Raw genomic sequence first — 144,179 nt, 5'->3', positions numbered from 1 at the left:
CCCTTTCCACTCCCACCCCAGCAAGCCTTGGAATAAGTTGGGTTGGCACACAGTGTGAAGAGGAGATGGAGCAGTCAGGAACAGATAATGGGGAAATGATCAAAAAACTTCTCCTTTGAGCTCAACTGAGTGCAACCAAAATGGTCATCTCACTTATTCCCCATCAAGTAGGCCTGATCCAAACTACTGATCAGGATTATGCTGCTATCGCCTGCGTAAAGAACATAGCTCCAGGGCTGTGTTAACTCCTCATTAGTAACAGGACTGGAAAGTTTGCTATGTACTGCAGAAGATGCGTGGGAAACTGATACACATAAGAGCAAGAAGCAAATTTTACCTTTATTTTGCTTCCTCTAATTCACATTCTAGATGCCTAATATTAAGGGGTAAGGGAATTAGTTAAAAGTTAGTTAAATAAGGAAAGTCTTAGTAGTAGTCTCTCAAATAGAAATGGCACCTCACAGGTGAAACTGTGGTGCCATATGCCTCCTGTTGATTTTTGAGCTATAGTCACCACTCTAGAGTGCTGGTGCCTGCATTTTCCAGGTCTCTGCAGGTAATGTCTGTGATGTACCCTGTACATTGCTGCCAGCTTCATGTGTTCCCAGAAGACAGACATGTTATCTAGTACTTGTAGTAAAAGAGTCCTGACTTCCTGGCTCGTTGTCAGATTTCAAACTAATCACTTGTTTTGTGCAGTTTATTTTCCCTACTAGAGAAGCAGGGTCAAAGTTATTGTTATTCTCTTTGCAAAGCTTTTTTTTTGTCCTGTGGTGGAAGTAGCCTTCCAAGAACCTCAGGGAGAGACAGGCATTGGATGCAGGAAAAGGTATTACAGGGTCACCAACAGCCCAGGTGACATTGGCAGTGTCCAGGAGACTTCCCTGGCTCATTCCAGTAGGAGACACAGGTGGCACCTCAGTACATATTTCACAGCAGCTTGGCATGGAGCAATACAGGACAGCGGTTGACTTGGGTGCTCTCCCTGCTGTGTGTGTCTGAGACCCCTGTGCAGCATCTTTGGCTGTTAAAAAACAAGTCTGGGCAGCATCAAGCAACCAGGCAGGAGGTGGTGAGGGCACAAGTAGATGGGCGCATGTGGAGTGCCCGTGGGGCTGCCAGGCACCTCTCATTAGAATGCATTTGTTCCACAATATTACAGCCGGCTGGTTCATCTCTGTCTCTTTCTTTGCAAGGCTGTTGCTTACAGAAGGTAGAGGCAGGGACTTGGGCTGGGTCCAAACTGTGGTGCAGCTCTGCCTCTCCTCTCCGTGATCTCTCGCTGTGCACAGAGCCGGGCTCCCTGCTGTGCCCTCGCCAGCTTTTACAGCCGCCCTGCCTGTCAGAACAAATGGTATGGCTCAGAAAATAAACTCATCTCATTTGTATGACAACATGGCCCCTCCGGTTAGAATGCTGCACCATTGCTTTTAACAAGGCTTTAAGCTGCTCAGTTCAGAGTGTGTTACAGCTCTGGTTTATTGAAATACAAACCTTCTCCTGCTCAGTCATCCCAGGCCCATTCCCTAATGCCTAACCTAGACTATGATGCCCCCAGTGCCCCATGCCCTGATTAAGGCTGCCCAAGCTGAGTATGTCACTCTTCTTTATCATAGTCCTGGGTCATGCATCCCATGTACTGCTCCCTACAGTGGTGTAAGGAAGGATGGAAAAGGCCTTCATTGCTAGATGGGGGAAGTGGCTGTTAATGTCTTTCTGTGTTATGTTGTGAATTGGTCAGGCTGTGTGCAGGGCGGTATCTCGATACAGCTCTGGATATGTATGTGTGTGTGAATGCAGATACCTTTGCTTCTGTGTCTCTCCCATTCCATGAGAGTCTGTATGTGTGCATGAGGGTCAAGTTTGTGTTCCTGTTTGTGTGTGTATCCATCTGTCATCAACTTCATGAGTTCATGTCTTGTTTCTGTGTGTTTGATGGGTTGGATTTTATGTGTGCTTCTGTCTGTGCCCATCTTTATGCAGTCAGAGACTGTGTGCGTTTATGCCACTCAGTCACGTCTGTGCATTCCAGTAAGCATTCTTTCATATCTCTGCTTACCAGCATTCATGGGGGTGCAAAGGTCTTCTTATGTTGTGTGTTTCCCCTTGGTAGGACACACTCCTGCAGTTCACAGGCAGGTGATTGACTCTTTCTTCTGTGCTGCTTGGAGCAGAGTTGCCCAGGAGTTTTAGGTGAAGCTCAAGGGTTCAAGATAAAAAATAATAAACAAGGAAAAAAATTACAGAGAGAGGGGGGAAAAAGCATTCAGTATGCACCTGGTGACATACAGCTCTTTCTAAATCATGCCATATGTTTTTTGCAGTAATAAACAAAGATCCTCCACTGTCAAAGTCAGTGGTAGGTTTTCTTGGGAAAAATGGGTGCAGAATCACATACATAGAATAAGAGTAACTGTGCATCAGATAGAGATGCATGTGCCTGTAGACATTTCTGTTATTTTCTTTTAGCAACCTCACTACAGGATACCGTTTAAAGTTTTTCTGTCTTCCTTACCCTATTTAACTTGTGCTAAGCCAAATGGGTAACTATTTCATCTTCTTATTAGTGCAAGTACTTAGAATCAAGACATCTAAACTCTTACTTTGCCACTGGTTTCCTATGTGACCTTGACAAATTATTGTGTGTTTATGACTCCCTCATTTGCAGGAAGAGCAGCTAATAGTGAGTTACCTTTTAGAGATGCCAGCGGGCTGGTATTGCTAACATCTTTTGAGATCCCTGGATTAAAGTGCTACTGGCAATCATAAAGTATTGATTCTTTAGCATTATTAACATTGCTGATAACCAAACATGCAATTCATCCTTAAGCTTGTGATGGATTTCCCTTAGATAATGGAGTAACTTTGGGGATGTTAAAAACAAAATACTGTCTGTCAGTAAGGCATGGGGTCTGACAGTGGGACCTGACCACAGAGGTCTGCTTTCTCGACTGGACAATAGGCAGCAGCTGCTGCTCTGCTGGTGAGTTGGGCTCTGTGAACCCGAGCCTCAGTCCCATTTGTTTGGCATAGGGTCAGAGGCTGTCTCCGCATATCTTCTCATGCCTGCGAGCAGGGATCTCCACAGCACAGAGAGAGTGCTAATGGAGTGCACAGCCATTTGTTAGCTAAGGGCTTGGGGTTTGCAGAGCTGCATACGTTCCTGCTGACGAGTGCATAGACAGAGGAGTAAACAACAGCCACCGGATTTACTGCTGCAACAAAAATAAACCATTTGTCAAAGAGAGGATAACACAAGGATGCCAACAGCTTGAGGCTGTGCCACCCTGGGATGTGGGCTGGTTAGAGCTCACAAACCAAGCAGGATGGGACAGAAGTCCTACAGGGATTTGGCTTGGAGTCTGTTCAGAAATGCTGCCTCTAGGGCTGTTGGGGAAAGTGCTGGGGTGTAAACAGGGGATGTACAGGATATTTCTTTATACAGTGTTAAGCGGTCCTGGCAAATACCAGACTAAGTAAAAACCAGTACTAGTCTAACCTCTGTGCTTTAAAGTATTTCTGTCCTATAAATCAGCTGCTCCCAATTACAATGCCAAGAGAAGTCTCTTTTCAGTATACACAAAAATGGTCTCAAGGCTTTGCTGGACATTCTATGCTATTTTAAGAGTACTGTACAGCAGCACTGATCAGAGCATTTGTGGTAATTAAAAACCCCATGGCAAGTTTCATCAGGGACAGGTGACAGGTCAGTTAATTATTTTTAGGAAGCAAAATTCCCTCTTCAGTTCTGAACAAATTTGATATCTCTTCCTCTCTACAGAAAGAGAAAAGTAGCAGCAAAATTATCTTTTCCCAGGGGTGATATGGTATTGCCATTAATATTAATAGAATATACTTCTCTTTATATTTGTCCAGATGTCAGTGAATGACAATATATGGAATACATTAATTACATCTTTGGTAAAAATTACCAAGAATTAGTGACGAGTTCTTTAACCTGGAAAACCAAAGCTGATTTACAACAAAGGGGGTGTGGATTTAAACTGAAGCAGGGTTTTTTAATTGCAGGAATATGTCTGGAAAGTAGAAGCATTGATAGAGATTTGCATAGTGGGGAGTTAGATGCCAGTGTGTACCAAGATTTGTTCTGAACTGAGGAAAACAACGTACCCATTGTCCTCCCTTTACACATTTGTAATATTTGATATAAAGTGGCACGATACTGAAGAAGGTAGATGTGTCTGCTTAATTTTCATTGGAGTTACTGACTCCCACATCGACAAATTAAAGGGAATAAGGCTTGGTGAAGGACCAGGCTGTGCCTAGAGAATCATCATGCCATGGAGTACTGACACAATGATCTTCCATTGTATGGGTCCTTGGATACCCAACTTCAAATACTTCACTTTTATGAGATTCATGCCTAGGGTGTATTGCCCTGGAGCAGTGGGGGGATGATTCTGCTTGCATGCTGAATTGTGACTCGATATAGGATAATGTAAGTTACTTTGGTACCAGAGGACTTGGACCAAGAGAAGCATGCTCAGAGAAAAGCAGAAAATAGTCTGGTGTAGGCTGCCACTTGAAAGAATAACAGAATGGAAAGATACACACTTAGATCTGAGAGAGCCTTCCAGCTCTTGCCAGAAAGGAAGCAACAAAGAGCAAACATCCAAATCCTGAGTGTTAAGTAAAAGTGGATTAAGGAGATGGAACGTATGGCTCTAAAGATCCATGTCTGCCTGTTTTCTGTGTCTGAAAATTAAAAGGAATTGAGTGTCTAATGTGAAGCTGCTGGGGTTTTGTTATATCAGAAATTTAACAAATGAACCCCAGAGCTAAAAATCGAAAGTGCTGTAGCTGAAGCTGTTACAAATGGATTCGGCCTTGAATAGCCTTCATGGGCTGGTCTACATAACAGAACTTACTTGTGTTTAGCCCTTCAAGAGACTCTACTATGATTCATGCACCCGGTTGTCTGTCATGTCCAAGGAAGCTATGTTTATCACTAGAGCATCCCCCTTCTTATATGGGCAACCTACCACCTCTACCAAAAACTAGAAGGAAAGAACGTCTAAAAGGGTGAAGAAGGATTTTCATTATGAACTTAATTAGCTTCTGAGCCAAGCTGCACCTTTTCAAGAGGAGGAATTAGAGGGATTTAATTGCTTTATCAGCCTTCTCTTTGATTTTCAGCAATCAGGCCGATTCCATTTAATTTAACTGCCACAGATGAGAAGAAAATTGATGCACTCACCTGCCTTGGAGCAGAAAGAGAGAGTGAGAAAGAAAAGTTGGAGAAATTGGCAAATATAGTGTCTGCAGATTAATGAAAACCAACAGCATTTGCTCACAATTGGAAATGATGTGCCTGCCCTGAGGTGTTTGGAGCTCTGTGTGTGTCGCTGCGCATGGTGATGTGAGACCCATCTTAATGGCACAGAAGAGGGAAAAGAGGGTGGACCTGCCCTGGGGAAAGAGGGAAATATATTTGTGAGATGATCAGGGATCAATTAATGAATGGATGTGCAGAGAGGGTGGAGAAGAAAGGGAGGGGAAGCGGTCAAAGCCTTATGCTAACATATCAGCAGGCAGAGGTCAATGTGCTGAGTGAGCTTGGCCTGGTATCTGTTGTTATTCCCTGCCAGTGGGTTGAATCCTGCACTTGCTAGGTGGATTGATTCATATTATTGGTAACTGACAGCAAGTTTGATTTGCTGCGGTACAGGGGAGAGATCAGGAACTGCAGTGCAGACTTTTGGTATATAGTGTGCCTTTGCCAAAATGATTTTCTTCCTGTCAGAATGAGATTTGCTGTTGCTCCCATCCATGTTCTTAAAGATATTTAATGCAGAGGAGAATGAGACACAAAAAACATGCATTGAAGAGAAAAAAGGGAAATAGAAGTGACAGGAATAGCAGAGGATCGTCCATAAGGATGTGACAAAGCAAAAGTGGTGGGGGAGGGACCTGAGATCTGTAGACTTGGGATCCATAGGATGAGAAGTGACTTCCTCCAGCTAAGGTGTGCCTTTGCAGAGGTCCTGCCGGGTTCCAGTCTGTTAAACACAACAGTCACCTGCAGCCATCTGTAGCTGCAATAGGAGTCTAGGAAAGTTGTGTGATTCTCAGTCCTTCAGTCTTCAAAAATGAGGACTCCTGAAGGTGTCTAGAGACAGTCTTTCAAAAATGGATCCAAGTCACTTTAGAAAATCGTGACTCAAAAATTACAGTGTGACTGTATTGGAAATCCTGCTTTTCTAGAGGATGGTAATTAGATTCCATATCACATTGCTTTGGGAGTACACAGCCAATTTCTTCACCCTTGCTAACCTCCAGTTGGAGGAGGGCTATTCCCTCGCTTTAACAGTGTTGGACAAATGCCTTGTTTGGAGAACTTTTTGTCCATTCGGTGTGTGCAGCAAAGGTGAGTCTTCCTCCTGGGTCTCCATCCAGGTCTTCATTTGAGGGGAAGATGGTGTGAGTGGGTGAATAACAAGCATTCAGGAAGATAGCATTTTACTTTAGTCATGTCTCCTCAAAAAAGAGATAATCAGTGGAATAGTTTGGTTTTAAGAGAGTGTTTTCCACCAGAGAACCCTATTTAACTGAAAACAGAAACATTGCTGAAATGTCAGTTTCACTGAGATTGTGTTTTACACAAGACTAACACCTTCCATTTCACTCCATTGGAAGCAAAAGGCTTTTTTTCACTTCAAGATAACTTTTTTTTTTAATTATTTCAATTGATCCAAAGTTATTTCTTTCAGGAAGTTTATTTTATGACTGATTCCTTTTTGTGTGGATTATTTCCAGCCCTAAGTTAAACAAATTTCAAAACTGAAAGTTTTCAAAAATATGAGAATTTCTCCATGGATACCATAACTGGGGCTGTGTCCTGCCCCCCTGGGGTTCTGAGTCTTATTCCTGTTTCAGGTCTACATATTGAAGTTAACAAATCTCTTATCAAATGATACTTTCCCCATTGTTTAGATTTCATACTATCTTTGGTGTAACCTGACTATGAAAATTATTTTAAATTATTTATAGAAGGCTGCACTGAGGTTTGGCCAGATTAGCTACATTATTTTAGATACTACTGGAGCTGCATGTTAACTAATGGGTTTTCTGCAGGGAAAAGGGAGAGCATGGACAGAAGCAAGGAGAGAAAAGAAAAGGCACAGAGGACTAAATGACCTGGCCAGGGATCAGGGATCAGACTCAGGGACACAGCCTGTGTCTGTGGACCTACAGGGAAGTGCTAAAGCTGATGGCCTGTGCTGCCTTTTATAGAATCAAGGAATGCACTAGGTTGGAATAGACCTCTAGAGGTCATCTGGTCCAACCCCCTTGCAGTAAACAGAGGCATCCCCAACTAGATCAGGTTGTGTCAGCCCATCTCTGAGCTCCATTCCAGTAGTCATTCTGGAATTAGAAGCAGGAGCATTTAAGAGCTGTCCTCACCCTTCCAGATCAGTCTATAGAGCTTGTGAGTTGGAGATGGTTCTTTGCTGGAACCTAACACCTTTAGTGATAGACCTAAAGGAGCAGCTTTGCAGGCTGTAATTAAGACTCTGGAAGAGACTATTTTCTGGTGATTTTTGTGCTCACCCACAGCAGGATGGATGAAGGGGTTAATAAGGTATTATTTCCCCACAAAAGCCCTGACGGTGCATTTCCTCAGAGCTTGCCTGCCAGGTTTGGCCTAGCTCTGTGGATCAAAGGCTGGTTATCGCTAATATTGAGCTGTTGTAACCTCTGTCCCCTTTGATTAAAGTGGCGCTGCTGTGAATTTCTCAGTTAATCACACCTTGGCTCGCAGGGTCAGCTTGCAACTTGGCAAGTTCAGAAAACTACAGTGGAGCAGAGAAAGGTAAAATGTATTATGCAAATGCAATTATGATTGAGTCCAACTCCATCCACCTCAGGCCTTGTGCTGCTGGAGAAGCTGGAGGGAGAGGAATCAATAGCCCATCCTTCGACAGAGCTTCTCAGCTGCGAAAGGGGAATGTAAAAGGAGACTCCTTTCTTTTCCCCTGAACTTTCCATACCACTGAGGAAGGCTGGGGTTTGTGAGCTCTTATGCCCTTGGCAAGGTGTAATGCATCCAGAGGAGAATGTCACCTCCTAGGCATTTTCCATCCCTGGGAGCTATGATTTACAGTTTTTCCTTGGACTACTTTTAAATGGGAGCTGTGCCAATGAGTTCAGGACAACTAACTCCGCTTTCCACTCCACATCACTTCCCCGAGCCTGAGGATGAGAGGAATCAGCAGGCATCATGGCAATGCAGATCCAATTTCAAAGCACACAGTAAGACAGACAGGTGTGTAAGTCACAAAGTGTATGGTAAAGGCTAGAGATGAAGGTTTGAGCCCCAGGAAGGCTGTAGTATGAGATGTAAAAGTTCACACAGTTGGCAGTGAATTAGGTTAGTGAACACGGCAACCTATTCCTGTTTTGAGAATGTAGAAAGATGAGAGAATTGGGTCTCATTCTGAAAATCACTCTTTCCTGTTCTGTGTTTTGTTTTCCCTACCTGACTAGAGTGTGATAGTATTGCCCTGCCTTACGGAGGTGGATGTAAGAGTTTCTTAGCGCTCAGGATATGTGATTACTTAGGAAGGTAACCTATTCTTAGTAGCATTTCAGTAGCCTATAGAATGGGTCTATCAAGAACTGGGCTATCTGCAGGCATATGGTAAAGCCATATGTACATGCAGAGATTTTAATGGGGTAGAAATGTTAGTATAACATACCAGTGAAGCATTTCTACTGTGGTTGCAAAACTGAGCTGTGTACTTTCCTACTGAATCTACCGAAACAAGCTATAGCTATAACTCCATTTTGGCCAGTATTACTGCATCTTCAGGTGTGGTTTTGCCAACCATCTACTGATGAAGGTTTAAATCCTAGCTGGTAGAATTACTCCACAAGAAGCACACAACATAGGAAAGAGACTTAGACCAACAGTAGGTGTGGCAAAGTGACAGAGCCATGCTTACAAACAGCTCAGCAGCGCAGCCAGGAGATGAGCCCTGCGCCCAGAGCTCTAGTTCCCCTATGCCAAAACTACTGCTTCTCCTAGCCCTGGTTGACTTAAGTAGTGATTCTCAGATACAGGAGGTTGCCTGCAGACAAAGTGAATTTGCTTTTTCCACAGGCCTGTCAGAATCTATGCTTATCAGTTCATATTCAGTTTGAATCACAAACTAATTTGCTAAGCCATCGCATTCCTTCCTTCCCACTCTTAGGGGAAAAGGGGGTTTTCCTGAAACTGCTGAAACCTGTTGTGCTTCCTGCCTGTGAAGGCAAGAGGATGGAGGGAAAAGGATGAAGTGTTTCTAGGGAGACTGGTATTCAGGAGTGGGTTAAGGTGGCACAGAGGGATGTTTCGGCTCCAGCTGTGCTGCAAAGCAGATCTGAACTGGTGAGCAGAGGTGAGGGGAGAAGGCAGCGCAGGGGCCTGCCTCTGCTGCTGCAGTGTGGGTCTGAGCACAGAGGGGGAGTGGGGAATGCTGGGTGAAGAATGAGCACGGCGGGGCATTCTTGATCAGACCCACTAATTAACTGCTTCTCTTATTTTATTTACTCCAGTCTTTCTATTTTTGCATCACTTGTTTCTCTGTTCAAGCGAAACAGCAAGGAACTTTTTAAAATTTAAATTCAGAAGTGCTGGAACTGAACTCCTGCTGGGGAGAAAGTCCTGGAGCTCTGCTCCTGATGGGTTTTGGGAATGGATGGCAATGTTTCATTGTCTCTCATTCCCTTCCAAAGGCAGGTACCATTCTGCTCTACTGGTGCACATGGCTCTCATTATGTTATCAAACTCACAAGCATGAGAACAGAACCACCTGCTGCTGTTTGAAAGGACCCCTAAGCTTGAATTTTAGTAAGTAGCACATCTATAGTAGGTAACGTCTTACCACTGTGGGCTTTTCCTCAGTTTACATCTGTTTTCCCCTTGTATGCTCCTTAAACCCTTTGCACCATTTTGTTGTTTCAGACTTCTAACATACAATTTTTCTGTATGTTTGGGAGATATTAAGGATATAATCTGTATGGCTCAAAGGACATATTCCTCTGAGTGGGATTTAGTTAGTTACATGGCTACAATCTCCTCTTTATAAAAAACAAACAAACAAACAAGCAAGCCAATTACAGCTCTTTTGTCAAAGTGCTTTGGGAAGATAGTGCAGCACTGCTGTGCCTATTGTTTGGATAAGTCATGGCTGGGAAGAAATGGTACATTTGGTACATTTTCCTACAGAAAGTGCATTTTCCTCCAGCTTCTATTTTCCCGTGTTCTCAATATTTCTCTGATTTCTCGGTCAGTCTTTCAAGAGAAGAAAATTGATGTGGAGCTGTGACCTCAGGATTAACAGGGCTTGCTCAGGTCCAGAGTGAGTGCCTTCTGTGATTCAGTTTAGGGACTAGTGGCTTCACTGTCATAATCATGATGCATCACAGTTGGTGAGACTTCTCTGTCAGGACTTAGCAGGGATCTGTAGAACAGGAGCTGCATCTTCTTGAACTTCTGTAAACTGTGGACTAATGTAACTATGAAAGAAAAGATTTGATGGGCCAGAACCAAAATTCTTAACTTTTGTTTTCTTACCACACCACACATTCTGTTTCTCCTGGCAAGAGTGAGGAACTTAAGCCCAGGTGAGCCTTGCAGCTGTCCTTTCTGTGATTTCCTTTGTAGATCTGGATCACTTTATCTGTGAAGGAAATAAATGCAATTACACTCTTCAGACCTTTTGAAATCCAGTGGTAGCTGAGCATCTCTCACCCTTCACTTAGTTTAAAAATCTCTAGCAGTGATATACAATGGGCTCATCAGGGCAGGCTTCTTTAAAATTCTTAGTTCCATATTTCTTCAGTTATTAATGTCTGATTTGTGCACTAGTGGATTCCTCAGTAGTGTTAATGCAATTGATTCAGCTGCAGGTACAGTGGAATTTCTGTTCAGGATGTTGGATCACTTGGTAGGGTTTTTACGCATGCAATGTTTTTGTGTGCTACAGGAGGTGTTGGAAGAGTTATGCCTGGGCAGACAGAAGTGATAGTGTGGTGGGTATGCAATTTGGGAAGATGTACTCCTATGGACAGTCCTCACCATAAAATACAGCACTCTGGAGACTGCTCTGATTTACATATTTCCCCTTGCAACAGCCGAAGTTAGAGGTAAATACTAATCCCCTTTAACTCAGAGATCCAACACAAAAACTTATTTATCACTGTTAATTCTTTTGGTGGTGTCCATCACTGTAATAATATTCTACTTTCTCTCCTGGCATCTTGTATTCTTCTTTTATTCCACTTTTCTTCCTTCTTACTCTTGCCTTTCTTTTCCCTCCTTTCTTCTCCTCTGCCCTGTGCAAGTTTGCTGCCTCTTGATTAAAATGTTGACTTTAACTTGGAATTAACCTGATTAATGTAATTGAAAGTAAAAGTCCACTGCTCAGCACTTTGGGTGATGAGTGGAGATGGATTGAGAAAGAAAGCTTTCAGATTGAATACACTTCTCTCCTCTGGCTGTTAATTGCACCGTTTACTGGTACCTGACTCACTAACCGTCAGTGTTTAGCCCAGTTAATGATGATACACAGTCCATACTTTCCAGAGATAATTAAAAAACATTCCAGCAGACACTCTGCTGCAGAGAGCTTTCCTATCTGTCGCAGTCAGCAGGCCCCAGAGGTTAGAGGTTGTAGGAGCAGGGTTAGAAAAGGCTGTTCTCTGGGTGCAGAGTTGGGCTGGCCTTGGTTATGCAGATGTTTCAAAGAGAAAAGGGACAGGAGGTGCTTCACATTGTTTGCCTTAGTGTGTCTTCTCTCAACTGTACAATATTGTGTGTGGGTGAGCAAGAAAGTTCTCAGGCATTGGGGACCTATTTTTCTGCTTCCTGCTAAGTCATTTGAGCTCTTATGGATAAGGGTAACTCAGCACTGATATCAGTGAGACTTAGGCTTTTAAAGGCTTTGTGCATCTGGACATTGGTCTCTTGTGGCATACTTTTACATCTGCAAAATAGGAATATTCAGACTTCCTTACAGATGAGGAACTCTCAAGTGATTTTGGACAGAGATTTAGAGAAAATGCCTTAACTGCCATATCCCAGAGGCTCCCATATGCTGAAGTGGTAGTAGAAAAAAAAAAATCTCCAAATATAAGAATTGGCAAGGGATGCAGTAGGAACTCATATTGCTGAAAGGAGTATTCAGGCAAAATAGGCAATCTGTACCAATATTGGTTAATATATTTGCTAATGATCTGACAAAGGAGTAAACAAAGGGAAGAGGTGTGACAAAGGTAGGTATGCTGATCAAGATCAGGACAGATGACAAAGAACTTGTAAGAGACCTGATAGCAGTGGGTGAGTAGGTAAGAGAAATACTAGATGTACATGTATGAGGAATCCTGAAATGATGTTCTTTGTCCTCCTGAGTAAGGCCCATGTGCAGATAACAGTAAGAAAATTACACCTCACCATTTCCATTAGCATTTTGTTCCAGCAGCTAATCACTCAAAGTTAAAACTGTGGGCTATATTTTTCAACTGAGTTTTGTGTTCTAAATTCCAAGCCACTGGTTCTCTGCTAGATTAAAAAATCCCTTTTATATTTTTCATTTTCTCTCTGTTTAGATACTTCTATTTTAGATTCTGTAAGATAATGCACACCAAAAGCTACGATTTACATTTCTTACGTGCCTTATGCTGTCAACTCAGGAAAAAAAAGCTAGATGTCACTGTGACCAGCTCAACAAACATAAGTACTCAGCGTGTTCTCATCCACCCTCTCTTGTCCTGCTGCCATTTCCCTTTACACATGGGCTATGTGCAGTGACCTGACTATGAGCAGTGTTGGAACTCTGGGGAAGAGAATGAGATTTTAATGAGAGGAGTGGGGTTAGTGTTTATGTTACAGTAGTGATGAAAGGCTCTCATGAGATCAGAGCCCTTGTCATGATAGTTCTTGGGTTTTTGGTGTTTTTTTTTTCTTTTTTTGGAGGCAGGTGTTTTTCTCTGTGTGTGTTTTGCTTGTTTGGTTGTTTGCCTTAAAAAAAAAAAAAAAAGTTTGTATCTCAAAGGCTTTATAAACCAAATGGGAATACTGTATCCTCTCACATGGGGAGAATCAAGATCTGGATTTTGAGATCACAGAGGGGAGCAAAATGAAAACTGCAACCCTTACCTCTTGATCCTTAGTCCAGCACTGGGAGTGTAAGAGGCCTCTGTATTTTGGGTGACTTTTTTATTTGATACTGCTGTGCAGAAAAGTAGTGAAAAAGTTACATATTTTTAAATTGTTTTGGTTTATTTTTTAATAGCCTTCTCTTCCCAAGTCTGACTGTAGCAGTGGTGTGTTTATATATATCAAAATAAAATTTAGTGATAATGTCAAATGTTAGGGCTACAAGGCTCCTTTCCTCTGAGAAGATAACTTCTGTAGGGGATTTTCAAGCACTTAAATCTGACCCATTACACACACAGTACCTTGTCAGGAATTTGGTCAGGATGACTAGCCAAAGTATCCGAAAATACAGAATTCAAGAGAATGGTTTCATGTTCTACTTCTCCATCTAAACACATGGGCTTTTGGTTTTGTTTTGGTGGTTCTTTTGGCTTTAAGTAGGAATTTTGAAACTATCTGATAAATCTCAACTTCAAAAAAAAAAAGAAAAGAAAAAAAGTGGGTGTGTGGGGAACTGGAGTATGAATGAAGAGCTGTGTCCTGGTTGTGTTTCACAATGCTTTTTCCATAGTTATCCCATCTTCACTGAATTTTCTCTCTCTGCTCTCTATAACATCTGCTTGTACCTCTCCATACCAGCCTTTAGGTCCTTTAGCTTTGTTCATAGCCCTAGTCTATCATTATCTGATTTACCCTCATGGCTATTCCATGGAGTATATGACCACTTTTGTCTCTATTCAGCAGCAAAAAAAAAAAACCAGGCCTCAGAAGAGCACAGAGTCAGTGCCAGCTAGCAAGTCTTTGTTACAGCTTGGGTTGACCTGCCCCTAAGCCCAGGAGTACTTAAGAGCTGGGTAACCTTCCTCTAGATTTTCAGTTGAATTTTTTTTCTTTGAAAATTTTTCTCATCATAATAGCAGGGTTAAGATGAGAAAAGGAACCATTTCTTTGTGGTCCCTGCCCTTGGCTGACTTGTAGCTCTGGAACTGGGGTATCAGTACACCTGGGGGCATAACTAGGATCTTTGAGACCTGACTTGCAAGTAACTGGGTGAGTTCCCAAGGGATATTGACCCATCACAGTAGAGAATGGCCATGCTATGGCTTGCCTTGGGCTTGACCTTGATGCTGCAGTGATTCTGTGACAGTGCCTGAATGTAGCTGGTGGGTGAGGTTCACCGAGGCAGATCACAGCAGGAAGATGCTGTCGTGGGACCAATTGTGCTGGCACCTGCAAGGAGGCCAGGCTGGCTCGTTTGCTATTCCCTGCACACACACAGGGAGCCTCGTGCACTAAGTGACATCAAGGCTCATTATTTTCATCAGATGCCACATTTGTAACCTGTTACTGAGTAAATTGTGATAAAATAGACTGGAGCAGCCCAGAGTCTGACTCTGTGCTGAGATGGCTGCTGTGAGAATAGCAGGCAGGAACAACATCTTAAAGGAGCAGGGAACTATCACGGACCGTAGAGGGCCTGGGCCAGAAGATGCTTATGACACATCTGTTTGGCAAACGCTGTGCTTGGGATAAGGGTGAGCTGCGTCTTTCCAGTGGCCCCAGGAGGTGGGTAATTGACCTCTTTCCCTCTTTGTTTTGCTTCTGGGGAAACTGAGACACAGGGAAAGAGAAATGACTTGTTCAGTGTCACATCTGCTTCTACAACTTCATCTCCTAGTTCTGTACCCTGTGCTTGGAGCCAGGAACATGTCCCTCACAAGTTACAAACCAAATGGCAGAGTGAACAGTAGTGGACCTGCAGTTTCCACACTTTCTTTCTCCCATGTTACAGTGCAAATGATATTTGTGACTTGCAGTGGCAGTTGAGAGCAAAGAGAAAAAGCCTAGCTTGTTTCTGGGCTTTAAGTTTTTGTTTTTAAAGGTTCTCAAAATCTGCCTGGGTCATTCAGATATTCTGGGAGGAACTGCATTTGTTTCTGCACCATGAGGTATCATCTCTGTTGCAGTCGCTTTGTGCTTTCCTCCCAAGCCTCTCTCTGCCCCACAGATACAATTATGTTTGCCCTACAATATCCTGTGAAGCTGTATGAAATATTTCAGCTTGACAGTGTGCTGGGCCACCTCATTGTTACTCCACTATCACCTAGAAAGGTTGGACCAGATGATCCTTGGGGTCCATTCCAACCTGCTATTCTGTGATTTTTGTGCTGTTTCTTCAGTTTGTGGAGAAACTGAGGCAATGAGAAACAAAGAAATTTCTGCAAGGACTCTTGTCTTTGAGAATTAGCAACTGAGAGCAGGAATCTCTTCAGAGCATTCTCCCCTGAGATTTCTAGTCTGTGTTTGTGACATACATGTAATGTATGTGCTGTGGTTTCAAGGAGCAAATGGGACCTTTAATGGAGATCCAGTCTTCCAGTGCTGTGCATATATGTAACTGAACTGCACCCCATAGCACACTTTACTTGGCAAACAAATTTGTTTTTACAGGATTAATAGATGTGAATAGCAAATACAAAGATATTTCACAAGTGCTGCAGTTGAAGTGGTTATAATGATGGTTGTAGATACAGAGTTTCTTAGGAATTTTATTACAGCAAAAGTGCTGTGATCCAGAATAAGAAGAGTTTTTTAGAAGTTCTAGAAGTTTGACTAAACAGAGTGAAGCCATTTTAAGAGCAGTGTAGCTATTTCAATTTGGGGGGGGGGGGGGGAAAGTACAAACGCTTTTGTGATGTTTAAACCTTTGTTGTGTTCCAATATTTTACAAATAGGAGAAAATGTTGAAGTGGAAACATTCATAATAAAAGTACAAACATTTATCAGAAAACAAGCTGATAATATTAACTTACAGATTTTTAGTTTAAAAATTCCTCTGACAGTGAAATTACAAAATACTGTATTGATATGAAATGTTTATTTGGGGAGGAGGGAGTGCATGAGCATTTTTAAGAACTTCAGCCATATGCATCTGGACTCTGGTTACCAGGTGGCTAGCTCTTCACTGCAGCCCTTCTGCAATGTTTACTGATCCTTTATAAATATAATAATAGAAGGTGTGCTCTACTCTCTGCCCCAAAGGTCTTACAATTTAAATTGGCAGTTCAGAAAAAAATATCTGCCTATTTCAGGAACTGGAGCATAGCAAGATCAGTGATTTGCTCAAGGTGACATGGAAAATATATTTTAAAAGCACCAACTCATTCCACTGCCTGGATAAAATCCATCCTCCAAGTTACCCCTCATTTTGAGAGCACTCCATGACTTCCAGGCTGGCCTACTTTACTACACCAATGGCTTGAGGTGGGGAAGATGGCAAGTGGCTGGGGACAGGAGTGGCTGGGCAGCTCTGCTTCAGCTGTCACTGTTCTTTGCTGACACTTTCTGTAATCCATGGTGCCTGCTCTTATGGTACTAATTAATCTCTTTTAATTAATTAAATCCTTCTACCTCACATTCCTCCCTTTCCTTTCCTCTTTGCCTTTCTTCACCTTCCACAGCTGAAACCTGCAGTCTTCCTTGAGCAGGGGCTGATAAAATCTCCAGCCTTTAAACATCTCTGCCTACTCGCCTGTGGCAGTGCTGGTGGCTCCATCTGCTTTTCTCCTTTGGTGCGGTAGCAGCTTAATCTTCATGGCCTGTTATCTTCAAAACACACTGGATTTCTCAAAAGAAAAACAGCTAAGCGTTTTAGCACCCGCTGCTTTCCTTCATAGGCTGCTACATGTCATTGCTGTTTAATCATGGCCTGAGTTTGCAAACACTGTGTATGTAATGGTACTCCTTAGAATAGACTTATGGGCTCGGTTGGGACAACACATTCAGATAATATTGCTTGCCAGCATCTTTTTCACTCCAGGACTGTTTATCATCTTTAATTCCATCCCTTAACTCCCACTCATAACCTTCTCCCTCTTCTCAGGGCACAGAGTCTAATTCTTGTCCTTGTGCTATGAAACTTGTCATTCCATGATGGGTAAATCGAGAAGCAGAAAAGAGGCTTGGGAATTACAAGACTGAATGTACCCAATCTGTCCACCCCCACTCCAAGTTATCACTTCTGCTGTTCCTAAAAAACCAAGAGCCTGCTGCACAAGCAATGTACACACAACAAAAACACTGTCCTGGTCCTGAAGGGCATTCAGATCTTGGGACATAAAGCTCATTTCTGGATTTGCAGATACTTGTCACTGCTTGGCTGAAAGGTGATAGAAAATTATAAGGAGCAGAGCCTTCAGTATTACAAGGGGAAGTTTCTGTGCCTTCAACTACTGATAACAGCACATTTTCTCCCTTTGCAAACTCTGCTAGATATGTTGTTCTCTTTGTTATGGTTTTTCTCAGCAGTTTCTTCCCTTCTCTCAATATCTAAGTTTACAGTGCCTTTCCTCCAGCTCTAGTGGCTGATTTACATACAAAAGGGTGATCAGCTGTGGGAAGAACAATTTAGTGGATCAAATACTAAGTGACATTAAGTGGCATCTAAATGACATTACTTCGATTCTGTGCTGAGCTATGTGTTGCAATGTGACCATGCACACAGTAATTAATTCCTATGCCTCCCAACTGTAAAATGGGCAGTGGAGTTCCTTGGGAAGTTTTGTGTTAATCTGAGGCCAAAGTGAACAAGTCAGAGCTGAGAAACTGCAGTGGAGAGATCCATTCAAACAATGTCCATCGAATGCTGCTAGAAAGGTAATTACTGTGAGTGGGAGGAACCATATTGTGTCTTGTTTATATGACAGAGCCATGCTTTTGCATGACACAAGAACCGCATAGGGACCTTCCAATTATCTTAATTTATGCTTTTTTATGTTCATCCCTATCCCTTTGGATCAGAACATGCACACAGTCTGGTGGAAGGTACAACTGCAGTCTGGCTCCTTAGCACAGTGAAGGTCCAGGCATTTAAATCAATATAGGGAGATATATTGACATCAGAAAACCTTTCATGGCTTATATAGTAGTTTGTAGTTTAGTCAGAGAGAGAGACAAAAGCATACTTTAAAGAATGGTCATAGGAAAGTGACCGTTACCAAAAAAAAAAAAGGGCAAAGCCCCACAACCCTCCGTCTTGCTGAATTCATCTGCTCACATTTGTTCTGATTGCCAGTTTCCTGTGATGGTTTTAAAACTTTTTTTTTTTAATTTTTCTTCACAAAGTTCAAGCAGAGAAGGTGAAGGAATGTAAATAAGTCACTATTGGGTGTAAGAAAGAAAAATAATGATGATTCCAAACACTTCCATTGGAGAGATAGAAATGTTTAGGCTGGGTGCCTCCTGTTACTGCCACATAAGCTACACCTCTGGTGTCCTGAATGTCCACCCAATAAGGTGGACACAGGAAATGGCATATTTCTACCCATAAATCCTGCCCCCTGTAAATCCATCTGCAAAGTCATTCTCTGCCTCTTTCTTCCCTCTCTGCCCCCGTGGGAGATGCTCTCTTATCAGGTAACGGTGGGGGAGTATCTCAAGGCCTCTTGGGCCTGTCTAGGCCTAATGCCAGGAGGAGAATGGAGGGGGGGGAGGGGGGGGGGGGCAGTCTCAGACCTGGCCAGCCTGAGACTCGCCTAGCAGTGGAGGGGGAAGAAAGAGCCCTGGGGGTTTGGGTATACCCTCAGGTGGGAGAAGGGAAGGATTGGGAAGCCTTTGGGTATTATGTAAGGGGCTCTGTATGCTTTGGGATATTTTTGGCACCATGCTTTGTAGTTTTTGTATTTTCACCAACTGCTTTTCCATTTAAACTTTCCATCACTCTCCAATCCATTTGTGTGAGTCTCATTCTTTTGTCCCTCTTGGGGCAAGAGAGGATCTGTCTGGCCTCAAACCATCACACTACTATTCAAAACAAGGTTGGGGAGTTTGGGTAGTCGGGGACTTGGCTTGCTCGCTCGGGCTTCTGTCTGGCTGCCGCTTCTTTTCTGGCTGAAGATAACATACCGACCTTGATGAGCTAAATCTTACAGCCTCTCTGCTTCTTGACTCTCTGCCTTCTGCCAGGGAGGTCTGGGGGGATTCCTTCTGTTTGGGGGGGAGGCCCCCTGGGGGAAGCAAAGGGGGCTTGGCTGTGCTTTTCTGTTGATTGTATATATATGTAAATGTTGTGAATAGTGTCTATTCGTACATATTCATTGCATTTCATCATAGATTGTAGGTTTGCTTGTAAATACAGCTTTCCTTTGCTTCCAGACTGAGCTAGCCTGGTTATTGTCAGTGTGGGGGGGATTTCAGCTCTCACACTGTTACATTTCCTCATGATTAGGTAAATACAGAATTAATCTGTTAAAATCAACATTAATAAACTAATTTTTAATGTGCATTCTTGAACAAAATCAAGTCATTGGTACAATATCAAGTCATTATTACACCAGAAACTATAAATCTGTTATCAAAAGGCCTTGTAGCCTTAAAGAAACGCAGATTCTTTTCCTGGTTGGGCTGATGATGATCCTGGTCAGATCAGGGTGAACCCTGACAAGATGAATAAAGTCTAACACAAGATGCAAAATTACCTGAAAAAAATGAAGGGAGCAACAAGGAGTCCACAGAGGCTTAGTAAAAGCTTTTGTTGTCATCTTCTTTCATGGCTGCATATAAAAGGTCTATCCCAGCTTTGATTCTCTCCCAAGTCAAAAACAGACTCCAAATGTCCCTTGCAGAGACGTTTGCCTCTGGATTGGAGACAATTTCATCCAAGCAGTAGTGTGGGTGTACTGACCTTTTCTCCCCAAAGGGCAATCTCATACATCCTTGAAAGGAGACCTGTGGAGCAGTGTGTGCTCTCATGTCCCACCATGCTTCTCAAATGGTAAATGATGAGAGAGACTGGGGACTGAGAGCACTGTGGGGTCTTCACTGACACCAAACACATCACTAAGCTGCCAATACAATTAGAGCTAGAAAAGCTGCTGGCCTAGGATCAGATGTCAAGGGAAAGTGGCAGAAGGTGAGAAGTGCCAGCAACACTGCTTCCCAGCTGGCTCTCGAAACAGTTTAAGCCTGTATCCGTCTGCACTTGGATCAAAGTCTCACTGAATTATTCAGGTACTCTTTGAAAACTCTCATGGTGCAGAAAGTGAAGGCAGCTTGGCTTTATCTGCTGGAAAATAAGCATGCTTTGTAAGCTCCAGGGCCAAACTGAGGTTCCCCTGGATGTGCTAACAGTGGCTCCTGCCACTTATATTGCAGGAATTCTCCCTTCTTGATATGGACCTTCAGTCCTTATGGACTTCAGTAGGTACTTTGCATCTATTTGGGCCCATCTTTGCACTGAAGTATTGATACTTCCTTCCTCAATGTGTTGGCCGTGTGGAAGCAGGTGCATTTAAGAACAACTACTGGCAGACCCACCTGGATGGTGCTAAGAGGCTCCAGCTGTGTCAGTGGGAAGAACATTCAGTTCAGCTTCAAGGAATCAAAGATAGCACAAACTTGAGATTACCAGGAGGATGAGGGCAGTGTGTGCTCTTTTGTGGCATGATGCTGCAACCACTCTGAGCTCTCTGCTGACTTTTAAGCTACCATTAGATATCTCTTCTGGGAAGTGAGTCCAGCAATCCCTATGTTAGAAGATCTGTTTTGGTATCATGGCCAGATGAAGTCCAAGGAACAACTGCCTGAAGACTTTGTACCACTTCCTGCATATTAAGCCCTTTGCATATCCAAGGTTGGGATGACTCAGTCCAGCATTATCAACTGTGATGTCTTTGTAATGCTTTAGTTGTGTGTTTTCTTTAAAGTCCCAGTGCCAGGAGACAAAATATTACATTAAAAAGTAACTTTAATTTTTAGAACAGCTATTTACTAGCCATGTGGCTGAGAAGGTGAAAAGATTAAAAAGGAGAAGGGAACTCTCAATCATCCCCAGCATTTTTTTGCTTCTGAGATTCTAAGGCAGTTTTATGAGTTGTTGAACACTTGCAGCTAGCAGCCCCCATTACTAGAAAGTTCATCAGCCAAATCCTACTTTTCATTCTCTGCTGCTACCAGCCTACAGCTTTGCAGTCAGGCAGTTCTTTCAAGAAAAATACCAGCAACTGTAGTGCTCATGGTAGTCCATATTGACCTCCTAGAATCATGTGACTTTTTCCCAGCTTGTCAGTACTACTTGTCAGTGTGTTGAGACCTGTGACCTTGATGTGTGTAACTGTGGATGATGGTGGTCTGAACCCCCTTCCAGGCTCCTCATAAATAATTATCAACTGCATCAAAAAATATGTCCCAAATAGACAGGTTTGACAGTTTCACACTAGGAACTGATGACCTGTTGCATTCTAGCTTAGACCAGTAAGTTGCCACATGCTGCCACGAGAGGAAAACACTTCGAGAAAAACACATGCTTCAGAGAGGAGGTGATTATATGGAATGATGTCCACAGCAGAGCTGCAATGCAGGGAACTGCTAATTTCAGCCTGCAGAGTGAGCTGCTTGAGGACAGAGTATTGAACAAACGTGTAACAGCAGACTACAGGGTTGTGCTGTAATGGGGATAAGCAAATGGAAGCCCAAAATATCCTTTCATTCCACTTCTTTCCATTTCTCTTTATTGCCTATCTTTTTGGACAGTAAAGGAAATCTGACCAAAGACAAAAATAAATTTTCTGACCTGATTGCTGTTAGGTCCCCCACTTGAAACTATTTTATATCTGATTTCTCCTGTCATGCTTGCTCTGTGAATGGGTAGTTTATTTCTGACACCGAGTAGGAATGTTTGAAAATATTTCTTTATCTGTTGTTTTGGGTATTTATAGTATCACCACAACATCTGAGTGAGCTCGGCATTACTTGTGTTTTTTAGGTATTCATGGCTCCTCTTAAAAAGAAGTTATAATCGAGTGAAAATGGTGTTAATGGGATGTTCCATTCTGAATATTAGTTGTAACTTGAGAGAATTAGCTTGTTATATGATTCCCATTCTGAATATCTTAATACCCTTAAGTAGGAGGGTTTTAAAAGCCAAAAAATGATAATTATATACCTAAGTTCCACTTCTTAAATTCATTGTTTTCCCCATCATTTTTTAGATGAAACACAGGAATTAAATAAATGTAACTAGCAGGAGTCTCTGAAGTTATTTAGTCTGTTTTTTTCCATCAGAAATGACATGGGTTTTTTTCTGACTAATACTAAATTGTAATGATTACAAAAAGTGAAGTGGTTACTATTTCTGCTTGCATGCTAATACTCACATTGAAGGCAGTTACCTAAGTCATTGGTTAAAAGGTTACTGAAGGCTGTCCATCTTGCAGATCAGCTAAAACCATCTTCGCCCATGTACATTACTCATCAACTGAAATAAAAGATGCTCTTCCTCTCCTCATGTGAAACAAAGGACCAGAAAACATTTTTCATCTAAATTTCCCTATGAAATATTGGTTGCTAGCAAGAAATGAATGCTAAAACAATGCACTTAAAGCCTGATCAGGAAACAGTACTGAAGTTGATATTGGAAGGGATTTGTAAGTATCTCATGTGACTCAAATAGTCCTATGTCGACTGAGTTTCCTGATCAGGCTATATCTTCCTTAACACACTAAGATTTATCCACTGCTGGGTAAGTACTGAGACAGTGGAGCCATAAGGAGAGATATAGATGTATGGATAAGGACATGAATACAGATTGTCATTGGATCAGATGATCACTTCCTGGCTTTTGCTGTTCAATATCTGCTCTTTGAGATACTGTTTGGTTTTGAGGACAGACTGGATAGCTCCCTTTGTCTTCTGGAAAACATCTCATTTTTAAGGAAATCAGTACAGTTATTCCAGTTTGTCACCTGGCTTGTGGTGCTCTAAGGTGGTTGTGGAGATGTGATCTCTTGGAAGGTTGCTTCTGGGATAGGGATGGGAAGAAGGCAGCAGTCTAGGTGTCTTCCAAGCTTTGGAAGGATCTGGCTGGTAGCTCCAGATCAGGAAGATATGTTTTGTAGTTTATGATGTTAAACTAAATCTATCGTGCCATCTGATGTACTAGTTTTGTTGTTCCCACTGTGTATCATGATAGGCAGGGCAAGGATTTCTTGCCTTTTTTGAAATGGCCCATGGTGGGGTCAGGAGAGGTAAAGGCAACAGCTTTTTACCAAGATAAAACTTCAGTGATTCACCAGCTCAGACTTCTGCTGTAGTTTGTGTGCCCGTATTGTGGTGAAAAGCATGATTGGACAGGTGTGTATTTAGAGAGACATCTGCAGAAGGAATGCACTTCAGCCCCATATATGAACACTTCCAAATGTTGGGAAAATCCAGACCAGGAACCAAAAACTTTGAAGGGTAGTTCTGGGTCTCCAGACATCAAAATAAACAATGTATGGACTGGAAGTGTTCCAACACTGCAGTTCTTTACTGGACACCAGTAATCATGTGGGAATGAGAAGATGTTTCTTCTTCAATCAGCAGAGCTCCTAGTGGGAGGCCTAAGCTCTGCAGCACCAGTGCAATATCACCACTCTCAGGATTTCTTTGCGTTTTTCAGCTTTCAGGTGGAGGATGGGCTTTCACAGAATCACAGAAACATTCAGGTAGGAAGAGACCCTCAGGATCACCAAGTCCAACCAAGGTACTCTACAAGGTTCATCCCTAAACTATATTCCTAGGCACCACATCCAAACAACCTTTAAACACATTCAGGGTTGGTGACTCAACCACCTCCCTGGGCAGCACATTCCAATGCCTGACCACTCTTTCTGTGAAAAAAAATTGCCTAATGTCCAGTCTTAACCTACCCAGTTGCAGCTTGAGACCATTCCTTCTTGTTCTATCACTAATCACCTGGGAGAGGAGACCAGCACCAGCCTCACTACAGTGTCCTTTCAGGTAGTTGTCGAGAGCAATGAGGTCTCTCCTCAGCCTCCTCTTTTTCAAACTAACCATCCCCAGCTCCTTCAGTCGCTCTTCATAAGATTTATTCTCCAGACCCTTCACCAGCTTCATTGCCCTCCTCCAGTTGCTCCAGCACTTCCACATCTCTCTTGTACTGGGGTGCCCAAAACTGGACACAATACTCAAGGTGTGGCCTCACCAGAGCTGAGTACAAGGGAACAATCACCTCTCTACCACTGCTGGACACAGCATTTCTGATACAGGCCAGGATGCCATTGGCTTTCTTGGCCACCTGGGCACACTGCTTGGTCATGTTCAGTTGCTTGTCAATTAGTACCCCCAACTCCCTTTCTGCCAGACAGCTTTCCAGCCACACTGCTCCAAGCCTGTAGCATTGCTTGGTGGTGTTGTAACCCAAGTGCAGGACCTGGCATTTGGCCTCGTTGAAGTTGATCCTGTGAACATTGGCCCATTGATCCAATCTATCCAGTTCCCTCTGTAGAGCCTCCCTACCCTCGTGCAGATCAACACTCCACCTAACTTGGTGTCATCTGCAAACTTACTGATGACACACGGTCATCAATAAAGATGCTAAACAGAAGTGGTCCCAACACTGAGCCCTGGGGAACACCACTTGTGACCGGCCGCCAGCTGGATTTAACTCCATTGCCCACCACTCTTTGGGCCTGTTTGCCCAGCCAGTGCTTTATCCAGCAGAGTGTGTGCTTGTCCAAGCCAGTTTGTCCACAAGAATTCTGGGGGGAATGGTGTCAAAGGCTTTTTGAAAGTCTAGGTAGACAATCTCCACAGCCTTTCCCTTATCCAACAGTCAGGTCATCCTGTCATAGATCAGGTTGGTCAGGCAGGACCTGCCTGTCAAACCTATGCTGACTGGGCATGATGCCCTGGTTGTGCTCTGTATGGCATGTAATGGTGCTTAAGATGATCTGCTCCATGACCTTCCATGGTACTGAGGTCAGGCTGACAGGTCTGTAGTTTCCCAGATCTTCCTTTCTTCCTTTCCTGTACATAGGTGTTACATTTGTTACCCTCCAGTCCATTGGGACGTCCCCAGTTAGCCAGGACTTCAGGTAAATAATGGATAGTGCTTGGTGAGCACATCTGCCAGCTCCCTCAGCACCCTTGGGCATAACCCATCTGGCCCCACACTTGTGTGTCTAAGGGGCGTAGCAGATCACTGACCATTTCCTCATTTGTTGTGGGGACCTCATTCTGATTCCTAGTTCATGAGGTTGGGTGTCCAGGGAACTGCTGGTTCCAGCGCTAAAGACTGAGGCAAAGCAGGCACTGAGCACTTCAGCCTTCTCCTCATCCTTAGTCCCTATGTTTCCTTCTGCATCCAATAAAGGATGGAAATTTTCCCTAGTCCTCCTTTTGTTGTTAATGAATTTATGGAAACATTTTTTATTATCCTTAATGGCTGTAGCTAGGTTGAGCTCTAGCTGTGCTTTGTCTCTCCTAGTTTTCTCCCTGCATAGTTTCACTACGTCTTTATAGTCCTGATGAGAGACCTGTCCCCTCTTCCAAAGGCCATAGGCTCTCCTTTTGTCCTTGAGGTCCAGCCAAAGGTCCCTATTCAGCCAGGCCGGACACCTTCCCTGCCGACTCGTTTTTCAGCACACAGGGACAGCCTGCTCCCGAGCCTTTAAGACTTCCCTCTTGAAGTATACCCAGCCTTCCTGGACTCCTATATCCTTCAGGGTAGCCTCCCAAGGGACTTTGTCAATCAGTCTCCTGAACAAGCCAAAGTTTGCCCTCCAGGAGTTCAAGGTGGCAGTTTTACTCACCCCTCTCCTTACTTCCCCAAGGATAGAGAACACAATCATCTCATGATTGCTGAGCCCTAGACGCTCTCCAACCTTTACTTCCCCCACAAGTCCTTCCCTGTTCACAAGAAGCAGGTCCAGGAGGGCACCTCACCCAGGTCAGCTTCCTCACCAGTTGTGTCAGCAAATTATCCTCCACACACTCCAGGAACCTCCAAGACTGTTCTCTCCCTGCTGCACTGTATTTTCAGCAGACATCTGGGAAGTTGAAGTCTACCACGAGAACAAGGGGTAGCAATTGTGAAACCTCTTTCACTGCTTATAAAAAAAAAATCATCTACCTCTTCATCCTGGTTGGGTGGTCTATAACAGATTCTCACCACAATATCACCCTTGCTGGCCTTACTCCTGATTCTTACCCATAAGGACTCAACCCTATTGTCACCTTCATTAATTTGCATGGTTTCATATGTCTCCCTAACACAGAGGGCCGGCCACTCCACCACCTCTTTTTCCTTGCCTATCCCTTCTGAAAAGTTTGGTTCTGTTGAACCAGATGGAGAATACATCCCATACACCGGATGCATCCTGTTATTTTCTTACGAGGCAAGAGAATGTGAGGCAGCCCAGCCCATGCATCATTTGTAAATGTGTCATATGGTGGAGACATATTTCTATCTCTTCTTTAAAGGTGAAGATACATCTCATGGTCTGGCTTGACGTTTCCTGTGAGGGAAGTGAGTGTTTTCAAATCTTAATTCACATCTGGGTGGAGAGGGGAATTAGGTAGTGGAGCACTGGAGTGGGTTGCTTTAGGGAGGTTGTGTAACCTTTTGTGTTGTTCTTAAAAACAGGCTGGACAAAAAAGTTTAGAAATACTTCTATGGTTGTTGATCCAGCCTTAGCAGAGACATGGTCTTGACAATCCCCTAATGTCACCTCCAGTGTTATCTTCTGTGATTCTGTAAGAGGACAGGATTGTTGTTGTTGATAATAATGATAATAATAATGATGATAATAATCATTATTATTATTATCATCATCATTGTTATCATCATTATTACTATTCCTGTTGCAACTGTTTGAGGACCACTTCTTGGAGATCAGAATCTGGCATTGCCTGGTGCTGTACTTGCATGCTAGAGAAAGATGGCCCTACCCTCAGAGAGCTTTCAAATATGAGTCAAGAAGCACCAGCTAGTATGGACAGCTGAGGGAATACAGTGAGGAGCAATGAGATGCTATTGATCAGCAGGATAGGCAGTACTCATAATACATCAGCAGCCTAACTGCTGTCAGATTTTTGCAGGCATCATGGCTAAGGAGAATCTGAAGGAGGATAATGAGGAAGCTTTGTAAATGAAATCTCCAGGCTCCCACCACCTCTGCTCCAGAACTGGGCAGCAGCAGGATAATGGTTTGCCTTCTACTTCTGACTGTTCTTGTGTCCCTGCCCACCCCTGCCCACTCTCACCGAGGGCACAGGTGGCGTTCCTACAAACTTGCTTCTAGTCTGTATTGTGGCAGGGTGGCAGGAGACAGAGTCAGGATAGGGCCTGGCCCTCTATCCCACATGCTGTGGGATCTCTTGCAATGACAAGAAGTAAAGTTGATGAGTCTGTATCAAGACAGTGAAGTGACCCCCATGCTGCTCCACATAATTAATAAATAAAGCACTGGGGGAGTTTTTGCCATGCTGGCTGCTATGACAGGGCTGTCTACGGTGCACTTAAGCATTAAATGACCAATTTCTGTCAGACTAACTTCCCAAGCCTCTCTCTCTCTCTCTCTCTGTCTCACTCACAAAGCTAGCTTCCTCGCTCCCTGCACTTGGAGTTTTTCAGCAACTGATGGCTCCTGGTTCATTTCTGTGGAATTAATTGGTCCCTGAATGAATTCTGTTGACAGGGCAATTTATCATGTGTTTGGGTTGACAGTGTTGGATACTGGTAAAGGGGGGGAGTGGTGTGTGAGCAGGATGAGGGGAGATGGACAGGGTGGGGGTGGGTGGGAGGATGAAGAAGAGGAGGAGTAGGAGAAAGGCGAGGTGGAGGAGGAGACTGCTTTTAAAAAATAGAACAAGAGGAAAAATTCTCTTCCTCTTTGGCTCCCTCCAGTCCAACTCAGAGTGAAGGATGATGCAGAAGAGAAATAGAGAGAAGCAGCAAGGAGGAGTGGAGTACCTCATGACAGAAGTCAGGATACTGCTTTTCCAGTTTGCACCATGGATTGGGAAAAGAAAACCAAACAAACAAAACCACACACACACACAAAAACCAAAAACCCAAACCAACAAACCCACCCAAGAATAAAATCTAGTTGTTGTGTGGCATCTCTGGGGTTCAGCCAGAAGCTACCATATTCAATGCCTTCATCTCTACTTCTTCCTCATATAAAAGTGAGTGGGAAGCTAGGGAAAATCTATTTAACTCTTAAAATGCTGATACATACCATTTCAGTAGGTACTGAGTGGTATCCAGCACCTTGCAATGTATTGGTATCTGCCATCGTGTCTACTAGTCAGGGATATCCAAGAAGGAACCACATCTTACAAACCAACATCACCAATTTGGATTCCCACTTTCCCTTTGGTATGGGTCAGAAAAAATGCCTTGTCCCATATTGCCTTTGGCAACTTCACATCCAAACATTTCACACTGTCCAAGATAGAGACAATGAGAAACTTCCCAATGTTATTAAAATTCCATTACAATTGTATTTTCATTAAAATGTTGTGACTCAGACTTACGGATTCATTTTCTAGTCAGCACAATCTAGATGGTCATTTTTGTCCCTCTGACTCCACAGCTTCTGAAGTGTAGATGTGTGCATATACATGTGCTATGGCATGAAAAATATTAAAACCAAAGCCAGAAGGAAATTCAATTTGGATGAAACGAAATATTTTAATAGAACTTAAACAGATTTTTAAAAAATTTTGTCTTTTCCAGGAATCTTTGAGCAACCTAAAGAGGTGCACTTAGGACTTGATCAGAGGGAGGTATGTCTGTGTAATGTTGGTTGCACGCAAGTGCAGAGGATAAGGCTCCATTAGTGTCATCTTCACCTCTGTCTTCTCTCCCCGCACCTTTCACTGAGAGTGGAATGTTCCAAAATAATCAATGCTGAGATCAGTGAGTTCCCAGTAGCTTTCTTGCCGATCTCACTGGGACCAGAGCTAAATCAGAGCTCAGCATTTCTGAAATTGACATCTGCAGCCTTCAGTTGCAGGTTAGTGGGACCTGCCTTTGTTTCTTGAGGCCCTGTGGCTGAGTTTACTAACATTCAGTCATCATCTTTGTCTCGGCACCTAAGGTTTCAAACATCAATCCATCTGACAAAACAAGTGTCTGCCTGGAGACAGAGCTGAATTTGAGTGGCAAGCCCAAACTGGAGTTCATAAAACACAAGTCATGTAGTGGTAGATGGTCTCTCTCTTATTTTGATCAATCAGATATAATGCAGATGCAAATATAATTCTCATCTGCATTTGTGGTGCTAACAGGTGTGATTTAGTTGTAGTAGCTTAGCAATAGTGGTGGGATCAGGCTACCATGATCTGCTCTAAGTGAGCACTTGGACTTGATCTCAAAGGTCTCTTCCAACCTCAACAATTCTATAATTCTATATGATAAAAATGGTGCAACTGAGCTTGAGGGAAAATAACTGCTTATGGTTGCCTTTATGTTGCTTTTACTTTGGATTGGGTCAAACCTGCATCCTACCTGAGAACATCTGAGCATCAGGCCCTCTGAAGTGCTAAAATGGAGCACGTGGGTGGGGAGATATAAGAAGCGGGGAGCTGCACGGTTGAACTGCAGAGGATTTAAGAGAGACTTTTAGTAGGGCCTCCAAGTTTCCTGCCAATCAGGAACCCAGTTAAAATTGCTGCACTAAGAACACATGTACAGGGGAAGACAGCCATGCAAAGACTTACTGTGTAGAGGGAGGGTTTATTTTAAAACATTTTTATTTTCCTTCTCTTGGTATGATCACTCCAAGGAAAAGGTGCAGGAAGCTCCTTCTCCAGGCTTTTGTAACAATTCCATTGTAGTTACTCAGCTAAAGAAAGCTGAGATTCATCTGTAGTGCAGAGGATCAAACCTAGAAATACTTCTGTTGATGAGCAGGCCCAAAATAACAGTTGTGGCTTGAGACAGCCAGGTTTCAGGAGGAAAAACATGAGTGTAGCAGGGTTTTATGTGGGGTCCTAAAGTGTGAGTTATTTGGGATGAGGACCCAGTCTCATGAGTTTAAGAACTGACACACAAACTGACAATAATAACTGAGCAATAATTTTTCTGCAGAGGTCATGCAAAAACAGGCAAAGCTTTATCAGAAAACTTTGAAGATGCATATGGTGCTTGGGAAGGACCATGGAAATTGGGGGTGTCTGTGAAGGAAGAAACTGTTTGGGTACAATACCACAGAAGAGAAATACTGTTGATTGCTCATCAGAAGGTCCTCCTATAGGAGTTGAGTGTCTTTATATAAAGAGTGCCTCCACACAGAGATATGAAGCCTAAATACAGGTTATTTATAAAGTTGGTTGGGGTTTTTTGTTTGTTGTTGTTTGGTAGTGTTTTTTGTTGTTGCTTTTGTTTTTTTTTTAAACAAGATCACTAGTATTGCAGTTTATAAATACGAACCAAAATGAAAAACATACAGATTGGTAGCAAAGGCTACCATGATCTGACAACTCCCAGCAGCTGCAAGTTCATAGTAGGTAAATCCAACCAGAAACAGTGTGTGTATTTCCAACAGTGCAGGTAATCACCTGTCAAACTATTTTAGCTTGGGTTCACTGTGTTTTCCAGCAGTTGAACCTTTATACTTGATAGCAAATGTTCCTCAGAAGCAGATTTCACCTAGCTCAACCCCAGCTATTGGACCCGCATCTGCAATTAATTCAAAGCAGCCCTATGGGTATTTTATATCAGAGGGCAGACAAGATGATCACAGTGCACTAGGAGTCTCCTCTGGGGTAGCTGTGGCAATGAACTTGAAAACAGCTATCTGAAAAGTCAGTGTTTGATTCCAGTTTCACTTGCACACTGGTTACATGAGTGTAACTCTTCAGACTTCTGATTGACAGTGGTGGAAAAATGTTTATGAAAGGGCAGTCCTGAGCCAGTCAGTGAACACAATATAGGACACAGTAGTGCAGTAAATGGGTGTGCTTTCACTGATGTCAATGACCCTTTGGGACAGAAACACAAACATTTCTATTTTTAAAAAAAATCCCTAAAAATTGAAATGAAGGAATAAACTCTGAAACAATATGAATCTTTCTGTATTTTGAAATGGGAATGTAAAACCTACTGTGGTTGAAAAGGCAATGATTCAAAAGCGAAGTCTGCATAAAAAAATGGAGATAAAATGGATGGAAATAAGCTCCAGGCAGATTGCACTGAGAACTAACCAGGAAACAACAGCTAGCTAGCTAGCTAAAATGGCAAGACAGACAACTTAAAAATTACTCAATATGCAGCTCTTGCAGCAGTGGCTATGATGAGAAATGCAAAATCTGTGGATTTAGTTAGGATTTGTTAGACAGGACAAGGTTCATGTTTTGTCTGGTCTACCATCTCTAGTGGGAGTTTCAACAGATTCTTAAGAGGAAGGCAGAAGAACAGTGCGATGGGTAGATAGAGGAAGCATCTACAGTTTGTTGGGAGCTCAAGTAATTTGTGGGTTGGCTTCATGTCAGAAGTGTTCATGTCTTTCCAGAATGCTTGTTGGATGCTCATAACTCTGGATTTTTTTTTTTTTTAATCTATCAACCTGTCCAGTCTTTTCTGGAATCTTAGTAATTCCCTGTGATTACAAATACAGTTGGTCAGAATACAAACTGTTGGGGAAAAATTTTGATCAGCTTTTAGTTTGCTGCTCTGTAATCTAATCAAATGTCATTTTTTTTTTTTGTGTTCTTGTGACCTGCAGGGTCTGATTCTGCTAAAGAAACCTCTAGCTTGCCATTTGGTTCAGGAACCATTTGATGAATTCCAATTAAGGCTCTTCCTGACACCAGGGGATGCAGAGGTCAAAGAATGCCCCGAGCAGCACAGCAACAGACCACATGGAGCACAGATAAAGGTAAGAAAATGGCACAATGGTAAAACAGAATAGAAAATTCCCAAAGATCCAGAGGGGGGTTGATTTTGGAAGGATATTTGAGTGAATCTTTGAGATGACGTTTCTGCCTGGAGCCCAGAAGAACTTGATAAAGATTCTTGTATACTTAGTGGAAAAAATAACAGTGATGATAATGCTTTGCCTCATTATGTAGTGATTAATTTGGAATGGAAGTTTACAGAAAATTGTAGACAAGTTTTTGCAGTCATGTGAGACCTGTAAGGAAGAATTATTGCAGTCAGTTGAAGATAAATCCCTGAGTGCTTTCTGTGTGCTTGCTTTTCCAGCTGAAGCTGTGGGCAATCTGTTGCTGTTAAAGATTCTTAACAGTGGTGTTCTAAGACACGACACCAATGCCTAATTTTAGGAGAGAAGAAGAGACTTCCGTACATTGCTAGGGATGGCACTCATCTGTATAACAATTTGTCTTTAACCAACTCTATCTAAAAGGAAATTCAGGGGACTGTCCTCCCAGCCAGGTGGATACTTGGTCATGAGCAGAACTGACAGATTCTCTCTGAGTCAATCTCTGTCTTTAGGACAGCACAATTGTCATACTACAATTGTAGCATTAACTGAGCTAGACAGGAGCTCTCCAATGAGTCTGAGGAACTTACTCAGTGTAGAAAAAGATCCATTTGGCTGTAGGACTCAGAAAAGGCAGTGATCAAGGTAAAATCTTATGGCTCAAGTTGAGGACCGTAACCGATTGCCTAAACAAGTTTGTGGCTACCAGTACTGGGTATTTTCAAACACTGGAGTTGTGCTGGGATTCACAGCAGAAACTACTATGAGTAGTAGTCTAATCTGGAGCTCAGATTGTTATAAAGGCAGCTGTCTTGCGCCATGTCTGTTTCAGGGATATGAGAGCCTCCATGTATGAGGTATGGGTCGTATTTACAAAACAGTGATGTCTCCTGGTTTTGTTTTCATTTTCAGACTCTTTCCATTTCTCCTTCTAATGTCTACCTTCTTCTTTCTTTGACCTCTTCAGTATACGCTGTATCCTAGGTGACTTGTTCAATGTTTGACTGAGAGATGGCTAAGAAAAGCTCACTTGGGGAGGGATAGATGGCAGAAACAATAGTTATTATTGTTTTGGCCCTGCTAACAGAAACTAGAATCCTGCCATTTTCTTCCAAGTTTGATCTGTTTAGGAGCAAGACAACTGGCTAGTTTTGGGTGCCTAGGGAGAAATGGCATTAGGAAAAACACTTCTCTATCTTTGCTTAGCAAACCAGATGATCAGTGGCTTTCCCACTTTGCAATTGAGTTAATGGGACAAAGTGAGAGGAGTCGTAATCTCAACACTTATGCCTAAAGAGAAGGAGCATAAGGAGGTTTGCAGCTGTATGATTTTTGTCAGTGTGTATCTTCTCTGTTAGCAGCATGGGGAATTTCAAACTGAAAAGTGACTGTTGCAGCAAATTAAGAGCATGAGAACCCTTCTGCTGATCTGGAGCGTAAATCCAAGTCAGTAGTAAGATTCCAGCTGCCTTTTGAGGCTTTTGATTGGCCATTTAATGTGGGCTGTAGGGCTCACAGTTAGAGTACATAGATATGTATTACACAAAAACCACATGTGCAGTTCTGTGTGTATGGAACCAAATAATTCAGGTTCTGCTTCTCCGTATTCTGAATGGCTGTGCAAGTGAAGAGATGCATCAAAGCTATTGTTTTTCCTGTATTAAAGCCCTTGTAGAACAGAGATTACACAAATCTAGACCTTTATTGATATATTACGCACTCAGAAGGAAGGGCTCCCAAAAGACTTGCCTTCTTTCCTTCTAGTCACTTCTGAAAGGAATACAAAAGTTATGAAACCCAGCACTGTGATATAATCACATCAACATCTGCCTTCCCTTGCCTCATCCTTCACCATGGATCCCAAATGTTCTGGTCTCTCACTCTCTTTTGAGAGAATAGCTGATGTGTGTGTGTGTGTGTGTGTGTGTTCAGTCTCAGTTTGTGAAGGCAAACAGATCTGAGAGGAAAGAAAAATGTTATTGATTTTTTTGCCTTTTCTGTATCAGCCAAACAAAATACACATGAAGAGGTAAACCACATGAATAAACAAACAATAATAGGTCAAAATAGACAATACTCAAAACCAGAAAGACACACAGGACAATATTGGAAGTATTGACAGAGACTGTGCCAGGTTTCCAGAATCAAAGACTGTTCTGAGTTGCCTTTAGTTTTATTTCCACTCTCTCTCCCTTCCCTTTTGGTGGGAACTTCTCACATGGCATCTTGACCTGGAGCATGACTTCCTGGCAGGTCAGTAGTGGCAGAGAAATTGCCTCCAAGGAGAAAAAAATTTGCAATATTGCCAAGGTATTTCCCAGGAATGGTACCTTGTGGCCTTTCCCCCAAAATAAACAAATATTTTGCCATTTACGGTTTATTTTGAGGTAGCACTCTTGGCCCTCTGGCGTGGGCCAGGAGTCCACTGTGTGAACTGCTTTGCAAACAAAGCGGTAAGAGAATTCTACTACAGACAGTAGTGTCTTCAATCTAGTAAGAGTGATCACCTTATATAGACAGGAGAGGGAGCACAATCAAATAGTTGGAGTCCTTTCTTATTTGTAGTAAAAGTTAAAAATAAGATGGATGGTGAGTATGTGTCCTTGCTGGTGGAAGAATAGGAAAAGATTTTTGTAATGACTTTGAAGAAGAATAAATAAAAAATTTAATTAAAGCCCTGGCCTGACTAAGCACACAAAAAAATGATGGAGAGTTTTTCAGGGATCTTTTTCAGGGATCTTTTGTTGCTACAAAATTTTGCAAAAAAATCTTAGTTTGCTATATAGAGCAGAATTTTCTGAACATTCCTCAGTCTCCTAGTCAAAATACTGATCCATGCATATTTGCATGCCTACCTCACATTTGATCCCTTTTGAGGAGTAAAAACTGAATCTTTGGAATATTCTGACAAAGATGAAACTAGACAACAAAGTATTATATAGTTCAGAATACTAGCAAGTTCCTTATGGTTACTGGCTAGTGAATCCTCAGGCCACATACTGGAATGGAAAGAAAATCTCACTCCACTCCTGAGTGCATCTGCAACAAGTGCAGATGAGTCATGAACTGGGAAAAGGCTGAGCTGTTGGTGATTTAGCAAAGTTGTGGTGTTTGGTAAGGGCTGCTTTTGGGAACCTTATCCAAGGGTATCCCTGTATTAATAGCTTTATGGCTGTTGTTTGGATTGCCAGTGCACTTCTGTGAGCTATCTGTTAGCACCTTTCAGGATGTGTGTGTAACATCCTAAAATTTCTATTTTGTCACAGCATTTTCCAACTGAAAACAGTGAGTACATTAGTGAGGTTGTTCTGAGCACCCACCTCTTGTTTCTTCTCAAAATGTGCTTGTTTCCCAGCATCCTTCTGCTAGGACTAATTAATGGTGTCCCCCTTTGCCTTTAGTCATACCTGCATAAAGGGCAGGAGGATCCAGCTTGCTGGTGTGGCTAGTGAGATTTGTGTGTCATTCCTTCTTCGTCACTGATCAGCACTGAATGATTCACTTCCTCTCTCTGTTAATGATAAGCATGTTGGTCAGGACATGAATGATGTCTTACTTTGTACAGTACATAATGGACAGAGTCATTGTCTTGGTATCTCTGGGTGATATTTTAATATCGTTCATAATCACAGTACATAGGGACTTTAATGTGTCTTTGCCTGACTGTAGTCTGTGGCTGTGCTACTTTGTGTACTCCTTTGGTACCCCTTAAGCTGGCTGCTATAAGCGATATTTTAGCAGTCTTTTAAGAGCCTAAGCAGTGACGTACAGATTGTATTTTGACCTTATATGCATAGCCCAACAAATGTGTATATGAATGCCAACTAGCATCATCTGGTCAATGTTTTACCAGATGTATTTCTCGGATGAAAAGCAGCACTTCATAGGCCTACTCTGGCGATTCTCAAACTCAAGGATTGCTTTCTTCCACCTGCAAGAATAATGACCTAAGCTTAAATGTCATAAAGAGCTTTTTTTGCTGTTTGGTTTCAAGCTTTTTGTCTTGTGTTTTTGAGCCTGTAATAGAAACAGGACCCACATGGACTGACAACTGTTTTAGGAAGGCTGAGACTTTTATCTTGTATCATATATCCTGGAACTGCCGTGAAAGCACAAAGCTTTCCTAAGACTAGTGAGGCAACTCTGAGAATTAGTAATGTACCACATTCAGGTTTTGAGAGAACTGGCTGACTGCTGTACTGCCAAGACAGTTGTACTGATACCTTAAAACAGTGCAAGTGACATGTGGTGGCAGAGCTGTTCCGAGCAAAACAAAGTAGAAAGAGAAGACTCAGGTGCCTGAGCTGAGGTTTGTGATGGAGTGCTTAAGAGGCAACATAAATCCATCACCAAGCAGCAGCCCTGTGGAAGTACAAGTTTCTTGAGTGGCTCAGTGGCAACCTAATTCAAATAAGCAAGTGATTACACTTTGAAAAATCAGGTGAAATTCTGAATGCAAAAGAAAATAAAAAGAAGTCACGCTTTTGTGGGGCATAGAGCAGAGTTCAGAACTTTCCAGTTAAAATGAAAGGGCAAGTTGAGGTGTCCCCTGAATTGTGGTCTCTCTGGGGATCGTTCCCACAGGTATCATCATCTCTTAAGTGCCCCAGCTCCTCTCACCTTGCATGTAGTGAGTGATATCTCTTTGCTGCCATTTTTCTTCCTCTTGTATGCGTTTATAAAAAATGCTTTCCTTGACATGTGAGGCCTCATTCAACAGTGTGTGATGCCTTCCCTTCCTAGCAGAGAGGTTGAAATGCTCTCTCTGCTTCTCCTCCTCAATGGGTGACCATACAGAGTGCACACAGCTGCTTTGGGAAGGAGTTTGGAATATGTCCTCTCTCTCCTCTGTGGTATCATGGCTCAGTTCCCAGAACCCTAGAGATATAGCATGTCACATTTACCACTCCTGCTACATCCTTTTAGCCACCAGAAAACCTGCATAGTTTAAGAAATCAAAGCTTTCACTTAAGATGTGGAAAAAACCATGTTGGGAACAAAAGGTGGTGTGAGTTCCTTGCCTCTCATCAGAGCCATGAGTGAAGAGCCAAGCTGCAGACTATACTGAAAGTGAGGAGGGTAAACTCCCCCTTCCTCCTTTCCCATCCCAGTTCCAACCCAGCCCCCAATAAGGCTCCATCTCTCCGTGAATGGAATCCCTCTGAGCACGATGCTGAGCCAGAGGAGTGACAGGTGCCTCCTGATATGCCTAAATGAGAAGAACCAATCAGAGGAGCTTGCCCAGCTTTTGTTGTCATCTGGCTTTGCTCACGAAAGATGAGTTTGATTGACAGATGCATCAAGGTTCACAGTTTATTGGTTTTTGCAAAAGAGCCAGATCTGCCAATTTAGACAGGGGAGTGACACAAAACTTTCCATCTAAATGGACTAATTTTACCACAGGGAATTCCCAGGCAGAGCGCGCCAAGGCAGGCGCAGTCCTGTTTTATTTTTTAACAAGGACTGAATGACAAATATAAACGACAGTTCTAGGCTGACGGAACATCAGCATTTGACACTTCACAGGGGAGCGGTGAAATAAACAATAGGCAGAGAAATTGAATTAGAATCAGATGAGAGTCAGCTAGAGCGGGAGAGGTGGGCCTGATTCTCTACCAAATCATTTATAAAACTGAATACTAAGTAGGTATAACATGCTCACATTCTGGTTTATTAGCAGGTTTAACCTACTAGCCTATTACACTGGGACGATGTAAACAGATCGTTGGACAAAGGTGGATGGTAGGGGATGCACAGGGAGGGGGAGTATATGAAGGGTTTTTGTTCATGGTGGTGTGAACCTCTTGTGATAATCTTACCATGTGTTACTAGTAGACTCTACAAAGTTGGAGAGCAAAAAGTCAGACAAGTTCATTAAATTTCTCTCCTCTTCCCTCTGGCATATTGCCATCAGTGTTCTGTCCATTCTTCCTTTCTTATGGCGCTTGCTGATTTTTGAGTACCTATCTTTGCAATCTGGACTTAATTCTTTTACTGATATTTTTTCCTCTAGGACTTCTAAATTTAAAGCAGGTGATCCATGACATTTAAGAATTATTCTGTGCAGAGTCTGGGACTCCTGAGTGTGGACTGTCTGCTTGAGATAAAAGGTTGTCTCAGCTGATGGCATTAGCAAGCTATTATCCTATTTCTACTCATCTTTAAAAAGTGGATAGGATTATATAAACTTTCCTGATAGATTAGACAGCTATTAGCTAGACATTGCTTGCTAGAAATTTCAATTCCTGGATTTTTATATCATGCTCTGAGATATGAAGTGTTTCTAGAGAAGTGATTTTTCAATCTTTTTGCAATTTGCAAACAATAAGAACAAAAACTAATCAGTAGAAGAATTACTGCCAGTATAGTGCATCTAGGTCCATAAACTCACTTTTCCCAGTTACATTAAAAGCAGTTTGCTTAATAATAAACTAGAGATTTAAAAGGCATAACTTAAAAACTACTGGTATTGATGTTAGAGAAAAGGGCATGAAACTAAGGGACTTTGGATTGGTTTGCTTGTTAATGATGATTTGACTTTCATATACAAGTCTGAGAAGTGCATATGTGGAAGCTGCCTTATTAGGTAGGTGCTAGAACTAACCCTTGCCGGCATATTGAAGAGATGCCAAATGCAGGTCTGTAGTTAAAACTTTATTCTGATGGAGGCTAACATGGAGGAAAATGCTTCTGTCTTATGTACACAGAGGTACTACATCTGTGTGAAATTTCACACTGCTCAGCCTTATAACCCTTTGGGTTTTCTGTGTAGATTTTCTTTGTCTTCCTTTCGTAAGTGTTCAACAGGGTGTGTTTGAAATAAGTCTCAGGCTGAAAGTCATTATGTTTGTAGTAGCTGGTGCATCTCTTTAAAACAGGACAATTTGTCTCCTTTTAAAAGGCAAAGCCAGAGTAATTCTGATACAAATAGTGTTTTGAATGGAGGCAGTTTAGAATTGGAGCCATTTTCTTCGTTGCATTTCATAATGGAAAACCTATTGTTCAGCAAAGACTAGAGCATAGTTCTTGATATAGCCATTTGTTGCTTTGCATTATGATGGTCCCTTACAGTTTTTTCCCAGGGACAGAAGCCACAGGTGATTTCAGTTTCAGCTGGTCAGTATTTACTTACAGACTCTGACAGCGGAAAGTTAGGCTGCCTGTAGTAAAGATAGATGTTGTCTCTGTCTTGAAACCTATCAATGTAGTAAAGAGGACTATGGAGAGCAGCAGAAAACAGTAAGAACAGAGAAGGTCCTCTGAATGTATGTGGACAGGGCTCATGTGAAGAAGCCAATAGTGCCTGAGCAGAGAATGTGGGAAACAGAATGGTCTTCCCAGTGTGTACAAGAAGGAACATGGGGGAGTTTATACACAGAAGGGTAGGGGACTGAGAAGGAGGAGGGGGAACTACACAGAATCTGTTTTCCACGAAGGGGCAGGGTCCAGGGACAACATGCCTGGGGCAGGAGAATTGGCAAGGTGCTGAAAGGGATCTTCAAGGAAAGGGCAGTACAGGGGTGCAGGAGGCAGGGGTTGCAAGAAGCAGTCAGTGGAAAAAGGTCCTCTCTGAGCAACCACTGTGGAATGAATTTGCAGGTAGAGTTTTGAACCTGAAATGATCAAACATACATGCTTTGGATGGGCAGCTTCCACCAAAATGTCACACAGCAGAAGGCAGGAAAAACACCAAGCCTTTCACAGGCTTTGGTATCAAACCAGCTCTTTCAAACTTGCCAGAGTTACCAGGCCATTTCCAGGTCTTGTGACATTTGAGCTGCTTCTGAAAGCACCAGACCACAAGGTGCTGGCAATGCAGTTGAGACACTCACTTTTCACTAAAAGCAGTGAAATTCACAGTGACTCTCACAAGCAGAAGAGGCATGATTAATAATGTAGCTATAGGCATCTTGAGAGTACTGAAATTAGAAGTCAAATAAAGGTTCTTTCGTTTTTATTTTATATATATATGTATATAAATATACACATATGCAAAATGGTATCTGGTGCTATGTACAAATTTGATGGCTTCCAGTCAGGCTTGTGATTTTTGTGTGTACTTGGTCATGACTTTCAGGTATGAGCGGCTGGCATTACAGGCTCTAACAAACTTGCTTTGCTTCGCTGCAGACAGCTCCTGAATCACGTAAGTTAACTGTCCTGGGGAAATTCCCAGCTTTTTTCCTAAAGCAGACAAGAATTTATGGACAGACTATTTACTGTGCATGTCTTCATGAACTGCTGCTTATTTAATGAGCTGATCCTTACCTTAATATTCCTTTAGGTACAAGCATCATTGTGTAGATTTAATACCTGATAGTTTTCAGGATCAGTTTTTTCCTTTAAAGCATCGGTGCTATGTTTGCTCTTCTTCCATTTTTGCCATTCCCCCAGGTCCTTACAGTTTTTCAGTACTGACTGTGCCCAGTAAATTCACCTACTGCCTTGATGAATACCTTCAGATATGTGTGACATGTCACTTTCCTTGCCTGCACCTCATTAAAGAATGTGTTTATTTTTAAAGAAGGTTGTCATCATCTCAGAATGTTCAAATTTTTCTTTATTTTTCATGTCAGAGTAATTATAAGGAGGATGTTTTTACTTGGTGTTGTGTAATCTCTTACAATATCATTTTCCTGATTAGGAGACAGACTGTGGTGCTCTTAGTTTTATCACACAATGTTTTAACACTGAGAACTCTCATTGATTATGCAGGATTATTAAAGGAACATAATACTAGCTGGAATGGTAGGAACAGCTCTTTCATGCAAATATTTCCTCTTGCAAGATATATGAGAAAGTTGCAAAAGTTTTGCTATAATTTTATCAGTTACGGAGATTTACGCAGGAATGTCAGAGCGCAGTTTTCTAGGCTGTATTAAGTGTGATACAAGTGAGATGATCACGCTAGCTTCTAAATCTTTTTCTAAGATTATTTTGTTTTCTTCTGGCACATCTGTCTGTTGATTCTTAGCCTGTCTTTCACATCTGACAGCGAGTGCATGTTACTAATTTGCTTTGATTCCAGTCAATTTAGCTTCCAGGATCTTATCTAGTAATTTGATTCTTATCACCTAAACTTTGGTAGAGAAAGGTAATTCTGACCTAGAAAAAATTTCAGAATCTTGGAATCCAGTTTTGTTACGATTTCAGGCACAAGCCTATCCCTGCATCACACCCCATCTTTCTTGAGGTCTCCAACTGTTGCCAGGCAGTTTTGGTTCTGTGTTATGAAAACTGAATTGCTTTTACAGACTTCTTGGATTTTAATTAATTGACTTTCACTTATGGAACTTCTTGGATTTTAATTAATTGACTTTCACTTATGGAAAATGCCTTGTTGGAGAATTTTCAGCCTATTCAATTAATATTGCAAAGGCAAAATAAAAACTGAAACAAAAGGAAATATTTTAACTCTCCAATGAGCAAAAGCTTCATGAAGCATTTGATTTCATAATAATACTTCTGCACAGGCTTTCCTGAAGATACACATGCCCCAGCAGAAAATGTGGCCCGCTGGTCTCCATGAGCTGTTGTGAAAATATTTTTAAATGAATAACCATAGAAGAAGCAAAATTGATTTAGCCTAGCCTGCCTCCTTGCTACATTTTTGCTCTGCCTCTGTGACCTTAAACTGTGTTTGACTTCCTGGAGAATTAATGCTTGACTGAGAAAAAATTGAGTGACTACTCAGTATTTGGTATGTTTATAGCATACCTTAATGTAATGCCTAGCTTTTTGTTAGGCAGACAATTAATAGCTTGGAGAATGGGTTATTAATGACTTTGCATTTGGTTTTGCCCCCCCCGGTTTACCAAGATGGAGATGAAGAGAGAGCAAGCTATAATAAAACATCAAGCTAATATTATTCCTCTCGTGAAACTACAACCAGGTTAGCACACAACTGGAGTAAGACCTGAGAGCTATCAGCCACCCTTCTTTTATTGAAACCTTGCACACAACCCCCACAATGATCTGAATGAGCATCAGAGCTGATTCTAGAAGACTTAAAATCCTCCTAGAGGCACGTTGAGCAGGGGTTGCTCATTGTCTGTTGGGGCCATGAGGAAACAGGCATAGAGAGGAAGGGGAATCTGGGCTACCCCACATCTTTCTGATGTTGCAGTTTTGATTTTATGAACTATCTGGGGACACTTCACGTGTTAGAGAGTCAGTTGAATGAAATCAATAAAAGAAGGACTTCTGCTAGCAATGAATAGGACTGGGGTGGTTGTTGGTGTGGGCTCAGAGGCTGTACTGCACTGTAGGGTGAAGCAAGCATGTGTGGTGCCTTCCATCACACAGTATGGTGGATGTTAGCAATCATAGTGTTGATTATATGGTGCCTGACGTGTGCTAGGTGCAATAAATGAAACATTAGACACCTCAAGAGGAGTCCACCTGAGAGGGAAACATTGAGGGAGAGAGAGAGAGAGAAGGGAGTGAAGGAGAAACAAGCCAGAAGCCACAAAAATGACATACAAAAAAAAATTGTTTTTATTTCTCATGTGCACAAAAAGGGAAAAGAAAAGAGTCAAACTGAACTGAAGCAATGAGGAAAAGCCAAGAGTGGCTGCAGCAGCCTAGAATGGATATGACCCTGCACCTGGCACTGGCCCCCTCCCCTCCACAGTCTCATGTCTAGCTTAGCCTGGAGAGCATCAGCACAGCTGCTTACAGTTGGATTTGACATCAGTTCTGTAATTGTCATTTTTTGGTCCCTCCTTCCCGCATTGCAAGTTTGCCATGGTCCTGGGCCCAGCCAAGGAGCACACTGTGGTGTTTGTGGAGTTCCTCAGAAGCCCTCATTCTGGTCAGTGCCAAAGGGGGCATCTAGGGTTTTTATTTCTTTTCCCAGAGGGGTTGTTTTCCTTAAGAATAAAAGGATAGGGGTTTTCCAACAGTTCAGTAAACCAAAAATTCATGTAGGAATGCTGTTTATGTGCATATATATTTGTATGCTCAAGGGTTTCAAGGGGTGCAGGGTTTTTTGTTTTCCATTTGTTTGTTGAATATCCTCACATTCATGTTGTGCTTAATTCTGAAGTCTTACCCTGAATTTGAATCATCACTCCCGACGGGTCAGAAGGCATGCAGACTTCTCCCAATTTCCACTGCAGGGCTCATTGCTACCAACCCTCCCCAAAAGATTTATAGGTCACAGGGGCATCACCTTTAGTGCTTCCACCCTGTGCAACCCTCCCCTCATCTTACCCCACATGCATTGGGCAAAAAGGTCATGGGAGCTTCAGAGGACTCAGAAGTGCTGCCCAATTTTAAATGCCATGGTCCCTGTGGCTTCCAGTGAACCATGGCATTTAAGAACTCAAGATAGTCTTTCCCTGTGAAAAATTGGTAACAGAAGATCCAGTCACACAACATTTCTGCTTGGTCCATTAGATGAAGCAAACATAACAGCAAAGCTAAGAATGGCAGGAGAAGAAAGAAGTGAAGGGAAATCTAAGGAAGAACAACAAAGAAACAAAGAATGATTTGAGAGAAAAAGGAAAAGCGAAATGTAATGGAAACATTAATTATTATTCAGAATAATACTGAACACTTTGATAGAATTTTCTTTCCAGGATCCCAAAGCACTGAGCCAGTGCTAATTAATTCAGCTACGCAATCCCCCTGTGAACTAGGAACTATTGTTATTCCCATTTTACAGAAGATTGGAATTGAGGCATAGGGAGGAAATTGGACTTGACAAAGGTTCTCTAGAGCCATGAGAAGAACTGGGGAATTTGAGGTCCCAGATACCTGCTCTCAGATCAGTAATGCTGTTCCCTCACTGGATAGAAAAGTGCATTGGGAGTGAAGAATTATAAAAGGGAGGGATAGAAATGGAGTGGAAAGTGGGTGTGAGAAGGAAATGGAAGAAAGGGAAGAGACAGAATGAAGGAGAGAGATGCAAGTCATGGATTTCACTCGATTTTGCATAGTGATTTCTTCCTCCAATTATTTTTTTTCCTGTAAAGCCTTTTTAAAGAACAATGAAAAAACAAACCAAAACCAAAACTGTTTCCCTATAATGAAGCAACTGTTGGCCTGTTGGGGAAGGGATCCTTCCAAGGTTTGGCTGTTCCCTCAGGTTCTGGATTTGTGCTGTGCTTTATTGAACACATTGTTTTGTTTTCAGCGAGCACAATGAGACTTGCACAGTACAGACAGCGTGTTCCTTATCTACAGGATGAGACGAGGCTGTTTTAATAGCTACCATGATGAAGATGGAGATGAATTTATATACAAGAGGAATCGCCTTCACATCACACACATTATCTTCCTACAAAGCAGCAATTGTTTTTGCAAATAACATAATATTAAATAATTGGTAGAATTTTTGCATTTCCTGCATAGTCCAGTCTAATGGAATCTATATGAGTATTGATAGTTTTCTTCTGCATATCACCACATAAATCCCCATGTCAGCTACTAGACTTCAGCTATAATACTGCTTTACAATGCATCCACCGACTGTAAATCAAAACAATCAACACAAGAAACTCTTTGGCAAATGTAATTCAGTACATTCGCATGGGGGTCTACAGATGGTGGTGTAAAGGATTAGACTGCCCAGTTCTTTGCATAATTCTGCTTTCCTTATGATTTTCCTGGTCAAACTACATGCCATGCTTATGAACTTTCTAGACCAATCCAGTGCCTGGTAGAAATCCTCTTTTATCAGTGGAGTTACACCAACAATGGATTTGACCCTCTGAGGGTCAAATCAACACAGCCGTGAATAAGCCAACCAAATCCTGCTCTCATACCCTAGCTGGTGTCTCAAGTTTAGTGAAACACCATTTTAAAAATAAGCTTTTCTGAGCTGACAGATTCTCTTGAGGGGGCCCTGGACTGCGAGTTGCCAAGCAGGAGGTTTAACAGTCTCCTTTCCTCTAGTCTCCTCAAGAGGTTCCCCTTGCTAGTCCTAGGATTTACTGCCTCTGCCTTGACCACCCGCTAAGCAAAACTGGGTGGTGCACAATCAGAGCAAAGGCTGTATTGAGAGACTAAAAGGTAGAGTTTGCTGACAGGGTCCAGCATCTATCCGGTGTCTGTGGAGGAAAACAGGAAGAGTGGTGAAAGTAAGGGTTTTTTTAATTACTCTGAATTTTCTTATATAGAATAAGATGAGATAACAGGCCAAATTCTGGTCTTGGTGACAGTATAGTAATTCTGCTATTTGCAGCAGGTTACTTAGAGGTAATATGTGCAGAATGACACAGATAAGGAGTAACCTCTTTGATTTGATTCTGTACAGGAAAAGATTTTAGCTCTATATCTTCTATGTAAACATCCCCCCCAAAATACCCTTATCATTTGGGCACCCCATTAAAGAAGACACAGACCTATAATCAGCTAGAGCCATGCAAGGGCTATAAGTGTTAGGTGAAAGGGGCCTTTGGGATCAACACAGCTGTTTACTGGTGATGGATTTAATACATACAAGTTAAACTTGGAGACAGAATACTGAGTCCACAACCACATCTCCTCTGAGGCTTGGAAATCTGGATTTTATACATAATGTTGGCTGTACAGATTGTTCACTTTTATGCCCTTTCAGGAGTTTGATTCTCAATCCTGTCTTTGTCCGTGGACAGTAGCCCACAGGTTTTATTTGAAACCTCTCTAAAACAACAAGGATCTGCTTTGGCAGACTTGATGCCCTAGGGACAGGCTATAGCTGCCTTCATGTTTTCTTTGAGTATTTTTTAGGAGGTGTCAGTGCAAGGAACAGTTTATGAGTTTGCTGATGATACAGGAGTAATAAAGCATCTCTATTGACAGTTAGCCTTTTGCAGAACGGTGTTTGCCAGTCATGTGGGAACAAAAAAGAGCAGAGAATCCCTAGAGAATCATCAGGTGAGCATTTGGGATAAGAAGTAAATATTAGGGTGCACAATATAGGATTGAAGATGAAAAGATGGGGCTGTATGTTGGAGCTGGCTTTTAGGATGCAGGCATATGGATTTAAATGGAGGTCTATAAATTAATAAGTGTATGAGCAGATGGACTGGGAATCAAAGGGGGCCCATATAGCAAGGCTATAGTGGTAGGAAATTAGGTGTTGGACACAGATAATGAAGCTGTTGTCACCAGCAGTGGGAATCTGGAGAATGGGTGTTAGGCATATCTAAACTGCCAAAGCTGGGATGTGGGTGAACTGAAGTCATCACAGGTACAGGGTTTAAGAACAGAGGCTAGAGGCTAGGGAACCAAGCAATAATCCCAGCCAATCCTGAATTTGTCCATCTCAGTCTCAGCTGTCCAGAGGGCAATCAGATGGGCCCATGTGAAGCCCCACACTTTCCGCCACACAGCGCTGTTAGAGCGCAGCTGGGCTTGTTTTCTTTGTTTGCCAACCAGTGACATGGAAAAAATTTGTTGACTCAGAGTGCTTTTTTGTCAACTGATGTGTTTGGTAACTTTGTCAGATGTGACTTGTCCACACTGGTCCCCAGAGACAGAATTTGGGAAAGGGGGAGGAGGCGACTGGGGGTGGAGCTGCCATCCAATCCTCTCCAATGCCACCATCCCATTGTAGTGCAAAACAGAAAGGAAACAAAACCCTAGAGTGAGAGAGGAGCATCAAACATCAGAGGAACTCGTCTGCCATTCAGGTGGTGGGGAGGGACTTGGAGTTTTATTTTTGTAGGGCTTTTTAATTATTATTTTGGGGTTTTTTTGTTGGTTTTGTTTGCTTGGGTTTTTTAGAAAATTGGGGATTTGTTCTTTTTTTTTTTTCCTTTTTACAGACCTTCATGACAAAGCATAAAAACACAGTTATATTTATATATCTATTTATATATTTCTTCATTTCGTTGGTTGATTTGTATATGTTGCTCCATCCTCCTGTCTGAGTTGATTGTGTGTCACAGAAATTGTGGGTGTATGTGTGAGGTTCCTCCCGACTCTGGCTTGCAATGTCACCATGTGTGAGGTGCAGCCAACTATGGGGGAAGCCATGCTGGAGAGTGGGGATGAGGTGCACAGGGAACCCCTCATGGGGTGTAGATAGTTTCTTGGTCCTTGTCTTCATTGCCTTGCCAGATGGGTCAGGTTTCTAATGCCATCTCTGCTCTAGCCAGACTGTTCTCTCTGTCCTGGGAAACAGGGTGAGTGTCACAGGTTACATGTGTTGAAGAGTCCATCACAGAAGAGCATATCTTTGGGGAACAGTGTTTCACAAGCAGTGTCCTCCTCTGCTTCCCTCAGCCCTTACTGCTCCCAGAAGAAGGGGGTCCTGTAAAGCAATGGTCACCAGCTGTGTTGCTTCCCAATCCTCCTAAAGTCCTGGAAGCCAAGGCGGCTTCGTGTGGCTGAGCTTTGCCCAGGTGAGGTGAACTCCCTCAGGAGAAGCCACTTGGCTGCAGGATCTTCCTGGCATGGAGGGAATGGTCTAGACGAAGGGCAGGGGGTGGGTGGGGGGGTCTCAGTCTCGGTTGGTGAGAGCTTGGTCCGGAGCCTTCATAGTGAGGAGGAAGGAACTGGACTGTGGGGAGGAATGGAGAAGGTCTCTTCACCCTTCCCAGGGGTGGAGGGAGGTGATCAGACAGGTACAATGTGGAGGCCTAAGCTGTCGCCCTGCAGTTTCATGTGGTTTCCATGGTAACTAGTGGCGGTCATAGGCAGCGGCAGCAGTGGGAGGTGCGGAGCCCCGGGATGTGGCACTATAATAATAAGGGGAACCTGAAAGTTAACACAGGAGAAGAATGGACTGGTTGAAAGGACAAACAGTAAAAAAAAAAAAAAAATCAAAGAAAAGAAACAAAAGGAGAACTAAAAAGGAAAGGAAGAAAGAAAAAGAAAAGAACCAAAAGAACAAACTTGGGGACTCAGCTCTTAATGGGATTAGGGAGAGGCAATCAGTGGAAACCAGACAAGGGGTGTGTTTCAGTGAAGAGATGCTACTATGGTCTCTGGCTCTGAAGCCCCTCTATAGGAAGGAGATCCTTTTGTTTCTTCTGACCATCAATAAATTTCTGAGAGAGACACCCTTGAGCATTGTAATACAAATATACCACACCTGATCTACAGCCGCAAGGAAAGTGTCAGGGCCAGATGTTCTGAGCATACCTGACAAGGTGTAATGGGTCAGTTTTAAAACCAGGAGGGGAGAAATGAAACAAATTCACAATATTTTATTGCCTAAGATTTTGGTCATATTTGGTGTGAAAGCTCTCTAGATAGTTATTGAATGTGTGCTAAATAGTGATTGATTATTAAGATCACATTTACTAAAATTTAACAACACTGGAATAAAATGTGCATCTATTATCCAGTTGTAACCTCACAGTAATAATCACAGCTGATTTATTTTACATATAATAAATCTCTTCCTATACCCTTGCAAAGAAATGTTATGTTAGAAGGTATGTTCATATGGTAGGTTTTTTTTCCCTCTGAAAATATATGACAGCTTCTAGGCATATTAGTCACTGGAGGTTACTGGCTATTACAAACCTAGTGATGCAGCCTGTCTCCCACTCTGGACACTGTTCCAACTATTCCAATAGAAAGAAATTATATGAGATTTCTATGTCCCCAGGAACTGATTCCAGCTTTAGCTTGGGAGATCAGTTGAAACCTCATCTGGATTTTTAATCAGACCTTGAATGGATGCTGAGTGCAGCCTCAGAGAGTAGCAGAGCCTGAATTTAACTTCTGATATAATCTGGAATAAACTGTGGATGCAGCCCACAGAGAAGCCCAAGCTTAAATGGAATTCTGAACTATCTCATGAAATAGGAATCTGCTTCAGAACAGATACAAAACATTTGTAAGATATACACCCATCTAGGCACTAGACTGGACACTGAGGAATAAGGCCTCTCCTGCCCAAATCCTTGAAATAAATAATTAAAAAAACCCCAAACACCACCAAAAAAAACCCCAATACAACCAACCAAAAAAACCAAACCAAACCAAAAAACAAACCAAAACCAAAACCAAAGAGACAAACAGAAGGAGCGCGAGGCTGGGGGTGTGCTGTGGGAAATAGGTACTCACTTAGTAATGCAGGGTTGCTGAACCGCCAGGCCTCATTGTAGGTTGTATACTGAGGGTGGCTGTAGGGGTTGCCTGAGAACTCGCTCCCTGCAAGAAACCAAGGAAGGTGTGAGACACAGTTAGGAATGAAGATTTATGCCTGCTATTCCCCCAAGCCAGTGTTCATGCTGAATGTTTATGCCAGCAGGAAAACTAGTGTATGTAGCTTCCCTGCCCAGCTGGGACAGCCCTTCAGGACACTATAGTGTTTGATCAGCACAGTATCACTTACCCATTCAATTAAAAGTCAAAAGATTGACCTCTTCAGAATCAAGAAATTAGTTTAAAATAATGAAGTTAATACAAATAAAAAATTAAACTGGTTTATTTTTTGTTGCCTTTTAACTTCTGGTTCTCAGGTTGCAATAGGATTGCATGTGCAATCTTTTTCTGCAATTAACTATCAGCTTTTCTTCAAATAAAATCTAAGTTTTCCAGTAATGTCAAGAGAGCAGGCACAGGAGCTCGATGGGACAAGGTCACAATTAACTCGTCGGAGGTAGCACTGCTGTTGATCACAGTATGTGTTGCTAGGTTTTGTTTGTAGGGTACTGTGGATGTTGATGACATACTTGTGGAGAAGTGTATCATTTCTTTTTGGAAATGTTCTCAGGATAGGGTGGGCTTAAGTATAAAACAAAATGGAAAACATTAATCACTTCTTCTTTCTTATTCTATGTGATGGTGATAGCCAGAAAAGTAATTCAGATGTGATTAACCCCACCTTTGTGCTTAGTTGCTGAGTTACAGAGGAAGCTTGCTTTATGCCAGTTCAAGAAAATAATTTTCTAATGATTAGGACTTCAAGTACTATTCTGAATCTGACAGACAAGCTGGGCTACAGCTTCCTTAAAAATATTCAGTAAAATGGGCCCAGACCAAAATACTTTATGATCTAGTAAGTCTCTGGGCTGAGTTTTGAATATTGCAGAATCTACTTAGATATTCAGTTTTACTGTGCATAAGGAGCTGAGCCTCCTTGTTTTATAGAAGGCTGTGCATGGCTAAGGGAATTATACTTGATAACTGAGGAGGTATGGTGCTGCATTCAAAATAAATATATCTCCTGGAACTTAAAAATGTATGATTCTGTTAAGTAAAAACATAGCATTATCTGATCATAACCTCAATTTAATGCAATACTAACACACTGGGGACAATTAGTGCCATCTGAAAGGCATTATGTGCTTAAAAGAGAGTGAAAGAACGGCCTGATTATTAGCTTCTGGTCTGTGGTGAGGCAAGGGTGGAGTAGTTAACAACAGAAATGTTTGGAAAGCACCTGGGGTTCCTGTTAGATACCGTGGAATAGGGGAAGAAGGCAATGCAAGACACGCTTACGAAAGAAATGTCAATTAATTATACTGCAATCTCTGCAAATCTCCCCTCACCGGAGAGTTAAAGCCCAAACCATGGATTCTTAGATGGTGGGAATTAAGTCTGTTGAAGTCAAGGGATTTGAACTGGTTTAAGCTTGAGAACAATCTGCCCAGACAGGTTTTTTAAGGACAGTCAGGGTAGTAACCGAAGTAGTCAGTGCGTAAGTGTGTATGTATCAAAACCAGTCACCATCCAAAGGTATTTTAGTTACAGTCACTTTTAGTTTCAACATAAACCCTAATTTAGCATGACAGACCTTGCTAAATGCTGTTTTAATTACAATAACTCAGCATATTTCCATATCCAGAAACATTCTGCACTGCAAATCATAACTTATAGCTAGCTTGGAGGGAATAGGTGAAATTTGCTGAAGTGTCCAAGATGCTATGGGATCCAATACAAAGGCAAAAAGCAATGCATAGTCCAGGCGTATCTCTACCAAAGTGACTTATCTGTGGGATATACTGGAATGAGTTTGCTTCCCAAAGAAGTAAAAAAAAACTATCCAATGAGAATTTATGCTTTGAAATGCCTCATATAAACATCACTTCTCTGCACAGAGGGAAGTTCTGATATTTCAAGGCTTCTCTCTCACCCTCTTCTGAGTTGTCACCCTAAACTGTTTCTAAAGCACAGGTTAAGTAGAGGAGAAAGAGCCCCAGCTATGGAGAGATGGGGAGGAGGGAGGGCAGCCACTGGAAACAGTGTTTATTGACGAGGAGTGAAAGCATGCATGCAGCAGGATAATGAGCTTTTGAGCTCAACTGTGACCAAGAGGAACTGAGCTATCGCCTTCCCCAATCACTAATGAAACAAGTGTAATTTCCTCATCAACATTGGATTCTGTTTAACGACTCCCTGCCGCTGCCATCACCAGCCCTCTGCGGGCTCTGCACTGCTCGGTGTAAAATGCCGTTCCCTTCAGCAGAGGTTCACTTCAAAACAGGCTGCAGAAACTCAATGGCCTTTCTGGGGAAGAGGAGTAATGGAAGCAGGGATGTTTCCTGCTCTGTTACCTGTGCAGGAAACATCTCTCAGATGCATAGGTTAAGTGTAGCACAATACCTGATTCATCCTTCTGAGACTGACTAACCTTTGCTTTTTTCAAGTGCGTGTTCAGGGACTACTGGATTTCATCCATATCTACAGCCTGGAACCTGAAGTTACAGGCGAGGACAAATACAGGATATGTACCTTACCACATCATCCCCATAAACCTCAGAGATACTTGCATGCATGACTGACCATGTTGCATGGATGTACTGCTACTGAAGACATGCTCTTCTCTAGACTATACAAATAGAAGTCTAGTGAAAGGTTGTCACAGATAGAACAGAGCAGCTTTGGTTAGCACTGGTCAAGCAAGCTTCTCAGAAACAGTTTTCCACTGGAAAATGCTGTCTCATGGAAGTAGAAATGTTTTGCATGAGCTTGTCAGGTTCAATGGAGTTTTGGAAAGAAGTTCTGAAATCATTGCAAATTGAAACAAAGTACTACATTTCAACTTTCTTGTTTTGTTTCATTTTGCCTTTCTCATCTAATTTAATTTCCTTTCAATTCTTTTATTATTTTAATAGGTTTTGACATCTAGAACATGTTGAAATTATTGAAATGTTTCATCCTGATGTTTGCAAATAGAACTATTTCAAGATTTCGCCTCTTCATACCAATGCAACATGAAAACAAATGGGTTCACAATTCTGGTTTCTGAGCAGTTCTATTTTTAGGTCTGCACCTTTCTTTAGAGAAGGCAGAGCCTCTTTCCTATGCACTTGCATCCAGACAATAAGGTTTGCTTGCGTGTCGGTATGTTTCTTAAAGATACTCCCTGAGCTTCTTGTTTCCAGTGTAGTTAAAGCGCTGACCCCTGATCTGTCTTGGCCTGGGGGCATGTAACAAACCATTGGCAGTATCATATTTGCTTTCTCTGTTCAACCTGGGACTTTTAACAGAGGTTGCAAGCAAGCACAAATGATCGATCTCATGAGGCCTATATTCTGTGCAATCTGTGCTCTGGGAACCTTTACTAACAGTATTTCTTGGTATCTGTATTTAAATCTTGGCATTTTTAGACTTCTAATACAGAAACTATGAGGCATGAAGTGAGCCTAGCAGGTGGCAGGTTCGCAACAAATAAGAGAGGTAGTTTGATAGTTTTCACACAATATGTAGTTAAGCTACAGAACTTCTTGACATAGGTTGCTACAGATGTTAAAAGCTTGTAAGGGTTCAAGATTGTTAAAGTTTGTGGGTGGAAAATGTATCAAGTGTATTTAATAAATACTGTCTGGTTTAGGAAGTCTTTGAGCTGTAACTTGCTGGAGGCTGGGAGATTTTTTTGAGAAAGTACCTGCACATTCTTGTTCTATTCTTACAGCCTTCCCCAGGCATTCACTTTTGGCCCCTCACAGAGAGTAGTGACTGCAGTGATCTGCAGTGTGACCCATTAAAGCCAAGTCTTATGTTACTTCCCAGGAAGCCACTTCATCTCCAGCTTGTTGGCTTCAGTCACATTAAAAGACAGGAATAGAAGGGCTGTCAGGCTGGGTCTGACCAGTGGGGTATGACAGAAACAGCCAGAACTCGATGCTCTGTGGAAAGATGCAGTAACTCCTGCAGGATGCCCAAGTAGGCCACCAGAAAAACTTCCTCTAATTGAATGCTGGCATCAGATTTAATGGTGACGATATTGATTTGACTGGAATAATATTTTTTTTCCTTTGAAGTATCTCAAATTTTTTCTTCATCATCCTGCATCTTTTCTTTTTGGGGGGTGTTTGTGTGTTTTGGTGGACTCTGCTGTCTTATTGATAAGAAACCTCCACATCAAGGAGCTAAAATATCCTATTCTTGGATAAATTACTCCTGTGATTAGTGGTCTTAATTTTTTTGTCCCAGATTAGGTGTCAGTATCATCCTAGTGATGAAGATGTTCGATAGTAGTGAACAGTTGAGAGGTTGAGAACAGTTAAAACTTGAGAAAACCCTGGTTTTCAAAAGTGCCTGTTCAAAGAGCCAGCTACTTTGATGTTATTAATCATTTCTGTATGCCATGAGCTTCTATAATTTCTGATGTATAACTGGCTTAAATATTGACTGAGTCTACTTACTGTGTGCCAGCTTTTAATTAATTTATATTGTCTTAGTGCTTCTCTGATTCTGGAGACAAACCATCTCCCTAAAACATGTAGCGCAGAAGAAGATGCCCTAAAGTTGTCCAATTCTGCATAAACCCAAAAGTTCAGCAAAATGGTCAACTATACCAAGGCACAGAAGTGAGGCTGATATGGGACCAATCCATTATGTTTTCCTGATCTGGAGGACAATCGCTTCATTTTTTCACAGCACAGACTGAGATTTTGTGGTGCCTTAGGATCATGAGTGGTATACAGCTTGTTAGCTCTGGAATGCAAACGTTTCCTATCAGTGATATTTTCACTATCCTCACTGCAGTGTATATTCATTTAGCTGGCTGTTCTGAGATTTGGATGAGGGTTAAGTTAGGCTTTTCACTCATAAGCCCTGGCAAATTGTATTGTAGTTATCTAAGAGATTTCTGTCCTCAGCTTTCTGCTGCCTCAGTTCTGGAGTCATCTCTTCAGTAGCAGAGGTTGCCATTATGACTCACAACCCAGGGCAGTAACAAAACCAGAAGTAAGTGGCAAATGAAGTTCTGAGCTACTGCGGCTGAGAAATGAAAATCCTGCCTCTTTATTTATCTTCTGGGGATAACTGTCATCAGAGGAGTGGGAAATAAAACTGAGGGTAATAAACTGTTTGGTTAACCTAGGGTAAATTATTCTCTCTTCTCTCTAAATAGAGGAGATATTTCTCCAAAGGCATTGGGTATCGAAGAAAGTTTGCCTTAGGATGTAGGATTAGGTGGATGGTTTCTTGGATAGGAGGCACTGTCTTAGAAACAAGAGATGTACAAGTAGTTGGTTGTTGAATGTGAATAGTTAGTTTCTCCTGAAATGCTGTTAATCATTGCTGACTCTTTAGCTAGTTTAGGCTATGGTCAGTAAGTCTCCAAAACCTGCAGGTATTAAATTACCTTTGATGATCTTCAGTTTGATGCCCTGGCTTTAGAAAAAAGGTAAGTTGTTACTCTACATTAGTGGATAGCTGAATATCTTAAGCCACAAGCAGTACATAATAATCTGCATGGGTCATTGGGAAATAATTACATTAGTTAATGAATACAAAGGTTAATTAATTACCAATTAATTGCCACAGGTTATAGATAGCTAGTTGCCCATAGTAGCAGTGAATCAGTTACTAGACAGAAACAGGTAAGCTACCAAAAGGGTTGTAAGCACCTTCTTTTTGAAAAGAATGGTCCTTCATATCAGCAAAGCAATATCAAAGCCAGCTGTGAAAGCCCTTGCAATGCGAGTAATACTGTTCAAATGCCTGCACCATTACTGAACTCTAGGGGCTAACTTACCAGGAACCATTCCTGCAAGAGTTGAGGTTGGATAGCTGCCTTGTCCAGTTGGGGGAACATGGGGTGGGTAGCCAGGCAAGGTGGTGCTTGCCATATCACGACCTAGAAAGGGAAAGAATCAGGGCAGGTGATCAATAGAGATAAGATCTTTCAATATTGATTTGATATTGATACAGCTTTTGTCCCACTGTCACTTGACTAGCAGCTTGATAGGCAAGTGCTGTGCAGCCTTCTCTTACATAAGTGCTATCCATCCACTGAAAATTTTGAGTGAAGCTTGTGGCACTTTTGATGTCACACTGTAAGAATGAGGCTCCAAACAAAAAAATTTGTTTTGGTTCACTGTAGATTTTGAATCTATTTTAACTAAATCAGCTGCACAGAGCTGCACAGAAAATGCAGCATATTCATTGGCAGAGTAGCTGAGAGCCCATCTATATGCAGTGGATGCAGTTCCAAAACTGTGGTAATGTTGCTTTAGGGCATGATCAGTGTACAAGGCATTGGAAAAGGATCCAAGAGTTTTCTGTGCCTGTCTTCTCTTCCCACCTCTGCCATTCACCTACTGATGGCAAGTCACTTCACCTCTCTCTGCTTCTTTTTACACTGCAATCTCTTTGGTGCAAGGGTACACTTTTAATACATTTGCACAATACATAGCATGAGGTCAATACTGGTTGGATTCCTTCCAAGTGCTGGTGTAGTACATATAGTAAGAGGATCACACAGATTAGTTTGAGTCCCACTTTTATCACAGGTACACAAGTTTTGTTATTAACTTAAAATTGTGATATCTTTTCTCCACCAAAGAAGTAGAGAGGGGTGTGGGCTGGGTGGATGATTGCAGTTTATTTTTCATCTCTTAGGAAGTGCAGCTGGAGGCTTCTTGGTTGATGCCAGAGGCATTTCCTCATTTGGACTGGTTAGCCTGAAAGTGGGCCAGCCAGAAGGGCATTTGCTGTTAGTGCTTATTGCATTTAAATGAACTAAAATCATCTCGGAAACTGCTGGGAGTTGCAAGCCAAAACCCAAAAATGGGGGAAAAAAAAAAAAAAGCTAAATAAATTAGGATAATCTTTCCCTCACAGCTGCTGGGAGATTTACAGCTCACCTTCCACTGCTGCCTACTCTCAGCCTGTTCCAGGCATCCAAAACCTTTCACATTCCCTAGGTGAACCATGGCTCACCAAGAACTTTGTGCTCTTTGTTATTCCTTTGTGAAATTTTGTCTCTCCTGTCTGTTCTGACTGGAGGGCTGGAGTCTGATTTACATTTAGAAATGACAGGTTAAGTATGGCAAATTAGCACTGCTGTAGTCACTGGAACTGTGTTGGCACATGCCAATGAAAGAAGAGTAAGTGTTGGTTTAGCTCTGCTAGTGGTGAGAGGTAACTGATAAAGCAGCCCCTGGAACAAGCATGAACCTTGGCTGAGGAATCGGAAATAATTAACGGTTACACAGCAAAGCAAAAACTCATCAACACGGAGCATTAACCTGAAGGGAGGAAGTTTCTCTGGGATAAAGTAGGATAAGTTAATGTCATTGCTTTCATAGGTCTTGGCTAAAGATACTGAGGTGATTTGCTCAAGAAAAAACTAAAAGGTTCCTGACCAGTGGCTGATGTTCCTAGCTCACCTCCTCTTAGATAATGGCACAGAACTACCAGACAAAGGCTGAGCCATTTTGCAGCCATTCCCTAATATTGGTAAAAAGAAATATAATGCCTCATGGATTTATATTGTACACTCTTCTGCTCTTTTATTACCATCATTCTTTACTGATTTGTAGTTGTGTTTAAGCAATATGTTCTTTTTTCACCTCACATTCTTCTAACACAGGAAAGTTTTATGCTTAAAATTCATGTTCTTTTGGTTTCATTTATTGACTAGCCTAAGAAATAACAACAGGTGATGAGTGAGAAAACAGTGTCACTGAAAAGTTAGAGAGAACATTATATAGCAGCAGGCAAAATTAATTCATTTTGACATTTCCATTCAAGTGGGAACACATACACACTCACACTGCTACTCGATCTATGCGCATATGCCCCTGTGTTTTTATTCAGACATGAGTGCCCAGAAGCTGATGTTCAAAACTCAGTGTGGAAAATTCATTGGGACGTGATCATCTGTCAAAATCCCAATTTTGAAAAAGAAGATAACAAACAAGTACAGTATCAGCAACATGAAAAAGAGTCCCACAGAGAGACTCTTAAAATGCTGTTACTTATAAGCAGGCCCCTTCCGTTACCTCCTTTCATTACCAACATGTAGACAGGATTATTAAATTCTTGCACTCCAGGTCTATGGCAAAGCTAGTACCTATCCTGCTCATGACATGTTTCTAACTCCAGCAATTCTCCCTGCCCCAAGCAGCCTTCTGAATGAGGAACAGCACCTTCGTCGCTGTGACACTGAGTTTTTGAACACTTTCTCCAATAAGGATCCTGAGGCAGATGCCTCTCCTGAAACACAGTGCCTTCTAGGCTAGAAGGTAGTCAGATATGACTGCATCCCCAAAGAACTATATTGTTGGAGAGAGTGTGTCAGAAGAGTCTTTGTCTTAGAAAGTGTCCTGAGTTCAGAGGTTGTTATTGCCTGCAGTAATGTTTGACTAAGAGTGTTAGGAACACGAAAGTCTTCTCAGTCTTACTTGCTTCCTACAGGGATGATTAGAAATGTGAATCTCACCTGACAAAGGGAGGATGTTAGGTCAAAAGAGAAAAATAATATAGGAACATGAAGGAGGCAGAGGTAAGAAGTGTTTCTGGAGCATTAGGAATTGTAGTCTGCACTAAGATTTTTTTTTCTAAAAAACCCCAAACTACTTTCTTTGAGAGTGCATTGACAACAGCCAAAGCGGCCACCTAAAATGTTACCCACTATTTCATCCAAGCCACCCCTGAGCTTCTGCAGCAATGTTGCTCCAGTCACCTTGCACAGGGGTTTCCCCTAGTATCTGCCTGAAACTTGTCCTTCCTCCCCATCCTCCCCTCCAGCATGCTCTTCCAAAGTGCTTCCATCTTTTGCAACCTATTTCTTCACTTCTCTCCTTTCCTTAAAAGCTACCTACCTCGGGTCTGCATTTATTTGGCTAGAAGATAACCCACCATTCCTTGTCTTGACATTCAGATGTGATGCTTTATTCCTTAACTATTTGGTCTGTACCAGCTCATACTGACACTCACAAACCAAGTGACTCAAATACTGCTCACAACATAGCTTTAGCAGTGCTCACCAACCACCTATGTATTTATCTGACTTAGTAGTTTGTACAACCCAGGCTGAATGACCTTGCCAGTCCCAGAGCTGGCTAGGTTATTCAAGCTGCCATTGCCTATCCTCACTAGCACACAGTACCCTTGCTGGGCCCACAGTACTCAGGATCATCATGACTGTTGAGGCTACACAGAATTTTGCTGAACAAGTGTTTCTGTACTAAGTCTCAGACTCATCCAGCTGGGACACCCAGTCACTTTTAGGTAGTTACAGCTTCATTTTTTTCTAAAACGATGAAGGACAGGCATGAAATATTTTTGTGATTCTCCATGGAGCTGAGAACACATGCTGCATACACAGAACTAAACATGGTTGCTCTCATTCCCACTTGCACTCAAAGAGCTTACAGCATTTACTGGTCTCCCCATCAGACGAAACTCAACCCCTTGCCTGCAGCATCCCCACTGAGTTTGTGGCCAAGGTCGGTTACCTGCTATCAGAGGCTGGCTGCTGGATTGCCCAAAGTGGGCACCATGATGAAGGAAGGCACTGTAGCAAGGCGTGGACGCATCATCTGAAAGGGCCATGTGGAAGGGCTGAAGATCAGCCTGCCCAGAGCCGACCGGCGTGGTGGGGGTGAAAGGGGTGAGAGAGGCTCCATGAGGCTCTTGCTTTATACTGAGGGGAGAGGAGAGGTTTTCTGTGGTAGGGTAAGGGATGGACACAGACAGACAAAGGGAACAGGGGGAGGAAGAGGAGGGTAGGGAAGGGAGGAGAGGAAGAACAAAATGGGTAAATGAAAATGGAGTGGTTAAAATCTACAGGGAAATTAATTTAAAAACAAAAATAAAAATAAAAAGGTTAGGAGTAGATCAGAGGAGCCCGTGCTGAGAAAACAGCAATAAATGTACCTGGGGGCTAGGCTCTTACTGCAGGGATGCCTCTGCAGGGGCAGCAGGAGATGAGGAGAATGGAGTGCAGTGGCTGGTGGGAAGAATGGGATGCTGGAAAAGGAGAGGTGAGGGAGGGAACATGCAGGAGAAGAGAGGACAGGAAGAAGCATAGGGTTGGGAAGGAGAAGAATGCTCTGAAGCTTCTGTGCTCGCTTTCCTGCTGCTTTCTCTCGCTGACTGATGGTGTATGAAGATGCTACATTTACATGGTTTGGCCCAGGGAATTATACCACTTTGTCTCTTCAAACCCAAGGTAAACTTTCCCCAGGAGCATCTACTCATAAACAGGATGCTCAGTGTAATGGTCAAAGCTTCTTAAAACAAGCTCCATAAAAGCTTTGACAAAAAAAGCTGAAATTTGAGATGTTTAAAACAAAAAAAGAGACTGTGCAATTAATAGATGAGTAGATAAATAGATCAGTCAGTTGATCTTGTTCACGGTAGCACACTTTGGAGTTTTAACTATAAAAGCAGTCAGTATTGATCCTGGTTGTTCTCAGGGTATAGTGTTGCCACACAGGTACCTTGACAGAAATATATAATGGAGGAGTGGAAGTATGAGGGACTTCTAAAAGGTCTTGTGTTCACTGTTGTTTGCTTTGGACCTTCTTTTCTGTTGTGCAGATTTGCATAGGCACAATAGATACAGCTTTGTAACCATTCCTGACTTGGCTGTCAAGTAAGGGAATTGGAGAACTCTGTGACCTAAAGTGTGAGTACCCCAGAACACCCACTGTGTTTGGGTCAGCAGTAATAGAGTCCTGTATTTAAACACCTGAAAGCAAAGTATGGATGATGTGATCAGATCTGATCCAAATCATCTAGCAAACTATCCACCCTCAGGTAAACAAAGCCAATAAATTAAAGCCATCTCTCTACTGTAATGGCAAGGGTTGCCAATGGCCTATGAAATAAGTTAGTTCTGGTGGGTTTGATTTACACAGAGAAATATAAATGTGACATATAATTAGTCCATAAATCTGACTTCATTAATGTAGAACTGGTTTAATTAACTCTAGCCACCTTATTGTGAGGCTGCAGTGCTCACCTAGACAATAAAGGGCTGGGCAGTTTCTATCTGTGAATGCTGGCTATCCTGAGGCATTTGTTTCCCAAAGGTTTGCTACCTGGCAAAAATGATAGTTTGCCATCTGTATTCTCCCCCAAGTACCTCTAACCTGGATGGCCAGCAAAGTCCTCTGATCACTGATGCTCCTTTGCAGCAAAGACCTATGCTCGTGGTCCAGTTGATTGGGAAGGATCAGTGCTGGCCAAAAGTTATACAGTTCCTCCTTATTTAGTTTACTTTTGTGAAGTCTCTGGTAAGCAAAGTGAGGATTGTAATCTTTTTTCCCATTTTGATGGAGGGAGCTGTTTGGCAAAGACCTTTTCTGGGGCTATGGGGAACAGAAGCTGGAGTATCTGGTTATTGTTGCGCAGTTAATTAAAGTCCAGAGAGTAGGCACTACATCAGCACCCAGCTTCTGCTTTTTACAACTATATGCTCTTTTACAATCCTGTCAGTGACCATTCACGTGCCAGTGCCAGTCTCTGCAAAATAAGAACCACCAAAACTGTTTTTTTCCTTGCATCCTCTGTCATCAGATAGCAAGGAGCACACAGATTTACCTTCAGGCAGACAGCTGTGTGGGAATGCTGAAGGCTTTATCTGAATAATGTTGCTACTAGATAATTTGGATGAATAGATCTATGCACAGGCAGAGGCCTAAATGTTCCCTGGCTTTCAGGGCCTTTAAGTGAAGTGATATTTTTCAAGGAAGCCATTTGAGAGTCATACCTAAATAAATTAGGGACACTTTGGTCCTGGTCATTTCCCAGGCTCTTTTTCCAGTTCTCTGTATTGTGCAAGAGAGAGCAGGTGTGGGGAGCCACTGAGGAGGAAAGGGCCAAGAATAAAGTGGACACAGGAAGCGTGGGTGGGCAGAAGCAAGAGGTGCTATGGGCAGAGGTTAATCCTGTTTGCACAGCCCCCAGGCATGCTGGGTTTCCTAGTCCCTCCCCTGCTTTATTTCTCTTTTAAAGCACGGAATTTTCAGCTATAATCCTTCCTAAACCACAGCATTTTTCAGGCACTCTGTGTAAGTGAAACCATAATCTCTGGTAAAACAGACCGCTTAAGCTGCTGTAGCATTAGGCCAATCTGATCCAGCCCCTGGATTTCCGTTCTGCCCAGCCACCACAGAGAGGATTTCAGCCTGAAAGACTATCTAAAGCCCTTGCAATGGGAACAACAGTGCTAGGCCTTGCCTTGCAAAGCTGAGAAAGGTTAAGGGACCAGGAGCTATTTGTCCTGGTGTTGTGAGGCTGTTAAAGCCCCTGTCAGACTTACAGCAGAGATGCGCCCAGCCCTCTCTTGAACACATTGGGCTTATGAAGAAAAATTCCTTGCACCTTCCAGAGGCAGCACCACTCACTCAGCATAGGGACAAAGAAGTCAACAGTAACATGGCAAAGAGACACAACAATCCTGAACACTCTTCCTCTTAGAGTAGTGGAGAGGAAGCGAGGATAAGATCAGACAGCAAATGGCTGCACAACCAAAACTCAGACTCTTATGTGTCTGTTTATCTACCTATCTGTCTATCTTTCCCTCTACAACTTCACAGGCATAACTTATATTCCATTTATCTTTACTGGTGGATGGCATTTACCAGTTTTTACTTCTTTATTGTTCAACTTTCCCCTAAAGAAAAACACCTGAATTCTGTTTCAAATATAACTCCTGCCACTGCTATGCTGAAATAATTGCCCCAGCAGCCCAAAGTGTGTCAGTGCAGATGAGAGCAGCTGATTGATCTATCTATGCACCTGTGAATGGCACAGTCCCATTTTTCATTTTAACCACCTCAAACTTCAGCTGCACCTTTTTTTTTTTTTCTTCACTTCTGATCTTTCCATTCTCTAATTCTTCCATTTTTGTGATGGCTAACTTGCCTCTTCCTATCCCATGTCCTGCTAGTGCCAGCAAGCTGTGGATCAGTGCTGTACTGGCTTGTCTGCATCTTGGTAAGTGTCTCTCAGTAAGGCTGCATCAGGGAACCCCAAAGTATCTGTCAGTATCTTACTCTCAAGGCTGGAATACTGACCTGTAATCAAATGGAGGATGGAATGAATTTGCAGCATCTTTCCAAAGCAACAGAAATTTATTCCTGTCTCAGACTCCTTTCTTCTACTAAATGGCAAATTATATCCTTTTTTATAAGTGGGAAAAAAGTATCACACAATGTCATGACAAGGGAAATCTGAAAGGCTCAGCAGGGTAGGGATGCAGAGCACAGGACTACATATTCTGTGCATCTCCTATTCCTCTCTCTCTGACTTTACTTGCTGAGTTATGGCTGGGTTTCTTCCTCTCTAACCCTCTCTTCTGTTATTCTGGTGGAGAGCTAGACCTGGTGATTTCTGGCCTAAATTCCTCCTGTGAATGAAGGGATTTTGGCCAGACAGTACAAGAGAAAGATTCACAGCTTTGGGTTCCTGCAGAGACTCATCTCAGCTTTTATTGTGCTCTCTGTTGCTGAAGGGAAGCAGAGGGGTTTGTAGAACTAGAGAAGCTGCTTGCTTTCAATTGCTGGCTTCCTAGAGGATAAGCTACCTGCATTTAGTGCTCCTTTTCAGGCATGGTTTGTACACACCCACTTAACAGTACTGCTCACCATCTTGACAATGGTTAGTGTTCTTCATCTTTTCCTGGGTCTCTGTCAAATATTTGTATGACAGCAGTGCCTCATTCTTTAGAACACATATCCTAACAGCATCCCTTAGGCATCACTGTTTTACCTGTGAGGAGCTGAGTCCAGAGAAGACAAACCCAAGTTTATGTTGGAAACTTATGCCAAAGCTGAATCTTATCTCAGGTGTTTTAAGCCTTGTACCCATCACTGAAACATCTTTGTCCATATTTGTGTTCTCCATTGTGGCAAACAGAATGGGACCGAATCCTTAGCATTCATAAGCTGGTGAATTTGCACTACAGCCAGTGGAGTCACATCACTTCACCCCATGTAAGAATCTTGCCTCAAATTCTGGAAGTCATGCAAAAGACCAAACTGGACTGACACAGCAGATCTTTCACTTTTGTTTCTGTCATGTCAGAAGAACCACTTCTTCTTTAATTTCTTAGTTTTCTAGCTTCTCTTTTGCTCGCATAATGCAAGTTGCACTGAGGATAAAGATCATCCTGTTTTTTCTCTCTGCTCTGTGATTGTACCAGAACTTTGCTAAAACAACTGAAAAGTGTGCAAAGACTTATCTGCTTCTTATTTGTACCTTTCTTGTCATCTCTTTGTATTTCTGCTGACTGAAAAAATAAGCCTTGCATGTTCACATTTATTTTCTGTCCCTGTCAGATCCATCCATGTTCTTAGCCCTATACTTTACACGTGGGTTGTTGAAATACATGTTTCAAGAAACAACCTTTGTGACATCACTGATGTCAAGTTTTGAAATCTGTTTGTCCCATTTTTTATAAAACCGAATATTATAAATCCAGGTTTTGTATTTGATCTAATTAACTGCTGCTCTCCAAGTAAACTGGCCTGCTAACTCTTTATGTTACTGTGGAAAGAGAAAGCTTTATAGTCTTTGTACAGAGTGAAACACTAAGTTTCCAGACCTGTGGTCTAGACTTACTCTTTGAAGTACTATTAGTGTTAATCACTTGAGAACTGCACTGACATCAATGTCAAGTGGCTCATGAAGGAGGATGTACTTTAATATCTCAGAGAGGAAAAAAGATGTGCGACTTGTGCACTTGGCATACAGAGAAGTTCAATGGAGTTCATGCTCCTTTTCTTGAGTCCCAGCCCATCAGGTTGGGCAGTTATTTCCTGCCTCAAAGATTAGATATATTTATTCCTTGGTGGGTTGGGACTTGAATGTTATTTCTTAAACAAGATGCTTTTGAAATATATGCTGGGAATGTAATTAGAACTTGTTAGTTTTTCACACAGTCCTCATTATAAGTATCTCCAAGGTTTCATCACAGTGATATTCTACTGATCACAGGACAGGATAGATCTTTCTGGCTATCCCACAGCAATCCTAAATCTACAAAGAAGGGCTAAAGATTGTCATAAGCTCTCCAGTTCTCTGAAAGGCTGCAGTGGGTAATTTCCATTATAAAAGCAGCTGGCCTGGTTAAATCCAGTACAGGTGATGGAGATCAAAAGTTATTAGCCCCTACTGACAGCATTGCTTCCCTCAGATATAAGGCACTGTCTTTGCTGTCGGTGGGCAAATATCTACATCACAAAAAAATTCACCACAGCAATACATATTGGATCCTTCATTTAGCCTCAAGAGAAAAGGCAGCATGGAGTGTGGCAGCTTGCAATGCTGTCCCCTTGCTGAAGGAAATCGGACTGGGAATGCCAATCCACTGCTATTGTCGTTACATGACATTATTGTAATTCACTGCTATTGTTCATTTAAATGCTAATTTAAGGAAGCTGGAGACATTACTTCTTTCCAGCCCATCCATTTCTGGGTTCCTCACTTCAATATGCCTTTCAAGTCCACAAGCCGCCTTCTTCAGCATCATAAAGTTATTATCCATGAAAATCCCATTGGATGCATGGAAATGGTTTATGTGACTCCCTTTTGTCTCACTATTCCTGCCTCTTCCAGGGATCATCCATCTGACTGTCTATCACCCTCAGCCATTTGATCCTGGAAAAAAGTTGCAACACCTTTTGCCTTTCCAAATTCCTCGATAAGAAGATATTATCTCTCCTTAGGGACGTGAAACAGTAGATGAAATTTGGAGGTACTGCAGACTTCTACTTTTGCTCATTCCTCATCTTAAATTGAGGAGAGGCTTGGCCGCAGAAAATACCTCCTTCATTTTGATGAGGCAGGATAGCAATAGCCTTGTAGCAGCCACATGGATGATTATCATATTCATCTTCAGGGCATTGGGACATCCAGAGATGTACCCACCAGAGGTGTTTGACTGCTTGTGGCTGCAGTCATGATGCTGTGTTGCAGCACATGGGTCTGCATCTGTAGGATCTGCCATCACCAAAGTCAAATTTGGGTCACTACCAGCTTCTTAAGTCAGCTCACTCAAGCCCTGACCAGGGCCATTGCTGAGTGGTGTCAGAGGCTAACATAGATGGGAGCAAGACAGGAAATTTTTCACCAGTACAAACAAGGAAAATGAGAAAGGAAATGCTTCCCCTCCCAGCATAATGATCTAAGTACAACTGAAGGTAATGTTCAGTTTTAATCATGGTTTAAAACAGCAAGCTGGATCAGCTTGGTTTACATTTTCACTGTCTTCTGAAAGGTTGAGTTTTATGGGTAGGAACAAATATTTTGACAAATACCAAATTTACATTAAACGTGGTTACTTCAATTTTTCCTAAGTAGATGAACTGCATCTGTACACATTTATTTAAGCAATTATGTTGTTTAATATAATTTGTCTTTACATATTATCGTATGAGAAAATAGTGAACGATGAGACCATATTATTATTTTATTAGATTATTAACTTTTTACTTGTGATCTGTGTCAAGTTATATTTGGATGGAAATTAGAATTAAATTAAAAGCAGTATTTGTAATTATTCATGCTAATTAAATAAAATGACCACAAGCTCCTTGACTTCCTAAATATACCAGAACAGAAAAAGCAAGCTTTTCTAAGCAGATTTTGCATTAAAAATGACTAGTAAATGAAGGAAAGGATATATATACAAGGAGGAATTTGATCTGATTTCAGAACCTGATTTGAGAACTAATAGATCTCATATTTTCACACCAAGCTTAATTCACTCACTGACAGACAAAAACAAATGTTCCTGCTTTTTCAAATCCTAGTTTGTTTCTTAGTTTTGAATGACCTGGTTATTGAACTGAGCAGAATTCTCTTCAGTTCACTCACTAAGTTGAAATGAAGGAAATAATATCTTTTCACCTTGCAGGAGGCTGAAGTTCTCAAAAGGTTGTTTGTAATTTCAGAAAAACTTTGGATCCAGATTTCTGGCCAGAGGTTCCTCCATGCTTAGCATTACAATTTTCTTGCAAATTCATAGAAATCAGATACTATTTAAATCTTTCAGGTATAGCAAGTAGCCTTTCTGTCAGTTAATTTCTTGCACACATTTATGTATGAATTTAAAAAAAAAAAAATTAAGCTAAACTGAAAAAAAATCTGATCCCATGTCAGAAAAGGGAGGTCTGGAGGAAAGTGAGATCAATGGAGTTTGTGAGTTTTTGAGGCCTTTGTTGAACATATTGTGAGATTGTCATCAGGATTTTGCATCCTGGACGATGCTTATAGGATCACAGAATTGTTTCAGTTGGGGAAGACCTTTAAGATCAAGTCCAACCATTAGCTAACAGAATCTTCTAAGTCTAGCACTAAACCTTGTCCCTTAACACCACATATAAGCATCTTTTAAACACCTCCAGGGATGCTGATTCAACCACCTCCCTGGAGAGCCTATTCCAGTGTTTGCTAACTCTTTCAGTGAAGAATTTTCTTCTGATATCCAATCAAAACCTCTCCTGGTGCACTTGAGGCCATTTCCTCTCACCCTATTACCTGTTACTCAGGACAAGAGACTGGCCCCACCTTGCTACAACCTCCTTTTGAGTAGTTGTAGAGATCATAAGTTCTCTCAGCCTGTTTGCCATCATAGAAATAATTGAAGTAGAACATCTCTGAAAAATTCTTGACTTGGTGTTCAGCTGGATGTACTTGCCTTATCTTGGTATGTTCAAGGCTGAATCTTTCCTTCTAGGAAATCTGATTGAATTGGTGTCCAAAGATACCATCTAGGAGGCTGTCAGGGATCTACACCAATCCAGCTATGATGGCCATGCAACATCAAAGCAAGATGTAGCTGGCCCACTGGCCTGTGTGTGGAGGAAGAGGTGAGGTGGTGTTCCCATGCAGCTCTTAAGAGCTCTCTCTCTGATGCTTCATGTGGAAGTTTAAAGTTTTTGCATTATCTGTTCTATATGAAGGACAGGAGGATCGTGTTTCCTAGCCCAGCTAGCTGAGTGTCAGTTTGCTCATAAAAATTCTTTGCAGATACTTAGTGAAGAAAAATAAGGATGACCTGTGTGCTCCATAGTAAACAAATGTTTTTGCTTACTTGCTTTAGCAGATGCATGTAATAAATAGACCATCTAAGATGCCTAGGATAGAATAATTGTCTGAAAAGGAGTGGTTGATATTGGCAGTACACGGCAAGGCTGTGCTGTATGGAACTGTGGTGCTAAGCTGTGTCTTTGAATAGATGCCCAGGACTTTGGGGGAGGCCTTCCTATGTGCTGGGGAGGTGGCTGCATGTTCTGCAGCATTTCTAGCTCTTTGGTTCTAGGAAGCTCACAGACAGAAAATGGGACTTTTTTGTAGACTGAAGCTAAATCTTACATCCTGAAGTGACTGCACACAGAGTTTGTACCCTGCATGTGTGGATTTGTTTCACATCTGTTTCAGCTATCACCTGGATTCATAAACTGCCCTGGAACAAGAGCAGAGGCATTTCAAAGATGACACTATAACAACAAAACAGGTAGCCAGCAATTCAATACTTGCTATTGTTCCACTGTTCCTTCCTGGGAGAGGGATCTGGGTGATACCAAAGAAATCTGCTTACTCCCAACCCCTTCCTTAATTTCATAGACAGGATGGATCAGGAGGCAGCACTGAGTTCCTCACCTCTCTGGTCCTTCTTGAAAGCATTGCCCAGCCACATAGCAAACATATAATGAATCATTCATCTTTAATAGATTATGCAAATTGAGGACATCAGATCAATGAAGATCAATAACTGCAACCATTTAATTGCCAGCAAAAACATTTTAAGAATGAACATTATCTGAAGTCCTTTCTTGGGTAATGGCACCATTAATCCAAACATTGGATCCTGGCCTAAGTGTAGAGGAAAAATTCTCCACCCCTCTTTCCCTGCTGCTTTTCAGGGTGTTGAGGGTTTTTTTCCTCTTTTCATTTCCAGTTTCTGAGTTTCCCCATCATTACCACCAGTGAACAGCTCCCAACACTAATGGTTCTGCTTTTGTTACTCTGCACTGATTGAAATGTCGCATACAGATTGAGATGTTACTGCTAAGTTGCCACCTGGGAATGTCAAGCTGGGTCTGAAATGAACTTTTCTCACTCTTGGATCCAGATGGATCAGATGGGGATGTTCCTGAGCTGTGCTGGGAGTGTTGTAGGGAACAGTGAGGATGGCACAGGGTGTAAAGGACATGAAGATTTTCTGCCTCAGCCATTAGCCTCTTCTGTATGGCCAAATCTGTCTCCTGCTGTCCACCTGTGAGAGTCATGTCCAAAGCCTATGTTGGTGTTGCCAGCCATAGGGAATTTTGCTGTCAAGTCAGGTTGGAATTCACCATCTTCACTCAGGGAAAAAGACTAAGGAGAATTATTTTAATGACCCCTTTGAGTCTTAGACTCTGATTTTAGGAGCCTCACCTTTACATCCAGCTGTGGGGATCTGTCTTCCATGAAGGAAGGACAGTACTGTTCTCCTACTGGCTTTGATCCCCAATGACAGGAAAGTATTTCCTGTAAGAGATGACAAAACCAGCTGAGTTTTGCCTGAATATACAAATACGAAATAAGGCAGAACAATTTTTCCACACCTGTGCCATTTTTTTCTGGCTGGCTCAGAAACTGCATGGCTATAAGGATCCTGGATCAAGCCTGGTGCCAGTAAAAGCTGTGAAAAAAGTCTGGGGATGTCATGCTTTCTAGACACTGCCTAGATACATAGTTCACCTCTGCATGGCTCTCCATGACATTTTGCAGACCTCCCATTGGATCTCCTCTCTATCTGGGGTGACCTCTATCAAACCTGTCCAGTCCCAAAGTTTCTGGTAGTGAAAAGTTGCATGCAACAATGTAGCTTTGCTCAGTGTTGGCTGAACAAGCAATGACTGCCTGCCTCGGCTATGAGCTGCTTTGACCTCAGAGACTACTAGCTGGGGCTTCTGCAAGAAAAATCTGAGATACAGACTCCAAGATTCTTGATTCTGTGCCATCAGAGGACAGCTTTGTGGACAACAGGCAACAGCTCCTTCCCTTGCTTAAGAGGACTTACACCTCTTTGTCATGAGTTATTTTTCTAAAGGGTTCACAGCAGTTGCAGGGAAAGGGGGATACACCAAACAGGGGAAAATCACTCAGGCCTTACCAGCTGCTATAGCTACCACAGGAGTGGATGTGGAAGTTTATGGTAGCTGCATAAGCAGGGACCAATGGCAACTAAAGTCTGAGAAGAAAGGCTGTGGCACCAGAATATCTCCTTATGGCTCTAGACATACACAGGGCAAGCAGTCTAACACCACCATCAGGCAGCACATGCCACAGCCTCAGGAAAGCCCTGTGCTGCTCAGATCCTGCACAAGCCACCAGCAAAGAGGAAGCTTCTCTGCAGCAGCTGCTGCAGATATTGCCTCCTACTTCTGTGCATCCCAATTCTTCTGTTGTTTTTCACTTGCTCTCACTTCCTACTCTCCCAGACACACCTGAGTTTAATGTGCCCACATGGGAGGGAAGGGGGAAGGCTATGAACAAGACCATGGGCTTAAGGAAGAGGGAGTTTAACCGCTGCAGTTCAACAGTTCTCAGTATTTAGTTTGTAAATGCCCCTTCCAAATGCTGGGACTGAATAAAACTTAAGTTATTATTTCTCCTCAAGGAAACCAAGTGGAGATCATGGATAAGCCATGACCCTCTTGTTGTCAGGCACAAAGCAAAAACTCACAGTGTGTGTTTGGACGTATCTGGCCTCCACCAACACCATCCCTAAGCCCTATCAGGGCACACAAGTTTCCGATTCACACCTGGGTTTGCCTGTCTGAGTCACACCTGGGCACCTCTAGGAGTACCCAAAGCTGCCAATACTCTGAAGCTTTCGAGCTTCACTTGAGCCCTTATGTCCTCCACAGTCTTTCTATCTTTTTCCATGTTTGCCACAGAGGGATATCTTGCGTTAGCAGAAAAAGCAGAAGCTAATGGTGATGAGAGAAATAAATAAAAAGCTTGGTTCTGCTGTTTGGTCAAGCAGCTTACCGGTCACCACAGGGTACGTCTGGGGTCCTGACACATTTGTCCCCAGGTCTGGGTTAGCAGAGGTGGATAGACTTGATTTGACTTCATCGAGACCAGGGGTCAGAGCTGGGAGGGAGTACTCATTACCCTGGGGAAGAGAGGAGAAAGACAGCTTGCTATTGATGTGCTGGGAGAAAGGGAAGGGTGTACAGATGGGGGGGAGGAAGAGGAAAGATGCAAACCCCTGCACAGATGGAAGAGGAGGAGGAGGAGGGAACAGAGAAGTTGAGCGCTGAGGGGGGGTTCCTGGGATGAACTATCCCACTCATTTGTGTGCCACTGTGAAGGGGAAGAGGGATGAGGGATTTGGCCCATTATCTGTGGTGTAACTGATATTCACTGAGGATCAGTGCTATGGGTATGGTTGCCTGTGGCAGCCTGGGAAGAAGAAAGCCTCAGCAGAGGTGGGAGGTGTTTGCCTTAGCAACAAGACATCCAGGGCGGAGGACTGCAATGACTTGACTGAGACAGGCAGGCTGTAGGAAGCAGCCAGTATTGGCCCACTGTAGCCAGGCTTTCTGCTGAGTTGTCTGCTTCTGCTCTGCTGTTACCTCTCTCCTAGCTCTTTAAAAACAAACAAAGAAGCCTCATCCTTTGCCACTGTCACTCTGTGCACTGGGGTATGAAATTGGGGAGGGGGGAGCCACATGGCTAACAGAAGGGTGGGAGGGGGAGAGCCATTGAATCTGAAAGGGTGTCCTGTCCGAAAGGCTCTGGTAATTGCCTTTTTATTGTGGCAGCCTCCAGACCAGACGCGGGAGCTGGAGAAACTGGGAAGGCTACAAAACAGCAGGAAAAGTTGCTCTGATTAATATTACGTTAAATTAAAACTGATTTTCTGCTCTTTCTGCTCTGTTTTTTTTTTCCATGCACTTCCCCAACCACCTCCCCACATCTCCCCCTCTTCCAGTGGGCTCCCTGTGTGCTGCCCCTTCCCCGCCCCTGTCCCTGCTTGACTAGGACTGCCTAGTCATTTCCAATTCCTTCTCGTATTGATCTTCCTGTAGAAATCAGTTTTGTAATTAGCTGCAAATTAGGCCTTCTACTGGGGGTGAGCCTGCCCCCTGATTTATCACCAGAGTAATTCGCTGTGATCGGAGAGAAATTAAAATGAACTCAATTAGGCTTCGGATTTGCTTTATGGGCCCTGCTCAGAGTTTCAGGGGGAAAAATGACTGTGCTGGTGCTTAATAGTCTAATGAAAGTAAATAAAGGTTATTCATTGTAATAAACCCAGGGACTCTGGGATGAAGGGAGTCCACAGCCAGCCTCTCCTTCTCTTCCTTTGTTGGTTTATGGCTTGGGGCGGTTTAAAAAGACTTTTGATTTTCATTTTATTAAGACAAACAGCTTTTGGGATAAAAGGCATGGGGAGTAAGGGAAAGGGGGGCAGAACTGCAGAAGTATAGAAAACTAGGTTGGAGATGGGAGTCAAGTCTCAGCTTTGGGCCACAAAGGAAAATGCTCCATTAAAGCTCAACTCTGACTCGCTGGTCACTGGCATGATCTAAGAGTGCAGGAGTATCCTTGCAGAGCTGTGTTCCAGTGAACATGCATGGCAATGTTTGTGTGTCCATGGCAGGAACATGCCCACATACCTGCAGGTGTGCATGTAGAGGGAAAGGCAGACATGAGGCTCTGCAGAGAGCACAGTGTGCATGTATATGGCAAGTTCAGGAGAGGAGGCAGAGCTCAGGTAAATATGGGCACGGTGATGTATTCACAACTGGGAAATGCTGTGAATGTAAATGCAGTGTATGTGCAATAACAGGTTAGTGTGAGAGCCAGGGGTGAATGATTTTGGTGAGGGAATCCTCCTGCCATCATCCTACGGGTGTCTATGGGTCCCCATTACCAGGCCAGGCCCTCACCTGCTCAGATTTGATGTGCTCTGATGTTTGAAAGACGTCAGGGTAAGAAGGACGCTCAAAAACTCGATCTAAAGCTTCCAGCTGCTGCTGGGTGAAAGTGTCGCCACGAAGGTGCTTCCGCAAACTGTCCACGCTGTTCTGGGAATCTCCATTGGGAACTGAGCCCTCGGATACATCTGCAGGGCACAGACAGAGAAAAAAGGGAGTTAGCACCACCCTGGCTTGGATCAGCAAGGGATGCAGGACAAGGACAGAGTGGGAAAGAGCCAGGCCCTCTGCCTCCACTTAGGCAACTGTGCCACTTGTGCAGGAAGGGGAGGCTGAAAGGACCCAAGGGAAGCCTTGTCCTGTCTGCTAGACCATCTGAGTTGTTGCTGTGGGCTCTGTGGGATTCTCCTGCTCAGGATGAATTAGGCTGTGGAGAATGGTGCTCATCTCAGAGACGAGTTTTGGTTCCGCTGATTTTCAGTGTTAAAAATTGCCAAATCTCCATTGCTGAGCAGAAAATGGGAGCAAAGCACAGCGATTAGCATTGCTGGAAGGCTACAGCAGAGGCAGCTCACAGAGTACTGAGGATAGGTCTGTACTGAGAAGGGCTGGGGAAGCCTGGAATGGAGAAAAGGCTCTCCTAGGGCATTGAAGGGAATCAGCTGTCCAGGTCCAATAGAAGTTATATGTCTGTTACGGCTTCCTTCTCATCTGATCTTGTCCTGTTGTACCCTAGATGAGTCTTTCACCCCCCTCAGATAAAAGGAATGATCCTGTTTCACCAGAGACGTCTCTCTCCCAGTGGAACATGTGTCCCATCTGACATACACTGGTTTCTGTTATGAGGTCTGTCCCATTCTCCTACTCATGATTTATCACCACCCATATCTATGTTATAAAACTCTCTCCAAAATGAGGTGAATCTTTGTCTTTATTAGTCCCCCTTCCTATCCAAAATTAATTATTGTATTACAAAACCGAGTCCTACTCAGCTAGAATTGGCTTTCCTGGTATTACTTTGTTCTAACTAGGAAGAAAAAAGATCCTTTTTCTGGTAATGAGTATCACCAGAAGTGTATCTCTGTCCTTGCAAAAGCCCTCTGACACAATCCAACCTGTGGTGCCTCCTGCCATATTCCAGGTGTTTCTACCTCTGTTGTGTCATCCCAAGTCTCTTAAAGCCCACTTACATCCCCTCTGAGGCATTACAAATGTCCTGCCCTGTCCAAAGTGAATGTTTCCCTGTGATAAGAAACCTTATCACCCACTTGGTTTGTTGGGGTTTTTTTGTGTTGTGGGTTTTTTTTTTCCTGTTATGCCCCAATGCAAACGAGGTGCATTTATCTCGGTTATAACCCCTTTTAATCTGAAGTGAGTGAGTCTCCTACTATTAGCATCTGTCACATCCAAGGTGAGTCTGTTATAACCTCCTGTCCCAGCTGAAGTGAATCTTCCTTTGTCATAATCTCTCATCTCATCTGAGGCATGTCTGCTCATTATAATCTTCTCCAACTGTGCTGAGTATCTTTCTGCTGTCACCTCTCAGCGTAATTTTGGTAAGACTGGTTATAATCCCCTGCCTCACCCATGCTGATATACCTCCATGCTAGATCTCTACCTACTGTGCTTCAGACACAAGTCTATCTTATCACTGCAAGAGCAGCAGGTTCTGCTCTTGCTCTGCAATTACCTGCCTGCTTTTTCACCGCTCATACTTGAGCCTTGTTTGGTGGCTTCTAGTCTGTGATTCTCAGAAATTTCCTGTCTCTTAAAAAAGTGGTAGAGGGATCTGTATAGACCTTTTGCTACCTCCGTATGATTGCAAGGTGCTCATGGGCAGACAATGCTCCCAGGAACCTGGAGTGGCATTCACTGTGCAGTGGCCAGAACCATGCCACTCCACTGCTTCATCTTTTAGCTTGTGGATGGTGCCAAGATCTGGGTATTTTCCTGGCACAATTAATGCCCAGCTGGTGGCCAAGAGTTATAACTGAGCCTGCTTCCTTCTGGCTATGAGATATATCCGTTTATAGGTGATTATATGATATGATATAATCAATAGTACATTATATACAGTAACATAGTACAGTAGCACTCGCAAGACCATAGAAAATATTACATATTGATTTGTCCCAGCCAGCAGCCTTCCCTTGAGCAGCCCCTTCTCTCTTTTCCACCCCTAGCCAGAGCAGGACTGTTTACTGGCACTGGTCTCTGGCATTTTCTCCTCTCTTCAGGGAAAATTCTCAAGTTTTTGAAAGCTGGAGTTCATGACGGATTTGACTAAGAGAAAACAAAGCAAAGACCAGGAGTGCACACCATGTGTGTCAGTGCAGTTTTCATGGTTTAGATGGACTGGGCTGTTACTGCGGGGAGTGGCTTTCAGAAGGACTACAGTAGCTCAAGGCTTGTGCTTCCAGTTCCAGTAGGCACTTCTCTCTGGTTACCCCTGCAGAAAGCTGGCACAGAACTCCCTGGGTCCGGGCTCAGAAAAAAAGAAACACGTGTCTGTATCAGTGCTTGTCTCAACCTGTCTGCAGTCTGTGAAGCTGTTTGCCTTTAAGGGTTTTTCCATACATCAGTCAGTGTGCATGACTGTGCACACCATGATGCTAATTCATGGGGGTATTTTTGCAGCAGATCATTATTCTGGGTATTCTTTAGATTCTGCATCACTGTACATGCCTGAGAAGCTGTTTGTCTGCAGTGGCTGGCTTAGGCTGTATTTGATTTTTAAGGATGGCAGCCCTACCCTGTGCATGGTGTTTGGTATGACTGAACCATTTCGGTTGTCCTGGTTTTGGCTGAGACAGGGTTACTTTTCTTCCTAGTAGCTGGTAGTTAGTTGCTGGTTGGGGTTAAACCACAACAAAGGTAAAACTTCCATCGATTGTCATTAAACCAGTGGATCTTACCCTTAGTGAGTTGCCCTGAGCAGTTGCACAGATTAGTGCACACACGCTCATGTTTGCAATTCCTGTCTGCCTGCAGAGCTCTGTGTACATGTGTCTCCCATGTGTGCACAAGCCATGCCTTTGTGTGAAGAAGCTGAAACCACAGCTTTCTCAAGTCGCTGTAGAGTCTCTTTTCCTTCATTTATTCAGGGGCCCTTCAGATCTTGACAAATCTGTCACTCTAAATTTGCGAGAGATTATGGTGCTCTCTCTCTAGCACGGAGAGAGGTGATATATGATATCTGCTGCCCCTATTGATTGCCTGATCTGGTGGCAGAGGGCTGGCGAAATGAACTTGAAATGAACATCATGCCTCAACTCATTGTGCGTATAATACACTGCTTAATCCCACATTTTTCAGCCGCTATGGAATTCAATTGATCAATCATGTCCCTCTGATAGTACTGTTTTAGGGGTTATTGCTGCTCTGCTCACTGACCTTTTTATTTATTTATTTATTTGTGTCAGCGTTTGTGTGCATGTGCATGCACGTAAGCGCTTGTGTGTATTTGGGAAACTCAGGACCAGCTGGTAAGAAAGGACATGTATAGTCAGTGGGAAATGAAAGAAAAGGATGAAGGGAGGAGAAAGGGAAGTTTAGATAAGAAATCAGAATGCTGAAAGCAATAAGATAAGTGGAAAAATAAGGAGAAAGGCAATGCTGTAGTTTAGGTTTGAGTTCTGGATTGGAATGAGGGAGGCACTCTGCCATAGCCTAGACTTTAAATATTGCACAAGAAAAGAAACTTTTAACAGAGGCCTCTAGGCTGCTTCAAGGTGGACCTTGTCTAAACAGCTTGCAATAGTTCTGGACTTAATAATGGTAGGGCACACAACTCCCGAACTTCACAGAGCAATAATGTGGACTGTGCATATGCATTTTACTTGTGAGGAAAGTTTTGCAGAGATGATCCCGAAACACAGATTTATATGTCTTGTGTTCCTAACACCAAGACATTCACAGTCTTGTATTTCCTTTAAAACCAAAGGACAGTAAATCCTCTGTGTTTGTTTTCTGGTGTCAAAAACTATAGAGGATGCGTTTTCATTTTTCCCCTGAAACTGCAAGGAACATACACTTACATCTGGGTTTAGATCAAAGTTGAAATTCTCATCTAAGCCTATGACTCTGTGAGTTGGACTATGAGGAGAAGCCTCAAATATCATAATATACAAAGTAAAGGAGCTGACAACTTGATGAATATGAGCAAAAGTGGAAGTAAGGTGCAGAGAGGACTTTGGGCAAGAAATGGGTTTCCTCGAAGACCTGTGGGTCAAAGTTGCAGGAGGGTTCATGGGAAAAATTTGCGTTGGAATATCCCGTGAGGAATGGCACTGTGGTGGGCATCGGTCCTTTCCACTGATGAAGAACAGTGATAGAAGTAAAAGACTGAGGGATGAGGCTTTGCCAGGAAATCAGGTCTTACAAGGGGTGCTGTGGTGAAGCAAGGCTTCAGCTGCAGGATGAATCTGGGGATGCCACCTAGGTAACTGCACAAGCTATACTACTAGGAAGCATCATCACCTTTCCCAGTTCCATTTTTACTGGTGAGGAAACTCTGTGGTACTGTAACACTGGAATCTCTCTCTCTTAAATCAGAAGGATCTTAACAGCTTGAGAGGTGAACCATGGCCTTGGTCACTGTGTCCCTCAAAAGAGCACACACTTGCTGTCAGTGTGATCAGAACTGGCCTTGCACATGTGACAGGAAACATCTCTTCTCCCAAAGGGCTGCCGAGGGAGCACACACAGCCCATGTTCAGTGTAAACCTTTGACACAAGGCACAGAAATGGTCCATGGATGTCACAGAAGTAGCCTGACAGATAACAAGGAATTGCTATACCAGTGGACACAAGAGCAACATTAACTACATCTGACACAGGGAATATGCCCATTAAATAGATCCAAAACAAAGAAATGTTCCCAGGTCTAGAAGCCACAAACATACCATTGTGTACAAGTTGCACAAAACAGCATAATACAGTTAGTTCCCTGGCTACAAGTGACAGCACTCAGGGTAGGATGGGGCCATCTCAACAAATAACTCAGTATTGCTGACATAGGAAGACCTTTGTAGCACAGAAACATCTAGGAGGGTCATGAGAAGTGTGCAACTGCCACACAAAGATGGAATTACCTCTTTTTGGGCAGGGGCTATTACTGCCCCTGTGACGTGTCTGCCTGCTGCCTTGTGGGGCCACAGTCTCAGCTGGTGCCTCCAAGCCTCACCAATAAAAATCACAGTCATACTAAAAGTGAATGTGACTGGCATGAGAACTGCCAGGCAGGTGACACAGAGGAACCCATCTAATTGTCAAAGCCTCCAAGGGAAACGCATGTGTCTAACGCTGCAGTGCTGAGCCAGCTGCTGAAACACCATCCCTCTGCACCAGCGAGGAGACTCTGTCCTTTCCTGCAGCCTGCTTTTGTCACTGTCTCCTCTGGGGTGCTTCACCCAGAGCAGCTCTGCCCCCCTCTCTGGGCATTCACAGTTACATGTGCCATTCTTTCCCAAGTCACCCTTTGTGTACAGACTGCTCTTTCCCTTTATCTGATTTCCCTTCTCTTTTTTCTCCCCTCTGATGTGTTCCTGTGTCCCTGCGCAGCCTGGGCCTGTCAGACAGCTTTCCTGGGTGTCCCGAGGGGCCTTTCCCCACACTGCCAGTTGTTGCAGTTTCAAACTCAATTGTTCTCCTCGGTACTGAGGCAAATGGAGTCATTAATTACCTTCTATCGGCTGGGCCGAGTTCAGAACGCGATCGATAGCCAGTGCTTGTCATTCACAGCAGCCAGCCCTGCACAGACCCTCACTCTGCATTCGGCACGGGTCCAGGAAGGAGCCCAGTGCTATCAGACCTGGGCTTCAAACTCTGGCATCAAGCTCCTGTTGGGAATAGCAGGCCTCCTGCATCTGTGTCTGGGCTGACCCTTAACCAAGGGAGAGATCAAGGACAAAGATCTTGGCTGAGGGAGTCAGTTGCACACTGGCACATGGTCAGAAGTGTCTCATACTAGTGTCCTGGTCTGCATAAGCGGATCACAATGTTCCTAGGGACTCCGTTAGCATCCTCAGTGATTATTAAACTAATACACTACTCTCACAGCAGGGCTAAACCCTGGCAATTTTCTCATTTGTGTAATTTTCTTGCCTTATTCAGTAGGGTTTGGAAAAGAAAAGCTGTAGATTTTGGTTTAAACATTCTTCCAAAAGAATTTTTGCAGCCTTTTGGGCAGCATCAAGAAGATGTCTTCTCTAGATAGGTTAGTTCTGTATTTCAGCACATAGCAGTGCTGTGGGAATTGTCAAGGCTTTGACTGTCATAACTGATCTGGTGGGGAGACCTCAAATTCAGATGAAAGGGATCCTAAACGAGTGCAGGATAGAAATGACAGAGTATGAAAGGTTCAGCAGCATACAGAGAAGCAATGTTATTGGGGATCTACACTGTGATGGTGAAAGAACCTATGGTACAAGTTCAGGTTATGTACAGTATCCTGCAGAAATAATGATAGTGGGAGATGATTGCTGGAGGAATACCACCCCAGGGAAGTCATCCTTTGTGAACTCTGCAGTTGTTCAAATTCCTGTTTGCCTGCAGGGAACAAAACCTGTGTTTTCCACAATCCTGAATCCGAGTATGCAAATTGTCTCTGTAACTTAAGCATGCCGGTGACACATAAACTCTGTGTATTTGTTACTTACATGCTCAGGCTCAGAGCAGAAGGGCTCAGAAACAAAGGGATTCTGTTTGAAATGAGAGTGTATCTTTGATGGGGAATCAGTGAACAAGGAAGGCTGCTCATGCAGGGAAGTGAGTGCCTGACCAAGGAAGAGTGAGATGTGTGCTGGTGTCTGACAGGTGGGGGGCTGCAGTGCTGTTACCACAGGGATTGTGTATTACAAAGTACCTCAGATGGAGCAGGGACAGGCAGTACAGCTTTAATGCAGGGCTTACATGAACAAAATGACAATGCTCAATGAGAAGGTAAATTAAATGAATTGTGTGTGCAAATGTGTAATGAAGTGTACTCATATCTGTCTTGGATTATCATGGGAGCATGCAAATGCACATTTAAGGAAGTGAGTGTGTGTATATGCATATGAAAATCATATGTATATACTACAGCATCTGAGTGTATGATTGAAAATTGGGCCCAGAGCATCTGGAAAACTAAGTCTATACAGACTTAGATTTGTGTGTTAGATGGTAATCAGCACATCCAGCCTTGCTGAATACACCAGTAAAGGTCTTTCCAGGTGTTAGGCTGCAAGCAGCTGACTCAAATGTGTGTACAACATGTGTGGGCATGCAGATGAGACATGTTAGCCTGGGTAATCAAAGCTGGTGGCTTCTGTGCAAGCAGTCACTGCAGCTTTGTGACCTTTGGGTATGCTGGAGGTGAGTGGGCATATACTGCTCTCAGTCAGGTTGTTGCAGAGGAGTCAGTAGGGATTTGTACCATTGTAATAAGGGACAAAGTGTGAGTCCAGTGTCTCTTACTAGCATTATTAGGCTTGACTACTAGCCAGATAGAAATGCAGCTGCCTCCAGGATCAGTACACTAGCTTTGTTTATCTTGGCAGAGTAGCAAGCAGCACTGTCACACAGCTAGGCCAGATCCTCTAGACGGTGTAAATCTATAAATCTTGTATTCAGTAATTACATTGATTTACACATCCTGAAAGTTATAGAGGAGTTATCCTGATTTACGCTGTTGTGGTGTCCATAACATTGCCTTTAGCACAGAGCCTTCAGGGAGAGCTGCTGCTGCAGAAAAGCAAGGCACTGGGAGCTATGCTGTCCCCTCTGCCAGGGCAAAAGACGTTCTTAACATGATTGGCATGACTTAGCTCCCTTCTTTCAGCACATTTGTTGGGGAGCTACTTCTTTGCAGGATCTCCCTTGGTGAGCACATAAAAAGGGTGGCTTTTGTTAGCTCCAAAGGACAGAAGCAACGCAAAAAATTACATCGCATGCAGCCCTAACTATGCTTGTTTAGAGAAACTGCTTGCATTTATGAAGTCTTTGGTGCGGAAAGCAGGGTTGCAAATGACTGCATCAGAGCGACAGTAAAGGCCATTAATTTCCTGTTATGTTTTCCTGTGTTGGGGGCTTTATTAATTTAATTTTACACTGTTGAACAACAGCGAGCACTGACACTGCCACACTCAGAGGTTTTTTTTTTTCTCAAACAGTGCTTTGCCTGACATGCAAATCAACACTGCTATCAGGACTGCTAGAGACAAGGAAAAGAGCACAGAGATAGGCTATCCTCATCCAGCCCCATCTAGTTTCTGGGAGATCCCTGAGATTCCAGTGAAGCACACTGGTGCTTGAGAGGCCACCAGTGCTAGAGCTCAGCAAATCAGAATCAGGCTATAGATACCCCTAATGTGCAGTTTAGAAAGCAGGAAATACTCTTTAGCCTGCTGGTTTCCATTGGCTTTATCTTTCACTACTAACACGCTTCTTAATACCTCTTTTTCTCCCATTTCCCTTGCTCTAGACTTTTCCTTTTCTTCATTTCACCTTATTTTCCCCTCATACACACTTTTACCTTTATCTCACAAATCCAAGAAGGCTGTGCCTGCCTATGAGCCAGATACTAGTGAATCATGTTATTGGACGGTCTTCTGAGTCAGCACTAAACCAGTGCTCAAGCAGAGTGTTTTTAGAGCTGCCATTTTTGACATGCCATAAAACAAAGGCTCAAATCACTCAGAGTCATTAAAATTCCCATGACATTTTTTTGCTAGAGTGCAGACATTAACCTGACTGTCCTGAGCAAAATCCAGCTTGAGTGATTACCCACAGCTTATCTTAATCTCCTGTGGTTTCATTTGGACATGGCACAGCAAAATTTCACTGTTGATGCTCTCTATTGTTCAACATCTGCCATGGTCCACCTGAGAGTCAGCCACAGTTCAGTGATAGATGAGATCTTAGGAACAGGCAGGTTAATAAACAATATATGATGCAGGATGGGTAACTGCAAAATGCCATGCATTGAAATAGCTACAGGCTTGCAATATGCAGCAATCTTGGACTGTTACCATGCATACTTCTTTTTTTCTGGAACGTTCATTCCTATAATAACTGTAAATCATTATTAATTTGGAATCTTTCTGAATAAGCTCATGTAAAGGCCTTTACTGGTAAATGAAGGAACCTATAATGATATAACCTCTGTAGTAGGTATGTCAGAGATTTGTTCCAAGCTGTAAGAGGTAGTCCTCAAACCAGAGGAAGCCCAGTCATGGGTAGCGGTCCATTTCACAAATATGAGAGGGATGTACAGAGAAGATCCATAGTTATCTCTAAGCTAGTGAGGTATTTTTTTAATTTAGTAAAATTGTCCCAAACTCTAGGATAGTTCAGATATGCTGGTGAGGTCAGCTCTTCTGGTCAAGACCCATCTCTTCCCAAACTAGATGCCAAAACCCAAAGCGAAAAAAAAGAACAACCAACAGCTCCTTTGGGAAACCAAACATGGAGATGTACCCATCCTTTAGAACAGCCTTTTCTAAAGTATCTAAGACAGGACTACAAGGCACTGAAGACTTGATGGACATTTCATACACAATAATCACTTTATTAAGGTTTTATCAGTTGCCTACAAACCTGTTCTGATGCATATCCCCTAGCTTAAAAGCAGAATAACACCTCTGAGCTTCCAAAAAAGGCACAGCCAAAGAGAGAAAGCAATCCTGACCTACTCCACATCTGAATGGAAACTGTGATACCCATGACCTAGGTTCTGTTCTGGCACTGTGCTCCTGCCTGTCTTCCTATAGCTGTTGACCTGTGTGGGAAGAGGACTTTGTGCCTTGAATCTAACTGGATGTAAGCAGTACGATGCTTGGATGGATGTAGGAAAAGCAAAGGAGAAATGTGGAGCTAAGCATTATTTTAAGGCCTCTTGACAAAGCTCTAACATTTTAAAGGGCCTTAAAATGGGCATGAATTGTATTTGACACTCCCTTAAAGTGTTTTTTGTTTTATCTGATTGATGTATGGAAAAACCACCTTCAAAGAATTATGGATGGAGACAAACAGAAGACAGACAGACATGTCTAAACATCTCAAAAGATACATATCTGTAACTGCTTCTTTCAGGACATCTACTGTTAAAGAGATTTGTTCTCCATATGCAACATCTTAGATATTAGCCTAGCCTCTGCAGGCCAACACAAAATGCTGTTTGTTTCAAGCCTTGCTTGGCAGTCACAGAGGTAGCTGGATGAAAACCAGTACTCCTTGACAGGGTCTTGAAATGTGCACAAACTGAGTTTTTCTTTAATGCAAGTTCTTGTGGCAAAATTAAGCACAGTTGTCTTTCTCTCTCTCCCTTCCACTTGAATCACCTCCCTGCCCCTCATCTATTGACCCAGGATTCTTACGGTCTAATCACTTGGTGAGGTCTTGTTGTTCACTGGGATCCAGTGAAACACATCTGGAGGAAGTGATGCTAACACTTAGGGAAGCTAAGATCTCCTGCTTTCCTTCCAAACAGCAGCAGCCCCCATTTGGGGGGGAGGAGGGGGTTCTCTTTGGCCCTAACTGAGAGCAAGGTGCTTGGTGTTTTCCTTTAGCACAAGAAGACACCCCTCTGTAGGAATGATTTACATCTATGAACAGCAAGCAAAGCTTAACATTACATTGATGTAGACTTAGGAGTGCAGACATAGCCAAATGAGGAGCTAATTGGTGCACTGGGGATTGACTGTTGGGCCCCTTGGCTACTGGGATGTGATCGGAAAGAGATACAGAGAAAGAAAAGCAGAGAGCAGAAGCTATCCTCTACTGACACCTCTCTAAAGGTTGGGATTCCTGAGGCTGCTGCTGTCTAGTGCTGTCAAGGTCAGCAGGTTCGGGTTCACTGAACGGTCAGGATGGTTTGAATTACTGGCACTGCCTGCCGATTCCTCCGTTGATTGTGATCCGTCTTCCAGCACCAGCTGCGGGATGTTGCTCCCCAGACATGTGCTGTGTGTGGTGGGGGGTACAGGGAATGTCAGAGAGGTGGATGGACTTGTTAAGAGGAAAAGATTTGAGAAAGATTTGAGGAGCCGAGACAATGCCACATTGAGGCACATAGTCCATGCACTGAGCACGTGGAGAGCAGGCTTCCAGAAAGAGTAGTTCTGATCTGCTTTCCTTCTACCTGGAGAATTGCCCCCTGCAAGCTTCTACCTTTCATGAAAGTTAGGAGAATAGCTTTAACATGGCCTATCAAACCCATATGGGGTGAAAAACCTGTTGGTGACAATGTCCAGTTCTATATAGATAGAGTGCTTAGCGAGCAAAGACTGATGTGCAAGTCTTTATGTAACCCACGCTGCTAGGACATTTTCTTGCCAAACACACAGCTGTGTGACCAGGCTAAAGGGCAGAAGTAGCCAGGTGCCCTCTTACAAGGTTGTCTGCAAAGAGCACCAGAAGATGCTTGGAAAGCTGCCTGCCAGTGTGCAGCCCAGCACGAAGGCTTGTAGCCACTGACAGGGCCTCACCACAGCAGGTGGGGAGAAGCCATGTCTGCAAAAGCATGAGTATGCACACACAGGCTGCTAGTGTCATGGATGTGTGCTTGGGATGGCATCAGCATGCAGCTGAGTGCCTATGTGTGTTTGCATATACTGTACATATGTGCTGTCCAAGCAACCATAGCAGCAGTGATAGCAGAAGTAAGCATGTGATGAGAAAGAGCATGGCAGGAGAGAGCAACAAAAAGGCAATCAGAAGAGGACTGGGCGCTGTGTGGAAGTAGTGCCCAGTGTTTGTCTTTGACAAGAATATCTCTGCAGGCATCACTGACTGGCTTTCAGTGGAGTTACACTACAAAAAAATCTGGCCCTTTAAGGCCATGAGCTAAACTGCTTATTTTTGTTTCTTATTCTGAGATCTGTCCTGAAGCTATGTTAGTTAGCTCTGGGCGCACTCAGCTACGTCTGCCTATTGCTATATATATATGTACCTTTGTGCTCACACCTCTGAATCTGCTTACCACACACATTTCTACACCTGGAGGAAAATCAAGGTAATGCTGAAAATGAGGCTGCAAGGGGCTGCCCATAACTGGTGTCTATATATGAGGCCTCTTGGGCAGCACTCTCTGTGCTCACCAAGTCAAGGAAGATATCAGGGTTAGCATCATGTAATCTCCCCTGTAAAAGGGAAGCCCCTGTCTCTGCTAAGCTCAGCACAGATATTCTAAGCAGGTTCTCTGTGTGGCCTGGTCTCTAATCATTAGGAAGCATGTTGTGCCTACCACCACCTCTGCTCTCCACTCCTCTACCACTACCTCTTTCACTGCAAGGCAGTGGGCTCTGGCAAGAAGGGTCAGGGACAGTGCCCAATGTCGTGCTGGTTTACATTAATGAGATACACACAGTGTAATCCAGCAATGGAGTCAGCTCTACAAAAGGAGGTAATAGCAGGCTGCCATGAACAGAGCAGCTCAGGTAATTGGTTTATCTATCTAGAAAGCAGTAGTAGCAATCTCTGCACAGACAGAGTAGCAGTAAAGTCTCTTCCTTAAGGCTATTTCCTTTGTCTTTTCAATTGCTTGCACATCCATGTGAGAGAGTGAGAGAGAGAGAGGAAGAGAGAGAGAGCTAGAGAGAGAGAGGGAGAAATGTTAATTTGTGAATTAATGGCTTTTCTCAGCGGAATTGTAAATTCAAATGTCACCTCACAGGGTGACACTACACTGGGCTGCTGAAGAAGCAATGATAAGATCCCCCCCATCCCCATGCCGACATATACCCATGCCCCTCCCCTGCCTGAAAGATAGCTACAGAGTGGAACATGCTACTTTTAATTTGCAATAACACCACAGCAGAGGGATGCAAGAATGACTGCTTTCTGACCCTCCCTTCCACAACAAGCCGGGCCACATCTTTCTCTTTCCACCTCTATCTCCTTCCACCTCCTCTTCAACCCCTCCCATTCTAAACGGAGTCCAAGACAACACATTATCTCAACTCCCCCCACCCCAAACTAATCAAAGGATGAGCTAAGGGAGGGCTCTTTAGAACGGATGCCTCTGCAACCCTCTCCTCTCCTGCAATAATCAGGTGAATTAATGACCCTGAAGTTAAAGTGAGCGCTGATACTCAGGCATTGTGCAGTGTAGGGGAGAAAGCCTTCATTGTTTTCGAGCAGGAGGCGGGCAGCAGCAAGGGAGATTCATGGATGGAGATTGAATATGCAATTTTCTTTCACCTTGCCAAGAGCTGCCCCTGGGCTGTGCCTGGCCTAAATTTTTTTTTCCTCTTGCCATCTCTGCCTTATCCGGCCCTCCCACCTCCCTTCCATTCTTTCCAGAAAATTACCTTCAAAATTGATTTCCACTTTTACAAACAAATATAATGGGAACATGAGGGGGGAAAAAAATCTTGGGCTGTGATGAATTAGGGCTGTCAGGTGCTTCCAAGTCTCCTTTGTTTTTGTTTTACTGCCCGTTAGGTTCTTTGTTTTTCCAGCAACTGGGAATAGTGCCCCTGCCCACATAGTCCCTATAGTCCATGGCTACCATCACATGTTATGTCCATCATTTGATGTCATCACTGTGTTACCCCTGCTCTCCATCACTGTGATGCAAACACTGCTCACAGACTGCCCAAGCCATTCACGCCATCATGCAACTCATCTCCTTGTGGAGATATTGCACATCTCACACTGCTGGTGAACTGGCTGCTACAGCTGGGTCCTACAGTACAGGTCCATTGATTTGCTTCCAATCTTCCACACCCTGCTCCTCCTGATCTCCTTTGCTTTATTCAGCTGATTCTTGATGGAGGTTTCCCAGCCCTTCCTGTTCTGATAGATCAGCCTGGGTCATCGGCATATTACCTTGATCTCTGTTGTGCCTTAGTGCTATCTCAACCTTGACTCCATAGTAGTATTGCACTTCTCTCATTGTCATGAACTTGACCCTAATACAGTGTCATTATTATCTCCCACTGTCATGGCACCTTAATCCAATCACCAACACCAATAACCCTCTAAAATACCATTTGCCTGCAAATTGCTAGCTATTCCTGATCCCTTTTGCATTTTATTTTGTCATCCATTGTGCTTTAACATGTGATCCTCATGGATCCAAGCACCATGGTCCCTCTGACTCCCATACTTTTTATAACCATGAAAAAATTGAATTCATCTCCCTGAATGTGGGCAGACCCATATAGAATATATAAGAAGATCCAGAGAGACAGACACCAGTAAAGCTAGGGAGCAGCCTCTGCACAAGTGGGCACACGGAGCAGTCAGAGATACTGGAAGGAGTTGTAACTGCCTGACTCCTGCTGACACATTAGCTGCAACAATCCCTCCCAGGAATGAGTCCAAAAGTGGAAGAAAAAGATCTAGCCACACACTAAATACCCATAAACAGTCAGACAGGCACACTTTCATGGCACTCACACACATAAACTTGAAAAAAAAGCTCTATGCATAAGTCTCACAAAACATAGCCAATAACATTTAAAGACACAAGAATGCAAACTAGGACACAAAGAGGTACTAATACAGGTACATATCAAATGTAATTTCTGAATAAACAAATCACAACAATATACAGACACTAACTAAGTGAAAACCTGGAACTCTACAAAGTAATTTGCTTAAGTTCACATATACAAAATTGAATCATGTAAACAAACACAAACTATTTACACAAATAAAAAACCTTCACACAGACAAGAACAACCTATATATGTATATATACACAACATACACACAAATTATAACCCCAATGCAATTACACATCTGTACAAACTATATACAGAAGTGCACAGCACTAATAGGCTACATATTCATGCCCAGCAACCATGAAGATACAGTGATAACTCCAAGTAGGTAACAACACTTACACACAGAATATACATACAAATATACAACACTCACATATATGCTCAAAATGTGAATACAAATACCTGGCATTCATAGAAGTACATATCACTAACACTGAGCCATACGTGCCCAGACATCCATGTCAGCCGCAATATGCATTCTCCTACTAGGCAATATGATACACAGCTTAACGTACACATTTTCCAGGTCTCCATAGGCATGCACAAAAATATGGGTCCAACCTGCCACTCACCCCAGTACATAAGCACAGGTAAGCAGAAACCAGTGATCCTAACACAGAAATACAAAACCCAAACAGGAGTGCATTCCTAGACACACAAATACACCAGCAGAGATGCACACAAATACAGCTGAAGGCAGACCAGCTTGTCTTCAGATAGTGCCAAACCCTGCCAAAGTAAGCAGCACTATAAGCTTTAGAAGCAGAGCATTCTGTCCAAACTGCTTTCTGTGATGTAAGCTGTTAACTCTCCCTTACCTGCAGTCCTCCTGAGCAATGTGTACCCCCAAAACTCCCAGGGTGTGTGCAGACACACACATACACTGTTTCTCTTGCTTACAGACTGACCTCCAAATTTGTGGTGCAACAGCCTGCATTTCTGACAGTGCTGTGCTGCTTATTCATTGTCCTCTCCTTTATCCAGTTTCCCCCTCCTCTCTTTTTCCACACATACTCTCCCTTCTCTGACCATCCTCCTGCAGTTTATTTAGAGAGGTGCAGGATGAGTAGCAGATGCCTTTCTTATGTCCTCCTAGGAATTTCACCAGCCAAAGGCCCTCAGGAGGGAGGAGTGGGTGGCTGCTGAGAATTACTCCCTCTTCAATTTACATTTTCATCTCAAATGGAAGGATGTGTCATCTACACTTATAGAGAGACACAATGAGTCTGGGCATCCCTTGTGACCACTGCTGTTTGCAGTGACACACCATTGCTGCAAGCTGACAGCCACTGGAAACTCAGCCACACTTTATGAAATGACACAGTCCCAGGGAAAGTAGGAGGAAGGCACCGAGAGAGTGTGAAACAGTTTAGAAACTGCTCCCTCCATGTGCACAGCCATAAACTGCTGGGTGCACATCTCACAACTCTGTGTGATGGTTGGAACATGGGGTTAGCACCCAAGGCAACGTAACTGTGTGTGTCTCTGGTGTCATTTAGACTAATGCTGACCTGCAAAAAAGTAATAATATAGAATAACACAGACACATCAACTGTGGTGACAAGAAATCACAGCATGAAACAATCCAGCCACACCACAGACAGTAGTGCTGTTGTGTCACCTGCAGGGGTCCAAACACACCGTGTCGTCTTCAACAACACAGCAGTTCTGTGAGAACAGAAATGCTCCTCGTGTGCCCAGGGATTAACATACATCAGGTGCTGTGATACAGCCGTGATAAAGTCCCTCTCACTCTTTGCAAACATATGCAGGCAGCATAGGAAAATGAAGGTATTTCCCTACAGGACACTTAAGGGCTAGATTTCTCTGTAGTAGTACAACTACAGCACTGGTAAAGCATCATCATACCACAGATGACAGCATAAGTATGCTATATGTCCCAAAACAACCCCAGTATGCCCTGGAACAATATGGCCATACTTAATGAAAACACAGTTCTCAACGCAGTGCTGTAGCAGCATAGCTGTATTAGTTTCACTCTCATGGCCCAGTGATGGTCTGTTGTCAGTCAGCACATCCCATCAGCTGCAGTAACAACTATATGAATCGCAATGACGGCACAGTACTGCCTGCACCAGTTGGTGCGCATTGAAACAACCTTACTGCATGCAATGATGCAGGCATACCATCAGGAACAATTCACAGGCCCTCTGTGAAGAGTGTAATGGCCTTGTGTGTAGTGGTGCAGCATGGCAAGCAGTGATACAGTTAATCTCACTATTAGTGTCACAAACCCACAACTGATACAGTTACAACAACATGATAGCTGCAGACACCCTGCCTACAAGCACATGCTGATGCCGCTGACAATGACACAGTCACCTGAAATGTCACAATTACATCTCCCAAATTACATTATCATTGCCACTCTGAACAACACAAATGGGATTATATTTTTAGTGTGTTATTCAGCTGCGGTGTATCTGCTCAAATACTCAGACTTTCTTAAACACATTACGCATCTCTCCTCTCTGTGCTACTCTCCCCTTTGACAATTGAGTTTAAGAGGTTCTTTAAGACAGTCTATGTCTTGGGGCAGTACCTAAAAAAACAACTTTCAGGACTGGGACTGTTGCAGATCTCTCTGCCTCACACTCTACCTAAGGAAGCATTTCTACTTTCACAATAGGAAAATGAGATTATGGACAGGTAGGAAAATTCCCAATCTGAACACCATCAAAACCCTGCCCTGCAGTCAGAGGCCTCCCATTTGGAGTGCTGGAAGAGAAAACCACCACAATGCTTCTCAGTAAAGGTTGTCATTGTAATAACAGTCACAAAAGTATGTATGCAGAACCAAAATGAAGTGCAGTGACACTGCAAAAGCTCCTGCTGCTAGTAGGCAGCTCACTGTTCTGCACAGCTCAACCCCATTTTGAAGAGAACAGTGAACCATCTGCACTGATGCAGCTAATGCTTTTCGGAAGACTCCACCAGACCTGCCAAAATGTTGGTGACCCTTACTGTCCCCCTGCACTGACACAGGCCTGCATCAATTAATTCAATGTAAATCATTCTAATCATCAAAGTGACAGTTGAAGAAAGGAAAAGATAAACTTCTGCTTTCTCAGGTTTGCTCCCTCATCTCTACTGGGGATTCCTTTACGGCAAAGAGCCCAAGTATTGTTGCAGTAGCAATCACTCCATCCCCTCCTCTTTGACAAACCTACTGCTGATATTAGCACTGATCATACTAACAAGCCTGTAGGTTTTATTACTATTGATACTAATAATACTGGACACATTACATCTGCTCCCACCAATAACAGGCTGCAGATATGATCCCTGATAATGCTGATAATACTGGGGGATATTATCTCTGCCATTGTCAGCACTGCAGATATTGCCAGTAATGCTGTCAAATACTAAGATATTGTCAGGGACCAAGATTAATAATTCTGAGAATGTTACCAGCCTCACTGGAAGACAAATCCCAAATGAGAAACCATGTCTATAGAGGAAGTCTGTTTGTGGCCTGCTATTAGATCTACCTCTAATAAGAGTGGGTTTGTAAAGATCCCAAAAGTTGGGATCCCATAGCTGGAGATGCTATGGTAAGCAGGTAATGGTTTGAAACATTGTATTCATATTATCTAATGATCTGTCTATCTATCTATCCATCCTTCCCTTTCTCCTCATCTCTCCCTTTTTCTCCTTATGCAGTGCTTAAGGCTGCAGTATGAGTGATAATAGGTTTTTGTTGATGCCTCTGTGTCACCCAGTTCACACCACCCTTTCAGCTATCAATCAGGGAGGTTACGGAACAACAGAAAAATTTACCTTTTTTTTTTTTTCCCTTTTATCCTTCTGGACTTCTTACTGCTTCTCCTTCGTCTGACAATTATCCTGCTGAGCTTGTCCTGCCATCACAGCATAGCATAGCATAGCACTAGGATTGTGAAGAGTCAGAAATTCCTGTTTCCATCTGCAGATTGATACTGCAAGACCCTTAGTGGTCTTAGGAAAGTCACTACACACTGCAGGGCCACTTCTGTCTCTGGATGGTGGTGGGTGTAATAGGTAGAGAAGGTCAGAGAGAAATCACAGCACATTGGTAGTGCCTGTAGACTGCAAGAAATGTCACACACTGTGCTACACAACTGGTGAACTATTTTAGCCAAATTATTCTAAAAGTCCTAGAGGACCAAATCTCTGCTTTGTCTAATCCGTCATGACAGTCAGAAGGTTTGCAATCACTGGTCAAAAACTGACAAAATGAATGTGTGGTGTTAACAGGACAAATCCTGGCTATCCTTCCTAGGCACTCATCTGAGGAAGACAGACTCAGTTTTAAAGAAAGACTTGTGATCTGATAGTTCCTTGCTGTGGCTAGTAGATACCCAGAGCTACTTTCCTGCTAGCTCTCTCTCAATGCCATAGTCTTCCCAGGCCACCCTTGCAGTTGATAGGTTGAGATTTCCTCTCTTCCCTCTAACTCCCTGTGAGGGACGCACCTGGCTGTCACTGTCCATTGCTGAACCCACCTCATGCATCCGTCTGGCTCCTTCTGTCCAACTCGGGAGTTCTGCTACATCATCTTGACACATAATTATCTCTCCTCTTCTTAATCATCTGTGCTACTGCCTAATGTAGGCACCAGCTGCAGCCAGGAGGACCTGCAGGAGGGGGTGTGTGCACATAGAGGCTCCTCTGTCTTTCTCCCACTGTGTTCCCCCCAGTCATCACAGAGGTTGCTAACAAGGTTTTCAGAACTCAGGATTCAGAAGCAGCTTGGTACTTCCTCCTTTCTCCTGAACTGCATTCCTCACAGAGGAATCCTTGCAGCAGAGATGGTCCAACAGAGCAGAAAGAAAGAGAGAGCAGTGCTGCTGCTTCTGCCTCCTTTAGGGAAGAGCCACTCCCAAAATGCTGGGAAAGTAGATGTGCACTGGGAGCCCATGAGGGCTTTTCAACGCAAGAATAAACCCTGCAATTAAGAAGCTGCAACAAAACAGTGCTTAGAAGCTCTGGGAAATACTGACTAAGAGGGTGTATGCGTCCAGCATGAGCATGGAAGAAATACCTGCACTGAATTTCTTGCCAGGCTTTCCTAATCCCTATCTCAGCTAGGAACAATCAAAGCCTTTAGAGCTATGGGGGAGATAGCCCAGTAATCAGTGCAGGTCACTGGCAGTGCAAAACCTCCCCTTGGACTCTTCTAGCCTTAGGATCCAGCCCTGCAAAGTGATGATGTCTTCCAGCATTTCTTAAGACCAGTGTGAGCCCAGATAACTCTTGGCTATGGGTGTTCACCAGCTGGCCGGTGGTGCCACGGAAGTTTTTTTCTGGGACAGGAGCATGACATCTCCCTGCAGCAGATATCTGGGATGGTAGGATTAAGGCTGTTCTCCAGGGCAGTTGCAGCTGTGTAATGTAACTGCCACCTAAAACTCTGAGAGCTAAAAACAAGCAACTTCTCCAAGACTGTCTGGTACCTTTTGTATTCCTAGTGGGTTATGTGGGCTCTTGGTCAACACCAGGGATGTTCAGAGTGTTGCTTGCCCTTCATAGATCAAATCTGGGATGAATTAAGGATGGACACAGAGAGTTGTTCTTAGGGCAAATACATCATTGCGAAGTATCACAATCTTAGATGACTGCTTGGTTGTTTCTGTATTTAATGGTACTGCTCAAAAAAAGCTCGGGTTCTGAGGCTGGAAGTGACTAGGTGGCTGCATCTAAAGTGGAATGATCTTTTCAGGTATTTGAAAGAATAGCTGCTAAAGCCAGACTGAACCATGTCGTTTCAAAATGAGATATAGAGGCACCATATTGAGAGCTAGTGATCACCATGCTGGACTGTATGATAACAGTGGTTCACAAAACACCCAGATAATTTTCAAGAACATTAGAGAAACCATCATAACCATTAGAGAAACTTGTCACTTGGTTTAAAATGTCACTATTTCCAGTATATGTAACAATGGGAAATGGTGGAGGAGTTTGCAGTGTTTGCAGTCTCTCATTCCTGATGTTTTTCGACTTTGAGGCATTGGCTCAGCCCTTCCATTGCTGCACTTTTCTCTTAGCTGGGCCCTACTGCCATCTAGCTGGGAAATGGATCTTCCTCTGGGGTCTGATCCAATTTCCAGTGACATGAGTCCTTGCCTCTAGTTTTATTTTTGTATTAGGGAGAAAGAGATCATAATGACTGTCTCTTTTTCCTTGGGATTGTTGTGTTTATTTGGATGCGAAACCTAGCAATGCAAACCTCACCAGAACCAACACTGAGAAAATTACTAGCAAACCCCCAAAATACAGCATCTCTTTCAGGAGAGCTTTCTCTTCTCACCGTGTGTCACAGAGAAACCTCATGTTTTCTTCCACTGCACAGCCTTGGAGTTACAGTACACACAGCACACTGAGCCACCTATACCACTAAGTCCTCTCATGCAACAGGCAACAACAACAAATGTGTGTGAAAAACAACATACTGAAGGCAGGACTGTTCCAAACAAACTGGTCAGGCATACTCTTAGAATAAAAGTTAATCTCCTGGACCTCAATTTTTTGAATGCATCACATTTAAAAAGCAAGATTTAAAGAAAAAAAGTTTTAAAAGCCACTATAAGAGCAACAAGACCTTACCTACCCCTCCTAACTTAGTCTGTCTAGACCTGAGACTCCACTTTTGGCTCATTTTAGGATTCACTTTGCCCCAAGTTCTTCCCAGCAGATAGCACAGAAAAGGTGATAGCTTAATCCTAATCCCTTTGAACCAGAGTGAAAGGCTTAGATAACCACCTTAGGGCTACAGTATTCAGAAGACCTCCTTTTCTGCTTTCAGACTGTTATAAGTGTGGCATTTCTGCTGTAGAATGCTACCCATTGAAAACTGGGCCCTTATGATCACCAACTAATGTAGCTCACGGCACACCACAGGGCAGGAACTTGTTGCAAGGGGAATGAAAGGTTAAGTCCCACATTGCTGGTGCTTCTCTGAGATGCCATTTTGTTTGAAAATGAATGAATTGGGGAAGCCATGTTTACCCACAGTTCAAAGTCTGGGCACCTGCTGGCACCTGGGGAGTTCAGTTCCAGCCATTTCCAGCAGTGAATGAACTTGGGATCAGCTCCAGCAATGGAGACAGCTCTCTGCCTGCTGAGCAGATGTCTGGAGATGCAGCCTGTCATGAAAGGGCCTCGGAAGAAGAGCATTCCAAGCCAGCAGGGCAGTGGCGGGGAACTGGTCTCTGTTGCTAAAACTGATCTAGCCCTTGGAGCAGCTGCAAACCTTGGCCTGAAATTGGAGCCTGTACATGGGGACAAAGAATATAAAAGGGAGGATGAGCTTCTCCCCTCCCCCTACCTTCATCACGTTTCCTCTTCTCGCCATTCGACCGAGGAATCCCCAGGATCCCGTTAATGGAGTAAGAGCCCACTGGATCATTGGAGGCACTGGAGACGGGAGGGGATGCTGTGCTGGGCACTGGACAAAAGGAAAAGGGAAAAAGGGCCATGAGGAGAGCAGCACAGCACTCAGGGTGCCTCCAGCTGAAAGCTACATATGCCACTTTTCTCATAGGAAAGCCTGGGCAGTTCCTCACCCTGAAGGACTCCTATTTGCTGTACTGCTGGGGTTGTTGCATCCCAACTTTGCCAGTCTGTTCCTACCATAGCTCCATAGCCTTCCAGTACAGGGCCATAAATAACAAACAAATGTATTTTATCAGGAAGCTAAGCCTTATTGTTATATCCTAGCTCCGAGCATACTTCCTAATGCATGCCATGGTAACTGAGTGCAGCCATATTCTCTAGTGACTTCCCAGTCCATCCATATTTTGCCAGATTATTTCCTGTCAGCATTTTTTGACCAGGAGTGCACATGTTCTGTCTTAGCCAGATCAGCCTCTTACATGCCCACTCAAAACACTCATTGAAAAACTGCCTTCTTAGTATAGGTTGCAAGCACTTCAACACCGGGTCAATACATTCAGCTCCCTAGTAGAACAAAGAGTGAGTTGGGGGTACATTCTGCAACCCAAATAAGTAAGAATCTAGTGTCTTCCTTTTGCCCTGACCAATGTCAACAGGCAGACACCTTCTGTGTCTGTATGAGTTCCCAATATATCAGAAAATGAGAAGTCATCCAAATTAGAAATGATCACTTCATGGTAATCAGGGTTTATGGTATAGAACAAGTAGAGCTATGCATCTAGTAGGCAGGCCCATTCTGTCTCAGTGTGTCCCAATAATGGAGAGAATATCCCAATTCTCTTATAGACCACTACCTATCATTCAGCTCATGAAGCACTGAACTGAAGCAATCAATACTTCCAATACAAGCCTTCCAGGATGGAGCGGAACCTGTCAACACTATCCAGTGTAGATCCACACTTTTCAGTACATCCCAGAGCAATGAGAGACTCCAGTAGCAGCACTCACAATCACTGTCCCAGCTCAGACAATGCATTCCCTAGATGTTGCACTACTTTTCCACGAAGGAATATCATCTGCCAACTCCATCTGTTGTGGTCAGTGATTACCAGTTCAGTGAGCAAGTTCAGTTTCAAAGAGCATCCAGAAACGCTCTGCCATACTGGCCCATTAATTCCATTGTTCTCCTGAACACAGTTCATGTGCAGGAGTCTATCTGCCAGCTCTGTCCCATGTAGACCATCACTTTCCAGTAAATCTTTGTATAGCAGTTGATTCTCAGTAACCAACAGTATCTCAGACAGTGTCTTAGGCCACAAATATATTTCACAGTATCCCAGAGTACTGTATGTTTTTTCCTGTTCTTAATTGTTACTGGATAAAGCTATGCTAGCAATAGCAGACATATGCACCACAGAGACCACAAAGTGAAAAGTATCTCATCACACATCTAGCACAGTACCTTTAGACACAACAGACTAGGAGACATTTGGTCACTTTATTACAGACTCCACCTTCTGCTCACCTCGATGAACCCATCTCCCCCAGCAGAAATGCATTTTCTCAGTGAAATACACCCTTAAGATACCTGATTGCAGAGCCAAGATAATGAAGAACTCGATTGTGAAGCATTAGTAATATCTTACCCATGTCTGTGTATTACTAACTCTAAGAAATGGACCAGTTCCAGCAAAGGGCAAGAAAAGAAAGCAGGAGAAGGAGGGGAAAATAGAGTCAAAGCAAGGAGACAAAAGGTGATGGTGGTGCTTAGACAGGATAGTGGTAAATACTTCTCTCTAGGGAGACAAAGCAGAGAGCATGAACGTGAAATGGATGTTAAGGCAGAATCACTTTGGGCAAGTCCCTATCTTGGGCTGATTTCTCTGCCATGATTCCCTTCTCTTCAGTACATTAAGAGAAACAAAGAACAGAAACCGCTGAGGTTTCTTTTCCCCCACTCCCTCCTCCTTTTTGCTCTGCTTGGCATCTACTTGTCAGAATTTGTTCCCTTGACTAGGCTTCATTTTAATTTCCACTTCTTGTGTCACCACCCCTCATGCCAGTCTTCTTACCGATAGTATGTCCTGGAGCAGTCACACCTGTCCCACTCCCATCTGGTGTTGGGTGAAAAGGTTGCTGAACTTTGGTTCTGATGATCCTGGAAAAGAGCAAAACACGTTCAGAACTTTGTGCGACTTCTTTGTGCGTTTACATACCCACAATCCTAGCTATCAGAACCTAAGGCCCGATCTGAGCTCTAGATGCAGCAGAATGGATTCATTTGCCTTCTTGTAGTCCTAATTCTGCTGCTTTAATGGTCCATTTCCCAGAGAACTGTCCTTGCTCTGCTCTGTCATCTTTTCCTGAAATTGGGGTATTTGCTGCATAACTGTGGTGCTCAATGAACAAGCTAGGATCTCCTGTCTGTTAGCAACTGCATTAGTATTTATGATCTGCTTTGTCAGCACAATCACAAGACAGTCTTTGCAGCTAACAGAGCCGTACAAATGGTGTAGATTTTGTTGTGTACCTTTCTGGCATAGAACTTAATCCTTTGAACTGATGGAAGCTTTCCCAAAGCTCTTGCTCTTCATAAATGAGGAAATGGGAGGTCAGTGGTGATAAAAAAAATCACTAGCACCTAGTAGTACTTGACTGGCAAGGTCCCTTGACTGGCAGATGCTGGGTGTTTGTGACTTGGGTGGAACTGTCTCACCAAAGAACTCAGAGGAACTGTGGGAGGGCAAATTCCTTTCTGAGGCTAAGAAAAGCCTCTCTAATTAGTGTGAAGGTTGCAAATGCTCTTCAATCTCAGTTTCTAGAACTCTCATCCCTGCATTATACTAGCTTTAACTTCTCCCCAAATTCTCTCCAGAAAGTGAAAGCAAATAATGCATTTTCCTTGCCCACACGAGAGCTTCCCTTAAAGATTTGTTCCAAAAAATAAGCTGGCAAAACTTCAAAGAGCAAATGTGTGGCCAGTGGGTGGTATGGCACAGATAGAGATAGGCAGAGATATTGAGAGGGCATTTTTGAAAAAGCACAACTCCTGAGAGTGAAAGCTTCTTAGGAAAAGAAAGGTATTTCAGAGCACGTTGGGAAACTTCTATACACACATTATGAAGTCTGGACAGTAGCTGGAGTAGTGGAGAGGCTGACTGGGATGTAGCTGGAGACAAGGACTGTCAAGGTTCTGTCTGGGGATAGAGATCCAGATCCTCACCCCATACAGGTCAGTGGTACTGGTGGCCCAAATCTGTATCTGCTGAGGACCTATTCAGGTGTCTGAGGACCTCAAGGCCAGATTCTGAGGTCATGCTGATTTTCAGTAGCTGAAGAACTGATCTGAGAAGTCTGTCCTAGGGCAAATAATATAACTTTTTTCTTCTTTTCTGGTCGTTTGGTTGTTGAGGGTTTTTTTTCCTTTTCTTTTCTCTTTTCTCACATTTCCCCCTAAAGCCCCCTGAAGTGCCACTCTGGTTGTGTGAGTTTATTGATTTCCCCCAACCTAGAGAAACAGAAAGAGGGGATGGGGTGCAGGCAAAGGGATGGAAATAGAAAGCTATAAATTATTTGTGACAGGAAAGCAATAGTGCCAGAGTGCTGAGCACAAGTCCCGTGTCACTATTAGATTCCTTTTAGCCTGATGACACTGTAAAAGAGGTTAAGTGTCTGATGGAATCGTACACCTTGGGGGCAGGGGCAGTCCAGGAGCAGAACAAGCCACAGAGAGCAGGTATATCAATTCTCCAGGCCAATAATATTCCCCTCATTGATCGCAACACGAAGTTCAAAAATCTCATTATAGCCAGGCAGACCTGGAACTTTTTAAAAATCAATAGAGTGATATAATGTATGTATACTTTGTATAAATGTATCTATCCATCCATCCATCTGTCTATCCGAAATCTGCCTGAAGGTGTCCAAGTTAACATACACATTATACTGTGTTAAATTCTATTGTTGTGTAGCACAGTGAATGCATTAGAAGATTTCCCCTGCAGCCTTAGATGACATATTATAAAATATCCTGTTAGCATTGAGATGACATCAGACAGTTCAATTCATACTGAGATATGACATCAGATTTGACATTCATACTGGGAGGTGGTATCAGACAGCTCAGCTTCTACTGAGGGGAACCATAAGATGATCTTAATTCCATTGATATGGCTGATCAGGCTGTGCTGAATCTGAATCATGCTGCATGAAAACGGCAAAGTTTCAAAAAGCCATTTAGAGTAAAAAAAGCCTGGAAATGATGGTGGCATAAAATGCCTGTCCATAATGCTTCAAAAACTCAGGCAGGGGCTGAAGAGAAAGGTTCCATTTTCTTCACCATTCAGTTCATGGTCTCTGGGCTGAAAATGCTGGTTAATGCCAGTTGTGGCTATGTTTGCTGAGATGTGTCCATTAGGAACTGGAATGAGACTTACCAGCTCATTCCACCAAGTAGCTGTCAGCTGATAATGATTTTCGGTCACTACCAACCAGGGCCAGATTTCATCTAGTGACCCTGAGGTGAAAGGCTCTGTCCAAAAACTTTCCCCTCTTAAGAATGAAACTGGTTCTATGACAAGAGAAAATTCCTGCAAACAGCGAGCAAAGGGGAGCAGTTTCAGTTGTGCAAACTCCCAGTGGCTTGGGTCAAATAATTCTCAGCACCCATTGCATAGCAAATCTAGAAGTTAATTTCAGTGGCTAAAGGAAGTGGTAAGTCATGAAGAGGCTTTCCCCAGCAGTGCTCCTTTGCCCTACAGTCACAACTGAATTCTAGTGTTGAAAGGAAAGAGGAGAAACTTCAGCACCCTAATGCTCAGTACAGAATATGGCAGTGCATCCCCTTGGGTGGATTCCTTTAGGGACAGCGATAAACAGCAGGATAGCCAGGCATCACAGCTGCTGCTTGCAGAGGCTTTGAGTGAGTCTGTCCTACATGAGACCACTTAATGAAACAGCAGATGAAAGATGAACAGAGCTGACCTGGTCCTGTAGCAACAGATGCAGAACGATAATACTGTCTTTAAACTTTGGGACTGCTGAAAGCTTCTCACTCTTACCAGAGACTAAAATACTCAATAAGCCAGCTCTGCTGCCTCAAACCTAGGATTTCTGGATTACTGCTTTGTGAGAGGGAACAAAACCTCGATCACCTCTTGTGGCCTTTGATGGCTTGTTCTTGCCTCTAGACACTGGAGAAAGACAAGCTTTTTGCAGAACAATTCCTGAGCCCTTCCCAAATGCAGAAGGGACACAGATCCTGACACACCAGTCAAGCAGTGCTGATTTCTTGAAGTGAATGCTGATATTTTCAAATATCTTTCTTTCCTCCAAAAGAAATTGTCACCTCAAATTAAACTCATCCCTGCTCTAATTCCATCGTAGTCACTGATTCCAATAACAGCATTTGTGTTTAATTAGGGGCACAAACTGGTACTTACTCTAAATTCCCAATTTTCATTTTCCAGTGGGAAGGTTTTTTTGTACAAGTTGTCTACTTTGAGTTTCAGAGAATATACACAGATTTAATATATAACCTTCTGAAGTTTCAGCAATAGGACATTTATAGATCTTTGATTGCAGTAAAGCAACTGAACCTCATTTCATAATCTGAATTTAATATGTGATATTATCTTAAGTGATGGCATATAATGTCATTACAATACATAGTATCATACTGTGAATTATACATCCATTCCTGGAATTCATGAGTTGCCATAGTTGGCTTATAGTAACTCTTTCTAGAGTTAATACTGCATATAGCTCCAGCTGAAACCAACTGTTTCCAAATGCCTTTGATTTTTCTTAAATGTTCAGCATTAGATCATGATTTACCAATGTTTGAGTTCTGTTTTGATATTTTCAGCAGTTTTAATGCAACTCCATTTGCTGATTCTGAATACAGATGGACAGACAAAAATCCCCTCTCCTAGTTTACAGTTGTAACAAGGTCTAATCAAATTTGGCTAAGATCGTAGAAAGAAATACTAGAAGTTAAAATTAGCTGAGCCATAGTTCTTTCTGAGGAACATAACTTGCTTTCAGTCCTTGTAAATAAACAAGTAAAAAATCACTTCTAAACTTGTCCAGAAGTTATTTGCTGAAAGAATGGCAGACCACAGGAAATACCCCTCACTCCTCTGACATTTCTATTCAAACTCTCTTACAGCCTGACATATGCTGTGGTTTCTCCTCTCTTATATTGCTGGCAAAAGTCTTTAGACAGTATCTCAAATTAAAAAAAAACAAAGCAAAACAAAACAACCATACTAGGGCTGATCAGAGGGAGATGAGAAAGGTCTGAATCATCTGGAGTCCCAATCTAGCCGTTCTTTTAATCCTGGAAGAACAGAGTAAAGTTGCACTAAGGGGAAAAGTGATCTGTCCTGCTGCCCCAAAGACAGCCTGACAGATTTCAGAAAGCCCTGATATCCTCACTTTGATAATATTCCTTTGTTGTGTATTATTTTTCAGAGTGGAAGGATACACTCAGCAGAGCACCAAAGTCCTTGTAATTGTTTTGGAGCATTCATATTTTAAATGCTCCATATTAGAAGCACATTACAAGACCCCAGGGTGTGCATTACTGGGCAATTAAAGCGGTTCTTGGAAGGCTAACATTGTGAAACTTCAGCCTTTTCTCTGCAGTGTGTCCAAGGGAGGCTGTGATGGCCAAGGAACACACACCCTGCTGTGCCGCGCTACTTAATTAGTGCCGGGCTGCAGTGCTGAGCCACAGGCTGTGCCGGCGGTAGGGACAAGCCAGCCTGCAGGGGACTTGGTGCAGAGCTAAGCGAGACAGTGATGCCTTCTCTGCCTAAGACTGCTTCCCGCAAACAGGCTCATGACCATCCCAGCAACACTGCTATCAAAGAATGCCAGAGGAAATGAGGGAGAACGTGGGGTGGGAAGAGGTTCCTTAGTGACAGCCCTCATGGATCCAACAATATCCCACCTGCGGATCGGTGCTGCACAGGCATAGTGAGCTCTGAACATGGCTTTGGTTCAAATAGGAGAGAGTGTTATGTTTCTGTGCATGGGTCAAGATACAGTTCAATTCGCAGCTGAGCAAAAGAAAACTAAAAAAAAACCCAAGTCTTGTTTGCACAAAGTTCAAAATGGAAAGTAAGTTTCATAGCATGGTGAGGAAGAACAACCAAGGGACTTGGAGAGTGAAGGTAAGGAAATAGAAAGTCTGCTACTCAGAGTTTAATCCGACTTAGGGAAAGAGCTTCAGTTCCTTGCTCTGTCATGGACCTCTCATCAAGACTTTGGACAAATGGCACTTCTCTCTGTGCTCTGTTTCCTGCCTGAAGTGTGAAGATAGGAGCATTGCCGTGCCACCTGGGGCACAGTGAGGACAGCTGAAAGGAGGAGTGAAGGGCTCAGACTCTCTAATAACAGGGGCCAAGTAAGTGCTTCAGCGAGCTGTAGCACAGTATTGGCTTCGTTCCCCTGCTTGAAGCAGAAATGACATGTACCCTGCTGACAGTGGCTGTATGTGAAGAGAAGGGAGGTAGGAAAGGCAACAGGAGCTGTATTTCAGCAGTACTGGCTTTGGTGAATGGGTTTGAATTTGAAGCAGATGCAGTTGGGAAGATCAGAGCTGCAGCTGCCCCTTCAAAAACCACAAGACAATTTCCATTAGGATGAGGGGGGAGGCAGTAGATTCTCCTACTGCTCTCAATCTAATTCAACACTTGCAACCCTCAGAACAACAGCTGACATTGGCAGAAGCAGCAGACTCAGCTTCCTTGCTAGCTGGCCTGAGGCTCTGGCACTCCCTGCCAAGACAGCAGAATGCCTTCAAACTCTGCCATATTCAGGGGCCACCAGCAATATTCACACATTCAAACCCTCTCCTGCCATGAAAATTGCATTTCCTTTTCCTTAACTTTGGAAAGGGAGAAAGATGACCATGTACTACTACATTAGTATATGAGCACAAATATGACAGATTAATTACACTGATTGGAACAATTGCTAGTCATATAAGGTGAATGAAGAGCAATTATCTATTTTCCAGAAGCTTCCAAATGAGAGGTCAAAATGGAGAACTCTGACATATCTCAAAATACAATCCAAGCCCTCCCTGTGAAGATTTGACTCCTTATCTGCTGTTAATCTGTGTAGGTCCATCAACTTCACTGAAGCTACACTGACATCATGCCTGAAGATACGGGGAAAAAAGTTTCACTTTGTTCCAGGTTAGCCTGCTCACTCCAAACACAAGAGAAAGCCCAATCCTGCTCTGTTCTCTCACTGCATTTCTTGGCTGCACGCTGAGAAGAGGCAAAATTCACAGCAGCAGTTTTACTGTCTGAAGGGCTTAGAGAGGAGCTAGGATTTTTTTGTTGTTTTAAATCAGTGACCCATGATGACACCATATGGTTTTATTTCATTTAATTTGAGCAGAGCATTAGCGTTCAGCTTCTAGCAGATCTGTACCCATTCCAGTTCTGCTGTGCTACATGGTACAAGTCCAGGCATAAGGAAGAGGGGTGGAAGGAAAGAAAGATGAGCCTACCTGCCTTTTGAAGAGGGGGAGATTTGCCAGGCAGGGGGCTGGCCTGGCAGCTCATTCTCTGAGCAGTTACACACAACTTCATGCCACTGATGCTGATGGGGTTGGCAGTGGTCAGCCCCATGCACGTAGGCTGCCTATTCTGGCCTTCCAGAATAAATTGCTGCTTTAGGCTTTAAGAAACATTTTCCCATTAATGCAAGTGAATTTGTGTTAGGGTGCAAAATCCACCTGGAAAACAGAAGGTGTGCTTGAAGAGCTGCTGTGTTGTGCAAAGCTGTGGCTAGTAGAGCCACCAGGACCTGGAACTGCTGGCTTACAGCTGGCTAAAGTATATCTACATGAGCTGCAGTCAAGCAGTCACTGCAGCATAGAAATGTCCTCAGGCAGGTGTTTCTACTTTTATTACACTCAGTTCTCATTTGGAAGGCTTTCTTCACAGTCAGGAAAGCCAGAAATTCATTAAAATCCAAACATCTAGAAGATGTCATACAGTTTACAAAATATTGGAAGCAAACTTGATCCTGGGCATAGATGTTTGACAGCCTAGGTTTAAGGTGAATTCAGGAAATCCTGACAGAAATAGTTCTGCTGATCTTGGACAGAGAAACACAGGCCTGCGAGGAACCACCTTGCATCAAGTCAAAATTCTAGTATCATAAGAAACCATGGAGCAGATGTTCAGCCCACAGAACCCATGAAAGCATCCATCCCAGCAGCTACAGACCCATCATTTGCCCTCAACAAACTCATAATCTGCCACAAAAGACCAAAAACTTCAAAACTGACAAGGCACAGGAAGACAGCAACAGAGAAGCATTGCTGGGAGCTAGGTCCCCTTCACTGGCACAAGATCCCTGCCATGAAAACGTTTGTAGGAATTAATCTTGTTTTCTAAGAGTACATCTACAGTGCAGTAACTGCAGTTCAAACCAACATCTGTTATCTACAGGCTGGCAGGCTTGGGTCCTGCTAGCAGCACTGCTGCAGCATCATGGAGCTGGAGGAGAGCACAGCTCCGTGAGCTGCCAACACATTGCTGACTGCCACACACCACGGGCTGAAGTTGACAGAACAGCGGCTGTGCCAGCAGGTGAGTTAAGAAGACTTACAGAAACACATGGGCTTGCCAAGGTTAAATATCTTAATCTGAAGCATGGGAACTTTTAATTGAAAGCTTTGCTTTGAGCCCATTTCCAGTTATTAAAATTCAGGAGTCTGTGCTGAATTCCTTGTGGACATTCATTTTGATTAACTAAAGACATGTGTGTACAAGGAAAGGAGTCTTGAACTGGGAGGAATTGGCTAAATGTAGATAACATTCTCAACTCTCTTGCAAGCTATGCCATATCTGGTATTTTGTGTAAAACCTCAGATCTTGAAGATAAGCACTTATTTCAGCTTTCATTTAATACCAAGGTATTTCTGGCTTTCATGGCTGCAAAGACCAGGTGGAAGCGGGACCTGGCTGCCTCCCAAGGGGCCAGAACTGGAGGCAAAGGAAACAAAAACCAATACGTTCTTATTTACAGCCTTGTGAATTTTCTGCTGGTCTCATTTTGGAGGGTATTGACTGAGAGCTTTTTAACCTCTCTGGGCTTGGCGGCACTGTACTCTGTAAAGCGCTCCATGGCAGTGTATGTTTGCAGGTGTTGGGTAAGTGACTGATTCCCTGTACAGGAGTGTCATTGTATGTGCCCCTCTTACATTTGTCAGAACTAGTGAAAATTTCATGGTGGACCTCTTATTAGTAGAAGGTGTTTGTCCTGAATCAAAATCAAAACCAAACCAGTGCTGGAAATATGTCTGTTTAGGTCTAATGTTATTTTTACTTTGAGTTTTAAATATATAAATGAAATTGTGAGAAGAATTTAAACCGTAACAGAATGGGGGGGGGGGGGGGAATAAAAAAAAGTACTTTAAAGTGGCCTTTTTAGGGTGAATGAGAGACTATGCATTTAAAAAAAAAAAAATTTATATTATTGAAACAGCAGATTCCAACTGCTGATATGTAGCTGTAGAACTTTAGTAAAGTTCTGATTCAAAACCACATTGAAAAGATGAAAATTTCCACAGAGAACCAGAATTTTTTCCTTCCTGTTCTAGTCCTCACTTCTCATGGTATTATTTATTCCTTGCTTTATCATGCCACCCAAAGCAGTCAGGCACGGGTGAGCACTTCAGGATGCAGGTGCTAGATAAGCTCCCAGCATAAAGTTGGTGTCCATCTCCACAGAAGATAGTCTAGTTTTCATATTTATAGAACAAAGCCATCTTTTGGTAATTAACAGACACATTTGTAGCCAGTCTGCTTGTCTCATGTAAGTCACTATCAGCACTAGTCTTTAGAAAATAGGAGCTGTATGTTTATGTATCTATGCTGCGTTCTCAGATGCAGTAGTACTTGTCTCTTGTATGTTTTAATTTACCACACAATATGCATACTTGTTTATATTTGCCTATAGGCCTGCATTTGCAACTGTAGCCATGTAGAGTTAGACATTTGGGTCACATATTATATATTCAGACTCCATGAAAGAATTAATAAACATTTATTCAACCATTACAGTTTTTAACAGAGTTTAATGGGCAAATAGGCTCTTCAGATCTGTGGCTTGTAACCATCACCAGCTAGCTATATGGGTGTTTTTGTGCAATACCACGCACAATTATTACAAATAGTAAGTCACTAACCACCTATAACTCATCTGCAACAAGGCTATAATATCCATGATATAATATCTAACATATCTGAATACTGATATATAATTAATGTGGAACCTTGATGTATTAGAAGGGCCATACCTGTGTGTACAGTTGCATAGCTGTGCAAGTTTATGAGTGCAGGTCTGCTCTGTTTCTCATCTGGCATCCACCCGATCAACTGCAGAGCTATGGCTTCCTGTGAGCCTTCAGCTACCTATTAATTCTAACTTTTTCTGTTGCAATTGTGATAGTGTACACTGGACTTTTGGCTCCCCTTTTCCTGGCCCTTGTATGAACACAGTCCCTGTCCATAGGCATTTGTAGTCTTTGAGTTCTACCTACTAGGGCTGTGCAAGATAACTAATTTTCAATTAGCTGAATGTGTGAAATTGAAGTAGTCTAGTTAAACTACATTACACCTCTGTCTCCCTTGTTTAGAATTATAGCACCTTTAATTTAGTTTAGTTTAATTCACTTTGGAAATGAAGTAAACTAAATTCAATTTAGGGCACTCAGATTTTGAATGAGCATCTGAACAATATTTTAATGCTTTTAACCAATGCACTTGAAAGTTAATTCCGATTTATTTTATCACTTGCCCATGTGTAAACAAGCCTGTTGCCTAACCCCTGCCAATGAAACCATCTCAGCTGAGACTCCTTCAACAACTCCAAATTGACAAACAGCCTCCCAAGAGCAGCAGTTTACATGATCCTCCCACACGCACAAGTGTTTCCTCATCCCTACATCCCCATGCTGGCAACTTTTCTCCCTGTGAGCTTTAGTAATCTCTCAGACTGATTTGTCCAGAGCTTGACACATGGAGCCAGGCACTAACAGGGGTAAACATAAATGTGCAACATCTGTTTAACACTATCTGAAGACCTGAGTTACGAATATTTAATTATTCAAAATTTACAGCTTAAGTAAATTACAGTGGAATACTCTATTGCAAATTACAACATTTCTTCCTGAAAATTACAATATTCTAGAGACCTTTAGTGATTTTATCTAGTTCCATTATTCCAAAATGGTCCCCTTAAGTACCTGTTCACCTAATGGATCAGAGTACCTCCAGCTGTAAATTAACATCTATTTAATGTTTTGGTCTAACTTTGACAGAACTAGATCAGATGCCATCAGGATTCATAGGTAGAGGAGTACAGAGGAACACAGGCAGTGGTATTTGAAAAAATATACTACCTTTACGGGTTTTTTTCTTTAATATATTGTAGTCTAAGATGACAGGAGATAGCATAAGATGGCCCAAAGATTTTCTCTTGCCAGATTTAAAGGGCAGGTGCAAAATCAATCATGAACAAACAATCCTAGAAATTACACAGAAGTGTATTTTTAATGCCAAAAAAAAATCTTTTGTAAACTTCACCATGGAAATTTAAAACTGTTCATTACCTTGCTTAATTTTAAACTGACACTGTATATTTGACTTCCTAGGAAGAAAATGTTGTCAGAACAGTAATCTTATCACAATGTAAAAACACCCTTGAAAATTTGCATTTTGGAACATCTCAACTCAGAGAAAGCACTTGCCCTAAGTCTTTCCTAACAAGTCAACCAGACAAACAAAAACAAAGAATGTCTACTTAAATATCCCAATCCATGAAGTACTATCTGATTAGGTGGTTAAGCTATATATATGTGGTTGATTTTATGAAGTTAGTGCTAATGAATAAATGTTGTCTGGTGACTACTACGGTCTCAGATCTTTGGTAGAAAACTGGCATAGTTTCACTGAACCAGTTACGAGTGTAATATAATAAGGAGATGGTCCTGTATATTAATATGCTTGTGCAGAATGCATTTGAGTGTGTGTGGGTATCCATTTATGTGCAGCTATCTAAAAATATATCACTGTAAGTAAAATCTAGGTTGCAGGAACTTTTTGGTGTGGATATACAGCAGTACAAGGCTACCCTGATGTATCAGTGTGTGTTGGTGCATTTGCATGGTCATTGCACATGTGTCAGTCTGCAGGTATGTTTCTGCTTCTGGGTGTAATCTGGCAGTGGTGCTTTCTGAATAGCAATGAGCTCAGTAAAGCATAGAATCATAGAATCAAGAAGGCTAGAAGAGGCCTCAAAGATCATCGAGTCCAACCTGTCACCCTAAACCTCAAGACTATCTAAACCATGGCACCAAGTGCCACGTCCAACCCCCTCTTGAATGTACGTATTTGTATCTATGTGTGCATCTATCTGCATACGGATGGGCTTGCTGGTGTCTGTGGAAGCATTTCTTTTTGTATGGTTTGTGTGTCTCTCCTGTGAGATGGATGCCTTCTCACAGTCTGATCTTTGTCACTGTGTGTGCTTTCACTACCCTGTAAGATTTCATCCTTCAGCTCTGAAAATGCTATCTGGGCAAAGGAAACCTGGATCCTGATCCACCTGCCTTGCTGATGGGCTCTGCACCTGATCAGGCTCTTTTTTCACATGTTTTGCTTGTTTTGTTTTTCAAAAAGATGTGGACGTAGCCTGTATGTCACTACATGGGCGTATGTAGTGCTGTATGTGATGGACTCTGTCTGCTCAGTCAAGATCCCAAGTCCTAATAGTATCTTCTAATGCTATGACACTGCCTTACAGTAATGTTTGCCTATGCACCTGCCTGTCTTCATATATTGGTGTTTAGGTGTCCATCTGTGTACTTTGTGGCTTTCTATTTGTAGTTTTGTTGAAGGGTTTATCTCCCCTGTGCACATACAGAGCAGAGAGAGGTGGAAAGGAAGGAGTTATTAAATGCCAAGTGGATATGCAATAAATCCCATTGATTTTACAAATTCCAACTTGTCTTCAATCTCTTTCTATTCTTTATCCTGGGGGCACTGCAACAAAACCATATTTTAAATACCTTTTCTTTCCCTTCCCCCTTCCCCCTCCTCCCACTCCCCAAAAAAGTGTCAATATTTTATTTGGATTTTTAACTTCGCTCCATAACAGTTGTTTGACCTCCTGACTCATGTGAGTCACATAAATTCTGGGACTTTATTCAGGAGCCATGTTCCTGCTATTGAATAAGCAATTTGGGAGGGTGAATTAATGACTTGTGCTGTTGCTGGAAAGTCCCTGAAGAAATATTAAAATTGCTTGCAGACTGAATCAATACTCACTGAACACCCAGCATGAGGACCTGGGCTTTTTAATGGCTACAAAGAGCGGCACTTGGTAGAGGAAGGGGAATTCCTGTACACAAAATGTACGCAGGCACACACAGCTGACAGCAGTCTTCCCCCAGCCTTGCTGGCTTTTTCAATAATGGCACATTCTCGAGTGTGCAGCCTGGTATGAGTTGATGCCTGCTGCGCCAAGGAAAGGACTGAAAGTCCAGTTCCCCTGTCTCCCTCCCAAGAAGATCATGCAATATTTGCAAAACCCAGCCATTCAGGCCATGTGTTAAGTACTTGGGTTAGCATGTGCTGGCACAGTCTGCAAGGCACACAGAAGGTCCATTATTTGTGGTGTTATGGGCATGTTTTATGTGGGCACTTTGCTTTCTTCCTCTCTGAAGGGGAAGGAGATTAGTGCTGTGATAGATTCAGATGTGCTGCTGTGGTTTGGGGAAAGGACTGGGCTGTTTTACAGAGGCATGTCTTTGAGACACTTTTGTGGCTTTTTGGAACAGCATTTGCATCTGTCCACAGTGTGGATGTGTTGTGTTTCTGATATTCAGTAGGTTTTGCTTTCTTGTGTTGCATTATGGGAATCTTGAATGGCATGCACCCCTGCTTGTGTTAATATTTTTGGTCATTGAGCAATGGTGCTACTTCAATGGACCAGTCTATTTCAACGGTTGTTTGCGCAACCCTGTATGACCCTGAGCACCCTGTGGGTCTGCCAGCCTCGCTAGGACATGAATGTGCTCAGAGTGCTCCTTGCTGAGGCTTTTACTATTTGTTACTCACCAGGCTGACAACAGCCAGATTTTGCCCATGCACTCAGTTTTCCTTCAAGCCCCCTCTGGCAAGGGTGGGTTTTGTCACTAGAGTTTTCAAGTCTCCTTTGAGAATGCAGCCCCGTGTTTTGCCTTTGTGGTGGTGAATGGCTGTTTTGTATTCGCTTGTTGGGCAGCTGTTATTGTGTATTAACACCAGGGTGGGTGCGCTTTGTATGACCGCATGTCTGTCTCATTGATTCCATCAGTATTATTTTGTAATCGTGTGTCTCTGTGATTGAGTTAGTGTGCATTTCAGGACTCCTGTGTATTGAATAATGATGTCAGGGATTGGGTTGTTTGACTGGGTAATGGCCTCTTTTCAGTGTTGTAAGTGAATGTGTCCTTCTCTTGTTTCCCTGTCTTGGCTGGGGCAGGATCATTTACACTAGGTGATTCCTTAAGGTGCTCACATGCACTAAAAGAATATCCCTTCATCTCCCGAGCAATCCCTGCCAGCAGGGTGTGCCGAGGGTACGCTGCTTGCGCATGTGACGCACAGGGTGGTACATCTGGCTGGCTCTCAGCTGCATGCTTCAAGGTCTGTGGCCACTTACTTGTGACTAACTGTGTATGTGTGCCAGCATATTTCTACGGCTATGTTAGTATGTTTACATGTGTATTCACCTTCTGGTACACACAGGGGTTTTGCTAAGACTTTTCAGTTACGGTTTTGGACAAGCCTCTTCATGAATATATGCAAGACTATGTTGTGCAGTTTCAGATAGATTTGACTGAGTCTGTGAAGGCATCTATAAATGACTACATACATCTACAGTGAAGTGCACACTTCCCTTTGCAAGGGTCTTCTTGTGTGACTTTCTATATTAATGCATAGAAGAGCATCCATGTCAGATAGCAGATGCCTCTGATCTGTGCTTGACTGCCTGGCAATGTTCTCATGTCTGACCTGGCCTGGGTGTCTCATATAGGTCAGAAAGAATGGTATTCTATGTCGGCAGCATTTAGCACTAAATATATGTGTTGAGAAATTTGAAAAGCGCAAAGAATCCCTGAGTTTGTGCAACAGCTTCCAACTTGTGTGGATATCATGTGCTAATGCCCTAAGAAAGTATAGCCACATTTGGTCCCTTGGAAATGAACGAGAGAGTTCAGTAATTTTTCAGCTGATGATTATGTGTCATTGCTGCATGGATGTATTTGCTCTGCATGGGCAATGTGCCTGGCATTAGGCCTGTTTGTGCTTCCTCAGCCGTTAGGATTTGGCCCACGAGCAGCCACATCCAGACAAAATCTATGAAAAAGGCTGTGAAAGATACAGAAAACTTCCAGGGAGAGCTCTCAGCTGTGCCCTCTCACCAAAATATCCAACTAGGGAAAGACCCGTGACCTCTCCCAGTCTGGTCATCTATGTGGCTGGGATTTAGCAAGCCAGTGAGTTTAGCTTATATTTTAAAATGAAGTTGCTAGCAAGTAGCTCCTTACTCCTCCTTGCATTAGCTCAAGCCTTGTTGCTTCCCCTACCTCTTGGTTTCTGCTCTCCCACTCTTTACCCCCTTTCTCCTCTATATTCCTGCCTGCATTTGACCTTGACCAGACCACATCATCCGTAGCCCACCCACTGCTTTACCAGCTCCCACCCCTCACACTGGGGTAGTAGTGTCAGGGCAATAGCAGGAGGGAAAAAAATGACAGAGAGCGGGGGTAGAGAGAGAGAGAGAGACCTGTTTGAAAATAATTGGAGGCTGTTAAACAGAGGAGCCCAGCATATCACTCTAGTAATGGAAATAAATTCCATTGTATTTGCATTTTAATTTTCCACATAAACAAAGGCCTGGAGTGTGCTGGCTTCGCCAGAATCACCGGCCAGAATTTAATTAGAAATGAAAAGTTTATAGGGTCCTCTTTAATGCGATTAATGCACAGTTAACATTTATCACATACATATGCTGGAATCGCCTTTTTTAAGCAACCACCGGCCATGAAATGAATTTCTTTTCAACTTTTTTAACGTGCATGAGGAAGGCTGTCTCTGGTGAGGCGGTCCAGTGAGCACACTCCTGACAGCTTGGTAAACTGTAGCCCACAGAGGCTTAGTAGCCCCCATCCTCACTGAGGAAAGTTCAAGGTGGCTTAGAGGGAAGCATGGTCTAGTGGTTAAAGCCTGAGGTTGGGAGTCGGGGGATCTGGGTTGTATTCCCAACTCTGCCACATGCTCACTGCATGACTGACTTGCTCTCAGCATCTGTTTCTCTGGGTGTTAAAAATAAAAGAGAAATCAGCTGGAAGAAGATATCTCAGCCCCAGACCCATCTGTGTCTCAGGCTCTCTAGAAAATTGCCCAGTCCTGTTCTATGAGATCTAGATTGGATCCTGCACTGTGCTGATCTCTCAGCTTGTCTTCCCATGCCCAAGTATCCCAATGCCAGCTATGGGGACAGGGGAGCAACCACAGTGCTTGTCTGATGAGAGAGGCTGGGCCCTCTGGAGGTGTGCCTGCGCACACCAGGCATCACTGAGCCCTGTGCATGGGTTTGCATAGATCTCACGTTGCTTGCATGAGATACACATCTTCCTGCCAAGGAGCATGAGCCAGGCCTGGAAGAAACTCTGCCTGTCCGGCATGGGAGCCCTGGCAGCCCTGCTATGAGGAGACCTGTATTCAACTGCTGAGGCAGCTCCATGTTTCTAATGGGGATTGTCTGGCACTGTTTTGGTCCAAAAAACTGCTAAAAATGGCTTGTGAGATGCCAGGCCATTTAGCCTGAACCTCAGATCCTAACACAAACCTAATCGGGAGCAGCTACCAGCCGTCCTTTTGGTAGGTGTAATATACCTCCCTCACCCTGAGGGGCCCTGGAGGTCACCCTGTAAACGCTTATAAAAATCTTTGCACTTGTCTGCAGGACGACACTAGGAAAAGCAAGTCTAAATCTAGACAAATTATCAATATCCTTCCCTTGCAGAGCACAACACTGAGATAAAAGGTCAAAGGTGAACACCTCCCCTGTGAGACTGAGCCCCTGCCAGAGCCAGAAGGGCATCAGGCTTGTCACCTCCCTGCCTCCTCCTGGCTCCCAGAGGGGACCGTATCGCCAATAGTGTCCCCATTGTCACTTCCTTATGCCCCCTCCCCTGCACTGGCTGTGTGACAGATTGAGCCTACAGCACCCTCCCCACCCCCACTACTCCCACCCTTCCTTTCTAGGCTTGCAGACAAGCAGAGCCAATAAACCAGGCCCATGGACACAGAGCGTTAGCGTGTTAGGGACACAGCAGGGGAAGGAGGAACATGAAACCTCTATTGATCCCTTGAGGAATGATGTCCCTTCCTTATCTTATCAGATTCTCTTCACTCTTCAATTATAGTCTGTTGAAATTGGCCTCTTAACCCAAACAAGATAACCTGGGTAATGAGGAGAAGAGTGTGAGGGGAGGGGAGGGGAGAGGAAAGAAGAGGAGGAGAGAATCTAGTGCATTAAATTATGGCTATCATTAGAAATATCTCCTTTAGCGTAGCCCTTTCTGCCACCACCATCCCCAGGTATCCCATTCTTGCATCATGTATCAGATAAACTAGCACACATCCACTGCCTAACAACTATATCATGCCTATATACCCCTCATTCCCTGAGATGCATTAGGTACTCCCAGCAGGCAGTGTCCCATTTGTACATGGTATCTCTGTGCATACACATGCCTGCCCTGCAATACGCCTTCTGTGCTCACACATCTCAGCAGATGCCACTCTATTGTACATACACTCACACGTTTGTGTCACTGATGCTGCCAATCTTACAAGCTGCATTCTCTTCAGCACTTAGGTGGCATGGCTGCTGTAGCACCTTATTCCCAGGTCTACCCAAATGAACTGCTGACAAAGATAGGAGCATTCCTATGGTCCCCCCCATGTACCTGTTCACAGACACAGTTCAGGAGTGCGTTCACACAACTGCCTTGCCATTGGGAAGCAGTCACGCAGAATCCTGTGGAGAGCTTTACAAAACTAGAGAGGATTCCCAAGAGGTGTATCGCTGTGCCTTTGCTCGCCCCTATGACTCCTGGCATGTAACTACAGAGTTACAACTACAACTACAGAGTTGTTTCCATGGATAAGACTATCAGTTTTTACACAGGCCAGTAATACCTGTTGGCTATAAGTGTATACTCCCTGCTGGACATGTTACCCTAGTGATATGCTCACACTCCTCCTTGCACACATGTCATGGGGTATAGAGCATGTCTCACCCAAATATCCATTACAGAGAAGATTGTCTGGTGGAACAATAGAGACTCAGCAGTCTATCTGCACAAATGCACCCAGGTTTCCATGCTCAGATTACTCCACTGTGCCTGGAATAATCCAGCACCACATTCAAATGGTGCAGAAGGTGCTTTCATTTTGGAAAGGTGGTGCTCTAAGCAGCACAAAGGCTTCGTTTACAGGGCTGGCACTGTCCTCTTGCACTCTTCTAGAAAAGACTGTATTCCCCAGGATCACTTTATCCCCTACCTTTCACTGTGCAAGGGGCATTTCCTTGTATATATATCTACCTGAAATGGGCCACACTTCCTTCCATTTTGTCTCTCCCTGACTACCAGCAATGCCAGTTTTGCCTACTGGGTACCAAAAGTCATAGAGGAGGCCACCCATAGGCATGTGTTTGTCTTTCAATACTAGCAGGCAGCAAACAATCACATAATCCACAAAACTGAGTCACAGCAGTCATCTTTTTACAAATTTACACATGCTCTCCCTGCCCTCCTGCTTCTGCCCTCACAGGAATCTGCACACAGTCAGGTACGCTTAACTCTGTCTCCATCCTGGCTGCCTCCATGTGCGCAAACCCACACAAGTAGCCTGAAATTGTTGAAGCCACATCAGAAAGTTGGATGTCGGTACTGGATGACTCTCTGCATCTCATTTGGCACAGTAGCCAAGACTGCCTTCTGTAAGACCACAGCAGGTCTGGTTTTGACACTATCCAAGTCAAATCTGCCTTAACCTTTCACTCCATCCTTCTCTTTAGCCTTTTCCTCCCCCAAGCCCAGTCAGCTATGTTCTCCACCCACTCTGGAAGCATCGTGTTGTGACTGTCTGTCTGCCAGAGGCAGCACCACAAATATTGTGTCTTTAAAACATTTTTTTTTAATTATTAATTTTGTTTGTTCTACAGGAAGAGGGAATCTGTGATACTGCACATTTTCCACTCTGCTTCTGCTTGCCCAGTCTTGAACCATTTGAATGTAGTATGTCCCAGAAATAGACTTCCCTTATGCACTCAGTATTCAAACATTATCCCCCTTTCTTCTGAAATATTATTCTTTCATTTTTTCTTCTACATCTCCTCTCTTCCATACTGATTTTATAAATAAGTATGTGTATTTTTTTTAATCTATAATTTATATATTAATACATCAGTTTTCAAGCTCAAAAATCTAAACAACCAAGAAAGGGCCTAAATTTAGGGAAATAATAATTGCAGGCACTATCACATAGCTACATTATGCTGCAGTCTTTCTTTTTGAAGGCAGATGACCAAAATTTTTTCATGAAAGGATTTTTAAAGAAACATGAGAATGTTGCAAGGCAATAGTCCCTTTAAGAAGTGCCCAAATGTTAGTAACCAAAGCCTTTATCATAATTTTAAAATGAGAGCTTGAAAATGGGCAGTGTGGTAAAAGAGGTTGCCCTCATATTTCAGCTCAGCCTGAAGAAAATAAGGTCTAGTCCCAGGAATCAAAGGGCTGTGATATTAAGCCTCCCTGACCAAAGCAATGGGTGCTGTTATTATTGCCAGAACCATCCAAACTACCCTGCGGTGCAGGGCATCCTGTCTGACAGGTATGTGCGGGTTGCTTTTGTGACTCTGTCACCTGGCCGCAGTCTCTCCTTTTCCTTTTATCAATTAACAAACATATCAATCTGCCTTACAAAACATGGGTACCACTTCTCTCAGATTAAATACAGTGATGGACAGTTTGAGCAGGGCTGATGACTATTCTTGATGCAATCTGCCTCACAACCAGGCAGAGACATCCAACCCTGTGCCTTGGACCCTGCAGAAAGGGGAGGGTGCTCATCTTGGAAGTAGGAGGAACTGTCCAAAATTAAGCCAAAGGAATAAAAACTAAATTTGCCACCAAGAGGGGACAAATAATAGTGGAAAACTCCATCATATCTGTGTGTGTGTGTAAACTGGGGCAGCTGCTAGAAGCCTGGCAAACAACATGGTGGGCTGATTTTAGAAATGCTACAGGAACTGCAGAGCTAGGGGTGACAGCAGCAAGAAATGTCCTATTTCTATTTTTCACACAGCCAGTGACAAGCCACCAGAATCTCCCTTCCAGATTTAATAGTGGGGTTTGGGTAAATGTTTCATACATAGTGTTTTCTGGGAAGCCTGTCTGTGAACTCACAGTCCGTTAGCTCACGCTTTTGGCACATCACTCTTCCTCCCCTCTGTCAAAACCAGTACACACATAAATCCCAAGCCAGACAGAGGACAAAGGAATATCCTTCCTCAACCACATTAGACTCCCGCATATGCTTCCTTTAGCCTAGCAGCATTTTGTGTCACCATCTATGTGCCTGCCCAGAAATACATTCCCTGCCCTGCAACATATACCCATATGTAGCATCCAACCTGCAGGCACATTCCCCCAAAGGTACCTGTCTGCATCACACTCGCAGGCCCTGTACAGTCCTAGAAAAAAACACATTATAACTCTGATTTTTCCTTCCTCATACCCACCTCTGAAAATATCAGCCTTTCAAATTTGCCTATGCTATATATAAAAGTACCCTCTACACTCCTTCTATCCCATCACTTCTCCTCAATATCTATATGCACAGATATATTCTATCCATATGTCACAAACACTTCGTGCATACGTCCTGTCATTCTTCACACCCCAACCACAGCTATTCCTCTGCTATGGCTCCAGGACTGAACTATTGTGTTGTCCATTTCCCAGCGACAAAGGGTCTAGTTACAAGGTTATTGATTGGTTTTCATGCAGACAGATGGATCTGCCTTTGGTCTCCCCACCAAAATCCACCTCTGTATGGGCTGATTGTCACTGCTCCAGGGATAGGATTTCACCAGGAGACCACCCTCCATGCAAACATCCTTCACCTAGGCCACGGATGGTAATAAATGGAGTCAGGCTGAGCCATAATAAAAGCAATTGAGTGGGTTACCTGTGCAGACACGAGATTTATACCTCCTCATATTTGATGTGATTGTTTTATTGAGTTCTTAGTGCAGTTAGGATGCCATTTATTTATTTATTTATATGCCTACTTATTGGGGAAGAGGGGGGAGGCTGTCACAGTCTAGCTAGTGTTTGGCCTCTGTCTTTTCAGATGTGGACCTGAAGAAGAGGGGTCCCCAGTTTTTCTCTGCCTTTTACCTATGCTTGGGCTTGGTGGCTGAGCCCTGGCAAGATAGCTCATTTCCAGTAACAGACAAATATGTTTGTTTCAGGCTCCCTGAAACCTTGAGGACTGTCTGAATTATGATCATAGCAAAAGTTAAGGGAATGGGGTAAAGAAATATGTGTACATACTGATTTTATAAAATAACTCTCAAAAGAAATTCTTATTTATGCTGTGCCTGTTTTGAACAATGGGCTGTGATCTATGCACAGAGCCTCTTTATGCTACTGAGATAGAAATAGTAAGCACTGGCATTGCTTCTGACTCTGTCATCACTTGTGAGCATTGAGAAATATTAGCAGGTGCAAATTGATTGGAAATGAATATTTGTAAGTGTACTCTGAGGAGTTTGGAAACCAAGTGATTAGATTTGTGATTTTCAGCTGGGTAGATAGCCATATAAGTGCTACAAAATCAGCTCTCAGTTACTGGCACTAGAGAAAATTGGAGGCTAGTCCCTCATAGTCTACTATTTCATCACAAACCTAACGGTGTTTGTCGTGGGTTTTCCAGCTCCTCTAGTCAAGTGATATCATGAGAATTTCAGTTCTCATTTAATAAAGCACGTTTCCCGTGCTTGTGGGAGCTTGAAAATGGGGCCTGTCGACTCTCTGAAGACTCAAAGGACCGTATCGTTAAGGTGTTTTTAAGGTTGCTTAATGGGAGTCAGATATCTAAATCCCTTTAAAATTTTAGGGTAGAAAAGAGAAAACAAGTGAAAACAAACCCATGTTGTATTACAAGTATTCATTATTTTTATGCCAATTGCATGATTTAGGCTCTACCTTGGCATTGTTAAACAGTTGGGACTGGTAAATATAGCCATGCATGTATAGGCTCCAGTAGATTAATTGGAATTACAGTGAAAAAATCCTCCTTCACATTAGCTTTCTGTGTAAAGAATGATTATTTTGGAGCAAAAACTCAAACCTTTCTGATGCTTTCATGAGTAGTGAGCCATCTACACACAGATGGGATTTCCTAAAGCCATAGTTAGCTGCACGAGTATCAGGCCAATGACAAATGATTTTGGAAGTCTCTACCTTTACATTTACAGACACCCTCCTCAAAAGTAGGTTCCCTAAATGTTTTGCTGATTGTAAGTAGAGAACCTAAATTCCATTTGAATTTCAGCATGCCTTAATTAAAGGCCATGGAATCTAAGTGAAGCTCAGCCTTGTTCAACTGTTTTGAAGCATACCTTTTTATTCAAGTAATACAGAAATCTTGTGTTTGAAAGGTCTTCAGGGTCAGAGGCAGATATTTTTGGGGATATTTGATCTACAGCTGAAAATGTGACTTTGTTTTGTATGCATTATGTAATCATACCATAAAGGGTCCAGCTGGCCTCCTAGAGCATTATCTATCTCTTTAGCCAACATAAGATTATTTCTTATTATATGTTTGGTTGTTATTAATGCCATCTAGTTATATGTATTCCAAGAAATCAGGAATTCCTGTGGGATGCAATTCCACAACTTAATGGACCTCCATATCAGGGGATACCTTCTGCTACCATTTAAATGTTTCTTTTCTTATTTATCTCCCTTCATTCCTGGCTATATTGCTTTGTTTAAACATGAATAATTCCTTTCCAGTTGGAAGGACTGTGCCCTTCAGATCACTACATTGTTCTCAACACTGTCATTGCTTGGCCAAGACACTTATATTTTGTCCTCTTTTCTCCCAAAGTCAAATGAGTTTTTTCACATAATAGTGATTCTGGTAAATGAGGTTTAGCTCTGTAAGACTCACTCACCCAGCACTGAAATGCAACTACCTCTATGGCAGAATGTCGCAATCATTCCCTAGACGCAAAAGCTTGAAAATGTTTAACTTGCCACAAAAATCGAGATTTCTGTAAATCTATACAACAAGGAAGGGATGGAATTTTTAGGTAATACAGAGATCAATGTGGTTCTGTACTTGGAGTTTCACAGAATGGGGAGCTCAAAACTTCCCAACCAATTTTACTTGCTAAACTGCCTCTGTTGAGCTAAAATATCTGCAATATGAAAATTAGAAAAAATGCACCTAGCTTATTGTACTTCTCACCACACAACCTTCCAGTGGCCAGATATGAGGAGTAAGACAAAGAGAAATGCTATGAGCATTCATTTACTCTTTTGGATGCGGTAACATTGTCTGTAACCTCTGCTTTATGAGCCTGTCCTTTATTTGCAATAATGAAAAGAAGATAATACCAGGTTTGTGTCTGATGGAAAAGAATCTGAATTTAAAGGAGCATATCCCCTGTAATGAAACCCTGTGCGACCCGACCGCTTTCTTCACTTAGCTGAAAGCAACTGGCAGTAGAAGTCTTCTACCTTGAGAGCATAGCCTGATGCAGGAAGACACATGGGAACAGTAGACTCGGCATCAACTAAGGGAAAGGATCCCTGCTTGGATCCAGAGTTTTGTCACTGAGCACTAAGAAGTGACAGGTTATGAGACCTGGTAAACTCTGTTGGATGCTGCCGGACAAAACTTGTCCCACACTGGCACTTCACTCCTGCATTGCACCTACAAGGGAGATGTTAGGTTGTGCTTGGACTTGCTGATCTTATGGTCTTTTCCAACCAGGTGATTCTATGATTCTATGAATGCATAGACTATGAAACATAGTCAAAGGCTAATCCAGTCTACACAGACAGTCTGACTTTGGACAGGTCATCCTTTGGGGAAATTCTCAAGAAAGGCCAGTGAGAGTGACTCAGAAATCTCTGTTTGCATAACACTGATTTCTTCTACATACAACACAGCCCCTGCCCTAATATGCCTGCCTTTTGTCATTCTCAATTGTTTGTCTACAGACATCCTATTTACCTCAGTCAAGATTCTGTTCAGTTCTGTCTCCCCTGCATGGGCTAAAGCCTTAGCTGATGTAAAACAACCTAACTCTAGTTTTGAACCTTTCTTATGTGTTGAACTCCATGGGTGTTTTTAGTGAAAGGTCACAATGAGTATTACAAAGGTAGCTAAATACTGTTATTTTCATTTTACAGATAGCAAAGCACCCTCAGAAGGAGTCCATGTGACTTGCCCAAGATCAACTAGAAAGTTAATGGCAGAACTTGTAAGAAAAATAAGATCTTCTAATATGCCACTCTTTGCCTGTCCACATGCCCTGAAATTGACAACATGCTCAATAATATTTCAGTGTATAAGATACTTTGCTGGTCATTTTAGCATGAATCAATGTCCGTGTCTTTCTATATGTGCTTTTTAAAAAGTACATCATTATTGGTCACTTTAAGTAGGAATCATTACCCAATTTGTTATATAATGAATTGGGAAACATCTCCCCAAACCAAGTGCTTAACACTAGAAATTAACATTAAGAGAAGACTGAAAAAACATGTCATATCTTGACTGAGATAATGTATCTGAACTCTGTTCCCTGCCATGAGGTATCAGCTAGATCTACTCTCATGAATTCAGGGTCCAAAGTTTATCCGGAAGGCTGACTAAACTTTGTAACACTTTGGCTTCGTCTTTCCTTGGGTAAAGACTAACTGGGAGTCCCTAGTACTGAACGCAGCTAAGAGGAGAGCTGCGATAGACAGACAAATCTGGAGGGTAGGGTGTGTTTTGCCATTCTGGACCCGTAAGGAGCTGATTTGTTGAAATAAGGCAGGAAATAATGCTTAAACTGCAATGTCCATTGCATCACTTGCTGCATAATCATGAACATATTTCCGTGATGTGAACCATCCTGTTCCTACTAAAGTACGCTGTCTAATTCAAAAGATTTTTCTGGGGTGATTATTATCTCATGAAACCAGTGTTCTTAGGCTAACTGTATGTGCCACAAAACAAAGAAAAAATTCTCAGCATCATCTGTCTCCAAGCTTGTACTTAGGAGACCACCATGAGGCTTACAGCAGTGCCTAAATCCAGCTGAAATACTTTGACCCAAAGTGGCCAAAGATAACTCATTTATAAACATACAATAGATGGAAAAGTTTGGGCTGGCAGGATACTCAATGAGCAAGGCACTTGAGTGATTTAAAGTAAGAATTAATTGTTTACCAAAGAACTAAGAGCTTCCATCACTTGTGCTGTGTATATGTGTGTGATTTCATATATGCATGTGTGTATATACATGTACGTATATATGTGCATGTGTACCTATACATACACAATAGATTTATACTGTATAGTACCTAATGTATGAAGTGGGAACAGGAAAGCTGCTGGTGCAGAGATAACTGCTCTGTCTTGGTCCTGTCACTTCTGGCGCACTTTGCTTATTAACTAGCATACTCTCTAGACTTTTTTTGCTATAATTAAAGGAAGACTACCACAGAGCAGAAGATTTTAATTTTTTCCTAAATCTTGTCAGAGTAGTTAGGTCACTTTTTTTTACCAGAGTTTTTATCTAGCCTTTATCTGCTCGAATTTCTGATAAATCTCAATACTGAACTGCATCCCAATATAATCCCAAATACATCCTGATAGTGTCTCTGCAATACTGACAGATCAGTGCAGCGTAAGCACATAGAATTTATGTATCTGGAAAAACAACTAATGAAAAATAGATTTAAAAAATATTTTAGGGAGACTTTGAAAATGGAATTGAACCTGAGCTGTTTTATAGTCTCTCACCTAAAAAGCCTTCATTAATGTTAGACTGATCCCCAGAAAGAAAGAAAAGAAAATGTAATTGACACATTTTCAGAAAATCCTGTAATTACCAAAAGGAGTTTTTTTCCATATACAAGGAGATCTCCATTTTGAAGTGCAGTATTCACAGTCTATTTAGGGACATATGTAAGTTCTATTTCTGTAAATGCATTGCTTATAGTCTCAAAATGTTAAAACTGCCCGTGGATGTAGATCTAACAGTTCTGGACACTGGGCCAGTGCAGATTTTGCTTTGGAAAGTTCATATTTTGTGAAACTAAGAGGACAGATATTTCTAGAAGGTTGTTTTTTTAAGTTATTATCTATCTGAAGCTGCTCAGAAACTCCGATTTGTGATCATACCACCGGTAAGGGATGTGCTTTTACAAAGGATTGACCCAATTCTACATATGTATTTTGACAACGAGAGAGACAAAAATATGTATTTCAATTGTGTAATTAGTGCCCTTTTTTTTTGGTGAGTTTTGTGAGCCAGTGTCACAAAAGTCCCAGAGTCATGAAGCTCACAATACTCTCCATGGCACCATGATCGGGCCCTTATATCCTTGCTATTTCGCTGCAATTTTTTCCCAGTTCACTGTGCTGTTCTTGCCTAGCACAGACTTACAAATTTTATGACCTATACTATGATGGGCACATTTCCTCACAGCTTTGAATCTTGGGGAGCCTCATACAAAGGTGAACAGTGGGAACTTGGGACTGAATTTTTAGAAGGATTAAAGACTTAATCACATGAACTCAAAATGCTCTTGTGCCTTGGTGACTACACACTCCAATGCCATCACAGTATAAGTCAAACATGGCAGGTCAGAGATGAGCCTCTTTAATATAATAGTACATTGCAGTTACCAAGTACTTGGCCTTCTCAAAGCATTTCTACAAGCACGATCTAACTGACATCTGTTCCTGCTTCCTTCTGAGATGGATCAGTTTCAATTTCCAATGTGAGGAAACCAAGGTACAAAACCCCCAAATCCCTGCCACAAACTAGTAGCAAAGGCAGGAACAAAACCTGGCTCTCAGAACTTCTGCCTATGACATCGCAACCCAGGGACAAGGCACTGGGTCCCACAGGCACAAGGATGAGACTTCAGTGACATTTGGAAAAATAACATCCCTTTCAGTAGCCGAAGCATACATATGTATGTCGGGTCCATACATGCTATTCTTCTGAAAAGCCCAGAGCCATTCCTCTAGACTTCTGTGCCACCAGCTAAATTCCTCCCAGGAATAGCTGGCTGTCCTTCCACAGCTGCCTTTGTAAGGTGTCTGAATGTCAAACTGTTATTATTTCAATACCTGACTGAGAGAGTAACAGAGACCTGGAGGTTTTTTAGGAGGGTGTATAATTAGCCGATCAGTATTATGTTACCCTGTTCATAACTTAATAACCATTTTAATACAGATGGCACACACAGGGATAATTTCCTAGGGTAGCCTAGCAGTATATTACAGAGACAGTGTGTCTGAGGGAATCTTTCTTAGCCAAGGTACATTCCACTAGCTAATTCTACCTGCTGTTTTCAAGATGATTTGGGATAATTCCATATCATTTGCAAATATTAAAACCCATTTATATAGGATGCCAGATTTAGAAATACACAGTCTGAGTTATTAGACATATTTTGATAAATCTGCCATGAAAAGTGCAAGGAAAAAAACCACCACCATGTTTTCCCTGATATTTATTTTTTGCTTCCCTTGCTATAAATACACCAGGTTAAAAAAAAAATCAGACTAAACTTGTAAAACATCAAAAGGGCCAATATACTGACTTGTGTGTTTGGTACCTATGCGGACACTACAAAAGCCTGCACATATATCTATCCTAAATACCTTTAGTTGAGTGGAAAGCACTGTGTTTGGGATTGTGTGGGAAATGTACCATATTCATTGAGGTATTTCATGCCATGTATGTAACCTTTGCAAAATACCCCTGTTTCTGGGGGTTGTGTTTCTGTGGGTATTGTCACAGTATCTGTACATACATTACACTGCATAATTACTTTTACTGTGTGCTAAGAGTGTTGTGTGCTGCCAAAGTGTGAAGCCCTGATGTATGTTGCGTTTGAACATGCAGGCATGGGAACAGGCTGAGTGCTCTGCAGTGACTACTTGATTACATCTACATCTACATTACTTTTTTCTCCTGCATCGATTCTTTTTTTTTTTTTTTTCCGTCATACGATTATTTGTGTCACCTCAAACCTGAAACCAAATCGGAGTCCCTCTACCAATAAAAGTCACACTCTGAGCAGCCGGGGGCGGAACTGTGGGGTATTCGTTCACTGGTGTGAACCGGTCCCAGCGTTCCACAGCCTCCTGCCTAGGCAGCGCTGCCCAGCCAGGGAAGGCACCGCCTTGCAAGCCCAGCCGTTCCCTCGAGCTAGCGATGAGGAGTGAACCGGGGGAGTGGGTGCAAGGGAAGCCTTCCTCCAGCACTCAGCTGCTTGGGGCTGTCAGCCCGGCTTGGCAAAAGGAGCGGTAGCTTTTAGGCTGAGAGCCTCATAGCCTGGCAAGGCTGGCGGTCATTTACACCGCGGGAGAGGTATTGGAGGAACTGGGGAAAACCTGGCTTCGCCGCCCGTAACCCTACCGGCCCGAACAGCCAGCAAAGCTTGCCCCGGCAGCAGCGCTGCCCGCCCCGAGCCAGGTGACCGGCACAGGCTGCAGCCCCGCCGTGTACGGCAACGAGTCCGGGGCAGATCAACTCCTCGCCCCGGGGTGCGTGGGCAGCCGGTTCCGGCCCCACTGCCAGGGACTGGGCTCGGAGGTCACAGCGGGTCCAGGGAACGCCGACTGGGCTAGGGCTGAGGGCTGGTGGTCCATGCCTGGGGTCCGGCTGCGGGTGGGTGGCCGAAGCGCGCTGGATCTAAACTGACCGAGGAAGGATCAGGACGTCCGCGCTATTGAGAGGGTTTTATGAGGCCGACAAGAGGCGACTGGGCCGCGAGCAGTGCTGCGGAGTTGCCCTTACCTGTTAATGGAGGAGACGCTGGGGACTGTGTCATTGTCGCAGATGCCCTCGGCCAGTAGCCTGTCGCGGATCTCCCAGGCGAACATTGTCGGGTTTTGTCTTTTGTACTCGGCGATTTTATCCACCACTTTGGGGGTCGCCACTTTGGGTTTGGAGCCGCCGATCACGCCGGGCTTGATACTCCCAGTCTCGTAATACCTGCACAAAGGACGGCCAGTGACCTACCATGCCCAGAGAAGCCCCGCCATACTCTACTGCCCGGTGCCCGGCTGCCTCTCAGAGGACCTCTCGGCCCCCGACCCCTCGCCCCACCTCCACTGCGGCCTTGCCGATGCGCGGGCTCGGGCCGCGGTAGCTCGGGCCCTGCGCGGCGCAGCTTCATAGAGCGCCGGCCCGGCTGTGGCCGGGGCAGCCCCTTCTCTCCAGGGCTCGGTCCCGTTCTCCTTTCCCTCCCACCCCTTTTATTTTTTTTTCTTTTTTTCGTGTGTGTGAGAAGAGAGGGGCACTGCGCTGCTGCCCCCTTCCCCCACCTTACACTAACACACTCGGTTCAGCCCCGGTGATCGGGAAACAAAACAGAAACCCTCGCCCCGATGCGGCCGGCCAGAGACGAAGGCCGCCGGTCGCGGGCCCGGGCCAGGCGGTCGGGGAGAGGGCGCGCGGAGCGGGCAGTGCCAGCCTCACCCCCCACGACCCCGTCTCTCCCGAACGGCTTCTCCCGTCTCGGGAGTGCTGGCAGGGCTGGGGGTGCAGGAGCGCGGCTTATTCACCCCGGGTCCCTCGGTAGCGGGCAGCTCCAGCCCCTCTTCCCGCTGGGCATCAGACCCGTCCCTCGCAGAGGGCACGGCAGCGGGCATACGGCACGCACAGGCGCTGAGCTCTGCTCTCGCTGGCACCCAGCGCTCCGGGCCTGAAGGCCCCGGGCTCCCCCGGCTTGCCTCTGGGGGTGTTTGACATCACATTTCGCGGCAATCAGTTACTGCGGCCATGTATTTATTTATTTGTTTGTTTGTTTGTCCTGTTTGTTTGTTTACTAAAGCCGCACACGGATTGTTTTGAGTTAGGGAATTTTGGTGGTGGGGGGGTGGTTCTCTCGTTCTTTCGGGTTTTCTCCGCCCGTTCCTTCTCTTTCCCGCCCGCCTGCCCACCCCTCGCAAATTGTTTGTCTTCCCAGGAGTTTCCAAACACCACGGGGAGGAGGGAGGGGGGAGGGGGGCGGGGGGGGGGGAGTAGCACGTCCTTGCCGGCTAGAGGCAGGGGCCCTGCTCAGCCGCGAGTTCCCGCAGTGGGGAGATGCCGGGTCCGTTCAAGGAGGTGGCAGGGAAAGCCCGGAGCCGCGGGAAGGGCGAGAGGTCACTGCGGCGCGGGGAAGAGATGCTGCGTTGCTATCCCCGGGAAGGGGAAGGAGCTGCCTCTTTCCTTACCTGCCCAGGATCTTGCTGACACAACCGTGGCTGACCCGCAGCTGCCTGGAAATGTCACAGGGTCGCACCCCCTGGTGAGCCAGCTCCACTATTCTTTGTCTCACGACGTCAGGTAGGGGCCTGCCGTTCACAAACACCCCCCCGAGCTGGTTCACACCCCCGTGCCCTGCTGGGGAAAGAGAAATAAAAAAAAAACCAAACAAAACAACAACCCACACACACAAGAAACACACCGTTAGTCGTGGATTCTTTGCCATTCGTACTGCAAAATCTCCAGTGACTACAGATGGATGGAGATGATGTCAAGAGGTCGAGAGGGGGGAACAAAACGCGGGGGGGGGGGGAGAGAGAGAAGAGTAAAGGGGAGAAAGAGAGAAAAGAAGATTGAAAAAAACAGCGAGAAAGGGAAAGAGAAGGAAAAAGAAGGAAAGAAGGAAGGAACGAAGAAGGAAGGAACGAATGAAGAGAAAGAAAAAAGAGAAAGAAAGAAAGAAAGAAAGAAAGAAAAGAAAGAAAGAAAGAAAGAAAGAAAGAAAGAAAAGAAAGAAAGAAAGAAAGAAAGAAAGAAAGAAAGAAAGAAAGAAGAAAGAAGAAAGAAAGAAAGAAAGAAAGAAAGAAAGAAAGAAAAGAAAGAAAGAAAAGAAAGAAAGAAAGAGAGAAAGAAAGAAAGAAAGAAAGAAAGAAGAAAGAAAGAAAGAAAGAAAGAAAGAGAAAGAAAGAAAAAGAAAGAAAGAAAGAAAGAAAGAAAGAAAGAAGAAAGAAAGAAAGAAAGAAAGAAAGAAAGAAAGAAAGAAAGAAAGAAAGAAAAGAGAGAAAGAAAGAAAGAAAGAAAAGAGAGAAAAGGAAAAAATAGAAGAAAGAAAGAGGGGAAGCATGAGAAAGAGAAAGGATAAAAGAAGAAAGAGGGAGAAAAGAAGACAGAAGGAAAGATAGGAAGGAAAGAGAAAAGAGAAGGAATTTTCCCGACGGGGCTAGCCGTCACTGTTCCCCCCCATACGCCGCGTCCCCTCCCGGGGTCCTTAGCACCTCTCTCCCTACGGCCCCCGCCCGGGACGCCGAAGCGGCGACTCCTCAGGGCCAGGATGGAGGCGAATGCCCGCGCCGTCTCCTCTCCCAAGAGTTGGGGAGAGATGCTTTTTCGAACTCCGAGGCTCAACGGCTCCGGTTGAGTCCTGCCGCAGTGCCCTTTCTCTCTGCTCTTAGGCTTTTCCCCTCGCCTTTCATTTTCTTTCCACGATTTTCTGTCTCATTGTCAATTACAGTTACTCGCGAACCCCGCCCTCCTTCACCCGTGGCATATGCCCCATGCAACGCGTTCTCTCTCGTTATTTTCGTGTGGGCGTTGAAAGGATTCAGACAGAAAAAGCAAAAGAGAAAGAAATGAGAGAGGAAAAAGAAAGGGAAAAAAATACTGTGTGTTCCGCAGCCAATGTTCTTTCACAGAAAGACCCTCTCTATCCTCAGCTTTCGATCTTAAAAGCAAAAATTCCCTACCTAAAAAAAAAAATCTGTCAGACTCGCATAGTTACGTCTATTTTTATTTTTTCTTCCCTATAAATTTAACTTAGGAAGAATTTAGAATGCTCCGTTTTCCTCTGTTTCATTCTTTCCACGCAAAACCCCGTGCTCTCTCAGGACTGCTACCATCGTCTTTTTCCGATATCTCTTTCTGCATTTTGAGAAATAACTAGGGGGAGAAAAATGAGCATGCACCTGCTAAGCGTGGGCAGGAGGAACGGAGTGACGGCAATAAAGGGAAATCTCTGATTTTGGGTCTAAGACAGGCAGTGGCAAGCCGCTGGCACCTGGGGTGTCCGTGGTGGAGCATTTGGGCTGCGCCCGGCCGTGCGGAGAGATGCGCGCTGCCGGGCAGTGCTTCCTGCGTGTTTCTCTCTCCAGAACATCCAGCTGATATAGCTGTGGAGTGCACTCTGTATTAAAGCTTTCCTTTCACATAGCCCTAACCTTCTGTATCTTCCTCGCCAGGAGATCTTAGTTCGTTTTGCAGTTTGCTGAAAAATGATCTGTTTGTATTTTCGCTGAGTTTTTTTTTCCCTCCCCTGCTTCTGACACTGACTTATTGGCTCTGAACTTAGTGGAAACTCTCATTGCCCTGCGATCGATCCAAGTCCTTTCGCACAAATAGAGTTTTTTCCATCTCCCCCACCCCTTCAGTAACACCTCCACACGTCCCCTCCCAGCCACCTCGGCCAGGGCGCCGGCTGACTTCCCCGTCCCTTCCCCGATGAGCCAGGGTCATTTGTGGCATTCTTTTGTTAGTCTTTCTTGAAACATATTTAGAGGTTCAGAGGGGAAGGGTAATACTTATCTTCCTCCACTAAAACCTCCGGGTGTATGTTGCTGTGTGTTTTCTTCATTTGCTCAGAACCCCTTCTGCACATGTTGCCTCTAAAGTTACAGGACAGCAATTTCTGAGGCAACTCCGTGATAAATAATTCAAAGCACCTTTTATAACTTGCATTACAAAGTATTAAAAGGCAACAGATGCAAAAAAGATTAAAAATTAATAATTCAAATTATTGCAGCCCAGATATTTTCCGCAGTAATTTGTTTTGCTCTGCCCCGTGGTTTTCTGAGGTTATTTCTATCAGAACAGTAAGGTTTTTGCGTGTATTTTTCTGCATACATGTGCCGGCGTCTGTTTATACACCCATTAGTTGTTCCGCTTTGCTACAGACCGTGCTTGGCTGTCCCTGCATCAGGAGCCCGCATCCCTTCCCGTTTTAATGGTTTACTAATATCTAGGTCTGAAACTATGGAAATACATTTTATGGGACAAATCAAAATTTGGAGGTGGGAGGAGGTGTTTTTGTTTGTTTGTGGATTGGGTTGGGGGGGAGTTGTTTGGTTTGTTTTGCTTTTTAATTTTGAATTGTAAGCCTAAATTGTTTCCGAATCTCACTGGCGTTTTTAAAACAACGCGATGCCTCCCTCGGCTGCAACGTGTTCCCGATCGTACCGGAGGCAGAACTGCTGCAGCCGCCTCTGGAAGCAGGTCGCACCGCCGAAAAGTAAAAATGTCCAATGCGCGGACTGTTGTCTGATAAAGGTCTTCCAAAATTAAATCCTACATTTTAAGCAATGTATCCTGGAAATAATTAATTTGGAAACAGTAAGGCGGTTACCTACATCTGTGTTTGGGGGTCTGATCATGGGTTTGTGTCTCTGCGCCTTTCTTCTCACGGCAAAATCAGGGTGTTTAAGCTTCAAGCATTTCCATTTTGTATCTTTTCGGTTTGGTTTTATGCAGCGGACAGGGCGTGTCTTCAAAAGTTTCGGTGTCAAAAGTTACAAATTGCTCTTAATTATTCATTTCCTGACTCAAGATGTTCTCAATCTCGGCTTTCTATTTGTATTTTATTTCCTTTGATTTAAATCACGGAATTCTTTTTCCTCCGTGCGGTGAAATTAAAATCCCTGAAAATTCTTTGTTACAGTCCCTGATAAAGGGGTCTTTTCGCTTTCCTTCGTCTCCCTCTTTGTAGAAACGTTCTTTTAAGTGAAAATACATCGAGAATGCACTTTCATATGTGCCGGGGATGCATTTAAAATGCACACTGGGGATCTAGTAAATAAACCAGGAGATTTCTGGGAGGCTTCGAAGCCGCCAAATCTCCCAGCCATATAATTGTCCTATTTTTCCCGCAGTCCAGCCTTTCGCCAAACCAAACCGAAGCACGGAAGAGCCACCGACCAACCCGCCATTAATTTGAAACTAGCGTCTCCCCTTTCTGCCACTGAAATCCGAAATCAAAGCAGACAGCATCAGATCGGGAAGGGAAATGGGGGTTCAGAGTTACGCAAGGTCGTGAGAAGCCCTGGCCCGGTGGGGCAGAGGAGGTAACGGGGTCCAGCCCGAGGGCTGACACGAGTCAGGATAGACTCGTGTTGTCTGAGGGGCGATGGGGAAAGTGCCTTTGAGGGGGAGAGATCCTCTTAGGGCGGTGTTTTCCTTCGCACACAGCAGGCAGCAGAGACACAGCCGCACACAGCCCCCTGTCCCCCGGCTGCGGGTCCTGGCCCCCGCCCCACTGCCGGCAAAGGGCTGTGTTCCCCCCGGGCCCGGGTCTTCCCGGGACCCCCACTGTGCCGCTGGGGCCGCCCGTGTCCCCATCCTGCCTCCTCTGAGCCCTGTTTTGGCTGGGGAAGGAGAGGCTGGTGGTGAAAGGATGGACTTGGAGGTGGATCAGGTGAGGAAGAACGGTTGGAGAAGGAGTAATGGAAGGATAAGAAAGAGGGAGAGAAGCGGAAGGAGCCGGGCTCCAGTACTCACGGTGCATTGCTGAGAAGGGATCTGCCTTGCAGTGCATATCCATGGGGAGGCAAAGGAAAGGGAAGAAATCGGCTGAAGCCGCCGTGTCGCCTCTAAAACTCAACTTCAAGACTTAGGGGAGAAAAAAAATAACAAAAAACCCAACCCAACAAACAAACAAAATCAAAACAAGAAAAAAAAAACAACAATAACAAACCCCCCCCCACGACAATCAAAACCAACGACAACCAAAACCAAAACAAAACAAAACAAAAAACCCCAACACACGCGGAGAGGAAAGGAGGAGAGCGGCGGGTGCGCTGGCCCTCCTGCCCGGCGGAGCGGGGAGCGAAGTACTTTCCGGGGGGCGGGAGGGCTGCACCGGCTCTGGGTGACGGGACGGCAGGGCCGATGGAGTCAGCAGAGTCCGTGGGAGCGAGGGACTGGCGACGCCGGGGGGCAGATGGGTGTCATGGCTGGGAGGGCTCAGAGCATCCCCGGCGGCGGGGAGGGGAGTGCCGGAGCAAGGTGCGGCCGGCGGCCCGGCGGCGGAAGGCGCGGGAGGACTCGGCTCTCCCTCCTCCTCCTCCCGCGGTCCGGGGCTAGTTCATTTAAGTTCAAAGCGGAGTAGCAATCCCCGGGAAAGCTGAGAGCGGCGGGCGCGCCCCCTCGTCGCGGCCGGGCGGAGGATCCGGCGCCCGGCGGACTTTCGCCCGAGGTGGGAAGTGCTTGCAAGCAGCCGGGGCCGGAGACTGGAGCCTCCGCTCCCGGTGTGTGTCTCTCTAAAAGCCGCAGCGCCCTCAGCCCCCCGCCCGCCTCCCCGGAGATGGATGACTTGTCAGACAAAGGCAATAGATTCCGACACTCTCTGATTCGCCAGCGCGCCGAGCCGAGCGCGGCCAGGAGAGGAGAGGGGAGAGGAGAGGAGAGCAGAGGAGAGGAAAAGAGAGGAGGGCCGGGCCGGCCGCGCTCGGCGCGGGGGGGCCGCCGCGTGCGGGACCCGGCAGCGGGGGAGCCCCGGGGCGCCCCGGGCCTCGCGTGTTCAGGGCGGCGGCCCTTGCCCGGCCCGTGGGGAGGGACGCGAGCCCCGCTTTGTTGTCACTCGCGGCTCTGGGTCTTTAACTCCCTTATTTAACACACGCACGCACACACGGCTTGGTAGTTTCATCTTCCTTCTCACGCCCCGCTCTTTTTTACTGGAGGCTTTACTCGAGGTGAAACGTGAAAGGGGTTTCGATACACATCAGGAATTCAGTGGTGTGAGGATGGGAATGGGAGAGAGATGGGGAAAGAAAAGGAGAAAGGAGGTGAGGGAAAGAGAGAAAGGAAAGGGAAAAGGGGAGCGATCCAGAGAGGGGAAAAATCAAGACAGAAAGACATAACGAAGAGAAAGAAATAAAAATAAATAGAAGAGAAAGAAATAAAAATAAATAGAAGAGAAAGAAATAAAAATAAACAAAGGGAAAGAAAGGAGAGAGAGAGAAAAAAAGAAATAAATTGAGAATGAAAGCAAGGAAGAGCTCGCTTCTTACACCCCTTTGAGCCAATAGATTTGGCCCATCTCAGTCGCTGCAAAGTTTCCCCTCACGTGCATTTGGGGAAATAACAGCAAATTCAGCCTCCCACTTTTTCTAATGCTTTTTTCTTTTCTTAGTGCTAGAGTGGAATGTAAAAATTATTTCACAAATAAATCTACGGCTAAAATAGATGTGGCTTTGGGAAAGCAAGGTAGAAACGCCTTTTTCGAGTAATACCCAGGGGTAAAAAGACAAAATAGAAAGTGCTGTGAGCTCAGTTTTGATTTTCAGACTGCAAATTCATCATCACCCGAAATATATACTTTCTTCTTCTGTTTTCCTTCTTCATTCTTCCCCATCCTTCTGCTTCTCTGTCACGGAACAGCCCCTTTGTTTTCTAACACGTTTAAGTAAAGAGTCTCTGAGAGATCTTTATGAAATATTTTTCACTGTCTCATAAATCATTTTGGCACTTCAGCTGATGTTTTATCTTTCTCTCCCCCCACTCCTCTCTCTCTTTCCCTCGTGTGCAAAAAGGATGACTTGAAAAAAACCCAACAAACTAAACCTATTTTGTTTTACACCACCGAAGTTTACACTTGAGATTGGACAGTGAACGGCTCACAGTTCCGCGCCCCGGAGTGACAAGACGGGCGGAACTGAAAGGCGAGTGGCAGACCCTGGCAGCCCCTACGCGCAGGTGAATGTCCCACCAGAAGAGGGTCGCAGCTGCCCGGTCAGGGCTTCTCGCTAGTGCCCGGCTGGAGCGGGAGCCCCTCCGCCCCGCTAGGAGAACTCCCCCGTGGACAAATTGGCGAAAGTACTGCGCACCGCGGACAGCCCCGCCACCGGGCCGGAAGTGCCCTTTTTACCGCCGCCCGGTCGCAGCATCGCCCAGCATCGCCCAGTCACCACCTCCCTCATCGGCCGTTCCCTGCCGGGCAGCGGCGCCCGTAGCCGGTGGAGGGGCTACCCCGCGCTCGGGGGCGGAGGGGGCGCACGGGTGCAGGTGCGGGGCGGCGGCTCTCCCCGTCGCGGCCTCTAGATGGCGCCCTCTGGTCGGCTTGTCGCCGGGGCGGTGGCGGTGGTGGTGCCGATGGGAGCCGGATGGCAGCGGTCCTGCCACTATCCCCGGCCCCACGCACCCACCTGCCGGCGGGGTCCCTGAGGTTATTCAGTCTTGCCGAACAGCAACAACTCACGTTGCTGGGAGCGCACCCATCGCCGTTGCTGTTAGTTCTTTCCGCTACTCTCGCTGCTCCTTGACCAAGAGGGCTAGGGCACTTCTCGCCTGCAAGCAGTTTCCCCTCCCTTACTCCCCTCCGCCCCAAGCAGCCCCCATTGCCCCGTGGCCCTCAGGCCGGGCACAGGCATACAACCAAGCCCGACGGCAGAGGCTGGGGGGGGGGGGGTGGGTGGAGGGCAGGAGCCCTAACAATGCCAGGAAGAAGTGTACGTACTGTGGCACTGTATGTGCCCTGCCTAATTGCCCTATCTCCATGGCCTCCATTTTCAGAGAACCTCTTGGTCATCTCCAGCTCTATGCCATCATTATGACTTGGGGAGTTAATTTTGTCTCTCACAGAGGGCTCTGGGCCTTTGTAACTGTTGATTGTATGGTGAGGAGGTAACAGCTTGGTGGTAGGCCAGGGGGAAGCCAGCAGACCCCAAATCTCCTCCTGAACATGTGCTTTCCCGTAATTTCCTCACTCTCTGTTGCCGTTTCCCCATCTCAGTGAAGGGAAAGGCAGGTATGTGACACTTGAGAAATACCCAAAGTGAGTGCTCTGTGAAATGAAGCTTTGGTCCAGTGGCACAGAGGTAGTATGTGCAAATGAGGGAGCCTTGAGTCTGGTACTGCAAGGGAAAGGGAAGGGAAAGGGAAGGGAAAGGGAAGGGAAAGGGAAGGGAAGGGAAAGGGAAAGGGAAAGGGAAAGGAAAGGGAAGGGAAAGGAAAAGGGAAGGGAAGGGAAGGGAAGGGAAGGGAAGGGAAGGGAAGGGAAGGGAAGGGAAGGGAAGGGAAGGGAAGGGAAGGGAAGGGAAGGGAAGGGAAGGGAAGGGAAGGGAAGGGAAGGGAAGGGAAGGGAAGGGAAGGGAAGGGAAGGGAAGGGAAGGGAAGGGAAGGGAAGGGAAGGGAAGGGAAGAAGGTCTTTGCTTGCTGTCCCCTTCCCCCACCATGCATACCACAATATCACCTGGTGTCCCTTCCCACATCAGATTTCCTGGAAGAATTGCTTTGTCAACATCTAAATCCACCGAACGATTTCTGTCTGCCCAGATTACAAATACCGTCTCCACAAGCATCTCCCCAACTTATTCCCACTTCATCAGCCCTGGGTGTTTTTTACCCTGTCCTTTTTTTCTTTCTTTCTTTTATTTTCTTTTTTTATTTTCTTTTATTTTTTCTTTTATTTTTTCTCTCTTTTCTTTTCTTTTCTTTTCTTTTCTTTTCTTTTCTTTTCTTTTCTTTTCTTTTCTTTTCTTTTCTTTTCTTTTCTTTTCTTTTCTTTTCTTTTCTTTTCTTTTCTTTTCTTTTCTTTTCTTTTCTTTTCTTTTCTTTTCTTTTCTTTTTTTCCCCCCTCTTCTTTTACTCTCTCTCAAAGAGGATCTGCGGATCTCCCCTTTCTTCGCTAGCCCACACTCCAAAGCTAGAAACATTTACACTTCAAAAGAGGCGCCCGCCTCTCTGCGGAAATTTCAAGAAAAATAAACTTTGGAGGGGAGTTGCGGCGATAGTTATCTTTCGACCTGCTTCATTAACCAGCTTTCTCCAGCTGATCAAGCCGAAATCTTCTCCATTGATCCTATTTCCCATCCCTGGCCCCAATACACATAACAGCGAGGTCCCTGTCATCTTCCCTCCAGAGACTTTTTTGTTCCCCTGCTCCGCCTCAGCTTCGCAACTCGCCGAGTTCGCCGTGTCATCGAGAAGCGGGTTCCTAGCAATTGCCTTTTCTCCTCCGCGGCCGTCGGGGATGGGCGCTCCGCCCGGGAACAACGGGGGTGGGCGGCGGGAGAGCCCCTGGAGAAGCCAGGCCTGGAGCAAATTTTGGTATGTCGTTGTCTTCAGAGCCAGCGCTTGCACCAACTTTGGCTCCTAGTTCTTTACGGGTTATCTGTCTCTGATTACTGTGGAAACCAGTTAAATGCGACCTAAGGCTAGCGGGGCGGTGTGTTGCGGGACAGAAGTTTTCTATTTATGCCACAACGAGGTGAGGTTAACTCCTCGGCTCTACACATAGCCTGCCTTTCTCCCCTGGCCAAGTGTGCGAGCGTTTATAGCCTGAATGTTGGTAGTTTGGAGGTGCTTTAGCTCTGCCCTTAATACTCCTCAGCACGAGATTTCCTCGTGTACAAGATAAATTTGTGCTGACCTTCTGTATGGTCAGATCCGTGACAACCTCATGTGAGAAAGTCAGGGGTGAAATCCCTGGCTGGGGGTGGGGGGGGGGGGAGGGGGGGAAAGCCCAATGATGTGAGCATTTAAGGAAAGGAGTCGAGGAGTCGGTGTGTGTGTGAGAGGGGTCTTCAAGGCTTTGATAAAACCTTCCCGAGCGATTTTTAGGGTGTTTTGTCTAAGAACAAGGTAATTTCTGGCCTGAAGAGACATCCTACTGCCTCTCCCCAACTAGCACACAGAGAAAAGTGGTGTCTAGACCAGGGATCACTACTTCTCTGTAGATGTGCTGGAGTCTGATCTTCCCGGGGGGGAAAGGCCGATGGGGCAGGGCCGGGGTGCCAGGGAGCAGCGTGGAGATATAGGATTGGGGTCAAATCTGCCTGAGAGGTTTTCCCCCGGGCCGGGCAGGGCGAGGAAGAGGCAGAGAGAGCCCTGCTGCTCCTCCCGCCCTTCCCCCCCACACCCCAGCTGCTCTGCTTGGGAGACCCAAGATTGCTCGTGGTGGCCGAGGTTAACAAATAAACACAAAGTTAGGTTTTAAACGAACGATTACTAAGAGAGAGAGTGCGGAAAGAATAACAGACCCCCATTCTTCCCCTCCCCCTGTGTCTCCGAGCCCCTATCCCCCTCTCCCTCTCTCTCCCCCTCTAAGCACCTCTGGTCACGTTGGAGGATGAGTTTTTGGAGAGCTTCTGGTACAATATGGAGCACCACGGGCTGCAATTTCACACTCCACAGCACATTCCCCCTAAAGCTACTTTCTTTTTTTCCCATCTAAGACCCCCTCATGTCTCCCCCTCTCTCTTTCTCTCGCTCTTTTGTGAGCCATGGGTGGGTTGTATGTCTGAGGGACGCCGGGGCCGCGCCGGGGCCGGCGGACGGGCCCTGCCAGTGGGGCGGGTGCGTGTGTGCGCCGGGGGGCCGCACTCCCCCCTCGCCCAGCCTGCTGCTAGCTTTTCCCTTCTCTGCATTTGTTTGCCCTGAATGGTAATAGCCCACGTGTGCTGCTCTTTATTCAGTCACCGACACTTTAACCTCTCCTCTTTACAAGAGAGCGTTTGCCACAAAAACGAGACAAGCCGGAGACCTTTTGCAGCCTCATTGAGGGGAGAAAAAAAAGGGAAAAAATAAAGAGAGAGGGGGAGAAAAAGCCAACAATGTGAAGAGACACTTCTGCAACAAAGCCGCCTCTTAGCGCACCGTGCTGGCCGGGGCTAGGGCGAATCTCGAAGCCTCCTGGGCCACAAACATATGGGGATGAGGACAGCCTCGGCGTGTACTGGCCGGGTTTGCCTCCTTCCTCCACCGGCAGGCAGGCAGGTAGTGGGCACATGGCTTCCAGCGCCTGGCCCAGGCCTCTATCCATCCCCTGCCCCTGGGCCTTGCACCAGGCCCTGGGCTGAGGGGACCTCGCTGCAGGTGGGGTCTCCAGATCTTATTCCCAGTGAAGAGGCCTCCACGGGCCAGCATCAGCCACTCGCCACACAGCCCCTGCTATCACTCTCTGGTTTTGCCTTGTCCCCAGGCCCCAGACCCCTCTACTCCTCTGCCTGTTTCTTTCTTTGCCCCGTAGCGGCAAAGTGGAGGTGAGGGGTGAGGGCAGAGCGGTCCATGCTGTTCTTCCAACTCAAAAGAGCTGGCCCAGATGTGAACCCTCCTGCCCCTCTCATGATGGAAGGTGGTGGCACTGGCAAGGCCCAGCTGCCTCTTCCCTTTGCCCTGGGCTGCCTCTGGGTTAGAGGCGTGAGAGCTCCCCTCTGCTGCCTCCTCCCCCCACACGAGAGATGTCTTTTTGTTTGTCCTCCTCTAATTTCTCCATAAAACTCCCGATGAGTGAATTAGACGCTTATTAAAGTCTCCTTTTAATCAGCAGTAGTGGGAGACCCTCCCTCTCTCTGCCCGTCCAAGGTTAGTTTGCCTCCAGGCCATTTGCAAATGTTAGGATTTACAGTTATCACACGCAAAAACATTTATATAACCTCTAACTATAATACACCCATAAAAACGGGGAGGGAGAGAAAACTGCTGCGGATCAGCGAAAAACCCTATGGCTTGCCCATTAAAGTCCCTGGAAAGGGTAATTCCAACAGTCAGAGGGGCCAAAGTGTGGTAATGACTGCCTGGGATTCACATCTCCAAAAGTGATCGCACAAAGAGACCTGCCAGGGAGAGGGGCGGCCGCTCCCTCCGCGGGAAGAACCAGCGGGGGAAGTTGGGAGCAGACTTCTCTGCACAGGCATGACAAAGTGATGGATATACCTAGAGACTATATGTCTTTTCTTTCTTTCTTTCTTTCTTTTTCTTTCTTTCTTTCTTTCTTTTTCTTTCTTTCTTTCTTTCTTTCTTTCTTTCTTTCTTTCTTTCTTTCTTTCTTTCTTTCTTTCTTTCTTTCTTTCTTTCTTTCTTTCTTTCTTTCTTTCTTTCTTTCTTTCTTTCTTTCTTTCTTTCTTTTCCTTTCTTATCTTCTTTCCTTCTCTCTCACCTCTTCCTACCCCCTTTCCTTTCTTTCTTTCCTTCCCCGCCCCTTTCCATTTCTCTTCCTCCTCCTTCGTCCTTTCTGCTCTCCTTCTTTATCTTTCTTTCCCCTTTCTTTCTGCTTCTTTATGGTGATTTTTTTTTTTTGTTGGCTTTTCCCCCCCATTTTCTTTCCCTTTCCTGCCCTTTTCCGTGTTTCTTGCTTTCATCCTCTCTTCCTCCTTCATTCCTTCTTTTCTTTCATTTATTTCTAGCCAAGATGAGCCCGGACAATTTCTATACACACACGAATCCACCTCCTCCGAAAAAGTTGCCCAGGTCGTGTTTCTGGCAGCGCTTCCCAAGCCCCGTTGCTAGCCCTGCCTCTGCTCCCGCTTCCCTCTGCCACCGGCGGCTCTCCGATCCGGGGGGATGCGACGGGAGCTGGGTTGGGGAAGGCAGGCTGGTTTCCAGCTCTAAACAAAGGCTGGAAACGCATCAACAAAGGATCTGGCGCGGCACCTCCACCCGGTGCGAGAGCCGCAGGTGAGGGCTGGGGTTTACTCAGCCGGGTTCGGGGGTCCTGCTTGGGAAATGGTGCTTGAGGCGGCGCGGGGGAGGCGGGGATCTGCAGGGTTTCAGGAGAAACTGTTCGTAAATTGGTGAGGAAACTTTCTCCTTCCTTCCCTGTTCCTAGGAAAGCAGGGAAACCGGGCGATTTTAGTTCTCTCTCTGCCTGTCCTCGTAGCACAGAGGGGCTCGCTCCTTCCCTTCTCTATCTGGGGCCCGCGAAAGCCGAAGTTCGGCGCCTAATTAAAAAGAGTGTCAGGAAGAGTCATTCCTCTTTAGCATCAGCTGTTAGTGGCCTCGGAGTTTAGTGCATCTGAGGTGGAAGACACAGAGCGAGAGGCAGGGTGATGGAGTATGCTGGAAACGGAGGGGCTGAGAGAAGGGGTATCTCTAAGCGTAGTGGAAGAAGAGAAGGACAGATTAAAGGAAGGATGGAGAGGGAGAATTTTAACTTAAAAAAGAGGAACTGAAAGGGGGCGGGGAAGGACTGAACTGTAAGCTGACAGCACATGTCCCCCTCCAGCTGCCCTGGCTGCCTCAGCTCGGCAGGCTCGGGAGAGAAACGGAGTCGGGGAGTAACTGCGCGGGCGAGGGGCAGCAGCGCGCAGCCGAGGAGAGAGGACGAGCAGATCCGGGATAGAGGGATGGAAAAAGAGAGCTGTTCTGAGCAGTGAAGCGCTTTCCTGGCTGCCTGTTTTGCCTTCTCCTTTCTTGCACCCTGGTCCTTTTCCTCCTTCCTCTCCTCTCTGAGGTTTGCAAACCAAACGTCACCAATCAATACGAACCCTGGCTCTGTGGGGGTGTGTGTGCGTGTGTGTGCGTGTGAGCGTGTTTGTTGATCCTGACCCGATGGACTTCAAAAATCTGCCGCTTCCGACTCCCTCCCATCCTGTAAGTTCAGAATTACAACCTTCTACATCTATGCAAACTTTTATTTATCGGAGACTTCCTTACTCTAGAAGAAAGAGGAATTATCACCATGAGATCGGCTAATTTCTGACACGCGGGGCTTTACTTCTCCCCCAGCGTGGGGAAAAAATATCTTCCGTGGATCTCTTTGAACTGTGCACAATCCATAACTTTGGCAATGTGTATACAATGTTGTTTCTGCAAGGCAGTATTCCAGGGTTAGGGAAGGTGGTTGCATTCTGCTAAATGGATCCTTTGTGGTGAGTGCAGATTTATGCCCAGTTTTGATTTATAATTAAATTAGCTTCTAATTTGCAATATGTGTGTCTGTGTTTAAAATGTATCTAATCTATGCAATTGAGGACTGGGGCACTTTAAATTAAAATCTACCTTTTGCCTCAAGGCTGTCTTTATGAAGGAATAGCCGGGAGGGCAGCGTGCAGCAGGAAAGCGGGGCTGTAATTTCCATTAGGAGATGTCAATCAATCCTTCTTTTCAATACATCAATTAATAAATCCGATTGGTGCTTCGGGCTGCTCCCCTCGGGCACTCTTTCTGCCCGGATGGGGGAGTGTGAGGCAAAGACGAACTTTGGCGGCAGGGACGTCCCCACAGGCAGCGCCCGGCCCGGCCCCCACCCCCACCCCTTCCGTTGCTCCGGCCCTGTGTTGGGCTCCGGGAGCGACTCCAGTCCCGGTGCCCGGCCTCGGCCCGGGCCGGTGCTGCACGGTGGGACTCTCCCGACGTCCCTCGAGCTCTGGCAGAGCTAAGTTAACACAACCTGGTGGGATACAGTCTATTTTTTCGCCCCACATGCGTGCCAGAGACACGGGGAGGCAGTGGACGTGTGCACACGCCGTCAGAGCCGGGCCTGGGACCCCCTATCTTAATTGATTTATGTTTAAGCTTCACTTATTTAAATCACACACACACATACACTCCGTCCCACCCCACGCAGCTCTAACCCGGGCAATAAACATCATCGTTTTGTAATTTTCCAGCACCTTGTTTTCTTTTTTTCACAATTAAAAGGGGGCCATTGTGATGGGGAACTCCCTCCAACCTGACAGCTCGTCCTGATTCTCCCTGAGAACGGCGTGCGCTTCTCACCTACAAATCAACGGGAACATGAGGGGAAAAGGGTATTTCTTTATTGCAGTTTGTTTTTTTCTAACGGGCAAATATAGGAACTCCGTGGTGTCTCTCTGATTTAGCAGTGACAGCAGTTCTCCTCTTTTAAGCGGCGCTTAATGGCAGTTGGGAAGCACACGGATGCGGTGGGCAGGCGGGTGGCCGTAGGGAGCCCGAGGACAGCCCGGCACAGGGTTGCCCAGTGCTCTCCTGGGCAAGGCTGACCTGAGGGGACGAAGAGGTGGCACCAGGGTCCTCCCCTTGGGTTTCTGCCCTTGGAGTTTCAGAGAGTAATCAAAAAAAACCCACAAACCAAACTAATTCAGCGTCTCTCCTCTCCCTGCCATCACCCAGATGGTGTTTTGCAGAAATCCGGCTGCAGAACGGCTGGCTTTTCTGACACCCCGACCGATGTAACAAGACGCTTAGAGGGAGGGAGAGCATTCTCCAACTACTTTGTACCATCACCATCATCATCAAGCCTGTCCGTTTCATTTAAAAACAGCACGATAGTGAACACGCTGTCATTGAACGCTTGCTCCTCAGCTTCCCCTTTTGAACCCCCCACCCCCTACCACACGGCTTTTTACCCTCAGATTTGCGGACTGCTGCTGTCGGTTTGAGCTGCTCGGCACAAGCGTCTTTTACGTGTCTCCAGCGAGCGGAATAACGCTGGGTAGACAGAGGGCTGCGAGTGGGAGCAGGGGCAGCCTGGGTGTGCAGGTCTGAACTTCGGAAAGGATAGAAGTAAAAAGAAGAGAGAGAGAGATTGAGAGAGAATCTCCCAGGCAGCTTGATCCCATTAGCTCCGTCCTTGGGTTGCATATTTATACGGTCTAGGAGGTGAACAGATGGACTATCAATTTAATTCCATCTTCAACACCATCAGAGATTGATTTTCTACTCGCTTTTAATTTTGCCATAATTAATTAGATCATTACAACTGTTTTCTATTGATCTCCCTATTTAAACCTCAGATGCGAAGGGACTTCGGCAGATCCTTTAAAAATACAGAAGGGAAAAAAGAACAGAGCGGTTTGCAAACTTTCTGAGTCTTGGTGTTTGTTTTTGGGTTGTTGTTTTTTTTTTTTTTTTCAGTTTCGATTTAGAATACCTTCCGTGCAGAACAGCGAAAAAAAAAGCCACTACGTCCTTTTATTTCAGGAGGCCTTTTTCGTTGCTTTTATATTTTTGCTTTACGTTTTAATTATTCTTCGTCATATTCCTGTATAATATACATCATATAAATAGATTTAATTGTTTTGATTATGAAAATAGATGATCGTACGCACACGTGTGTGTATGCGCATATATATGCACATACAAGGTATTTACTGTTAAGATTTAGATTTACTGAGGTGGTGCACATACATTTATTTGTGGGAATCTATCGACAGAAAAGAAACGTGGTTTTCTGAAGTGCGGTTGTTCTTATTTGCCTCCCGTACACATTTCTCTGTTTGAGTACCTGAACAATTCTCTAGATGGGGGGTATTTCATCCTGTGACTCCACCAGAAATGACAAAAAAAAAAAACAAAAAACGGGAGCTGCCAGCCCCAGCTCTCAACGCCCGCCGAGTCTTTCTTTCCGAACCTTCCCTACAGCAAGCGCCTGGCAGCCGGGGCAGCAGAGCAGCTCTGTGCTGACAGTTGACAAGGTTTGCATTTTCAACCTCTATGTCCTCTTGTTCCCCAAAATTCCTACATTAAAATCTCCGTTATATAAACGTAATCTGAGGGAACCAAACCGCGTAATTGTGCTTTTACCGCTAGCGGCACCGCCGAAGAAAACCTCTCCTCCCTGGCGGGGTTTGTTTGAAGCTTTGTTTGCAAATCATAAAACTGACGACCGGGAGAGGGGGGCGATCCGGAGACCCGACCGCCGGTGCGGCAGGTATCAGAAGGCGCAGAGCTAGTGGCCCCCGCCCCAGCCCCCGCGGGGGCGATGCTGCCCCGGCCCCCGCCCGTCGCAGCCTCGCTGCTGGGGCGGAGCTGCTCCGCGCCCCGGCCCCGCGGAGACCGGCCAGGCGCTGGGCTGCGAAGAGCCCCGAGGTGGGGACAGTGCAGGTCTAGAGCCACCACAGCGAGCAAAGTTTCACGAAGTGGAGCGACAGTCGGTAGCGAAAGAGTTTAGGCGAGGCCCTGAACTTACTACGGGCGAGAGGGAACTCCAGAACTGGCGCAAATCGCCAAAACCAGAGTGTAAAATAGGCCGGGGGCTGAGGGTGGGCGGCGGGGGCTTGCATGGCAGGCGCCGCGGGGGCAGAGAGGCTGGGGCCAACGGACGGGGTCGGGAGGCGGCAGGGCCCGTCTCCCGCTCGCGTCTGCAGGGTCCGCTCAAACGGAGAGTTTGCGAAGCTCTCGCGGTAAACACGGTGCGAATCCAGCCCTTCCAGGAGAGCTGGAGCGGGCACCCCTTAGGAGAGGAGTACTTTTTGCAGGTGGGATGGCAAGTGTTAGAGGGGAATATGGCGAGACAAGGAGGATGTGTGTGGAGGAGAGCAAAGGCAGGCTGCGTTTTGCCAAAGGAAGGAGTCGGGGGTGACGGTCTCATCCCTCCCTGCTGAATATTCAGCGCCCCCCTCCCCCCCTTACCTGCTCTCGCTGAGCTCTGAGCCATGGCTCCTCTGCCTAATGGCCCGTCTCCCCGGGACGGCTGCAAACCAGTAGATCCACCGCGGCCTTTTCTTCGCTCCTCTCCTCCCCGCTTGGGTGTCTTGCTTTCCCCCGCTGACTTTCGAGATCTAGGCGCAACCACCCAAAACTAAACGGTTTAGATAACAACACACACACACACACACACCAGAGCAGCACCACCATCACCAAAAAAAAAAAAAAAAGCAAAAAAAAAAATAGCCAGCCACAGAGAAAGAAATACCGCTCTACTGAGCCGGGACAGACTAAAAGGAGGGGAAAATAAATAACAATCAAAGCAAACGCAGCGCTGGTGCTTATAAAAGTAGAGAGAGACTCACCTGCTCCAGTGTAGCAGGGCTATGCAGCCGGGGACGAAAAGGGCTGGGGGGTCCTGCAGGGGGCAGCGCTTGGACTTTGAATCTGCTTCCCTTTGCCCCCCTCCCGCAAAGTGGCTACCTGTAGGGAAGCCTTGTTGCAACAGCAGATTAATTTGTTGTCTTATTACCATAAAAATGTGCTCGGAGAGGGGCTGGCGGAGAGAGGGAAGTGGGACAGAGAAGGAACTTCCTCCAAGTTGAAAAGGGAGGCGGTGGGCTCGGGGATCGGAGGGGGCGCGCCGGGGCTGGGGTCGGAGCAGGGAGCGGTGGGGGGGCGCAGCCCACCCGGGAGCGGGCAGTGCTCAACTCGTGGGCCCAGCAGCCCCCAGGTGGGGTGGCACAGGGACAGGGACAGGGGCTTTGCCGTTTATTTTGGAGACAGTTGGAAGACAGTCCTGTGAAGTCTGGCCCTGTGAGCGCCTTTGTGCTGCTGAGAGATTCTCTGTCTGCCAATCCACCCACCCGTCCATCCATTTATCTGTCCACTTTTCTTTTCTTCTACATCCGCATTTTGGTAAAGACTTTGCGACTGAAAATAAATAATAAATAAAACAAAGCTCCAAAGAAAAGAAGAAAAATTCTCAGTGCTAAAGACATCACTGAGCGAATATTTTTCTTTCTCTCATTCTACCCCCCCTCTTTCATCTCCTCATTGATTGAAAGTCTCTTTCAGCTCCAACAAGGAGTCCCAGGAAAAATGAACCATCCTGCTATCGATTCTTCATTAAAATTACATTTCTGCATTTGCTAAATTGGTTTTAAAAAGCTTCCCTTGTTATTATTGTCTTGTCAGAGCCGGCGGTGTTGGGCAAACAGTATTTAAAAGCTTGGGACCTCTCCAAGAGATGGTGTTGGCGATTTTGTCTGTGCCTGTGTTTCTTTTCCTAAAGTGTTTAGGAAAATGTTAACAACATGGACTGGTGAAAAGCATGCCCCAGACAAGAGGATCATTGCAAAAATAAAGAAGGTGAAGGGAGCGCTTTCCTTCATAACACTTTAAAATCATCGATTGCCACTTCAAGCAAGGAAAAAAAGTTTAATTTTAAATATTAAAATAGGACGCCAAAAGTCAATAATGGTAGCAGCGAGTATTTTTCTCAGACGTCGTCTCCAGCTCGACCTGAAGCAGCCTCCAGATCTGTCTGGAACGGTTCCTCACCTTGCTGCAACCGGAGCCCCGCTCACAGCCGCACACCCCTGCTGCTCTTAAACGTGTTTCCACAGAGAGATGTGTAAATAAGTCCAGCTAACCCTCACACAAGCACTAGATTCCTCCGACCTAGCCCAAACAAACCCCACGGAATCCCCCTCCTCCCTCCCCAAACTGGTGTGGGAAAAACCCAGGAGGGACTCCGGGAGATTTACTTTGAATTCTGCAAATCTCTCTCGAAAGAGCAGGGAAGCAGAAATGTCTTCCTGATGTGTTTATCCCCTAATCAGTTCATTAGTTATAAACAACATGACATTAGAAG

At 44.2% G+C, this 144,179-nt stretch overlaps 1 protein-coding gene across 4 annotated transcripts; it reads right to left on the bottom strand.

Annotated features, from left to right (window-relative positions):
• Positions 1-47,442: 47,442 nt before the first annotated feature.
• On the bottom strand, positions 47,443-129,836 carry PAX2 (paired box 2). 4 transcript variants are annotated; one of them, XM_054382604.1, is made up of 10 exons: positions 129,734-129,776; positions 125,440-125,608; positions 124,016-124,213; positions 95,881-95,966; positions 93,741-93,860; positions 71,928-72,103; positions 70,018-70,144; positions 54,770-54,871; positions 48,904-48,990; positions 47,443-47,564 (listed from the first exon to the last, which is right to left on the bottom strand). In XM_054382604.1, the coding sequence occupies exons 1-10, from the start codon at positions 129,774-129,776 to the stop codon at positions 47,443-47,445; spliced, it is 1,230 nt and encodes a 409-aa protein (XP_054238579.1). The 4 variants fall into 4 exon arrangements, with proteins under 4 accessions (XP_054238579.1, XP_054238584.1, XP_054238582.1 ...); XM_054382609.1 differs by having other exon boundaries at positions 47,507-47,583; positions 129,734-129,836; XM_054382607.1 differs by having other exon boundaries at positions 47,507-47,583; positions 95,908-95,966; positions 125,440-125,605.
• Positions 129,837-144,179: the final 14,343 nt, after the last annotated feature.

This window comes from Indicator indicator, chromosome 7, assembly GCF_027791375.1.
Source record: "Indicator indicator isolate 239-I01 chromosome 7, UM_Iind_1.1, whole genome shotgun sequence".
Lineage (NCBI taxonomy): Eukaryota > Metazoa > Chordata > Aves > Piciformes > Indicatoridae > Indicator > Indicator indicator.
The sequence above is the reverse complement of the archived record's forward strand: the minus strand, read 5'-3'. Positions and strand labels throughout refer to the sequence as shown.

Excerpts from the sequence above, each read along its gene's own strand:
- PAX2 (XM_054382604.1), bottom strand. The coding sequence starts at position 129,776 with ATGGATATGCACTGCAAGGCAGATCCCTTCTCAGCAATGCACC. Across the intron at positions 70,145-71,927 it reads AGCACATCAAATCTGAGCAG|GGTAATGAGTACTCCCTCCC; the intron begins GTGAGGGCCTGG and ends TCTCTTCCCCAG. Across the intron at positions 47,565-48,903 it reads CAGCAACCCTGCATTACTAA|TGCCACATCCCGGGGCTCCG; the intron begins GTGAGTACCTAT and ends TTATTATTATAG.